At 41.0% G+C, this 144,179-nt stretch overlaps 3 protein-coding genes across 11 annotated transcripts; 2 read left to right on the forward strand and 1 right to left on the reverse strand.

Annotated features, from left to right (window-relative positions):
* Positions 1–6,419: 6,419 nt before the first annotated feature.
* RDH10 (retinol dehydrogenase 10) lies at positions 6,420–34,050 on the reverse strand. Its single transcript, XM_057736496.1, has 6 exons — positions 32,478–34,050; positions 30,597–30,832; positions 10,999–11,097; positions 9,666–9,811; positions 7,912–8,043; positions 6,420–7,811 (listed from the first exon to the last, which is right to left on the reverse strand). The coding sequence occupies exons 1-6, from the start codon at positions 32,764–32,766 to the stop codon at positions 7,688–7,690; spliced, it is 1,026 nt and encodes a 341-aa protein (XP_057592479.1). The 5' UTR covers positions 32,767–34,050; the 3' UTR covers positions 6,420–7,687.
* Positions 34,051–34,429: 379 nt separating this feature from the next.
* RPL7 (ribosomal protein L7) lies at positions 34,430–37,487 on the forward strand. The gene is made up of 7 exons (XM_057737324.1): positions 34,430–34,482; positions 35,152–35,260; positions 35,524–35,690; positions 36,232–36,369; positions 36,483–36,592; positions 36,918–37,127; positions 37,423–37,487. The coding sequence occupies exons 1-6, from the start codon at positions 34,469–34,471 to the stop codon at positions 37,124–37,126; spliced, it is 747 nt and encodes a 248-aa protein (XP_057593307.1). The 5' UTR covers positions 34,430–34,468; the 3' UTR covers position 37,127; positions 37,423–37,487.
* Positions 37,488–42,121: 4,634 nt separating this feature from the next.
* C5H8orf89 (chromosome 5 C8orf89 homolog) lies at positions 42,122–96,445 on the forward strand. 9 transcript variants are annotated; one of them, XR_009053938.1, is made up of 8 exons: positions 42,122–42,344; positions 63,592–63,758; positions 65,606–65,759; positions 67,927–68,020; positions 69,797–69,854; positions 70,860–70,989; positions 93,870–93,908; positions 96,173–96,269. XR_009053938.1 is itself a non-coding variant. In XM_057736507.1 (7 exons), exons 2-7 carry the CDS (start codon positions 63,632–63,634, stop codon positions 96,319–96,321), a joined length of 621 nt encoding a protein of 206 aa, XP_057592490.1. In that variant the 5' UTR covers positions 42,122–42,344; positions 63,592–63,631; the 3' UTR covers positions 96,322–96,445. The 9 variants fall into 9 exon arrangements, 5 of the variants coding, with proteins under 5 accessions (XP_057592490.1, XP_057592492.1, XP_057592493.1 ...); XR_009053937.1 differs by lacking the exon at positions 93,870–93,908 and having other exon boundaries at positions 96,173–96,304; XR_009053936.1 differs by lacking the exons at positions 93,870–93,908; positions 96,173–96,269 and adding an exon at positions 71,132–71,302.
* Positions 96,446–144,179: the final 47,734 nt, after the last annotated feature.

Here is a 144,179-nt window from a genome sequence, read left to right on the forward strand (position 1 = left end):
CCCTGTCCCCTCCTTCATCTGTGTACCTCTTCGTCTGACTGTTTAGTTGTATTCTTTATAATAAACTGTAATTAGCGAATTAGCAAACCTGAGGGGGCCTTGTGGGAACCCCCGAATTTGGAGTCAGCTGGACAGATGTGTGGGTAGCCTGGGGCCCCCATTTGCAGCTGGTGTCCGAAATGGGGGCTGTCTTGTGAGACTGAGCCCTTAACCTGTGGGGTCTGTGCTAATGCTGCAGTGGTGTCAGAATTGAAACTGAACTGTAGGACGGCCAGTTCGGGTCAGAGAGCTGAGAACTGTTGTGGAAAAAACAGTATTATAAACAAGGTCTCCGTTCTCACCACCACCACCACCACTACCACCATCATTACTGTTAGGCTGGACCCTATGAAACTGCCTTTTTTGTAGATCAAAAATAGCTGAGTCACAGTGAGTTCCTATCAATCAACCTAACGCCTTTTCTGCAGCATTTATAGCTGGCAGTAGGTACAGCACTGAATGCTTTATGTGTGTCTTCTCGAATATTCCTCACAATACTCTTGAGATAGGTACTGCTGTTATTCCCAGTTTATACTTGAGGAGACCGAGACTTCCAGAAGTTAAAAAAAAGGCCGAGGATAAATGGCCAGTGAGGGGCAGAGCTGGGTTTGAGCTCAGGCCATACCTCAGCAGACTCTGAGTGTGTTCCTTACTTAGGGCTGCCTTAACAGAGTATCACAGACTGGATGCTTTTTTTTTTTTTAATCTTAAGAACCACAGTACATTTTAATAATAGTTTACATGTTAAAAGAATAAACCTACGGTAAGTACATTTCTTTGTGTACCAAATGAAAAGATATACGATACAGCGAAACTCGGATACACACACAAAGGGATTTTTTTGTGCATTTTTGATCGAGGTTTTTAAAAAAATTATTATTTATTTATTTATTTTTGGCTGTGTTGGGTCTTCATTGTTGCACATGGGCTTTCTCTAGTTGCGGAGAGCTGGGGGCTACTCTTCATTGCAGTGCGTGGGATTCTTATTGCGGTGGCTTCTCTTGTTGCAGAGCATGGGCTCTAGGTGCCCGGGCTTCAGTAGTTGTGGCTCTCAGGCTCTAGAGCATACGTAGGCTCAGTAGTTGTGGTGCTCGGGCTTAGTTGCTCCATGGCATGTGGGATCTTCTTGGACCAGGGATCGGACCCATGTCCCCTGCACTGGCAGGTGGATTCTTAACCACTGTGCCACCAGGGAAGTCCCTGATCAAGAGGTTTATATTTAATATTAAATCATAAGATAAAATAAGCTATATCTAGTTTTGATAAACGTATTCTCTCGTAGTTCCAGAGGCTAGAAGTCCGAAATCAAGGTGTTGACAGGGTTGATTGCTTTTCGGAGGCTGAGGAAGAGTCTGCTCCTTGCCTTTTCCTAGCTGCCGTCCTTGCTGGCAGTCCTCGATGTTCCCTGGCTTGTAGCCACATCCCATCCCTCTTTGCCTCTGTCATGACATGGTCTTCTCCCTGCGTGTCTCCATCTTTCTTATGAGGACTCTAGTGACTGGACTTAGGGCCCCCCGCCCCCATGCAATATGACCTTATCATGACTACATCTGCAAAGTCCCTATTTCCAAATATGGTCACATTTACAGGAACCGGGGGTTAGGACTTCAGGACATTATCTTTTTTAGGGGGGACACATGTTGACCCACAACATTGAGCTCAAATGGGAAATCTATGGCTTCAGGATGCTGTGTGCCTGTGTTGGGGGCAGGATCCCAACCTGCCCATTGGCCTCCTGGACTGAGCATGCCCTACACAGGGCCAGGCTAGCTGGGGTGACAGCAGAGGTGCAGGCAGAGGGCCAGGATAGAGGAGCCAGGCTCCTCCTCTGCGGGGGAGGGGAGGCCTGCCGAGCGGAGTCCAGGTGGACCACCCAGGACGTGTGGGCAAGGCAAGGGGGCATTTTTCATGGCTGCTGTGACCACACATCTCTCCTCACAGCGTGGTTTAAATCACCTTGACAGGAAAGCCTCAAACTTAGAATCTGGGCTGAAGATGCTTTGTTTTTCTTGCTAATCAATTCTCTTGCTTTTGGCTAGTGGTTAGAAAGGTTTCAACACTTGACAGCTTGAAAAGCTTGTTAGAAGCTCCTGGAAGACATTTTGGAAACGCTCTACAGCAATGGAGCAAGTTAAGTGAGAAATAATGACCTAGTGAGTAGGAGTCGTGACTGCACATTCTCAATGCTTCCCAAAGAGATAGTCACGAAAATGTAAGTGCACTGCATTGTAGGAACTGCAAGGCCCGGGAAGAGTCATCATAAATAGTTTCTAGGACTGTGTTCCCACACGGCTCTGCCCTGCCGTTTCATGGGAGAGCTGGGGAGTCCCCAGTTGTCCATCTTGACCGGGGGACCTGCCTAGAGCCGTTCTTAGCCAAGAGTTCAGTGCTTGAGGGAACAAGATAGGAGCCTGTCTCGTTGAGCAGGCTGATAGAGGCTGGTTCTGTCCCATCTTTTTGGCACGTCAAGAAAGGAGGTCACTGGAGCTCACATGTACCCATTTGGTGATACTTGAAAAGCATTTTGGTTTTCCCCAGGGTTCTCATGAAACACGGCCTCGCACATTTAAGCAAGTCATGCTTCTGAGGCCAAGCAAACAACACCGTCAAACAACACCAGACTCCAGGCTTCGCTTAGGAAAAACTTCTCCTTTGGTCATTTTAACAGTGGCTTCAAGTGACCCCATGTGCTATCCGTTAACGCTGTCCTTCACCTTTGGGGCCTCTGCCCCAGGGCTGGCCACACAGACTCTTTTTCTTGGGCCAGACCTGAGGTTTCTTAAGTGTGACTCAGACTGGAGATTAGGCCCAGGCAGAGGAGATAATTGTTTCTAGTCTGGTTTCTCCTCGGGAGGAGGAAGTTCCCCTCCGAACTTTGCTCAGACGTCACCTGTTACGACTTTTCCTTCAGCTGCTCCCTCACGTTCCCTAGGTTTTGAGCCCCGGACTTTCTCCTTCTGTGCTTCCCCACTCCTGGTTTCCTTGAGTCCAGAATCCTAGCACCCACCTCTCTCCCGAAGGCTGGGTCTAATATCCCCTGTCTGCCGGGGACTGATCATCATCTCAAATGCAACATTTCTTAGATTTACTGTTCGTTCTGCTGCTCCCACTTAAAAACAACCTGGTTCTCTCTGTCTGACTTACTTCACTTAGTGTGATAATCTCTAGGTCCTATATTCAATATCTTGTAATAAGCTATAATGGAAGAGAATATGAAAAATATATACAGGTGTGTATAACTGAATCACCTGAAACTAACACAACATTGTATATCAACTATACTTCGATTAAAACATTTTAATGTTTTAAAATGTTTTAAGTTAAAACAAAACAAAACAAAACAAAAAACAAAAACAACCTAGCTCTTCACTTCATTCACTCAGGCCTAAGTGAGATCTCGTGGGCAATCAGTTGTCCGAACTTACAGAGCTCTTCTCCCTCCTAAACTCTCACTTTTCCAGTCTCTCTGCCAGGCTGCCTCCCAGGGCCATCACCGCTCGGCTGCAATAGCTTCCCTCTGGACTGCTCTCCTGTTTCCTGGCGATTCAAAATTCTTACAGCAGCTTTTTCTTTTTTTTGGCTGCTTTGGGTCTTAGTTGCAGAATGCAGGATCTTTGTTGCGGCATGTAGGCTCTTTCGCTGTGATGCGTGGGCTTCTCTCTGGTTGTGGCGCGCAGGTTCAGTAGTTGTGGTGCAAGGACTTAGTTGCCTCACGGCATGTGGGATCTTAGTTCCACCACCAGGGATCGAACCTGCATCCCCTGAATTGCAGGAGGGATTCTCTACCTCTGGACCATCAGGGAAGTCCCTCTTACAGCAGCTTGATGGATGCTCTCAACTTCGCAACTCTGTTCCACTCGCTTTCCTGCTAAGAAACCTCCCAGGACTTCCCTCTTCTCCATCAAATGAAGCACCCATTCCTCTTCCTGGAATGCAGCCTCTTTTCCAAACTGGGCTTTTGTCGGGGATGCGCGGCATTCCCATCGTGTGTTCTGGTTCAGGCACAATGACTGTCATCATCCTTTTGCAATCTCTGGGCCTTCCCCATCCCACCCCCACCCCTCCACAGCAGGTGGCACGTGGGATCTTAGTTCCCGGACCAGGGATGGGATCCATGCCCCCTCCGGTGGAAACGTGGAGTCTTGACCACTGGACCACGAGGGAAGTCGCTGGGCCTTTCCTGACAACCCATTCCTTGCAGTGCCCAAGCTCTCATCCACATCACTATCTGTTGCATCATCAACCTTCAAGACTTATCTCAGTTGCCTGCCCATCTCGCTGAGACCTCCTCACATTCTGAGGCTTCATCTGTGGCATGTGCACAGAAAGGCACTTGAATTTGAACTTGTGAGTGAATTGCACGCTACTTGAGTCTCTGGGCCTAGTAAATGCCTGGTGCATCTGTTAAACCAAGTGTGGGCAAAAGCTGACTCAATGCTCCTTGGCCCCATATCCCAGCCATTTCTGGCCCATTACAGCCTTGCTTTCTCTCCTCCTCTTTTTAATCAGACACAGGCAATAAATCTGGCACGGAAAGAACTACCCTCCTCCCACCACCCCCACTGATTTTATACTTTGTTGGAGGCAAAAGCAAATTTCCAAGATTCAGGTCAACACCAATTTTGAATTGTTTCTGCCGGCTGGAAAAGAAAACTTTGAAAAAGACATCTGACTTTTTTTTTTTTTTCCAACTTGGGAAAAATTTGAAAGCTATAGTCTTTCAAGGAAACAGGATACTTAAAAAAAAACAAAAAAAACAAACAAAAAAAACCCCCAAAAAAACCCACCAGCCTGGCTTTATGTAGTTCAAGCCTGTCAAGCTAGTCTAATCTTTTGTGACAGAGCAACAGACCCGGTAGGTGAAGGGGGAAAACAATAGTTGGAATTTATCTTTGCTGCCTTTGAAACTTTTGATTCCTGAGTGCCACTCAATATGATTATCATTAAACTGCTTGAAAGCTGAAAGAGAGAGCCAGTTCTAGCTGGGGGACAGAAGTGGGCACTTTAGGAGGTCAGCCTTGAGCCCAGTGGTCCTGAACATCACTTGAAAGGGCCAGACGACAGAAAAAGAGAACATATTCAAAGTCAGCATTAATCTCAAGGTGGGGTTGGGGGTATTGATGAATAATCAGCAAGAAAAGTAACCTTGGCAATGACTTACATGATCAACACAAGTGTGCAGGGCTTGACTAGAAGAGAGTTCACCTTTTGGGGAAAACAATATCATCAATACAGCTTTAGACTAAGAATAGGAGACGGGCATGAAGCTATATAAACGTAGGAATCCTGCGGTCCTACACTTGCATTAACTGCGTCCCCTTCCAAACTCCATGGCTAAAGATGGGAAAGAGCATTTGGACAACATTCAAGGGAGAGCCACAGAGCTAATTCAACTAAGGCTGGCACGCAGGAATTGAAGACTTCTACCAAAAAGTTAAATGAATTTGGTTTATTGAATTTAGAGATGGACAACTTTTATGGGCAGTAACGAGATAGAAATGGGCTTAAATTATAACACACAAGAATAAAATCAAAAGTAAAGAAGTCTTCCTTAGTCTTAAGATTGGTAAGTGGGTTGTTAAAGTAGAACAGATCTCTGTAGGATGGTTGGAGGGTGCTAGGGGTTAACTGGTGGGTAGACCCAGAGAACCCCTGAAAATATGTCCCCACCCCACATTGTTATGAGGTTACTTCAAAGTACAGTTGACCCTTGAACAACAAAGGTTTTGAGCTGCGCTGGTCCACTTATACACGAATCTTTTTCAGCAGTAAATACCATAGTACCATACACTCTGGGGTTGGTTGAATCAGCAGATGGGGAATTGTGGGAAAGGTGGAACCACGGACACGGAGGGCTGACTATAAGTTATACATGGCTTTTCGACTACACGGAGTGTTGGTGCCCTAACCCCCGTGTTGGTCAAGGGTCAACTGTACTTCTTAAAATCCAAAATGGAAAATAAGAGGCAGCCAATGCCTCAAGTGTTAAAATGGCTTCAGGTTTAGTTATCACATAAAAAAAGAAATGCAAACACAGAATGCAGCTATTCCTTAAGACCAGCGTTGGGGACACGGGCAGTGAGCCAGCACTATCCTGTATGTGGATACAGTGCAGATTTGATCTGTGGCGCAGCCAGACACGTGGATAACGGGATTCCATCTTCCTACTTTCACTATCAACGAGCTCCTGAGAAAGTCCCTAATCTAAGAAGATGGTAACATTGGAAATCTGAGTGTAGCGCATCCTAAGCTATCCATGTCTGTCTCTGAACACTATTCTGTTCAAACATTTCTCTTTACGGTGTGATATGGCACAGAGAAAAAAAAGAACACAGTGACCGTCCCTACAACATTGCTGATAACTAATAATCACACAGTCATTTTTATGTAAGTTGTCTTTAGATTTAATCAGTCCTTTATAAAATTTCCCAATTAATTAGTAAAAGATGGCTTATTTTAATAGCCTAAAACATCGGTCGCTATTTAAACAAGACATTCTAAAATTAAAAAAAGCAATCACATAATAGTTTATAGTAATTTACAAATGGATGGTATACATTTAGATACAGAGGTAGAAGTTCACTTTTACAACGTTTCACTAATACACATTTACCAAATTCAAGGCACAAAATAGTTTGCTTTACAAAAAAATACTGTAAAAATGTCATTTGCTGTTCTACAATGTGAATAAAACTTTCAAAAGAATCTTTACACCCTTCCATATGTACTCCATAGTACACGATTTTCCCCCTCACTAATCATAGTTGGCACAAAAATGGAGACATTTTTAAATGCATAAGTTCCCATTTTCAGAAAATTGTTTCTTTGCAGAGCTGCTATGTATTCCAGATCAAAGTCCGTCCAAAGAAATGAAACACAGCAATGTCCTGAGGAAAGGGCACTTTCTGTATGCAGCAAAATTCACAGGTAGAAAATGAACGATCTTTTCTGGGATAAATAGGTCTCCAGAGGAATAGATACTCAAGGAAAGATCTCAGAGATACATTTTACAATTCGACCACCACTTTAGTCGTTATGACTGTAACAAAGAGACCTGATCACCTTTACCTAACAATCAGACATCATCTACTCCCAATCGATGGAGAGTTCAAAATGCCGTTTTAAAAGAGCTGTACATACAAACACAATAAAAGAGCCACACAGGCTTTGCAAAACTGAAACTTAGAAAACATGAGAAAATATAGCACTATCAGTCCTTGAAGTTGCAAGGGTGTCAACTGGCTAGAGATTAATTACAAGAATTAATAAACTCTATGGGAATTAAGAAAAACCACACACGTGAAACACACTGGTGTTATCATCTCGAGACTTCCTGCTCATTCAGAAAAATAATGGTAGCCTGGAGACGTCACACAGCGCTTGTCTAAAAGATTGGACTGGGTTCAGGGTTCTGCCTGAAAAGGACCCCGTTGGCAACAACGCGAGCTCACTTTTGCTGATCACATTTTCCAAGTACTCTAGTCGGTTAATTTACAGTTTATTTTTTTAAAAAGTTGATTTGAAAAAACAAACAAAAAAAGTCAACGCAGATTTAGAATCCAGAGAGTATCAATCATGCTGATGCGGGTCGGACTGAGATATCTTGATAGTCTTCTGGTAGAAATGATATTCCATACAAAAAAGATCCTCAGATTCCGTTTTTTGCCTCATTATTGTTTGTGGCTTGTTTTCTTTGAGCGATAAAGGGGTACATACACTTGTCCGCTCCTAGGAACCGGTACATGCACACGACTGCTTCGAAAGGGAGGATGCTGAAAAAGGAAAGATCACAGTTAGCCAACGTGAGGCGTGCTCGCTAAGTTACAGGGCGGGCAGGGGAAGACCCGCGGAGGAGGGGCCCCTCGTACTCGCCTCTTCATGAAAGTCACGATGTACATGAGGCGGGGGGTGCAGATCATGGGCTGGTCGGTGAGGATGGCCTTCATGGCCTGCTTCACGCAGTAATCGGGCTTCAGAGGGGGCAGGAAAGGCTCGATTTCTTTCCTGAGAGTTACACATTCAAAAGACGAAATTAAGAATTAACACGGGATAGGGAAGGCTGGAAATACACATCCAAACATGAAGAGTGACGTTATCTGAGAGACAGGATTTGGAATCTGTTTTGTTTACTTCATTGTGCTTTTTCTGTATTTTCTAAGTTTTCCTACTATGAACACATTTTATCTGCATAGTCTGGAAAACAAGTTTAAGAAAAAAAGCAGAATTGGTCTGCTTTTCTGTAAAGTGAGAAAGTTGTGTTTTCAAAATGCCCTGAAATGTATTTCAAGTTATTTTTCTGGTTTTTTTGTTTTTTGTTTTTTTCCCTTTCAGTTGAAAAAGTAGAGGGTGTCTGGCATAACAAACACCAAACCCAATCAAGATGCCAGACTTTTAAGTATTAAGTGTAGTTCAAATGATGGTGTGTAAATACCGACGTAACCTCTCTGAGTGAAATGAAAGTCAGCTGTGTGCTTTCCTGGGTGCCTGGAGAGGGAAAGCCACGGCATTTTCTCTGGGGGTCTCTGAAATAAAGTGCACAGAGACATCCTACCTTCAGCTGAATTCATTCAGTTACCCGTTGAAATAACTTAATATAATTTATTCCTTTCACTTTCATTGTCCCTCCTCAGCTCTGGACACCTGCCGTGATGCTGAATAGGAAACAGAGCTCCTCAGACCCTCAGCAACTGATTCCTAAGTTCATAAGAGGCAAAAACCAAACACATACACACACACACACACACACACACACACACACACATACACACACATGCACGCGGGAGAAGAGGCAGGGCCGAGTCCGCTCCCAGTCCAGACTTGGAGTCGGCCTGAAATTGAAATGACACAAATCACCTCCACCTACTTCACAGTGTGGCCAGGTTCAGGTGTCAAGATCACCCTGACCCACAGGGAACTGGTTCGATTATCTTGCTTTTCCTGTCAAATTCGTCCAAGCAAAGACCTCGCAGTCAGCATGTCTTTACAAGTGTCCTCTTCATGAGTCATAGCTTTGTTTACTCTGCATAGCACAAGTCAGATGTGACTTGACATGGCTATTCCCACGTGCCTCCTTTCAAAGTGGGAGGGTGGCTGGGAGGTGTATTTTCAGTTTTAGTAAATCTCCTTGTTTCTTCTCATTCTGTCAGAGTGAGTCTAGCTACATACACTTTCTGCAAAAAGGAAGTTCCCAAATCTGGGGTGTCACATTCAAGGGTCTTTTTGGAAGAAAGGCCGCTCTCTTCCGTGGCAGTGACATTGTTTCGTATCCAAACCAAAGTTGCATTTATGTACTAACATTAATATTAAAGAAAGAAAATCACTCCTGAAGAAGTAGCTTCTAAGGAAAATCCTGGGTATTTGCTCCCTGAAGGTGCAGCAAGGCCATTTCCTACTGACACTCCAAGGTCGCCTTCAGCAAGCTAATACCAGCCCTCGCTCATCAATTGTACACGCCTCGACTTTACAGACCTGGACCAGTGAACACAAGTGAACTGTCAAATGACAGCTACTGAAACGCAAGGACTAATTATGGCCAGAGAGCTGACTGATTCCACATATTCTCCCAAGATGGAAAGACGATTTGTAAAAACCGCTTCTTATCAGTGTTAAGGCGGGTCCTTACTGACCTGATTCGGCAGCCCCTGAACATGCCAGTGTCTACGAGGTAAGGGCAAACCAGCGTGGTTTTAATTCCATCCTTCTCCGCGGCCTTTAACTCATGGCTCAGGGATTCATGAAAACCCACGACTCCAAATTTACTGGCGCAGTAATCCTGAGGCAGAGGGGAGGGAGGAGAAATACTCAGTGTATGTAGTATATATCCCGGACCAAGCCCAACCTGCCCAGGTCCCCTTACTTTGGTTACACATTTGATACAAAAGGTTACAGGTGACTAAGCAAAGAAAAGGAGAGTATTTTAAAAGACAGATATCCGATGTGGTTCGGTGCAGAAATAATATTTTCAAAGCAACAGTAGAAAGAGATGAACACTTTTTGCCACATCAACGAAGTATCAGATTACTCTGGGGAAGTTACCACAAAGGATTCTATGAAAGCTAACAAGCTGGAGTTAAAAATGGAGAGAGGCTCACTTTGAAGTGTCTGGAAAATTTACAAATGGTCTCTTGTTCAGTAAAGGAGACTGAAAAACCAGTTTGTTTAAATTAATGCTAGGAGAACAAAGGCAAGTCTAGCTGGGGTTATAAACTGTTATGATCCAATTTTCTTTTTAGGGCCAAGTGAAAATGGAAATGATAACTCTACCTTGTAAACTTAAACTAGAACTTAACCTAAGGATTCACGGTAAAGAGTTCTTCTCCATTACCCAACTTTAAACTTAGGAACAGAAATGCAGAATGTAGAAGCCGTCTCTTCTGCATCCTTTCGTGTGTTTGCGTGGGGTGACGTTTTCAGTTTTCTGCTGCAGGTACCCATAGGACAAACAGCATAGAGCAATATACATACACACGCTTTGTAACTTGAATTTGGTGAAGAACAGGGTCTGATTAAGCCCAGTTCTACAGACTTACGATGCAGACACCTCACATCTGCCCTAACCATCTCATCTGATGAGCTAATACAAGATAGCTCACTTTTGGCAAGTTGACCAAAACAGAATGTCAACCTTTGGCCTCATTTATCTGTTCCCCGTGGCACTGGCACTGCCCTCCAGTTTCATCCTGACCCTGTGCCTTCCCCACCATCGTCAAGCAAAACTGCTAATGGAAATGGGCCCACCTACTTCTGCTGCTGCTGCTTTCAAACCAGTAGAAGTGACTTTATGGCAGAAGACGTCGAGCCGCGTGGGCCGCCGGGGGGCACTCCACAAGCAGCACACAGGTAGCGTGCTTTCATGGGCTTTCAGGACTATGTGGCCAGCAGGTACCCTTCCTAGGACTTTGGCGCATTTGTCAAGAGATAAACAGATTTTAAAGAAGGAAATGCTTTTTAATGACAAACCTCAACTCCAGCAGTACTGAACAACCCCAAGGAACTTGCAACTGTCACAATATGACCATGATTAATCTCCAGCATAGTAGGAAGAAAAGCCTTAGTGGTCTGAAAGAAAAGGAAGATTCAAGCTTTAGAACTGACATTATGGGTTTCATCTAAACAACAACAGAACAAAAAAAAGCCCCACCAACCCAAGATCACAAAACAAAGTTTTATCCACATGTTACATTTCCCAATTTGTTTGAAAATATTGTACATTTATCAAAAAGAGAAGATCGTTTAAGCATCTGGTTCACTTAGTACCGTATCATTGGCATGGCAGGCCTATTACAAGCCGTGACCAACAAGAATGTAACACAAGAGCTTCCAGGGACAATGTCCAGAGATGAAAAGAAAGCCATTAGGAGAAGCCTCTTTATCGCCTTTCAAGTGATAGTTATCTGCTAATCTAAACTACTCCCAGGTCAGAGATGTTTTCATGCGCGCGACAGGTCAGCGCAGCATCTCACGGTTTGTGAGGGACCTCCTGCCTACCCACGAATAGATGCCTCGTCTAATGTTTACTTCATGGCTATGTCTACACAGCAACAGACCCATGAGATATTCCGCAGCATCTTCCAGCATCCAAGCTGTATTATCAAAGTATACTAACTGGAGGTAAAGTATTTTAGGTATAAAAAAAGAGAGTAAGGTACAGAATCAGTTTAATGAAAAATGTGTCCTATGCTAACTCTACTGTGACAACAATTTATAGCATCTGAATGACTACACTCCACTGTGCGGTTTACTGGGGGGTGACTTTCCCACGGAGGCAGGTGACCGGCTATTTGGGGGGCAGAGCACGTGGCAGAAGCTCCAGGGCAGTGGACCCAGAGGTAGCATTGCTTTCTCATTCACTAAACTTCGCTTTTCTCTCTAGCTTTCTTGCCTTCAAGATGCAAGGCTGGATTGTTTTGAAAATTACTTCAAATTGCTTAAGATGATCTATTAACTACTCTACCGGGCTCCCAACAGTTTTATAACCTGCTTCTTAAAAGAAAGCAGCAAAGAGCAATCTGTCTACTGCTGAGTTATATCCCACTGCCAACACAGCCTCCCATGATTTGTGAAGTTAGAAAAACCCAAACACTAATCAGTGGACTGAAAGAAGAGTTGCATTCCCTTCTCAGAGGATTTCCCGGCTAAGAGATCACTGAATTTTTGCACACATATTTGATTTGTTTTGATAACTTTTGCACATACAAGATCAAACAGTTATTCCATTAATTTGAAAGTTTTTCCATGTTCCAATCCATGATGCACTTGGTTGCCGGATGAATCTTTATGAAATACCCCAACGCCTTCCCCAGCCTGACCCTTGATCATCACATAACCCCTCGGCCCCCACTTATATCCATGTGTCTGCGCCTCCTCACTGCTGTTACCTGCGTCATGTTTATTCTTACCTGTAAGGTTTCACCCATGAACTCAACTCTTTGACATTCTACCCCCAGTGCCCTTCTCTGTAATTCAAAGTGTAATATTCGTCACATATTACATAGCCTCTCATGCTTTTCAAAGTGCTTTATGTTAATTATGTCACCAGGTCTCTCAGTAATTCTCTATCACAGGTAGTTGCGGTGGTAAGCCTTTATCTAATATTCTATTTATCTTGACTTTGTCCATATTTCCTTAAGACATATCATCAGTATCATTCACTGTAACATACAATTATATGTTTTGTGGCGTTTTGGTTTTTTTTTTTTTTTCTTTCAGTCTACAGCACCAGGAAACTTTAGGCTTTATAGCTTATATACAAACACTATATCACAGAATTACAATAAAGTAACATCACAAGGAAGCTTATCTATTCCAATCTAAACTAAAAAACACATCCTTAGGCAGTCATGCCTATAAGTCTTCTTTTAAGTGTCTGATTATAACTGTTTTTAGATTAGCTAAAAACTATAAAATTTAGTCTTGACATTATCCAGAGATCACTTTTAAGTATTAAAAGTTTGCCTAGTCTTGGAAGAGAGGGATAGATTTAGTATGAAGGTCCTAATTTTAAGTTAAGTAAGTAGAAGGACTCAAGAGTAAACCCTCAATTACACACGATACAGAATATTGGGAGGAATTTGCTACTTGGCTACCTGACAAATCCGAATTGCTGACAGTGCTCACCCTCAGCCTGTGTCCACGTGAGCTCTACCTGGTGGCCAGCCCCCACTAGAAACCCAGACACTCAGTGGGCCGGCTCTAACGACATCGCCACGTTCTAAAGTGTTCCACGCTGGTGCCTGCAGGTGCTAAACGACTAATTCAGCTCCCCAGCACGTATGAAGGTAGGTGACAGAAGAGTCACAAGGTCCTCACTGTTTTTAAGTTTTCTTGCAAGGTTCTGAAATGGATTCACCTGCCCTCCGGACTTGGTGGAATTAACTCATTCATTCAACAAGTAGTTCCTGAACACCTACTACATGCAGGTCCTGTGTTATGATCTGGACCCTGCTACCCATGTAGCAATGATGGGTAACATGGAAGCAGGTCTCATTCCTGTCTCTACTCAGAATTCATACTCACCAGCATCTAGCTGTGTTACATGAGTACATCAAATATAAAACAGTTTTAGTTTATTCTTCACAGAAGCAGGGTGCTATTGCTGCACATTCTCAAAAATGAGATTTGGGCCTGCTTCCTCCCCCCAACTCCCAAAGTGGTTTGGAGGGACATTTAAGCTACTGGTTTTACACTTAAAGGAAGTAAGAAAAAAGAAAAAAAGAGAAACAAAAGAATCCAAATACAGCTATGTGACCAAAGTCTTTTCCAATTGTGGGTTGTAAACATATTTTTTAGGGAAATAGGCTTCACTTTAAGTAGCTAGTAAAGTGTGACACAGGTTTGTTTGTTTTAGTATGAAGCTTTCTTCTAAGAGGGAGGGGTCGATTTTTTTAGAAAAGCGTTGTGGCAGGTCAAAGTTTCTTATAAAATACGTGATTTCTCTGCCTCAACAGGGACAAATTTGGCCTTCTTAGAAACAAAATCCAGTGTGTCATTGTGCTTTCTATACTCAAGACAAAGGCCTATGTTTTTTATTTAGAAAGGTTCACCACTTATAGGTCTAATACGACAGTTGCTACAGCTATTAGCCATGTCGGAAACAACAAACGAGGTGCTATGGAACCCGGGAGGGGAGGTAAGCCGTCTCAGGGCCGGGCAGCCTTGGGACCCAGCCTGGTTGTCTCCCAAAGCCGATGGCCACCACTCAGCTCCTACTGGATGCTGGGTAAAGGTGAGCCTGGGGGATGCGCATTCACACCAGGGCCGCTCAGGTTTCTTTTTAGATCCGAGTTTGCAGGGCTCAGGCTGGAGCCTGATCCACGTGACTGAGCACCGAGGCTGTTAATCATTTCCTTTGCTGCCTGAATGGAGGCGAGCAATTACTGCCCGGGCGTTCTTTCCACAACCAAACCCCTGCCTTGCGTCTGGGGCACATTACCAAATAAACTTTGATCAACACGAAGACTAGTCCTTACGTTAGGAGAAAAAATGCTGTAAATGGCTGGTGAGAAAGCATCACGCTCTTGGGAACTTTCCCAAGTAACCCGGCGAGTTTTCTAATTACTCTTGCCCTCAGCAGTCTGGTGGGTGACATCTGAGATAGCACAGCATATTCCGTCCTTGACACAGTTTGACAGCACAAAGAAATCTGGCACTTTGTGATGAATTATTAATGTGCACAAATATTGTAGCACGTATGAGATGGGGACCAGCAAGAGGTAAAGTGCTAGTTGCCATGACACCAGTCAGTTCAAGCTCAGGTTCGTGATCTTTAACTTTGTCTCAGACTCGTTAGAGGAACATAAAGCGCAAAGCTGTGGTGCACACCCAAATGGCTTCAGTGTAAATTCACGCACGTGCTGCCAATGGTGAATCTGAGGGGGCAACTCCACTGAATTCTGGGACCGCTGTGTTCTCTTGGTGTAAGGACGAATCCCCTAGGTCAGGAGTTAATAGCGAATACGGCGATCACTAAACGAAGTGCATTTGATCAGACACCAGAGTTAGCTGGTGCCAGCGGTGGCTGGCAAGGTTAGCTAGATGTTCAGCCTAACTCAGAGAACCGCACTCCGAGCTCTGTCCTCTTATTCAAATATCTGAGACACAGGGGAGGACATCTTCAGGAAAATGTCCTGATCGTCTTCAGGAAAATGTGGCTGACTCTTGACTGGGGGCGGGGGGTGGTGTCTCAGAGTCAGCAACCACTGTACACCAATTCATATGTTCAGTAAGAGAATTTAGAGTTGGAAGGGACCCAGGAATTATTTTATCTGCAAAAGAGAAAACTCTCTTAGTCACGGACTCTGGCTAAAAAGTGTGACGATAGACCTTTGATGACCTGTGATTAATTTTATCACAAGACTCCAATACCATAACCTGCCACCAGCTGACACGGTTGCTATGTGGCTGAAAAGAAAAAAAAAAAAGAAAGAAAGAAAAAGGATACTCAAATGGACACTGACATTCCTATGAAACATGCTTTTCACAAGGTTAATATCTCCATAGCTCCTTGGGGTTCCTCTTCAAAGCACTGGGCACTTTGAAAGATAACTGTAAAGGTCATATTTATAATATAAACAAGAACTTCTTAAACAGAAGTGTGACTGGACATAGACATGACACATCATATCTTGAGACATCTTTGAATGTTAGGTTTACGCCAAATTAACTCCCAACAGTTCCAACCCTCCAGATCATTCTTGGTGCTCTTAATGACAGACTGCAATGCAGAGCCTGCAGCTGCACTGTCAGGACAAATTAACCTGAAGTTAAACAAAAGAGAATGTGAAGAAATGTGGTATCCGGCAAAGTCTGACTTTTGAAATTTTGAGACTGATGACATTTTAAAGGTATAGGTAAAACACTCAGAATATGTTTTCCATATTTGCAAGCTACTCAAGGTTAATGGATACTAAGGGAACAGCAAAGCTAATTTCTCACAGTAGGAAAAGGTCTCAAACTCTATTTTTGTGCATTTGCATGACTGTCCTGAGGTCAATTCAAGAAAAGGCATCTTTTTAAAAGAATCATTTTGAAGTGTTTTCTCTCATTTGAATGTCCAAGAAACAAAGAAAACGTTCATTTCTAAAGGGGACCAAAAATCATATTACATTGGGAAAAGGCTTAACAGCACACATAAAGTACAGTTTTCTGATGTATGTCTAAGGGTTTTCAGAATCTCCAAATAATAGCAATATACACAATTTGGAAAAAAATACAATCAAGACTCCAGGGGATATACGTATTTGTATAACTGATTGATTTTGCTGTACAGTAGAAACTAACACAATATTGTAAAGTAACTATATTCCAATAAAAATTAAAAAAAAAAGACTCCACTGAACGAAGAACGTTTAACTATGGTACCCCTCCAAATGGTTGGATGACTCTCCTTGGTGTTTTGCTGTTTCCGCCTGTGTTGCTATGAGAGTAACTTATCTTTATCAGAATCACAAAGGAACATACTGCTTATTTATAAGGCTAAAATGACATCTGGTGGCACTCCTCTCTGAAATTTCAGTCACTGCTCCTGGGAAACTATGATTCAACAGTACAAACTATTGAAGGTACTGAAAATATAGGGAACTGGGTTTAAAAGGTTATTTAACAGAGTAAATCATTAGTGTGTTCAAAGATTTAAAATGGGTGACATAATCCTAAAATAACCTGGGAAAGGAACACATGACTCAGTAAATATTCTTAATCCAGTAGATTTACAGGTATCTGCTTAATCAATGTATGTACTGACCACAAAACTTTAGAAACTTTGACCACAGAAAGGGTAACTTGAAATTTTTCATTACAAAATTATCTTCAGTTAGGAAGTAAAACCCAAATCTGTATTTGCTAGCAATATGCCGACTTTAAATACTTTAGTTCCATTTGACAGCACAAATTCTGAAATTCATGTAATTCGATGACAGCTTTATTTTTTTTTTCTTTCCTATTTGCGTATGTTTGTAGGGACAAGAAAGGTCTCCTGACAAATTGTGCAATAGAGCCCCAAGATGCTGAAGCCTGGAATGACTCTCAGACTTAACAAAATGTTCATCAAAATCTCTGTCTGCTTGACACAAAATGTTCTCACTTTAGCTGTAAAGAACATGTCATAATCACCAAATTCACATCAGTGTTACATCTACTGTCCTTTTTGTTATTATTTGGAGGCCACAGGGATTGGTTTAACTTTTAGAGGCATCAGCAGTTAATACTTAACACACATGCACAAGTATACTCCTACAGTTGCCCTGCAACGCAGAAGCTAATAAAAATAGCTAGGCTTTTCAAATGAACACCTAGATGATGACACCATTAGTTATTCAGCAAAAATAAGTGCTTCATTAGCTTGCCTTCCCATTGTTAAAACATGGGATGGATCTACCCCGAGGCAGCAACTCAGATATCAACATTCCCTGACACTTCAGAGTCTGCTGTGCAGAAACACCAGAGAGGAGGGGACTTAAAACTCAATCTGTCTGGAAAGTACACTGGCCTTTAGAGTCCAGAAACCACATGGTCCTGACTGTTAATCACTTAACCTTCCTTGTTACTTGACCTCTCTTGGCTTAACTCATTTGTGAGACAAAAAAGGAGATCTCCAAGGTTTCTTAGCTCAAAAATGTTACGAGGGGCATATTCGGCATATTCGTTCTTCGATCCTTACCACGTGTTCAGTACACAAGTCGTAACACTGAGGTCCTAATTGCCTAAGACTCTTGTAAATGACTCAATAAGGTATCAACTCCATTAGTGCAGTTACCAGCATCTGGTGAGCAGTAAAAATATCTATTCATTAAACATTTATGTGTTGTCATGGCTGTGCCTTTTAAAATAATATAATGTGAATCCATGCCTCTTACCTATTAAAAAAAATCACAACCATCATTTTTCTATCTTTTACTTGAGTCCACGGAAGCTAAATGTGTTGAAAGAAACGACGAATGCTGCACACAGGTTCTGAAAAGCTGCTTTCCCTGACCCTCCCCCTGGCTCAGTCCTAGATGATCAAAGGAGTGTTCCCAGAGCTCCCTCCAGCTCGGGCCCCTTCCCCCTATTTAATAACTCTTTACAGAATAGTGAAAATAACCCACAAAATTGCAGCCAAATAGTCCTCTAAACAACAGGTTGTCATTAATCCCTTCGCTTTGCCCCAAACTCAAATCACATCACCGAAACTGTAATAAAGACAGGTCCTCCAAAGGGCAGAGGCTTTGGTTCTGCTCCAGTGACTGGTAACCACTTCCATGAGGCGTAACCACGTGCACGAGCTCAGCCACTGCTCAAGCCATCTGCAGGGGCAGGACCCCCACCCCCTCAACCCCAAGGCCACAGCCCAGCAAGGCCCCCGTGATCACCTTCCATGACTCTTTGTATTTCAAATGTGCTAACAGTTCAAATTCTCTGCTTTCTAGGGTGCTTACTGTGGAGTCTTTATAGAAAATTAAATCTTTACCTAAACTCAAGATACACATAATCAAGAGGTTAATCCTGAAAACTTTATTCACAGGCTTGCACGATAACAACTAGAACTTACTCACTGTGTATGAGGGTCTATCATGTACCTGTATTGTGGTAGGCATTGTCAAAAAAAAAAAAAATCTTTGCAAACCTCTTGAAGACACTTAAAGATTGTAAACACAACCTTTTCTAGAAATCAGTTCTCACACTCTGCTACACGCTGGAATCATCAGGGGAGGTTCTCCTTCTGAGGCCCAGGCACACCCCAGGCTAATCATACCCGGGAGGGAATCAGCCTTGGGAGGCAACGTTCCCCAGGTGACTCTACTATGTGGCATGTTTGAGAGCCAGTGTTCTAGAATAGAGTATCTCAGCCTCAGCACCACTGACATTTTCTGCTGTGTAATTTTATGTTGGGGGCTGGGGGGCTGTCCTGTGCATTGTACGGCGTGTAGCAGCATCCCCGGCCTCTACCCACGAGATGCAGTAATAACCCCCTGAGTTCTGACAGCGGAAAATGTCTTCAGATGCGGCCAAATGCCCCTGATGGGGAAAGAGCCCTTAGGAAGACCACTCTTTAGAAGGAACAGGCACATTAGCAAATCAAGTTCCATAGAGTCCTGTGATGATTTTTTTCTAAGCTTTAATTTTCATATTGTAATGACATTTTCTAGCTTTGGAAGACATTCTAGGCTTTAAAAAAAAAATTTACAACTTAAATATGGGCTCAAGAGCCCACTGCCTTTAGTTTACATGTCAATACCTTCAAACCACCACTCTACCACTAAATTCAGAAATACCATTGAAGGGAAATAATGCAGACAGTCTGCAGGGGCCAGATGCAGAAAAGAGGGGTGCACCACAGGCAAGGTCTCTGCCCTCTTGCAACTTATTTCCAGACAACTGTTTTGGTCCCGGGCAGGAAGAACATAGCTCTTCAATGCACGGCCTTGACTCTGTGCCAGGGTGCTTACGGCTTTGGAAACTCCATCCTGGGCACAGCAACCAAGCGGAACAGTGAGCAAGGGAGCACCTGGGCTCTTCCTGTTAACAATGGCCTGGAACCCAAATCAATAAAACAAAATAAATAAACCTAGACAAGGGTGGACTTGTCCACCCAGAGTGCATGGTCTGGCATTTTCCTAGTCTACAAAATTCCTAAAGGGCTAATCAGCTCAGGAAAAAAAAAGAAGAGAAAAGAAAAAGAAAAAGCAGAGAATATTGAGAAAGTGGGAAGGGAAATACATGCTCAAGAGCAGTTCCTCTCAAACTCTGACATGCACCAAAATTACTTGGGATCTGAATCAAATGCAGACTCTGATGCAGGAGGTCTGGGAGAGGGCCTGACAGTTTGCTTTTCTAACGTGCAGCCTGTTGGGGTGTTGCCATTGCTGCCACTCTGGACCACATGCTGATCATAAGGTTGTAGCATGAGCCAGGTAATGTCTACTCCAAACCTCGAGTGGCTTCAGATCAATTTCTCCTAGAAATTCAGCAAAAAAGGCAGACTAATTTCTCTGCCCTCGATCCCACCTGTGTTCTCTGAACCAGAGTACTAGGGGTTGAGAGGCCCCATTTGCCACTCCCCACATCATTTCTCCAATAATGTTTATCAGACAAACGCCAGTTCAAATTGATGTCAAGAGCCCTGGGAGCTTCGTATGGACAAGGATGGGAGTTTACAAACTGACTGTAGGTATATTTGTCTTGGATCCATTTTTAGCACTAGCAAGCACCTCTGCTGTGGTTTGAACGTTTGTATCCCTCCAAAATTCGTGTCGAAACCTAATGTCCAATTTGATGTTGTTAGGTCATGAGGGTGGAGCCCTCGTGAATGGGATAAGTGCCCTTATAGCAGCCTTCACCTTGGACTTCTAGCCTCCAGAACTGTGAGCAATAAATTCCTACTGTTATAAGCCCTCAGTCCATGGTGTTCTGCTAGAGCTGCCCAATGCCCAAATCCCCATCCCCATTAGAACAGCTCTCAAAAAGAGACCTAGAAGTTCTCAAAATCCTTTCCCCTTATCCACAGAGGATTTGAGGGCTTAGATCTCAAGACAAGGAATTTAGACCGTCTTAGCCACAGCATTTATGTTTTTAATTGTCCACATTTACCTTTCTGAAGTATTCATGCTTTGGTAAGCCTGTGAGAAAACCCTACACAGGAAAAAAATTACCCCTTTAAAAATCATATGCTTGGGCCACAAATTTGGACACCATCAGCTGGCCAAAACTGCACAATTTTGAGAATCCATGATTAGCATTTCCAAAGCAAAGCTCGTGGCAGTTATCTGGAATTCTAATCTCATAAGATTATTATGTAACAGAATAAAGATTTTACATTTTCCAGGAGATAAGCTTAAAACAAGCTAACAAAAACCTCAACTAAAACCAGACTGTTATTGACATTTCAGTACCAAGTATTTATGGAACTTTGTTCAGCTGGTCCTTGTAGAATAGCCCTTTTTATTCTTGACTTTTTATGTCTGTACTGTCAATGTTGACATGCAAACTAGGAGGAGAAGGAAGCTGAGTGACCAAGGATACACCACACTCTTCTCAATGAAGTAACCACCTCAGACACAGACCATGGAAAATTACAGAAAAGGCACAGAAAAACACATGAATTAGGCTTTGGTAATGAAATTCTAGTGTGGTATTGCATCTTTAGGATTTTACATGTTTGTCTAATTTATGGAGCAAACTTTCTGGGGATATTAAGATAGGGTTAATTAGTCATTGCTAAATTAACCATGCTAAAAAAAGAAAAAACCAACATTTGAAGGTAGATTTTTACATTATACCAGAGGGCACAAGTGTAAATGACTTACAGGAGAATCTACGCGGAACTTCGAACATGTAGCCCAAATAAGTATTTGTAGAGCTTCTAAACTAAGGTCCTAGGCTGAGGGCCTGGGTCCTGGCTTCTTCCTTCCCCAGTGGTGACCTTGGGCAAGCCCCATACCCTCTCTGTTCCCTCATCCATAAACATGGGGATAATGGCTCTACTTAATTCAGAGTTGCTATGAGGAGCAAATGATAGAAGAGTGTTTATGAAAGGGCTTTGTAAAAATAAAGTGCTATATAAAAGTACAGTAAATGCACCCAAGGCTAATTAAGCATACATTTATAGGCTATTTGGGTTAGAAGTGCTATCTATTTTTGGTTATGTTGTTTCTTCAAGTTCCTGCAATTCCTGGTTCTTACTATGTACAGTTCCCAGGCCTCCCTGCCCTCCACGCAGAGCCAGACCACACTTCCGACACAAACCCAGGACCTGACCACCAGAAGCAGCCTCACAAACACAGGGCTGACAGCTGCTTCAGCTGCCTGCCTCTTCCTCCGGAATCCTGGGAGATGCTGGGAAACAACAGACACTTTCCAGTAACACCTCTTCTCAAATCCTTTTCTTTAGTTCTGTTCTACTGGGATCAGAAAACCATCATTTAAAAACACAGATTACACTGCTTGGTGCAGAAGAGTCCAGCACATGTAAAAACACTAAAAGTTAGTACGGAACTATTTAAAAATAATTTATTATACCTGATGTTTCTCTTTCCCAAGAGACTGTAGAACTATCCCCATTTAAAACAAAAATCCTTGAGAAATCAGTAGGGGGCAGTATGTTAATTACAATTTGCAGGTGGGAAAAAATTCAGGCTTTGAATTTTGAGTTTCACTTGTCCTCAAAGTACCCCAGGTGCTTACATAAGTTACACCACAAATATTTTCCCAATTACAGTGATTTGGGAAGTGTTATTTTGAGCACCATTGTTTAGAATAACACTAAGAAGCTGAACCGTGTTAATATGCAGAAATTTCAGTACTAAGCCATCTGAAGGAAAGGCAAGAAATTCACATTTTTATGCAAGCAGCAAATGAGAGAAACACTGTGGTTTCCCCAAACCCCCAAGATGCCAATGTTCACGGTGTTAACACCGTTGCCACCTTTCACACATCTTTGTGTGATCTTTCAAAGTCTCACAGACCAAGTTACCGTTGTGTTTCCGAATGTGAATTCATTGTAAGTGGCTTGTCAGTTGGGCTCATTTGACAGCACTCAAGGTTTCGGCAGTAATTGCCCTTCCTTGTTAAATATTCTAGCAGCATTCGCTGCGGTGTTGAAAGTTTCATCATCATTATGAGAGGATATTCATTTTTTTCCCTGTGGTTCACTTAATTTTAGCTTCAGAGCATTTAGGAAAATGGTCCCTGACAGGTGTGAACTTGAGTTTTGAGGAAATTGACAAATAAAGTAAAGAAGAAAAAGAAACTCAAGAACAGGCCATGCTGGGTAAGAGCAAGTAAAAGATGTTGGCATCCTGCTGTTGGAAGGCACACCCGCCAGTGCTGTAATGGGTCCAGATGACTGGGACTGGCTGGCCAAGTGTCAGGGTAAACGAGATTAGGTTCTGAAGCCATGCTCTGACAACCTTTACTCTGAACAACGGTGTCTGAACAGGGTGAGGTCACAATACAGGGGGGCTCTCCAAGGCAGCCCTATTATGGGGCCCAGGTGTATGCTTTACCTGTCTACCCTTTACTTTCAAAGAAAGAATTAAGATTACAAGCGGTCTCCACCTAAAAGGAGTCTTTAGGTCAGTTAACAGAACTAGAAGGGGTTAGTTCTTTGAATAGTTAACTAGGAAAGTAACTTCTGAGATAAGAAATCACTAATTAAACCAAGAGAGATTAACACATTTTAATCTGATCCCTGGAATTACAGGCTGAAAACATCGGATTTAACCCATTCAGTTGAGGCAGGGAGTAAGTCCCTATTTCTTAAGGACTATCAGTTTGTCATACACCAAAGGTTAACGACAAAAGGCCCTTTCTCTTGGGACAGTTACTGGCTGTGTGTGTGGAAGGAAGGAAGATACAAATCCACCCTGCCAGCACACCCCCTAGTGGAAGTTCAGCATAGTACAATTTGGGGGTCCGAAACCGTCCCAGGTATTTAGGACTTAACACAGGCTCGAGTGCACTTTTCCAAGTCCAGTGGACTGTAGCTGCATCACGGTCAGGAGCCTTCTTCCTCACTGAGCACTCCAACACAAGCAAACAAACCACGCACCTCATCTATACATCCAGCCACATAGGCAGACAGCTGGATTAGACAGAGGCAAGCTGCCTACTTATCATAATTGAAACAGGCTTTTAGTTTCTGAAAGAACTAGAACAGAAATTTTAGATGAATATGCTATTAATATTCCTTAACTCAAGAAAAAAAGACAAATATAAAGGGGTTTCCTACTTAAAAAAAATTATTCCACCTCCCAAGTGAGGTTATTAAACTGCTTGGAAGGAGTTTTCTGGTTGTCACATCTTAGGTATGTTCAAGTTACTCAAGTCTGCCAAAGATCTTGAAAATCTGAAAAATGATGAGGGTTAAAACAAATATGAAGGAAAAGAATAAGCTGAGAACGTGAGCGGTTAAGCATTTAACCACGGGGTCTGTAGCCGTCCTCTGGGCCACGGTGACCTGATCCTGCAGCAGACCGTGTGGCTGAGGGCTCTGCAGGTGCTCTCCACCCAGTATTTCTGAAAAAGCCGTGCTGGCAGTGTTAGCGTTAGTGCAGGTTAACGGCTGCTCCACTGTGACATGCCCTATAGGTGAATTTTCTACCTCACCAGATACTGAGGAAAGCCCTGGATGTAGAAATAATGAAGGAGAAAAGAACAGATACCAAGTTTGCTTCCAGGAATCAATATAAACAGCACATAATCAAACAAGAGAGGGCCATTCCCTGAACCAGGAACTTAAGATTATTCTGTAAGAACTGCCCCCTTAATATATAAAGACACGATGACGTCAACAGGAAAAGATTTTAAATGTGCTCGTTGTTCTTTCTCAGGATTAGGGATACATTTTTGTCTGAACTATCCAACTTTTGTCTCCCAGTGAGATGAGACCCAAATGGCAGAAGAGCTGAGTGTGCCAGGCCCCTTCGGGCCCAGCGACGTGTCCAGCCCGGCTGGAGTTTACGGTCCACCAGGGGGTATAATAGGTGATGAGCTTGGAAGGCAGGTGGAAATCAGCGTTGGAAGGCCTAAGCCTTCATGCTTATGAAGCTGGACTCACGCTGTGAATAATATGGTCCTGCAAGGGCTTGGGGTAGGTTCTAGTCAGCATCATCTTTAAGCAGGCATATAACAAACTCAAGTCTGCTTAGATAACCTCAGGTTGGAGGGCAAAGCCTGGAAACGGAGAGAAGTTCATAGATTCTTTGTAAAGACCAGGCAAGAGGTGAAGGAAGCACACAGCAGGATGTGGGAATGGAAAGGAGGGTATCAAAGCACATGGTAGCAACAGATCAGTCAGGATTTGGTGACCCATGAATGTATGCAGGATGGAGAATTAAAGATACTGCTGATGTTTCCAAGCCTGGTACTGGCCACACCAGGGAATTCAAGAAGAAGCAAAGAGGAACTACTTCAGTTTTGAGCTTTGCTGGTTTTAGGGAATGTGTGGAAGAGCCAAGACAGTTGCATGAACTTGGGAACTCTTAGAAATCACAGTTGAAGCCACTGAAATAAACATTACTCAGCTAGAGGTGCACAGTGAGAAGAGGTCTGAGTATGCCACACTGAAGAGCCATCGTATCTCTGAGGTACGGAGGCTAAGAGGATTGGGAAGACAGGAAGAAAACCCGGAGAAAGTGGGCTTATCATGGAAGCTAGAGCACTAGCGTTTCAAAGACATGGTCAACAGGCTCATGTTCTGTAGAAAGGTCATGCCACACATTTGATTTAGCCATTAGGGGAGCCCCTGCTATTTTTTCATATGATAGTGGTTACTTAGCAATATTTTCTAAACAGCTGAAATAACCAGACACAGATTACAACAGGTATCAAAGGTGTTGGGAAGATTTTTATAGCATGATTCCCTGCTCACACCAGTTATGTAAAGTGACAGTTTATCATGTCATAGATGTTTATTTCTAGTAGCACCAGATTTGGGTCCAGCATGTAATATATCATATATAGAAACTTAAAGCTCAATGACTGTATGGCCGTATTTTATGTTAGGAAAGAAGGCTATGAAATGACCCTGATAGGTATGTATAGAATTCCGGGTATCCAAGCAGTTGCTATCTAAAGAGATGTTTTACTTGGTTTTTAACTGTGACCATGAGAATTAATAAGATAAAGGAAGCTGACCCTATGTCAATTTACAGTTCAGTTCAGGACACAAATATTTCTAAAGCCTGAACATTTGATTTTTATGCATATGAATTTACTTAATTATAAAAGACAGCTCCAGTACAGACTTGAAAATACACCATGAATTTTAAGTTTTTAGTAGCTATTGTAAGACAGGAAAACAATACTCTATAGAATTCTTAATATTATGCTTTGGAGAAGGAAGTGTCAGCCAAATAGTTTTATAATACTTTAGAAATGATTTTTTTTTAAATTCTAAGTTTAAGAAGCCTTGAGCAAAAGTAGATTTCCCTAACCAGAGAACAGAGGAATATAGTATTTGAGATTAAAAACCAGTAAATCACATAAGAACTTAAACATTAATGATTAGGGACCATTCATGAGATATTAGGTACAACCACAGCACTAATGTCTTTAAGTGCTACATTACTCAGATCTAGCTGGTGGGCTTTTACTTTTCCTGGATGGATTTTAACTAAATAGACTTTAGACACTTGGATATAGATAAATGCCTAATTCAGTAATTAGTATTTTAAAACTGTGAAACCTTTTAAGTTAAGTGGTCTATTAATTAACTACCAATTATCTTGTCTGACTATCATATCAATAGAAGTAAATTACCGACTAGCAATTTGACAGATTTAGTCCTTCACCATGCAAAAGTTCTTCAGAACATAAAAGGCCTGGAGTTAAATGCTTTTGCTTCCCCCTTTTGGTTAATCGGGGATCAATTTGCTGCTCACATACAAATGCCAAATGCCACTTTGGTCAAAAAGGGTCTACAGATAAACTTTGTCTTTTAGAAATGGCAAGCTAAGGTTTTTTTTTTTTTTAAAAAGATTCCTCTTAAAAAATAACAAGTGAAGCAATATTAATGTTTTGGGGGAACATGAGTTTGCATTTCTTACATGGAGGCCAACTCTCCATTGCTTTCAAAGATACCAGAGAGGTATCTTTCAAGCTTTTGCATCGCATCCAGATACAGAGAGAACCTGTGTGGATGGTTTCTCTGATTTACGCCAAAATTCAAGTGCACTGTGTTGCACACACTCTTACATCCTTGTCCTAGCTGTGAATGTTGCAAACAGATTATGCTGATTAGAACCTACCCCAAATCTATCACGTCTTCACTGGTGACCAAGAGAAGGTTCCTAGGAGAGCTGCTGGTGATAGGAGAACACTGGACAATGAAGTATCAGAGAAGACTGGAGAACTGGGCAGAAAGAATAATGCCAAGTACTGCAAAAGCTTCTAATGTGTATGGAAATAGGACTGAGGTTAAGAAGCAATGAAGGAACTGCAGCAGGAATTCTCTCCTTGAAGCTCCCCTGGGGAACGTGAATGACTGCCACATACTCACACTGCGCTGATTTAACTTGGTCTGTCAACACCAGCCTTCTCAAAGTCACTAGCCTCGCACCAATGAGCAGAGTCAATATACTATAGTAAAAAAACAAGCTTACAGGTGGGGCAAGGAGAATGGAAGAGTTGTGGAGGAAAACAAAAGGAGAAGTCACACAATAACAAATGTGAGACAGCTTCACTTTGAGATTCTGTCAATCTTACGCAGCTTGAATTAGTCCAACATGATGCTTACCTTTGGAAACTTCAGAAGCCAGACCTGTGTGAGCACTCTCTGAATAGGTTATCTTCTAAATATTTAAGCAGACACCTAGCCTATACTATCAAACATTTACTGAGTGACTAGGAGTAGAGTTCTGTTCCTGGCAGGGGAAAACAAACAGATGTCCATAACAAACTGCCTTCAGACAGCTTGGGGACCTCGAATCAAGAGTTACACCAAAGAGTACGTACTATGCATAAAGGATGGGGATGACGACAAATGCTGTGAGAGATCAAGGGAGAGAAGAGACAAGTCACGTAACTGCACCTTCGTCAGAAAACAAGGGGCTGGACAAGATGGTCTCTAAGGACCCATGAGGTTCTGATAAGCAAAAATGCTGGAAAAGGGCTGGAATGGGGATGGAGGTTATATGAAGAACTTGAGCCAGGCTTCAAAAGATATACGGAGTGGAGAAGAGGGCCTTCCAGACCAGGGGAGTGGTATAGGGGTGGTTTGACGTAGCAGCACTGTAGCTCTTCACTGAACGTCCACATGGTTTCCAGTTCACTGCCTGTGACGTTAACTCGGGGTCAGGATCAACACACTGTTTACTATGTTATGAAAACAGATATCAACTGCCACCCAGAAGTCTGGCTCAAGATGATCTGTTCAAATGACTGAACAAGCCTTGGCTCAGCTGATCCACTCTTTAAAATGTATAGGGCAACTTCTTTTCCCCACCCAGATGCAGTAAAAAGACATGCTGGTTATTTTCTATAGAAAGAAAACAGCACATGCCAATATATCTTGAACAGTTACTATGAACATTTTCACCTAAGGGACTACTGAAAGGCAAGTTGAATTCAGGTGGTTCTTGTACTACTTAACCCCTCACCCCACCCCCAAAACCAAATAAATCACTATAAAATTATAGTGAGTCTTCTTTTAAATTTTGGTTGCTAGATCTCTTCTTAAAAGGTTTGTAAGTCTTGGCAAGAAGTCAGAAATTCCGACTCTGAAATGAATTTTCTGACTCAATTTTGAAAATTCTTAAGTTTAGATGCTTAGGGGAAAAACAGCTGGAGAATTCAGGAGCCTCCCATATTTTAATATGAAGTGACGTCATTACTGTCAAAGCTTCCAAGAACTCCCTAAATTGTGTAGTTAAGCAACATCTCTAAGCAAAGTAAGGACTCTGGGAAGGTGGTATGTTCCTCCTTGGAATATAGAGATTCAGTTCCACAATATTTTGTTGGAAATTTGATTTAATTTTCTTAGGCTAGAAGAATATCAACTGATGTGCATTTTCAAAGCTAAAGCTATGGATTTTCTATGCTTAATACACTCTAGCTCTCTTTTTATAGGATGTCTAGCAAAAAGAAGCTGCTTACAAGTATCTAATTGCAGATTGTATACGGTTTCTTTAAAAATCTGGTTATGTTTTAAATTGTACAATTCAGCAAAACAATCATGCAGAGAAAGTAGGAAAGATGGTTAAAGTACAGAGCATTCTGTGTAAGTAAAAGTTCACAGTTTGGAAACCGTGCATCATCTCAGTCAAAGGATACTGAGAAAAAAACAATCCTGGTGTCTGTGCTTCATAACTAGCTGACCAATGGCTGGACATCTGTTTAAGGATGACAACCTGACTGAAATCAGCTGGAGTTTCTATGGCAGCCTCATCCTTACGCTTTAAATATGAAAACTACTGTCCAGCTGCAATTTATGTACATCTTTTATTTCAAGTGGTGGCTGTTTGTTTTACTCAGAATTATAAACACACAAGATTCTTGATAAACTGTATTGCCAAGTTTATTCTGTTGTGCTGGCTTTTACTCACCTGATTCAGCCCCTCTGTCACTGGCCTCCTGTTCGTGTGGACCCCACAGCAGCAATGACCTTCATTCAGTTCCCCACCCCCACTGCATGTGGCACATACACATCCGTGCATGTCTGCGTATACACAAGCACACTCAAAGCCCTCCAAACTGTATGTGGTAATTTCTTTATGCGTTTAAAACACAGATGAGTTAGCTCACATCATTTAAATGTTCATTTCTAGAGCTTTGGAAATGAATTAAATAAAGCTCATGTTTAAAAATACAATGTTAAAATAAGCTTCTTCCAGGGTCAGTGAAATGGTTTAATGTTCAAGGAGCAACATTTGAATAAGTACTTCTAAAGCTAGATTAAGTTCTTAAGCAGTTGCTAAAAAATTAATGAGGTTTAACGTGACCTATTTAGGAGAAACAGTTCTTTGTTGTGTTGTTAGAAGGCTAAACCGCCTATGGGGGGGGGGCGGGGCACCAAACAAACAAAAAACCTATTTCCTTACCCTTTCTTTATTGGATCCTCCCTGCCTACAAAAGTAAAGGGGAAATATTATTGGGGAAGAAAATCATAAAGTGGGTCAAGAATGTACAGTTGTGGGCTTCCTAGGTGGCGCAGTGGTTGGGAGTCTGCCTGCCAATGCGGAGGACATGAGTTCGATCCCTGCTCCAGGAAGATCCCACATGCCACGGAGCAACTAAGCCCGTGTGCCAAAAAATAAAAAAAAAAAAAAAAAAAAAAAAAAAAAATGTACAGTTGTAGGGGAGCGCTTCACACCTACCATTACTGAAGATAAGTTCAGCTGGGAAGATGAGGTTAGTTTTGCCCCCAGAGCAGAAGGCCCGCCCATCTCATCTACTTAGATGATGTAATAGCTCTGATGATTAGAAGCTGATATGGTGCAAGTCCCTGTTTTGCTGGGTCTCACAAACCCCCTGCCCCCTTTATAGGGACACTGTGCTCCTATCAGAGTGACTTCTGTTCTCCGAAGAGATGCACACTCTAAGCTGAGAAAGTTCTGAGATATACCCCAATAGGACAATGCCACAAACCCTGGGGATGGTCAGTGGATGGTAAGCGATGGCCAGGGTGGCCTGACCACTCCCACCAGGCCACAAATGCTGATCTCAGAATCTTTGGCACTTTCTGAAATGTGGCTGAGCAGTAATTTGGAAGCCTAAACTCTGACTTTAGGAATTCATAAGAACAACCAATGTTTTACAAACTCAACAGAAAGTAAAATAAACAAACCCAGGGTTTTATGCGCCCTCTTGTTATTTTTATGGCAATCTTTCAAACTAGTTCAAAACGTTCAGTCCTCTACCCTTTCCAGAAATACCGAATTGGAGAGAAAAAAAAAAAAAAAAGAAAACAACGATTTAATAGTAACTGGCATACGTTGTAATTCACTGGGGAGAAGAGCGAACTGGAAGGAAGCTTTGTGGTGAAAGAGTACAGGTGCCTTTCAGGCTGGTACTGGAGTCTTGCTCCTTCCCAACCTTCTTGCTGAGTAGGGCCCAGTAATAAACACAAGAATGTTTATATTTACCCAGAAGTGTGCGTGGCAATTGACCATCATGGTTCTCTCAATGAGCTCATCAGGACATTCCAGAAGGTGATGCCCAGAGACCACGCCGGCATTATTGACCAGGACTGAGACCTCGCCAACCTCCTTGCGGACCCTTTCCGCTGTCAGGTAGACATTCTCCCTCTTTCCCACATCACAGGTGTAGGTAAAAACCTGCAAGTTACAGTGGGGCAGAATTTCTTCCTCACCATTCCCAGCTGTCCTCGGAAGTCCAGATGAAGGTGAAAAAAAAAGGAACAGAGAAGGGATGGGGGGGGGGGGGTGCAAAACATGAGTCACGTGGCCATCAGAAGGACAAAGATCACACAAAACAAAAATACTACAGTGAGCTTCAAATTTCTAACACCGTAGGGCTTGCCAATGACTGAACTTACAGCTGCCTTCCTCCCCCAAAAGTCTTTGGGAATTACAGCAATTTACTGGATAACTTTGCTTAGGGGAGAATCATGTCATTGTGACAAGCCCAACACAAGTCAGACCTCATGGGATCGTGGAGCTAAAGACACCTGGAGTGAACTGATCTCAGCCCAGAGAGTAACGCCCCCGCCTCCCAAACACACACACTACACACGCCTCTTCTGAGGGGAACAGTGGCCAGAAGCAGCCCTTACTCTTTAGCATGTGCACCCTCAAAATGGAAACTCACCTCAAGGCTCAGAAATCAAAGTTGTAATTAATAATCTGAATTCATCTAAAGCCAAGAAATGAGCCAAGTTTCTCACGAAAAAGTGGGGTTCCCACTGGTTTGTTCTAACTGGAGTAGCTAAACTCCCCAAAGTTTACAGATAGATATGCAGTTTTACCATATAAGAACTCAATTTAAAAACCAAAACCTTTTCCCTGGAAAACAAATACCGTTTTCGTTTAGGTTTGGGCAGGGAACACAAAAATCTGTATTTGCTATCCTCATACCAACGGTGAAAATGTACCCGTTTTGACCTTTGATTTTCTGACCTAAAAGGCAGGTGCCAATAATTTTGGTGACAAATGATCAGTATGGGGGAGGGGGTGGCGCCCAAGTTAATCTTGCCTATATAGTTCAATGTTTTCCCTGGAAATGAAAAAACTGTCAAAAAGCAAGAACCATTATCAAATCTCCCAGACCAATACTATGGTCGGTTTCAGTCTCTGCTTTGGCTTTAAAAAAAAAAACAAAAAACAAAAAACAAAAAACCCCAGATTCAGGTTAGTTAATAAATACCCAGAAATGCAGACTTCCTAAGGTTATCAAAAACATGGAATGAATTTTACAATAAGGCTTAAATTCCTTCAAGCGTTTTCCCTTAAGAGACGGGGTATATCTTTCAGTCAGCCTGAGTATGTAACTAAAGTACTGACTTATGTCTGGTGAAACAATGTTAATTATTTTCGCGTGGCTAAAGTTATAGTGAAATCATCAATGCTGCCCTAATCTCAGCGGTTCAGACCGCGGTAACATACACATGTATCAGTCGAGTCTGAAAACAACTTCCCAGACACTAGTTTCCCGTTCGCAAACGAGCCTGAGATTTCCTTAGGAATCGAGCCGATGGCAACAAGTTCCCTCGCCTTCCTTAGCCTCCAAAAGCTCAGGAAAGCTCACAGTCGTCCCCAAAGGGACAGGACCTCCGTTAAGACAAGGCTTTGGCACACTTTCTCCCTTCCAATACAGAGGTGATCATGTTCCTTTATCAGGAGACAAATTCCACTCGCAAAAGACCAGATTGGGGGGTGGGGGGCGGGGAATTCTCTTCCTCGAGAGCAGGGCTGACCGTGACAGTGGGGTCTCGGGGCCCTCCGGGCTAGGACGCGGGGGTGGGAGGAGGCTTGACCCAACAATGCTGGGGCGCAGGTCCGAGTTACCTTGCAGCGCCGCGGCGTCCGCTGCCTCCAGGTCGCGGTAGATGTGGCGCACCATGCCCGCCGTCTCCTCGTTGCTCTGAGTGTTGATGTCCCAGAGCACCAGCAACGCCCGGCGCCGGGCGAACTCGAGCGCGAAGAGGCGGCCCAGGCCGCTGCCGGCGCCCGTGATGAGGCACACCTGGCCGGCCACGCTCTTCTCCTTGGGCCGCACCAGCCAGCGCGCCGCGGCCAGCACGAACGCCCAGAGCACTTTGAAAGTGACCACGAAGAACTCCACCACGATGTTCATCACGACGCCCGGGGCCCCGCACGAGCCCAGCGCCCGCGCCCACCCCGCGCCGCGCAGCCCCCGAGGTGCCCGGGGGCGCCTGTCAGAGCCGCTGGCACGGGAAGGCTGCGCCCCGCGCCCGCCCCCGAGGTGCCCGCCGGGCTGGAGTGCGCCGCGCCGCTCCCCGCTTGCGCGGGGCCACTCCCGCCCGGGCTCGGCGCGGTGGCCCCGGGCTGTGCCCGCCGCGGCAGCCGCCCGGCTCGGCGCCTCCTGCCGGCAGCCGCGCGCCTGTCCCGGAGCGCCCGCCCGCCCCGCCGGCCGGTCCCGCTGCGGCGGCGGTGACAGCCGCAACTCAGGCGGCGCGCGCCGCTCTCATGGCCAAGCCGCCGCCGCCCGAGCGTCCCCGGAGCCGGCGCGGCGGCTCCCTCTCACTCCGGGGGAGGGGCGCGCGGCGGAGACGGCACGGGTCGGCCGGCCGCCGCGGGAGTTGTCAACTTGACCCAAGTTGCGAGAGGGTGGGAGAGTGGGGTGCGGGGCAGCGGGAACGCCGGGAAGCGGCGACTCTCTCGGCGCAGGCGAGCGCTCCCCGACGGCTTGCCGCTGCCTCCGCGGGCTCGTGTCCCCCTGCCCTGCACTCCCCGCGGCTGTCACTCGGGCACCGGGCTCCGCAGCTCAGCGCCGCTGGCCAAGCCTGAGCGCTCGCAGCCGCCTCTAAGCAGGCTCCACACTCCGCGCTATATAACCAGCGACCGGGAAGAGCCGGCGGCGGCATCGGCCCTCCCTCCGCTCGGCCCTCCCCGCCCCCGGGCGCACCCCGCCCCCGGCCCAGCCCCCCGCCCTCCCGCCGTCCGCCGAGCCGCGGCGGGGCAGCCCCTCTCACAGGGCCGGGGCCGCAGCCTCCAGCCCTCCTCGCACCTCCCTTCGCGGTTCACGCCCCCTGCCGTGGGGTGTCCCGGCCTCCGCCTGCCAGGCCGGACGGCCCTCAGTGCCCCGGCCATCTCCCTCCGGCCGTCCGGTCCTCGCTTGTCCCCGTCTCGTCACTTTGGTGAACCCGGGGGCTCTGGGCGGCCCCGCCTGCGATCAGGCGCTGCGGAAGACAGCCCCGCAGGCCGGAGGCACGAAGAGAAGGACCTCTGCAGCGCGGAAACGGGCGTGCCGGGGGGCTACTAGGGTGGGCAAAGAGCCGAGAAGGCGGTCAAAAAGCCGGGAGCAACTTAGAATTGTAGCTAGGCCTTTGGGACGTAGGCCAGAAGGCTCTCAGCTTCCCCGGCTGGAATCACCACCGCCGTGGCTCCCTGCAGACCCGGTCAAGCGTTGCCCACCCGCCGGGCGAGCCGTGAAAGTGATGCATGCCGGGATTTGTAGTTCGCGCCCCTGCAGGGCTTCATTTGCATATGTTACTGGGTAGCGTTCGAGCCGTATCCTGTCAACGCAGTTTAGGGATTAGGACCCCGAGCAGTCACGGTATCGGCACCCTTTGCTCTCATCATATTGATTAAAGACTCTAACCAATGCATTCATTTTCCCCATACAAATGTTACCCGAAACTTGTTCATAAAAGACTGAATCTGGCAGTTCTTAATTCTGCGTCTGCAAGGCGAGTTTTCAGTTCTCAGTTCTTTTCTGGCTTATCCTGGGACACCTATGAGTCGTGGGGCTTCACGCTCGCCGTCTTTAAGTGGACAGCGCGCATGCGCTGCCTTTCTCTTTCCGGGCTGGAACCATGGAGGGTGCAGAGTAAGTTTCTCCTCGTCGTCTCAAGAATCCTCCTCCATCCCCGAAACCATAGGCCTCCTGACTCAAACTCCCTCGTTCCGTCCGTAGCGTGTACCTTTGCCAAGTGATCTGTGTGTTTGTGACGCTCTGTGACACTACATGGTGGTCTCAGGCTAAGATGGGATTCAGGCGGCCTTGGGGCGGAGATTTTGGACGTACCGGGAGCAAGGTGTGAGAGCTGAGTATGTGTGGAATCAACGGGCTGTCCAGTCTCTCGTCTTTTGAAGGAGTCTCAGAATCTCAGAATTGGGTTCTTCCTTAGCTGGCATTTGTCCTAAGCGTGTCTGTCATCAGGCCTTTGCTTGCAGCATGTGGAGTTTAAGGCTTGAACCAGGGTGGTAGTTGAGGGTTTTGTTTTTTCTGGAGACAGTAATAATGTAGGGATCAGTGTTTCGCAGCAGTCTTCTGCTCTGTATATTTTGTTGTCGGTATTTTTGTTAATGTGTTCCCGATGAATTTAAGGTTCTGGCATAGAAACTCCTTAAAAGCTGTGTCTTACACACCGTAACATGCTACAGCAGTTGTATGTTTAGAACCGGCGGCAATAGTAGTGTTAAAGAGAGCGTGCTCAGTACAGAATGCAGTGCTGGGAGCTTTTCGAATTCTTAACGTTTTGTGTGCTACTGTTAGAGAAAAGAAAAAGAAGGTTCCTGCTGTGCCAGAAACTCTTAAGAAAAAGCGAAAGAATTTCGCGGAGCTTAAGATCAAGCGCCTGAGAAAGAAGTTTGCTCAAAAGATGGTAAGTAAACTTTTTTGAGGCACCAAGTAAGAAAAGGCCCATTGATTGAACATGGGATGTTTTTAAGGCTTGTTTACTTCGGCTACTCTATCAGTGAGCGTACTTAACTTAGAATGGCGTTTACAAATGGAGTTAGTATCTCCTCGGAATGTTAATGCATGTTGTGAGACAGTTTGAGGGGAAGGGTTTTCTTTTAAAGAACGGGTATTGCTAATTGTGTTTGGGAGCTAAAAAGGAGATGGATAACTGATGTTGGTTTTCAGCTTCGAAAGGCAAGGAGGAAGCTTATCTATGAAAAAGCTAAGCACTATCACAAAGAATACAGGCAGATCTACAGAACTGAAATCCGAATGGCTAGGATGGCAAGAAAAGCTGGCAACTTCTATGTACCTGCGGAACCCAAATTGGCTTTTGTCATCAGGATCAGAGGGTAGGTTCAGTTTTTACTGCATTCTGGTTTTAAAGGAAAAGCTACACAATCCCAGCAAAATTTCACAGTACTTGTGGGGGTCTTGGTTTGAAAACACTGGAATGACAATACTTGGGTGGTGAGTAGGAAGGGGGTGGGGGGGTGGGGAGTATTTCAGTGAGTGTAAGCTTTGTGCCCAAAGCATCTGTCCATTGTCTAATTGAGCACTTGACTTCACTGTCCTGGAGATTAACTTCAGAAGTAGTTTAAATGTCTCAGCGAGTGCTGTGACAAAGGTATATGCAAAAACTAGAAGTAAGAGCATCAGAGAAAGTTTTAAATGAAAGGCATATGTCAAAAGACAATTTACTTGCAGGGGAGGCAAGTTGGTAGAGGTGATAGAATACAGCTAACTAAAGGGAAAAGTGGTCTTTGTAACATGAGGGGATTCCTATTTAGGTGTGATGTGTGTTGCCCCAAATTGTAATGGTTAGTTTTCTGTTCTTTGTTAGTGAAAATTCTGTTAAAAGTTAAGTGAATTTTTTGTCTGTTTTCATTGCAGTATTAACGGTGTGAGCCCAAAGGTTCGAAAGGTGCTGCAACTTCTTCGACTCCGTCAGATCTTCAATGGCACCTTTGTGAAGCTCAACAAGGCTTCAATTAACATGCTGAGAATCGTGGAACCATACATTGCATGGGGGTATGTGTCTTTGATTTCTGTGTGGAAAATTGGTTACAGTAGCAAGATGAATTGTAGGTGTTTTGACAGTGATAGTCTTGTTTGGTCATTTGTGTCTGTTTTTTCATACTTAGGTACCCAAACCTGAAGTCAGTAAATGAATTGATCTACAAGCGTGGTTATGGCAAAATTAACAAGAAGCGAATTGCCCTGACAGATAACGCGTTGATTGCTCGATCTCTTGGTAGGTTCTGCCTCTTTGGGGAAAAGTTACTATATTTTTAATTATAAAAGTTATATCAGACAAATGATATTTTTTGGCATCTTGTGGCCTGAGTTTTCTCACTATTATGAACCTTTCCTTATTCCCCACAGTATTTAGAAAAATGGAAGGTATGATTTCATTGGCTTGAACTCTGTCTTTGTAAATAAAGCCATGTATTTCCCTTTTTCTTACTTTACTCTTGATTTTTAACTCTCTGTGTCACAGCTTATAATTTTAATGCCTTAAAAATTTAATAGTTTCAAAATAAACATTTTAATAACTAAATAATTTTGAACACATTAAGGCAAATATGGCATTATCTGCATGGAGGATCTTATTCATGAGATCTATACTGTTGGAAAACGTTTCAAAGAAGCAAACAACTTCCTGTGGCCCTTCAAATTGTCTTCTCCACGCGGGGGAATGAAGAAAAAGACCACTCATTTTGTAGAAGGTGGAGATGCTGGCAACAGGGAAGACCAGATCAACAGGCTTATTAGAAGAATGAACTAAGGTGAGCAGCTACATCCTGAAAGAAGTTTACTTAATACTGGAGTAAAAGTGCCTTAAATGCTGGTAAGGGTTTGGTTGAGTTCTAAGCAGTATTTAGAGGTGGGGGGAGGAATCAGCCATCTTTTATGACCACAGTTGGTTTGGTTTCTCCTTTTGAGAACATTTATGAAGGGAAGGAAAAGCCTGTTTTTTTCCTACTTAAAAAGAAACTGAATTGGTATTTATAACTTCCTGGTTTATGTTAATCCTTTGTTATTAAGGTGTTTAATGGGTGTTTTTGGTTTTTTTCCTTTTAGGTGTCTACCATGATTATTTTTGTAATCTGGTCAGTTAATAAACAGCGACTGCTTTCAAATTGAAATCTATTGTTGTTTTGGTGACTTCTTGTTATCTTTCCTCTTCCATCCCCTAACTATTGTGGCAAATCTTGGTGTGACAAAATTAGGACACACTGGCCTGTTGCATGCAAAACTTAGGGTCTAGTTTGTATCTTGTGAAAAACATTCCTTGGGTTTATTGAAGGTTTTCTAGTACAAAAAAAATCCTGATTTCTCACTTTTGAGTTGGCCAGAATGGGTCTATTCTAAGAAAGCCTATTTTACAGGCCTCTGTGCATGATTAAAAGTTCAATTTACAAACAAAGTCTGTTGCTGAATTTCCATTTTCTTAGGCTTTGGCTTGCCTATAAAGTATCGAGTCAATGTGTCATTTTAAATGTAGAGTGTAACATAAAGCACATATAATAAAAGTAAAAAGTTTTATGATCCTCACTGATTGTGCCAAGGGTATGGTGTGGTGTGGAATAGATGCCCTATTTTGATACTATTGCACCAGCATCATTAGTTTTTAGTATTTTAAAGTTGCTAGACAAATACATTTAAAATCTTGGGTCTTGGAAGCCATTTATCTGGGTTAGTTTAGGGTCAGTGAATCCTGGAGGGAAATGAAGGTGGTAATTTATAAAACCAATGTTACATGTATACATGAGTAGTGTCTCGCAAGAAGTTTAATGTCTTGATAAGCAGTTGGATCAATGTATAGAAAAAATTACACATTAATCTGGGTGGAGCCTAAAAGTATAAGTTTTAAAATTTTTGTTTTACTGCTTTGGTTGGTAAATACACGTTATAGCCCCCAGTCTTTGCACATCCAGTGTTCCGTAAGGTAGAGGTGGCTCAGAAAATATCTAGCTACTGTAATAAAGTTGTTCAGGTGGCATACTGCTAACTACCTAGTCATGGGTGGGTGGGTGGGGGAAACTAAATGTAGGATATGGGATAGTAGAAATGGCATTCTGTATATATGGGATGGTGGTATTTAACAGTGCTTTTTTCATAAATTAACTTTAAGAGCCCTTTTAGGTTCACAGTAGAGTGGAAAGTAGAGTTCCCATATACCCTCCTGCCCCAGACACCCACAGTTTCTCTTATAGTCAACATTGAGTGACACATTGTTGCAGTCCATGGATGTAGCAAAGTTTTTGAAGCTGGTGAGGGGGATAGGAAGATCCTTATGTGGAGGGGAAAGAAAAGTGTTTGAGCTGCATATGTCCTCTGCAGACACATTAAATTCAGCTCTGTCCACATAGTTTCCAGATGGGACCAGAGGATAGGAAAATGTATGAGAGAGTTTGGAAGTGGGCAGGTGTGTGTGTGGGGGGGTACATCTGGGATTCCAGTGGGGATAAACATAAATGCATGCTGTGGGAGACAGAGCTTGCTAGAGGGTAAGGTGGGATAATGATCTGCCTTCACAGGACTGTGAGGACTAAAAATGAGCATGAGACTATTGTGTGAACTCTAAAGAACTGTTGAAATGCAACTTAATACCTTATTTTACTTAAAAAACTCACCTGAAAGTGATGTCACTTTCCACAGGAGATCATCCGCATCCACTAACCAACCTCGCTGATAAAAGTCTGGGCCACCCAGGTTCTACTTATACAGATTCACTGCACATAAGTCTTGCCATCTGTACCCTTCAGAGTTCCAGCTTTGTTAGGTCTTCCTCTAGCTACCCCAGTCTCAAAGTTTAGTTGTCTGTTGCACTCTTTGGCTTTTAGCTGTGTTACCTGGTCTTGCTTATCTTTGAAGTTTCCTTTGTGGTGAGCTGGATTAAGAGCGCTGGTTCTGGAGCCAAACTGCTTGAATTCATATCCAGCTTCCACTTACAGTTTGAGCCGTTAAATTACTTCATCTCTGGTTCCTTATCAGCAAAATGGGGAAAAGAGTGGTACCTAATTTCATAGGCTTTTAGTGAAGATTAAATATGTCAGGTCATGGAAAATGCTTAGGGCAGTGCCTGGCTCAGTGCTAAGTAAATGCTGTTTGCTATGTAACTTGAGCCCTTAGCAAGGGTGTACAAAGGAAAAGAGCCTCTGCTTTCATGTGTTAGTCTAATGGGCAAGATAGTCTTAACGCAAATATCATGAGCTAAGTGCTACACAAGGATGTCTAAGATAAGACATTTTCTTGAGGTGTCATTGGGGACCACCTCTGGGGAAGACTGACAACTTTCTGCCCCTGCTGTTTTCCTTTACAGGTTTGGTATCAAACCAGCCAAAACATTGCTCTCATACATCTGCGTCCCTTCTCTTCTGCAATTAACTTTTCAAGGTTGGCCTTTTTTTTTAAATCCCACCCAGCACCTGACATAGTAAGGGACTAAGTATTTGTTTTCTATTGCTGCTGTAACAAATTAGCACAAACTTAAGTGACTTAAAACACAAATTTATTGTCTTAACAGTTTTGAAGGTCAGAAGTTCAAAATAAGTTTCACTTGGCTAAATCAAGGTGTCAGCAGGCCTTCCTGCCTTCCCAAGGCTCTAGGGAAGAATCTGTTTCCTTGCCTTTTCCAATTTCTAGAAGCTGCTTACAATTCTTGGCTTTGGGCCCCTTTCTTCTTCTTCAAAGTGTAATCTCTGCTTCCATCCTTCCATCATCTCTGGCTCTCATCTTCCTGCCTCCCTCTTGTATGGGCTCTCGTGATTATGTTGGGCTGCCCAGATAGTCCAGGATAATTCCCCATCTCAAATTCCTTAATATAAGTACATCTGCGAAGTCTACATAAGGTAGCATATTCATAGGTTCTAGAAATTAGGGCAGGGAGATATTTGAGAGAGCCATTCTTTGATCTTTATGGCTCCCAGCTATATTTTTTCTTGTTCCTCAAAAACGACAAGCTTCTAATGTAGGATCTTGGCACTTGGAATCTTGTGTCTAGAACGCTCAGCCTTGCGGTCTGTGTACTTGGCTGCTTTTTCATTCTGGAAAAAGAGATCTCTGACACATCTCTTCATATAACCTTGGGTTTTTTTGTTTGTTTTTCATAGCATCTGTTACTATCAGAAATAATTATTGTTATCTGTTGCTTTTCCCAGCCACTCCTCAGGGTTTGAGTATATATCGGGTTTGAGTTTTAGCCTTCTCTATTCCAGTAGTTAGAACAATGCCTGGTGCATTGCAGGTCCTTTGCGTTTTTGATGGAGTGAATCAAGCCTTTTAAGGGCAATAGCCATTTAAAATTTTGCATCGCCAGGGTTGGCACATCTTAGTTCTCAGGTGTTTGGGTGGACAATGGTGAAAGGAGGAGAGTGGGTTGGAATGTGGGCTTATGGAGAGAGAGAGAGATGTATGGGGTTTGGTTTTGTTTTTTATTCAGGAGGACTTGGGGAAAACTGAATTTTATTGTGTAGGGGTAATAGTACATGAAAATATGTTAGAGGAATATAGGAGATGGTTCTTGCTGTGAAGATTAGGAAGTTCCGCAGAGGAGGTGGAATTTGGGCACCTGGTGGTCGGAGCAGGAGCGGAAGCAGAGAGTTGGGGTAAGGCAGTGGGGCATGTGATAATGATCACATACTGAGTGATCACATTATCCTGGGTGGGTGGTTCTCCACTGTGAGTGCAACCCCAGAACAGAATTCTTAATTGGTTTGGGGATGGGTCCAGGCCTTTTCTCTTTGAAGTCTCCATGTGATTTTTAATGTGCTTATTATTCTATTAGATAAGTATACCACAATCCCCATTTTTTAGACGAGGGGCTAACTTTCCTGACTCCTAGGATCACACAACTAAGTGGTTAGGTTCCAGGTCTAATTTGAGTTGGTTTACTTAACCAGAGGAGCTAGGAAAGGTCAAGCTTAATGAAAACAGAAAAGTGGTGTGCTGAGAGCAGTTTCAGTTTTGTGGGATCCGAAACCATCTTACCAGGGCTAATAAACTTGCAGCCCTAGTGGAGGGGTCAAGAAATGAAGACAGGGTTTAGAACAACTTCGGAAGAGCATCTTCAGGCTAAGACGCTACTGTTAGGCCTCCCAGCTAGGGAGGGTACTCACGCCGAACCTTTCACCAAAGAACCTCGACAAAGGAGGTGTAGAACACGGAATGCGGGAGGGTACGATGAGGGAGCTCCGGCCCACTACGTCACTTATCAAGGATTGGTCTAGTCAAGTACTGCTGGTCCAAACTTACTAGTACTCTGGAAAGCCTGGTTAGTTTGAATCTTAAAAACGCAACCCAGAGAACCGAACCTTACCAACACTGTCCATGCCCGCTAGCCACCCTATCTAATGCGTGGCGCCACTCTCGTGCCGCACTGACCTGGTGTCCCGACTGAACCGCGTTTCCGCAGCCTCCTCCCGCCCCATCCCGTGCAGCCGTGACCCCGAAGGCGGCGGCACGCTCTAGTAGTCCAGTGAGTCCTAGCGGCCTCCCCGCTGCCCAAGCACCATACTGGCGCGGCAACCTGACTTTCCGCCCCGACTCCTGCGGCCAGACGGCCGGTGACCGCCCGGAAGGCATCCCGGAAGCTCCGGGCGCCTAGCAACGCGCGCGCGTCGGGCGGGCGGGGCGTCGGCCGCATCAGCCGCTGGCCCGGCCGGGCGGGGCTGAGCGGCGGGCGCGCTGGGCTCCCGAGCGTCGCCGGCCGCCGAGCATGTTCGCCCCGAGGGCGACGCCCTAGCGAGCTCGCGGCCGCCCGCCCCGCCCCGCCGCCGCCGCCGCCGCCGCCGCCGCGGCCAACCCCGCGGCTCAGCGGGTGCGGGCCGGGGGCTCGGCTCGGCGCTGGGCGGCCGCTGGTTCCCGCGCTGTCCGCTGCCCCCGCTAACCCCGCTGCCCGCGCTGTCTCCGCTGCCGGAGCCCCAGACCTGGGCGCCGCCGCCGCCGCGGGCCGGGCACGCGAAGAAGCCCCTCCCCCCCACCGCGGAGCTGCGGGGACAGTGAGTGCGGGCGGAGCCCGGGCCAGGGGCATTCCGGGGGTGGGGGGGTGGCCGAGTCAGGCCTGAAAGGGAGGTTGGGTCCCTGAGGTCAGCTGGTCTGGTTCCCTCCCAAGAAGGGGAAGTAGCCTCGTGACGCACAGGGGTCGCCCCAGGGATCCCCCTGATGCTCTCCGAGGGGGGCTGGCGGGAAGGCGGGGTCTGAGGACCCGACCGAGGCTGCGGGCGGGGCGGGTGCAGGAGAGAGGTGCAAGCGAAGCCGGGGGAGAGGGCCGGCCTGCCTGCCGCATCGGTGCCTTCCCGCGTTCTGGGCCAGGCACACACATCCGCCCCTCCAGTAGACACATCCTTACGGGTTCGGCCTCCGACCCTGCCGGGGTTTAAACTGAAGAGGGGGCTGAATGTGTTTATGTTCTCTTCTGACTGCCTCCGCGTCTCCCTTCCCCTCAGCCTTGCACCCGGCCGTGTGGAGCAGGACTTGCGACCCTGACCATGTTAATCAGACAGCTTTGGCCTGCTTTTCATTGCCACTTTTCCTTGTCCCACTTCTGATTTACCTATAATTTGTGTGTTTATTACTTTTTTCACGAGAGGTTAAAAATACTAGAAAAGATTTGGGTAATGCAGGTAGTCTGTTCTATGTTACTGGTCATTTCCCCCTACAACCTTCCTGGGGTCATAGACATGGAAACAGGCTTTTCTGTAGACAAGTGCAATTTTGCAACCACTTTCAGGGTATTGAACTCTCTGAAGCACAAGCATCCCTGCCCCTAGCCTTTTTTTTTTTTAATAAGTTTATGTATGTATGTGTGTATGTATGTATGTGTTGGCTGCGTTGGGTTTTCATTGCTGCACGCAAGCTTTCTCTAGTTGCAGCCAGCGGGGCCTACTCTTGGTTGCGGTGCTCGGGCTTCACATTGCGGTGGATTCTCCTGTCGTGGAGCACCGGCTCTAGAAGGCAGGCTCCGTATTTGTGGCGCTCCGGCTTGGTTGCTCTGTGGCATGTGGGATCTTCCCCGGCAGGGATTGAACCCATGTTCCCTGCATTGGCAAGTGGATTCGTAACTACTGCACCACCAAGAAAGTGCCCCTGCTTGTCATCTTTATTGACTTTTTATCTACATTATTAATGGTGAGTTTAAACCTCCCATGACATGGCATGTCTTCCAAAATACTTCTGACAATTACTTTTGCAAGTTCTAACATTTTTGCAATTGGATTATAATACATTTGTACTTCTCCTTCAAACAGCACAGAAGAATATAGACTTAGAGGTGAAAGCCCTCTTTAGTTTCTACTCCTTTCTTTACTTTCTAACACTTCTTAAGAGTTAATTTAGTATTTATTCTCTTTTCATTTGTTTTTTGATCATCAATAGGATCATATATGGATTCTTTTGAGAAATTGCTTTTTTCACTTGAGATATGGAGAACACCTTTCAGAGCGGTTTCCTTAGGTCTTCATTGACTATTTCATAGATGTGTCATAGAGATCGTATGGTATAGATGCAGCTTGGTTTATGTAACCATTCCTCCTTGAGATGGGTTCCAACTTTTCCTTATTACAAACAACGCAACAGTGAACATTCTTACACATGGCAACAGTTCTATAAAGTGAATTCCTTGAGGCAGAATTGCTGAGTCAGATGTAGGTACATTAAAAAATGTTGGTGGAATCTTGCCTTCCAAAAAGTCTGTACTAATTTACATTTCCATCAACAGGCTGTGGTGAAAAAACCTGAGTTTATTATTATTTAGGAAACAAATCAATAGCTTCCACGTACTGAGGGTTTATTACGTGTCCAGCACTGTGCTGAACACTTCGCGTGCATTTAAACATTTAATCCTCACTAGCCCTGTGAGAGTCAGAGGCACTATTATTTTCTTCATGACCCCATGGTTATGCAGCTGTTGAAGGGCAGAGCCAAGGTTAGAATCCAGGTTCATTTAACTGCAGTGCTTACTTTCTTTGTCAGGTCTGAATTCCTGGTCAGTAACTGACTGGAAATTTTGTTCGTTGGGTTGTTTGGGTATTAAATGAGATTGTGTGTTTGGTGTCACAGTATTATTAACATGCAGTTCCTTTTTCTACTGACTCCTGCAGAATTGGACATGGTCCAGTGCTTCCTGTGATGCTGGTTCCTCTGGATCATTTGCCTCTCCAGTCACTTTTCTGCCTTTTCTTTGCCTTCCTGCCTTGCATATATTTTAAAGGAATCTGGTTTTCTTCTCCCTGGAAAATCTCCTTTGCCATCTTTAATCCAATCTCTGGCCTTAATTCTCACCAGTGTATTGGTAACTCTTAAAAGCTTCATCTCCCAACCAAACCTATAGTCCTCAATATTCCCATAGCTTAGATCCACGTTATATATCTCAACCTGATGTCCTATACTCATTTTATTTAAAACTGAGCTGCTTGCTGCCCTCCACCCCCAAGACTAGCTCTTTCTCTGACTTTAATTCATGGTACCGTAGTTCTCTTGGTCACCCTAGTTCACAGCCTCAGTCATTTTTGACTTTTTTTTTTTTTGCAGCGCCTCCAATGTTCAATCAGTTGTCAATGTTATCTGATTCTCTCTACTACTCTAATTTGAGCACTCTGAAGTGTTATATGTAGCCTCTTAACCTAGCTCCAGTCTCTGCCAGCTTAATCTTCCTGAAGCATGGCTGTGAATATGCCATACCTCTCTTTGAAAACCCTCATGCCTTCTCATTGCTCAAAAAAGAAAGTACAAGCCACTTTGGCCAGCGTTCAGATGTGTCTGTGATCCTACCCAGTGCTGAACACCTCTCTCCCCTCTCCAGGGCATCTTTCACATCTTTATCTTTTCCAGCGGGCTCTACCCACATTTCTATCTAAATGTCATTTTTTAGTTTCTTCCAAGTCTTTTGGGAACCCCCTTTTGAAAGTTATATCTCCTTTGAATTCCTCTGATGTGAGATACTGTGTATCTAGCTAGCTAGCTCCCCTAAGGCTGTAATGTGACACTTTACCTTACATTATAGCTGTATGAGTGGCTACAGTTTTTCCTTTTGGACTGGAAATTCTGTGAAGGCAGAATCTCTAGGTCACCTTTGTATTTGTCACGCAGGGTGCACATAGACTTGCAGACAGTATATGCTTAGTGAATGTATTTGAGTAAGTGAGCTAATCTATTCACCCTTAGGAATAAAAAAAATTGCATATATTAGGGTATTGATAGCTGTAACGACAAGCAGTCCCCAACATTTTAGGGATTAAACAGGTAGACGTTTATTTCTTGCTCATATAACAGTTTCAGGGCAGGTGTTCCTGGTCAGCAGGCAGCTTTCTTCCCATTGGACCCAGGCTCTGCCATTCATTAGCTTCACTGTCAGCTAACTGCAGCCAGCAGGAAGGGAGGGAGGCAGGATGGAGAAAGCAGACCCGGGGGAATTCTCTGGCCGTCCAGTGGTTAGGATCCTCACTTTCATTTCAGAGGGCCTGGGTTCAAGCCCTGGTCGGGGAACTAAAATCCCACAAGCCACATCCCCCCCCCCCCCCCCCCCCAAAAAAAAGGCAGACCTACTTCTTAAAAGCTTCTTGCAGAAAGTGTCACACATTGCATGCACTCACCTTTCAGCTGCAGGGAGGTAGCCACTTTCTAGGAACAACTCTATTCTCACGAGGAACAAGAATTTTGGGCATCTGGCCTCCTCTACCACAGTTCATTTCTATTTATCAAAACCTGTGGCACTTAGCTTGAATATCCCTTGCTCAAAAACAACAGCAAAACTCTACTTCCCCAATCTGGTTAGGTCAGCATAGGCTTTGTTGTCCCGCAAAATCTAAACACAGGTTTATCAATATGTATCATAATGAACTGTAATTGTTTACTTTGTTCCCCCAGTAGACTGTACACTTTTGCATGGTAATCATTTTTGTATTTTAATTCCTAGCACTGATGACTAGCATTGTGGATACATAAATAACTAGCTTTCTCAATGAATCCACAACTCGCTTTTCTTTATGTTCACTTGATAATTATTTTGGTTTAATCAGAGCTAAAAGTAAAGACAATCTTACCATCTACTCTTTGATGTTGGGATGTTTTCAGCATTTTTGCCTTTCTGTTATAAAGACTGTACGATTTGACATCCTTAAAGGTAAACATTTGGGTGTATCATTGATTTTTCCTTTAGGATAAACTGAAAGTGGAATTGCTGGGACAAAAGTATATAAAATTGTAAGGACATATATATGGCTAGATTGCTCTCTGGAAATATTATACTGATGCATCCACTGAAACCTTAGAATACCTGTCTCCTTGAACCCCATCTTACACTATCTAGTAGTAAAGAAAGAAACCCTTGCTATTTTCAGGGCCAAAGTCCTAGCTTATTATATTATTTTGTTTTTATTTGAGTACTAGTGAGGGTGAACTTTTACTGACCATTTGGATTTTTTCTCTAATGAGCTATCTCTTCTTTAATAAATATACTATCTTTGAGTTCACTTTCTTATTGATTTTTAAGTGTCTGTATATACAAAAGAAATTAAATTCTTCAGTCCTTTATGTCATCATTTGAAAAGTTACTTTGGGAACTTCTGGCCAGTGTGGCAGAGGAAGCTGACATGGAAGAAACTCCATTCTGCTTCCATACATTTCACATGCGGGATAATGTGTATTAAGATAATTTATGGCTGTGTGGCTGAGTTAGGAACCAAGAGGAGGAAATCCCCAGGTGGCAGAAATGCAGGAGTGCTCACACAGGAAGGCAGTGTTGTGCATCTGCTGAGAGCTGGGAATCACAAAGGAGTACTGTTCCAGTTACCATGGCTGCAGCACAAACTTCTCCAAAACTTAGTGGTGCAAAACAGCCCTTTATTGTGCTCATGGATTCTGTGGGACAGTGCACGGCAGGGACAGCATGGCCCTGCTTCGCCACCTCTGGGGCCTCAGATGGAAGGTTTGAAGGCTTGGGGCCAGAATCACCTGCAGGCTTACTCACTCCTGTGTCCGCTGGCCGATCTGGCTGTGGACTGAGACCTCAGCTATGTGTGTCATGTGGAACTTTTCTACAGTGGCCTCTTCCTGTCACTCAGCTTCCTCACAAAATGGTGGCTAGGTTTGAAAGGTGAATGTCCAGAGAGCGACACCGAGCGGAAATCATATCATCTTCTGTGACCTAAGCTTGAATATCACAGTGTCACTTCTACTGCATTTTATCAACTGGAAAAGTTGGTTTCTGAGAAGGGAACACAGATCTCACCTGTTGATGGACTTGAGGAGATGATATGTATTAGTGCATCCTTGTTTGGAAAACACAACCTGCCGCAAGTACCTTGACACAGAGATGATAATTAGAAAATACCCCCCATTGGCCTGGGAAGGCTGTAAGGAAGCTTGCCCCCCACTTGAACTATGGTAGGAAAGAGTTAGCTGCTAGACATTAGAGCATCATATCCTGCACCAGCTCAAATCTGAGATCTAAGTTCACATCACTGCAAGATTCAGGGACCACAGTCGAAGAGATTGGCATGTTAACTGACTTGATACCTCTGAAACCCAGGGTCAGGCAGAGACCAATGGAAAGCATATAGAGAGATAGCACAGTTTCCCCAGCTCAGGAAACACTGGAGTCCTGTGGATAGCAGTCTCTCTAAGGATGAGCTCACAGTCAAAGATTACAAATCACGTAAGGAAATGGAACCATAAGGAAGGAAACTTGACAGACGCAGCAAATGGGAGACATGCACCACAAAACTAAAAATAATAGACATCTTGGAAACAAATTTTATAGTAGTCAAGGCGATGAAGGAATGGAAACCGTAAGGCAAGAATGGGACAGTATGAATAACAGGAGAGATCTAGGGCTGCACGTTTACCCTGAAAGGAAAAGAAGCATTGAGTCAAGCAGTACCTCCTGGACCCCAGGTATTAGTTAACTCTTGGCTTATAACGATAATAAAGACAGTAATTATGATAATAATAGCAGCTGTTATTTGTTTTTGTGAATAAAAGCACCTTCCTGTAGTCTGAACCGAAGATTCTTGTTTGAGAATTAAAGCAGTGTACTGGGCATTTAGCTAGGTGCTTTTCTTAAATTCCCTTTAAACTTCACAGTAACTCTGTGAGGCAGAGATCATCATTCCCTAAGTAGGGAGACTGAGGCAAAGAAATGTTAACAGGAAAATAAGTGGGTTTTTTCCATCCAGAATTGGGTGACAGGAATGGGGAAGGAACAGAGGTCTTTGGGGTATATAGGTGGGTGTGGATATATTGTAGAAGCTATTGCTTCTTTATTTCTTCGTTTCTTAATTCACAGGCTGGAGTGTTCTTAACTTGGGGAATGCTTAAGTAACTCTTCCGGTGAGTTGAGTATTTAAACACAAATGGGCAAATTAACTGCTTATGAATTTTGGGAAATGAGGAATACTTGTGTCCAAATAAGAACTTTGCATATAGTTTTAGCAATTGTTTTCCCTAATATTGTGCATGCTTCTTATTTTTAATTTTGCTAGAGCTTAATCTTTTTTTAAAAGGTTTTTTAAATTAATTAATTAATTAATTAATTAATTGGCTGTGTTGGGTCCTCATTGCTGCACATGGGCTTTCTCTAGTTGTGGGGAGCGGGGGCTACTCTTCATTGCGGTGCGTGGGCTTCTCAGGGCAGTGGCTTCTCTTGTTGCGGAGCATGGGCTCTAGGCGCATGGGCTTCAGTAATTGCAGCACATGGGCTCAATAGTTGTGGCACAGGGGTTTAGCTGCTCTGTGGCGTGTGAGATCTTTCCGGCGCAGGGATCAAACCTGTGTCCCCTCCATTGGCAGGCGGATTCTTAACCACTGCACCACCACAGAAGTCCCTAGAGCTTAATCTTAATACTTTTTAAATTGCTTTCCCTTGTCCATCTCTCCTCCATCCTTAAAAAAAAAAGAGAGAATTTGATGGAATTAATAGTTGTTTTTTTGTTCCGTTAGATGCATATTAGAGGTAAACCATTTAACCCTCCCAAACCTCAGTTGTTTAATTCAAAAATTAGAAGATTAGGTCTCTTACAGGTCTGTAAATCAGTCATTTCTGTTGAACCAGTCCTTAGTTTTCAAGTAAGAATCACAATTCAGACAGCAGTAAGATATTGTTTTTATACAGATATATAGACTTGACTGAAAACCTAGTGCTCACTTCACTAAATTTCCAGTGACTTTCACTTATCTCCTTAATCATCTTTAGAGTTTGGCTTGGGGATGTGGGAGTATGGACAATTTCTAATTCCAGAAATTATTCCATGAGAATGAATTTTTACTGCAATGACTGAGGCTCTTTTTAAAAATAGTTTTTATTTTTATTATTATTTTTTAATATTTATTTATTTGACTACACGGGATCTTTAGCCACAGCATGAGAGATCTAGTTCCCCAGCCAGGGATGGAACCCAGGCCCCCTGCATTGGGAGCTCAGAGTCTTAACTACTGGCCCCCCAGGGAAGTCCCTAAAAATAGAATTTTTAAATAGCTGTTTTTTATTTCACTGAACAATTATGTTCGCCATCACTAAGAAATTAAAGATTTTTTTTAAAGATTAATTTTAATTTCTTTATCGGCCAAGCTGCGTGGCTTGCAGGACCTTAGTTCCCCCACCAAGGATTGAACCCTGGCCCCCAGCAGTGACAATGCTAAGTCCTAACCACTGGACATCCAGGGAACTCCCAAAGATTTTCTTTTCTTTTCTTTTAATAAATTTGTTTATTTATTTATTTATTTATTTATTTATTTATTTATTTATTTATTTTATTGGCTGTGTTGGGTCTTTTTTGCTGTGCGCAGACTTTCTTTTTTTTTTGTTTTTTGTTTTTTTTGGCACACGGGCTTAGTTGCTCCGTGGCATGTGGGATCTTCCTGGAGCAGGGATCGAACCTGTGTCCCCTGCATTGGCAGGTGGATTCTTAACCACTGCACCACCTAGGAAGCCCCAGACTTTCTTTTTTTAGTTGCGGTGAGTGGGGGCTACTCTTCGTTGCGGTGCGTGGGCTCCTCATTGCTGTGGCTTCTCTTGTTGCGGAGCATGGGCTCTAGGCGCGTGGGCTTCAGTAGTTGCAGCACATGGGCCCAATAGTTGTAGCTCATGGGCTCTAAAGCACAGGCTCAATAGTTGTGGTGCACGGGCTTAGTTGCTCCGCGGCATGTGGGATCTTCCTGGAGCAGGGATCGAACCCGTGTCCCCTGCATTGGCAGGTGGATTCTCAACCGTTGTGCCACCTAGGAAGACCCAAAGATTTTCTTGTTACTGCAGGTTCTTAATGAAAGTTCCTATATTAACCTAAACAATTTTCCATTAACAAACTAGTGTTACTTCAGTGTGTTTGGTCTCTGTTAACAGGCACCTCTTACCTTCTTAGTACTTCAGAAACATAGATAGATCTAACCAGATCTCTACTGAAGCTACTTTTTATTACTTTTAAAACATTTTGTTTAAGAATTCTGCTTTTAAGTATTTTTTTTTTGACTGAGCTGGGTCTTCGTTGCTGCACTTGAGATTTTCTGTCTAATTGTGGTAAAGGGGGCTGCTCTTCACTGCAGCACGGAGGCTTCTCAGTGCGGTGGCTTCTCGTTGCAGAGCACGGGCTCTAGGTGCGCGGGCTTCAGCAGCTGCGGAACACGGGCTCCGAGTAGTTGCGGAGTGTGGACTCAGTAGTTGCTGCTCGTGGGCTCAGTAGCTGTGGCACCCCAGCTTAGTTGCTCTGCAGCATGTGGGATCGAGCCCGTGTCCCCTGCGTTGGTAGGCGAATTCTAAACCACTGTGCCACCACGGAAGTCCCTAAAACAGTATTCTTAAAAAGTATTCCTAAAATGCTGAGTAGTGCTGATCTTAAAAAGCTTTTTGATGCCTACGCACTGTTCCAGGTGCTGTATTAAGTGGTTGTATCATGTGAGCCTTAATGAGCCTGGTTGTTGATGTTGCATCATTGAAAGAGGCAGCAGTATATGAAGGTAGATCTACTAACACTTAGTAGATGATTCTTTAAATCTATTTACATATATTAAGTGCTCTGAAAGTTTTGATGGATGGATGAATTTATCATGTGACAGCTGAGGGTCCCTGGAAGAGTCTGCAGCCCACATTAATGGAGGGGGGATGCTGTGCTTTTGCCACTGTTTACCATCAATACAGATTCTACTGCATTGATTGTTCAAATTTTTCAATTGGGCTTGGAAAAATTCTCTATTAAAACAGACACTGTGGTTACAGTGTGAGTTATTGTAGTGGTATTTGACGTCTAGTTAACTGGGAAGTTTTCATCTTGATTTAAATTTTAAGAAAGTGGGACTTCCCTGGTGGCGCAGTGATTAAGAATATGCCTACCAGGCTTCCTAGGTGGCGCAGTGGTTGAGAATCCGCCTGCCAATGCGGGGGACACGGGTTCGATCCCTGCTCCAGGAAGATCCCACATGCCTTGGAGCAACTAAGCCCGTGTGCCAAAAAAAAAAAAAAAAAAAGAATATGCCTACCAATGCAGGGGACATGGGTTCGATCCCTGGTCCAAGAAGATCCCACATTCCACGGAACAACCAAGCCCGTGTGCCACAGCTACTGAGCCAGTGCTCTAGAACCCTCAAGCCACAACCACTGAGCAAACGTGCCACAACTACTGAAGCCCGTGCACCTAGAGCCTGTGCTCCGCAACAAGAGAATCCACCGTACTGAGAAGCCGGTGCACTGCGACGAAGAGTAGCATCCCCTCGCCACAATTAGAGAAAGCCTGTATGCAGCAACAAAGACTCAATGTAGCCAATAAATAAAATAAATAAGTAAATTAATTAATTAAAAAATTTTTAAGAGAGCAATGATTTATTGACTGTTTTTAAAGAATTGTGATGTAACAACCCCAATCTGTCATACTCTGATCCCTTTTGCTCAAATTCTGCTGGACCATTATTCTTTCCTGTATTATATTATCAGACTTTGAAGGAGGAAATGAAATGTTCTCATTTTTAAATAGATATTTTGCCTTACCCAGTGTGGCAGGACTGCTAAAGTTTTCTCACAGTGCCTGTTCCCTCGTCTTTCTAGTGAAAGGACCCCTGATTTTTAGCTGGGTACGTGATGCCCTGAATGGATGACATTTTTCACTTCCCTTTACAGCTTGGCATGGCCATATGGCTACATTCTGACCAATGGGACGTAAGCAGAATTGTGTGTATGACTTCCGGGAACTGATTTTAAAGAGAGGGAGAATGCCTCTTTCTTTTCCCTTCCTTCTCTCTAAGCTGGAGCTCAGTTTGGTATTTCTTTTACAGCTGATCTATTTTCATTTCCACTCTCACGGCTACCCTCACCCTCTCACACCTGTTATATTGAAGCAAATTCCAAACGTTTGATCATTTTATCCATACATACTTCAGTATGGCTCTCTAAAGATAAGAATTCTTTTAAAAACACAAACCACTGTTTTAAAAACAAAACCCACTATTACACCTTAAAACATTCATTGTAATCCCTTAATGTTACCAAAGATCCAGTCAGTGCTCAGATTTCCCTGATGGTCTCCTAAAGTATCTTTTTTCTTTTTTTAACAGTTTATCCAAATGAAGTCCATACATTGCAACTGTTTGCTATGTCTCTTAAGTCTCTCTTAATCTATATATTATCTATATTATCCCTCCCATCTCTATTTATTTATAATAATTTATTGGTTGAAAGAACCAGATTATTTGTCACAAGTCAAAACTCCACAACCTGATATTGCTGATTGCATCCCTGTGATGTCATTTAATATGTTCCACTGTGCTCTGTTGATAGTTAGATTTAAATTGATAGTTAGATTTAAAGTCTTGGTCAGAGTCACGTTTGTTTGTTTTGGCAAGAGCTGCCATTGATGAACATTGCTGTATCTGTCTGGGTTCTCCAGGGAAACAGTATATATCTATCTATATCTATATCTATATCTCTATAGACAGAGATTCAAGGAATTGGCTTACAAGATTATGGGGGCAGGCTGGCTGAAAACTCTCAGGCAGGAGTTAATGCTGCAGTTTTGGGGTAGAATTTCCTTCTTCAGGGAAGACTCAGTTTTGTTTTCAAGACTTTCCACTCATTAGACAAAGGCCACCTAGGTTTTTGAGTGTAATCTCCTCTATTTAAAATAACCTGGCTGTCTGGCTCAAAATTTCTCATTTTGATTTTCTTCTTTTTCTCTTTTTTAGAGATGAGCTTTAACTGTGTTGCTTTTATACACATTTAAAAGAGGAGATGCACATATTCTTTGACCCTGCTTACCATGCTGCCCTAACTCCCAGCACAGCCAAAATGACAACAGCCAGAAACAAGTGACCTCTCAACATAGTTGAACGTATCAGGGAGTCAAATGCAGTGATGCACATTTCTGAACATAGTATCCTGTGTTTACCTGTTAATATAGAATTGCCTTTGTGGTTAGAAATTGGAGAATACCTCTATTTTAGGCAACATTTCTCAGATACATTTCTTGAAAGCAGAAATAAAGTATCTCATAATACAACGTATCCTTTTAACAGTACTTCATAATGAAGGAGGGCATGATGATAGTTGAAGATGAGGGGGAAGTTTGAAAGTATATTTCTTCTAAGTTATAAAAGGCTCATTTATCTTTATAATATTCTTTTTATAAATTTACTTCTAGAAACTGGAGATAATAATGTACTAACTCATATAGTGGGGGATAATTGCAAGTAAGTTGGCCCTACCCTGCCTGATATACCCATGCGTGATATACCCTGCATGATATACCCAATAAATGTAAACAGTTATCTCTAAGTCAAAAACAACTCTAAAAATGTGACTAAGAGTATCAGTCTGATAGGTCAAAAATGAAGTCCGAGCAGCATGGATGGACCTGGAGATTATCATCCTGAGTGAAGTTATGTTAGATAGAGAAAGACAAATATCATGTGATATCGCTTATATGTAGAATCTAAAAAAAAGTGATACAGACTTATTTACAAAACAGAAACAGACTCACAGACTTAGAGAACAAACTTATGATTACCAAGGGTGAAGGATGGAGGGGAGGGATAGACTGGGAGTTTGGGATTGACATGTACACACTGTTATATTTAAAACAGATAACCAACAAGGACCTACTGTGTAGCACAGGGAACTCTGCTCAATACTCTGTAATAACCTAAATGGGAAAAGAATTTGAAAAAGAATAGATACGTGTATATATAGAACTGAATGACTTTGCTATACACCTGAAACTAACATAACGTTAGTCGACTATACTCCAATATAAAATGAAAATTTTTTAAAAATGAAAAAAAATTTAAAAATTAAAAAAAATAAAAATAACTGGCTGTGAATATTCCCCACATGTATGAAATACCTTCCCAGCAACAGCTAGATTAGTGTTTAATTCAATAGCTGGATTCTAGAGCCGAACCAAGTTGACACATAAAACTAAACATCACAGTTGCCAAGATCCATTACTTAATTCAGGTTTGCAAAACTGTAACATTGTAATACTATCATTCCTTCATTTAGTAGCTGGGATACTCTATAAAGAGAAACTTCCATATCATCATTCATGTGGATAAATGCTTGATTTTTCTCCTATGTGACCTGGGTTTCAAATCAAGTTGGTTCTTTAGTACCCCCCAAAGATGGTGAGTGAGGTGTTGTTTTTTTAAAGTATCATTATACATTTATGTATTATACGTATTTAATATAGTTCAATACATTGCAGTTAATATTCTTATTAATGCTTATTATCCTCTCAGCTTTGGTCAGTTGGATTCTCTTCAGGTTGGCGACTAGCAAGATTGTAGTCATCTTAGATTCCTAGATTTCTGGAATGAAAAGATGTACTAGGTTCATCTTGTACATTTCCTGCCACAGATCTGGAATTAACTATTTCCTCAAGGGACCCTAGCTGTTTTTAGTTTTTGGTTTTTTTTACGTCAGAAATGGGCCCACAATCTAGTTACTTCCAATTCATATTTAGGACTTCGGGGTTTTAAATTTATCATATTGATGTTAGATCTGTATCTTTTTGTTCCACGCTGAAAATACTTGTTCCCATCAGCACTGACATGAATGCGCATTTACACAAGCAGCCCTCTTGAACTCTAAAGGTAGATACTGTATGTTCAGGGTGGTGGGGCAATAAGATAAAAGGAGCCTGGGTCCCTGATATCTTGGCCCCAGCCCTGCGGGGAGCTCTGTCCAGGCTTTTATTTAAGGGGAAATCTTCTTGTGTTAGCCACTTGTTTTGGATTTTCTGTCATTTGAAGCTAAATAATCCAGGAGTTACCATAGATTTCCAATTTTTAAAAGATTAATGTATAGGAGATGCATTTAGCACTAAAATTTTGTTGAACTTAGCTTTGTCGTTAATACAGAAGACCTCTAAGAATCTCTCCTTCAAACTGCTATGATTATGAAGTTATTATAGAATTGTGAAGGTCTCAATTATAGCCATATTATCCTTTTTTTTTTTTTTTTTTTACTTTAGAAATTGGTTTGACAGGAGTGAATACATTTTTATGTCTGTTTTTTTTGTTTGGTTGGTTGGGTTGTTTTTGGCCACGCTGCACAGCTTGCAGGATCTTAGTTCCCCAACCAGGGATTGAATCCAAGCCCTGACAGTGAAAGCACCAAGTCCTAACCAATGGACTGCCAGAGAATTCCCTATGTCTGCTTGTTTAAGTGGGTTCTTTTTTCTTAATTGTTTGCAACACATATTTTATATTGGCTGTGATGTATTGTTATGTGTTAAATTTTGCTCCCCGCTCCCCAGCCTTGGAATGTAACCCTATTTGGAGTTAGGGTCTTTACAGAGGTAATCAAATTAATATGAGGTCATTAGAGGGGGCCCTAATCTAATATGACCGACGTCCTTATAAATAGGGGAAATTTGGACACAGAAATATGTACAGAGGGAAGACAGTGTGAAGACACAGGGAGAAGAGAGTTGTGACTCTGAAAACCAAGGAGAAAGGCCTGGAACACACCCTTCACTCACAGCCCTTAGAAGGAGCCAACCCTGTTGATGCCTTGATTTTGAACTTCTAGCCTCTAGGAACATGAGACAATAAATTTCTGTTTTTTTTTTTAAGCCACCCAGTCTGTGGTACTTTGTTATCATAGCCCTAACAAACTAATATATATTTATTGTTTTCTTGGTGTTGTTTCCTTATTTTGTCTGCTATTGTTTATTAATAACATTTTATTTTATATCTTGTATTTAAAACAGATGTTCTTGATCCTTACTCTCCCATCTCCCCCAGGAAAATGCTTAATTAATTACTTTCAACTTTTGTGTTTTCAGTGTCTGCTATTTAATTGTCTTCTTCCTCAGAATACTATACCCATGCTCAGAGGTCTCTTGTATTTAAATATAGCTCTTTTGACATTGTTGTTCTCCAATGAAATTGTTCACCATTTCCTTTTTCTCAAAACTCTTTGCCTTTGACTTTTATTAGCACCCCCTATCTTGGTTCTTATGTCTCTTTACCATCGCTTTTCAATCTTCTTTGTAGTCAACCTGTTCTCTGCCTGTCCCTCAAATATTGGTGCCCTTGGACTTGCTTTTATTCTTAACTTTTCACTTATACCCTCCACTAGCCCTGGACAGTCTTATCTATTCTCTAGACTTTATGATGATGACTACCAAATCTGTATCTCTTGGCTAAACCCACTTCCACCTCTGGACCACAGATACCTTGAGCTCATTTTATTCACAGCCGAATTTCTTCTCATTCAGGCTGGTTCCTCATCCCTTACTCTTAACATCGTGAATGGTGCCAGTCATACAGTTCCCAGGTCCTCTAGATGCTACCACATTAACCTCTATCCAGCTTGTCTCTCAATCTGCTTTTTCCTTGGTTTGGGCCCTCCCTACCACTCACCTAAACAATTGCAGTAGTTTCCTAATTGGCCTTCTCATTCCCATCTTTCTTCTAATATTGCTACAGTTAAAGCAATATTTTAAAATCTTAGGTCTAGTCTTTCAACAGCTCCCACTGTTTATAGCTGTGGCCTCTAAAACAGGGTGCATGACCCAGCCTCAAGGTATGATTCATTGGAAAAGAAAATAGAGTTCCTGTTACATATATATATTTTAAATTTCAGAAATTTCACCTAGCATAACACCTAGTAAGTTCTCAGTGGATGCTTGTTGAATGAATTAGAACTAGGGCTGCCAAACTTTAGTAAAATATGTAGAGTACATATTTTAGACTTTGTGGGCCACCGAGTCTCTGTTGCAACTACTCAACTCTGCTCTTGTAGGCCAAAGGAAGCTATAGAAAATATGTTCAGATGGACATTTGTTTCTGTGTTCCATTGCAATTTTATTTACTGAAACAGGTAGCAGGCTGGATTTGATCTGGGGACAGTTTGCTGACCCCTGAATTAGAGTATGGGAGAGGGGGAACTGTCTAGTGACAAGATCGCAAAGGTAGGTCAGGAAGATATCCTAGGGGATTCTGTTTGCAAAACTAAGGAGTTGACAAAATAGAGTTTGGTGTCTTATTCAAAGACCAGTGTCAGAGACAGTAAATAATGACATATAAATACATTATTATAAACTATGATAAGTGCTGTGAAGAGAATGACAGGATGCTATTAACATGTAGCCAAAAAGCCCAAAAGGCTGCTTGCCCACTCTATAGTGATACTGAAGCAAGAGCTGGCTGAAAGGTTTTAGCTCTTGTGTTTCCCCCTTCTGTTCTCCAGGTGAATGGAGATGTGAGAACAGGTAAGAATCATCTTTTTTAAAAAAGCAGCTTTCTGGGCTTTTCAGCTACATGTTAAATTAATGCTAATTTAATATATGTGTTAATAGCATATGCCCATATAAGTGTGAGCTTATTTCTGGACTCTCTGTTCTGGTCCATTGAGCTATATGTCTATTTTGTGTGTGTGTGTGTGTGTGTGTGTGTGTGTGTGTGTGTGTGTGCACGCTAGTACCATTCTGCTTTGATTACTGTAGTTTTGGAGTATAATCTGAAGTCAGGGAACATGGTACCTCCAACTTTGTTGTTCTTTCTCAAGATTATTTTGGCTATTCTGGGCCTTTTGTGTTTCCATATACATTTTTTTCCCCTGGGAATCAGTCCACATTTTATTTTACAGTACATTCATATGAGTTCCTGCATTTCCAAGGTAATCAGATCACATTCAGGTTAGCCCTGCTGGTAACAAAATTGTGCAACCACCCTGGCTTCAAAAACAAGATAGGATGATACACATGAACACTTCTTTCCCTTTAATAGTGCAGAAGACAATACATCACAAAAATAAAGTCACATGCCTTTCACAGTCCAGTGTGAAGGCATATTACTTATGTTAAAATTAAACCATCTGGGGCATGAGGAGAATAAGAAGAGTTTCAAAGCTTAAGATGTCTACAGTTTCCCCCATGCCATCTTTCTCTTCTAAACACCAGCTGGCACATTCAGCATCATTGCCTTAGGAAGAAAGAGGCAGAGGAAAGCAGGGGATCATTTAATTCTGAAACTTGTGGCTTCTTGGGCTACTTCTATAAAAACTATGTAAATAACCTAAAATTGTAAAAAGTTCATATTAACAAGGGACGGTAGTACAGAAAGCACCTGGAGAAAATTGCTCCAGTGACTGATGGAAAATATAAGCTGCAAACATTTCACAAAAATGGCCACTGTATCACATCCAGAAATATATTAAGTTCTGAAAATCCACTTTCCTTTTACTGAATGAAAACACTGTGACCCATGTTCTGGTGCTGAATCATTTCAGGAAAACAGCTGTAACCTCAATCTGCAATATTGATCGTGGGCTCTCTTGCATCATTACCATGTAAGAGTGCCGTGAGAGTGTAGCTGACCAAGATCCCCAACCCTTGAAAAATATAAGAAGCCAAAATGAGCTGTAATAAAAACTAGGACACATTAGATAGGAGACATATACGTTTTAGAATTATTGGTGGGGCAGGCTGGGGCCAACAGGATCCTGGGACTGGTGCACACCTACTGGTGGGTGAGTCCGGGTCGCAGGCCTAGTTCTGGCCCACTGCGGGGCAGAGCTGGGTCCTGGGGGCTCTGGCTGTAGGGCCTTGGGTGTCCCAGGCTTGCTGTGTCGGCCCTCTCATGGGCAGGGCCAGGGTTGGGGAGTCCTAGGGCTGGTGGCTCCCCCCTGGTGGTGAGGCTGGTCTCAGGGCTAGTGCTGGTACACTGGCGTGTGCGGCCACGTCCTGGGGCAGCTGTGGGCTCGTGGGTTCTTAAGGCATCCAGCCTGCTGATGGGTGAGGTTGTCTCCCTGCCTGGCTAGTTACTTGGCCTGAGGTGCCCCAGTACTGGTGTCAAAAAGCTGAGGGGCAGGGCCGGTCCCCAGTGCTCATGAACTAGCGGGGGAATTCCAAAATGGCACCTGCTAGCACCACTGTCCTTGTGGTAGAACGAGCTTCCCCAACATGGCTGCCACCAGTCTGTGTCCCCACCTGCCTTCTGCCTCTCTGGGAGGTTCTCCAAGATCAGCACATGGATCTGACCCAGGCTCTTTTCAAATTACTGCTTCTGTCCTGGGTCCTGGACATTTAAGATTTTGTGTAGGCCCTTTAAGAGTGGAGTCTCTATTTCCCATAACCCTCTGGTTCTTCTGAACATAAGCCTTGCTGGCCTTCAGAGCCAAACATTTCTTTCCACTGTAGGACCCCCACACTGGGGAGCCCAACGTGGGGCTCAGACTCCTCACTCCCTGGGGAGAACCTCTGCAATTGTAATTAGCCTCCCATTTGTGGGTAGCCCACATCTCTGCCCCTCCTACCCACCTTGTGGTTCCTTCTTTGTATCTTTAGTTGTAGATCTTTTTCTGCTAATCTTCTGGTCTTTCTCATCAATAGTTGCTCTGTAAATAGTTGTAGTTTTGGTGCATCAGAGGGAGGGAGTGAGCTTAGGGTCTTCTTATTCCACCATCTTGGCTACATCTTCTTTAATCTCCCTATGTTTTCTTTTAGGAGTTTTACACTTTTAGGTCTCAGGTTTAAGTCTTTAGTTCATTATGAGTCGATTTTTGTGTATGGTGTAAGATAAGGGTTCAGCTTCATTCTTTTGCATGTGGATATCCAGTTTTCCCAACACCATTTGTAAAGAGACTGTCCTTCCCCTATTGTCAAAAATCAGTTTACTCTATATGCATGGGTTTATTTCTGGAGTCTGTTCTGTTCCATCAGCCTATATGTCTGTCTTTATGCCAGTATTATATTGTTTTAATTACTTTAGCTTTTTTTTTAAATAAATAAATTTATTTATTTATTTATTTAATTGGCTGTGTTGGGTCTTTGTTGCTGCACACGGGCTTTCTCTAGTTGCAGTGGGCAGGGGCTACTCTTCATTGTGGTGCATGGGCTTCTCATTGCGGTGGCCTTTCTTGTTGCAGAGCGTGGGCTCTAGGTGCGTGGGCTTCAGTAGCTGCAGGATAGGGGCTCAATAGTTGTGGTCCACAGGCTCTAGAGCACAGCCTCAGTAGTTGTGGTGCACAGGCTTAGTTGCTCCGTGGCATGTGGCATCTTCCTGGAGCAGGGCTTGAACCCATGCCCCCTACATTGGCAGGCAATTCTTACCCACTGCACCACCTAGGAAGTCCTACTTTAGCTTTCTGACATATTTTGAAGTCAGAAAATTTGATGCCTCCAGCTTTCATCTTCTTTTTCAAGATTGTTTTGATTACCTGGGGCCCTTTGTGGTTCCATATTAATTTTATTTATTTATTTATTTAAATTGAAGTATAGTTGATTTACAATATTGTGTTACTTTCAGATGTACAGCCAAGTGACTCAGTTATACATGTATATGTATATATCTGTATTCTTTTTTCAATTCTTTTCCATTATAATTTATTATAAGATAGTGAATATAGTTCCCTGTGCTATACAGTAAATCCTTGTTGTTTATCTATTTTATATATGGTAGTATGCATCTGTTAATCTAATAATCCCAATTTATCCATTCTCCCTCTCCCACTTTGGTAACCATAACTTTTTATGTCTGTGAGTCTGTTTGTGTTTTGCAAGTAAGTTCATCTGTACTTTTTTTTTTTTTAGATTCCACACATAAGTGATATCATGCAATATTTGTCTTTGTCTGACTTATTTCACTTAGTATGATAATCTCTAGGTCCATCCATGTTTCTGCAAATGGCATTGTTTTATTCTTTTTTATAGCTGAGTAATGTTCCGTTGTATATATTTATCACATCTTCTTTATCCATTCATTTGTTGATGGACATTTAGGTTGCCTCCGGGTCTTGGCTGTTGTAAATAGTGCTGCTGTGAACATTGGGGTGCATGTATATTTTCTAATTAGAGTTTTCTCCAGATATATGCCCAGGAGTGGGATAGCTGGATCACATGGTAACTCTATTTTAGTTCTTGAAGGAGCCTCCATACTGTTTTCCATAGTGACTGCACTAATTTACATTCCCACCAACAGTGTAGGAGGGTTCCCTTTCCTCCACACCCTCTCCAGCATTTATTATTTGTAGACTTTTTGATGGTGGCCATTCTGACTGGCTTGAGGTGATACCTCATTATAGTTTTGATTTGCATTTCACTAATAATCAGGGATGTTGAGCATCTTTTTTGTGCCTGTTGACCATCTGTATGTCTTCTTTGGAGAAATGTATATTTAGGTCTTCTGCCCATTTTTTAATCATGTTGTTTGTTTTTTTGATGTTGAGTGGCATGAGTTGTTTGTTTATTTTGGAAAGTAAGCTTTGCCAGTCACATCATTTGCACATATTTTCTCCCAGTCCATAGGTTATCTTTTCATTTTGTTTATGATTTTATTTGCTTATAAGCAAAAGCTTATAAGTTTGATTAGGTCCCATTTGTTTGCTTTTGCTTTTATTTCTATTGCCTTGGGAGACGAACCTAAGAAAACATTGCTACAGTTTATGTCAGAGAATATTTTGCCTATGTTCTCTTCTAGGAGTTTTATGGTGTCATGTCTTATATTTGTGTTTAAGCCATTTTGAGTTTATTTTTGTGTATGGTGTGAGGGAGTATTCTAACATTAATTTACATTCTGTATGAATTTTTGAATTGTTTTTACTATAATTTTGAATTTTTACATTGGGATTTTGATAAGGATTGCATTGAGTCTGTAGATCATTTTGGGTAGTATAGATATTTTGACAATATTAAGTTTTCCAATCTGTGAACATGGAATGTCTTTCCATTTGTTTGTGTCTTCTTTAATTTCTTTTATCAATATTTTATAGTTTTTCAGTGTACAGATCTTTTATTCCCTTAAGTTTATTCCTAAGTATTTTCCTTTTTTCGATGTTATTGTAAATTGGATTGTTTTTCTAATATCCTTTTCAGATGGTTTGTTGTTAGTGTATAGAAATGCAAGTGATTTTTGTTTGTTGATTTTGTATCCCGCAACTTTCCTGAATTCCTTTATTAGTTCTAACATTTTTTTGGGGGGGGGTGGAGTCTTTAGAGTTTTGTGTGTGTGTGTGTGTGTGTGTGTATAATCATGCCATCTGAAAACAGGGACAGTTTTACTTTTTTCTTTCCAAACTGGATGCCTTTTCTTTCTAGTTGCTCTAGTTAGGACTGCCAGTACTATGTTGAATGGAAGTTGTAAGAGTGGGCATCCTTGCCTAATTCCTGATCTTAGAGGAAAGCTTTCAATTTTTACTTTTGATTATGTTAGCTATGGGCTTTTCATATATAGCCTTTTTTTTATTGAGATAATTTCTCTCAATTCCTGGTTTGTTGAAACTTTTTACTATGAAAGGATGTTGAATTTTATCAAAAGCTTTTGCTGCATCTATTGAGATGATCATAAGATCACAGGTAGATCATAGACAGATCATAGGTCATCAGTCTCTCATTCTGTAATATGGTGTATCACATTAATTAATTTTTGTATGTCGAACCATCCTTGCATCCCCAAGATAAATCTCACCTGGTCATCATGCATAATAGTAATATTTTTGAGAAAATCCTAAGCATTACATTGTCTGGTACATGATAACTTACTGTTGAACTTTAAATTTTTTTGTATTGCCAAATATCTGTAACCTCAGATTTGAAAGAATTAAAATATTAAAATATTGAAAAAAAAAAGTCTTACAACTTATTTTAGCTATGTTCTTAAAGGCCTCTTGCTTTAAAATCCCAAGAATATGTATTTATATGTTACAAGTAAACCTGTCATTTAAATCTATATTAGTATTTAATTTGTATGATTGAAAAAAAATTAGAAAAATATTTATCTCTGAAATAGCCTTTTTTTTTTGTATTTTGTGTCCTGAATATGGTGCAGCATCTCACTTTCATCAGCACTGTTGAAAGAAGAAGAAAAAATGCCAGTCCTTTCTCCTGAAATCAAATTTGAGCCTTCTAATGTCACCAGAAATTCCCTTGACAGTTGTTTTCTTTTTGAGAGTAGTTGGAGGAAAGCAGTTTTAGAAACACAAAAGATGAGGAAAGGTAACTTCAGTTTTACTCTTATTTTACTTACAAAAATATAAAAATAGTGCCTTGAATTTACAAGTACTTTTTTAAGCAGTCAAGAGACATTAAAGAATTTCTTTAACATTTATGTAAGAAGGCTAGTACCTTAGGCTTATGGAAAAGAAAAATGGAAGCAGATTAGAAATAATTTACTTAAGGTAATTCTGCAAGTCATGATAGCAACAAATTCTAAAGAACTACTCTTGGTTATCAGTGTAGTACTATCTTTGTTGGATGATATATTTTTTATAAGTAGTATTTGTATTTAAATACAAGTTATATTTTAAGAAACCCAAATCTTTAACAGCATCTTTTTTTATTAATAATTCTAACCAAAACTTTATTTTTTAAATGAGCTATGTGGAAAGTGTCTTATATCTTATAGTTGCTCAATAAAGACTAATTTCAGAACTTTCAACTTGACGAGTGTAATAGCTTTCCCCATTAATTTCAAATTATAATTGTATTTCTTATTTATACTGAATTCTGCCTTTGGCTTTATTAATGGAGATATAGTTCTTGAAAAGAGCAAAATTCAAACTCCCCAGCCTTTTCACTACTCCTGGTTTTCAGTGTGTTGCTGTATTTTTTCAACGTTTTCACCACATTCCCATTAGAGTCACAATGGTTTATCTATTCTCCTACCTCCAAACCTAATTGCCGAAAAGGGACTCTCTATGATTTTTGATCAAGAAAAACTATTTTTTCCAAAAAAGAATAATCAAAGGTTGAAAAATAGCATTTTGAGCATTTAATATAACTCTAGTCCCATTAAATACTATTTCTATTGCTGTGCTAGATTTACTTAGTAGAAAAAGCTTGAAAATTCTCTGTTTAAAAATTATCCAAAAAAAAAAATTATCCAAACCTTTAATCTTTTAATCTGCCTTTTTCCATTTATTGTCTTTATTTTGAAGTTAATTTGACAGCCTCTTTTACTAAAGATCCATGAGGTCAGCAGAAGAAGCCCTCTTGATGCTTCAGATGTTGCTCTTAGAGATTTGGTGAGGGACGTTGCAGAGAGATAATTAAAATCAGTGCCTGGAATGGAATTCTTTTCTCTCATTGCTAAGCTCCCATAATCATGTATTTATACCTCTTGTTTATCTATACAAATGTAGACAGGTGAAAAGATTTAAAGTAGCAGATATTACAAGACTCTTGAAAATGCTTTTAAACTGTCTTTCAATGTGAATGTATCTAATGTTCTGGGAATTCTGATTAAACAAAATCATGAAGACAGGGACTTGCCTGGTGGCACAGTGGTTAGGAGCCTGCCTGCCAATGTGGGGGACATGGGTGCAATCCCTGGTCCCACATGCTTCAGAGCAACTAAGTCCATGCACCACAACTGCAGAACCTGCACTCTAGAGCCTGTAAGCCACAACTACTGAAGCCCGTGTGGGCCTAGAGCCCTTGCTCCGCTACAAGAGAAGCCACCACAATGAGAAGCCCGCGCATCGCAACAAAGAGTAGCCCCCGCTCTCCACAGCTAGATAAAGCCCCCGTTCAGCAACAAAGACCCAACTCAGCCAAAAAAAAAAAAAAAAGAAAAGTCATGAAGGCAGAGGACAGTGGTGACTATAGGAGATCTGTGAAGCTGCCCTTCTTCATTCTTCCCCTGAATCAGCTCTTCCTTATGGTCTCTATCCTAGGAGTTGAAAGGTATTCTCTTAGGAGAGATGCTAGCTTAATTACAGTAGCTTAATTTTATTTTCTTAATGACTGATTTAGTGTATTTATGTACTTTAGTATATAGCAAAAAAAGTTATATACATTTAATCAAGAAATAATACAGATGGTTATGATACTACTTTTAATAGAATACACCACAGCATTTGGTCTAGAAGAACCCAAAGAATGTATCAAAATGCCATATTTACCAGGATTGCAAAATTGCCAAAAAAGTGTAAGTTCCACTCCACTAGAGGTTCATAAAAGACTCCTGCGTGCTGATACCGAGATGCCTCCTGTCAGGTATGTCATTTCTATTTGATTCTCTTCTGTTGAATTTTTATTTGTAGTAACACTGCTGAATGTAGAGGTTTTTCTGGCTACTGAATCTAATTCTTTCTTGCCTACTATTTTGTCGCATAAAGGATTTAATTTTTTTAAATCTCAATTTTATTCCATTTGACCAGTAGGTACTTTTTTCTGTTTCCAACTGACATTACCAGAAAGAATTTAAAGACTTAGTTAAAAAAAATCTTTATTGCTCTAGCCTAGATTGCTTATGAGAATACTGGAATTTTTAACAATATAAATAAACGAATTCTCTGCAATATTAACAGGTTTCTGTACCCTGAGTAGAGAACCTTGTGTTTCATTTCTAGTTCGACTGAAGTGGGGAGATTCTGAGTGAGATGTCAGCCTAATGAAGACCTTGCATTGCTATCAGATGAAACGAGTTTGTCAGTCAGAAAAGCTGCACTGACTTTGAATACTAGCATTTAAAAACGTTATTATAAACACCTTTCCTACTATAAATCAGATTGCCTGACATAACATTAAAAGAAGACTTCTTTCTCCAAAGGGACCTATAAATTTAGTGAGACAGTCTCATATACTATTTGGTTTCTGCTTTGATTTATTTATTTGTTCATCAAGTATTTATTGAATGTGTCATACTAATTTACTTTGCGGTCTAAAAAAAGATGAAGCATTTATAGCAGTCTGAGTTGCAGCTCTCTTCAGGGGAGGATGTATATTTTCATATTATCTCCTGCCATCTAGTTATGCATAGCACACACATATTGGAATTTCAGAATATATTTCTTGAGTTCTCCACTAGTATTATTGGTCTTGTTAATTACTCTTGAAATAAATTTTGGTAATATAAATAAAGAACTAGACTATACTAAAAATAAAAAGTTGTGGATAGTTTATATCTAAATTACGAAGATAAATAAGAACTTTGTAGAGAATTTGGGGAAAAAGTAAAAACAATTATTTGATAATTAACCCATCATAACCTGTCCATTTTTATTGTTGAAAGTTCTCTCTTCTGTCCTCCTTCATTTTCACAGATTTTTATTTGAGTTGTGATTTTAGTGTACTTACAGTTTTTTATTTTGCACTTTTTTACTTAATATTACATGTATACATTTTTTCATATTACTGTATAACTTTCAAACAGTCTTTACTGGTCACATTAGATTTCATTGCATAGTTTATTTAACTTTATTTAATTTCCCTATCGTTGGACTTTTAAGTTTGCAAATAACGCCATAATAAACAATAACATACATAAAGCTTTTCCCGTCATTTTATTTATTTATTTTTTTTTATTTTATTATTATTTTATTTTATTTTTTTTGGGGGTACACCAGGTTCAATCAACTGTTTCCATCATTTTAAATATTATTTGAGGATAGATTGTCAAGCTATAAGAATATAAAAAGCAAAATTACTCTTTCTGAAGTGAGATTATAATGAAATAAGGCAGAATCAGAGATGGTAGAAGAGAGATGGGGAGTTGCTAGCAGATTAGATGGTGGCAGTTAAAGAGGAGGGATAGCAGGGATGTAGAAAGAGAGACCATTGGAAACATGAATATGAAACCTGCTAAAGGACAGTGAGTTTCTGTCATTCCTGAGACACCTGTATCCCTGACACTCAGTTCAGTCTTGTCTTTTTCACTGGAAGTCACAGTACTCTTTGAGGAGGGTGGGTGTAAAAGTATGTAGGGCTGCCTATGGCCACGGATGTGTCTCAGTACAGACCAGTCTTGCTACCCTTCTTTCAGTGCATGTGATCATCTTAAAGAAACGAAACCCAGAAAGCACCCCTTGAATTAACCCATTCAGCCTCTATATATTTTTTTCCTCTTAAAAAGAATTTTATTGAGATATAATTTCAGCCTCTAGATTTTAAGGCTTCATTTTGCTTCCTACCTTTTTCATCTGATTTCAGTTCATTATTTTTTTCATTTGCAGTTTGGCTGTTTGTGAAATGATTCCTTAATATTTTACATTGATTTGAGTGTGAATTTACTTAATTTAATGAAAAATAATTTGAATATATTATTCATATTATGACGTGTTCTTCAGACAGAAAGTGGAAGAGTGGTGGCTAAATGCCACACTGTTTACAAAGTACTTGGCGAATGCAAACATTAGTTCTTTTCCCTGTGTCTTTATTTTAGCCATTCTACTGAGAACATGTCAGGTTGTCTACAAGTATTTTACTCTCCTCTGCATATTGTACAACGCCCTGTGAAAGAACAGTCTTGGCAAAGCAGGGAAGTACTAATTTTTGTCTGTCTTATATACAACCCCTTATTCTTTTTTTTTTTTTATCTCCATATGTGTTTTTTTTTTTAAGTAGACACAAGGTTTATTGAAAAATATTTAATAGTTCACAGATTCTCTGAAAGGACCAGAAGAACAGTCTTGGAAGCAGTGCCTCCAGGAATAGTGCCTAAATCACCCGCTGCAACTAGTCCAGTGAAAAATGCAGTGGCCCCACTAATGAATGGCCGTAAAGCCTCCTTGAGGCAAGGTGCATATGCTCTAGAGACTTGTGCAGCATTTTACCAATGGGCAACAGTGGTGTGCTGTGCAGTTAAAAAATTGTGAAGAGGGTAGATCTCTTGTTGAGTGTTTTTACAACAGTAAAATAACATTTTGGGAAAAAAAATGAAAAGGGTACAGGTCATAGACACTAAAAATTGTTTTTTTGATATGAGTTTGAGCCTCTCCTAGAAAGGCTATCTCTGCTGTCTATAGAAGCCTGAGATGTCTGCCTCATATGTGCATATTTGATGTGAAAACTGTGATAAAAGTTTAACGTGTTTTTAAATTTCTTTAATGATAAAAATTTTCAGTGAATCTCAGGGCATACTTTGGTAATATAACTGAAAATAGTCCTAGAGGTGAAGTACATTTAAAAGTTATAGCTGACTATCCTATGGTATGACAAACTGTCTCCAGCTGTCATGCTCGCAGATGTGAAACAATGATTTATGAGTTTAATTCCCTTAAATTAATATTATGAAACAAGCAATATGAGCTCTCAACTCACCAGTGTTATCTTTAAAGGTTCCATGCAGCCAATACACAAAGATATTCATTCTGATATTGGACACAGTTTTTAAAAAAATGAATGTCCTATGTTTTTTTGAAGGACATGAAGCCCTTCACACTAAGTAGCTGAATCATAGAATTTCAGTTATCAGTCAATAGGTGGAAGAGAATCTGAGGAGTGTCCTTAGGAACCACTAAAACCTTATCACATAAGATAATCAGTAAGGCTCGTCTTGAGTTCCAAACCTCAATGTAAATATTATACTAGCTCAGCTCATCTCGACTCTACCTATACTTGATGACTTGGAAGTGTGATGTTGCCATGGTAATAAGTTGCTAGGATACCTCCAATCAGCTGTGTAAGCTGACTTCATTAAACTGTATCACATGGATTAAGAACTAATATGTGTTTTGATTGGATAGAGAACAAAAAATAGTTACAGCCGACTTCTAAAGTTTAATGTAGTTACAAGAAATTTGGAATTCTTAAGAGTTATCTTGCCCACAGCAGACTCAATCATGACATATTTCCTCTAATAACCTACTCATTATCTAGACCTATTCCAATAGGAACAAAAGTTAATTATGACACAACTCAGATTGTGGTAATTAATAGGGAAAAAGAGCACAAATAACTGATAATTGATATCTGGCATATCTAGATACCCTGTTCATCTAATCTTGAGTCCCTTCTTCTAGCAACTTCTGAATCATGACTAGTGATAAGATAAAGGTGGGAAAATTTAGACATAACACTCATCCATTGGTAAAATTTATTAGCAAAAACTGAGATACTTAGTTGGTTCATATCTGCTTCTGATTGGATTTTTTGTGATGGAAGTAGTTTCCTTCCTTTAATGTTTATTTAATTTTTATATGATGTCCTTCAACAAGTGAATTTCACTGAAAGCAAGCTTCTTGTCTCTTATTTTAAAAAATTAGGGTACCCTGGATTTATATAAAAATGAATTTATGATAATGTATAATTTTAGGTTAAAGAAGACGAAGCCAACATGTACTGTGGCACCACTTCAGGAGAAATCAAAAGGTAGGCTGGATCATCTTTTTCTCCTACCACATGTCTTATTAAGGGTGTGGAATACTTATATCTTTTTAAACTTCCTTTCTTTGCATTGACTTGTCTTTGTTTTATTAATGTTTCTTTTAAGCTTTGTTTATTTTATAAACTTAGTGGGTGTTGTGTTCAATATATACATACCTTTATTATCTCATGTTGGAGGATGGAGGGAACGAAAAGTGCCTACCAAACTGAGAAGGCATCATGAGACCGAAAACTGAGGCAGGCAGCTCCACATAATCAATGGATCAGCTTATTATATGGTAACTTCCTCACAGGGTAGGATCGGGCAGACAATGACATGGAAACATGTAGCTGAACTCCGCACAGCTGAGGGGCCATTGGGACAACTTTAGTTAATCTAGGACATGGTGGGTATGTGCTTGAAAACAGGAAGTGCTTCCTGAGTCAAGATTTATGAATGGGTAACTATTCTCATGGGTGCCAGGAATACATCAAGGAATGTCTCCATCATTGTTTGGAGGCTAACAGAGCATAGAGGTCACCTGGTCCTAATGATTACTAAACAATATCTATTAACTCTGTCTCTTGATGACAGAGAAGTGATTCACTGCACAGTACAGTCCTGGATAAGGCCAGTAGGAGGACAGGAGAAACTGTACGGACCCAAAATGGCTAACAGCCATACCTGTCAGGACCCTGGGATAGGCCCTCATCATCTCTCATGTGGACCATCACATAGCCTTTAAAATGGTCTTACTTTGAGTTTCTGACCTTGGAAGTCCTTCAACACTACAACAAAAGCCTAAAACTTGGCCTCTAATCATATCACTCCCTTCTTCGAAAACAACAGCTTGTCATTACCCACAGATAAAGTATGCACTCCTTAGCTTGGCCTTGAACCCTTTACCGTCTTCCCCTAACTTTTCTTTCTAGCCTTGTCTTTTAATTAATTTTTTCATAAACCTGTGTACCTATAACATCCAACTATAAAAACCTATCTTATGCCAACAGTTTGAGTTCCAAAAAACTACTCCATGGAGAATAAAAGAGTTTATAGCACCAAAGAGCATTTCTACCTATTTGGAGTATGAGTTTCTTCTTTGAAGCTTTAAAATCAGACATTCTCACTTCCACATTTCTGGTATGTTTAATCAGAATTTTGTTTTTCAAAAACAGACACTGTTGAGTCAGTTAATTACGCTTTTAATGATGTCTACAAGATTTTGGAGAATTTCCTAGCATATCTACACTTACTGCCTCATTCCTTGCTTCATGTGTTACAGATTCATGGGGGCAACATACCAAGGGAACCACATGAGGCATGCGACATAATGCATATGTCTAGCATTTAAGTTCTCCAATAAATTCTTAGCCGTTTCCTGAAGTAATCTTACCCAAAGTCAACAGTGAAGATTCTTGAGCTGTACAGTCAAGTGTTTTTCATTTTGTCATTATATTTTCTTGCCTTTTGTTGATTATTATCTAAATGGCATTTTTCAACAGTGACCATATTAACATTTTGGACTGGATAATTCTGTTGTGGGGGTCTTTCCTGTGCCTTGTAGGATGTTTAACAGCATCCATGACCTTTACTCTTTAGATGCCACTAACACCTCCTAAGGTGTGGTAATCAAAAATGTCTCCAAACATTGCCAAATGTCCTTGGGGTGGCAAAATCACCCTCAATGGAGAATGACTGGTTTACGTGTTACATTTTTAACATTATATGTTATCTGCTGCTTGTCCTTCAGACTATCAAATGTTTCATCCTTTACCTGTGCACAATAGTTATTTCCTTACCAGCTTAACATGCTTTAAACCTTACTTACTTTTAATTTGTGTCACAATCATAGTTGTCTTCTTCTAGTATATTCATCACTTCCATGATTTTGCACTTATGGAATAATGGAGTTAATAGAGCACCTCCAAACAAACAATAAAAACAAAAATTACTAAGTAAGACTTTTATGGAGATTGTCGGTGGCAGTCAGATTCATCTGTTAGCAGCTTTGTAAGTTCAGTATATGGAAGTTCATCAAGTTAAACATTCACGAACTTCTCCTTGGATATCTCCTTTATCTGAATTTCTATAACCTATAAACAACTTCTGTAATCAACATGCAACATAAAATAAAAATATAAATGTTAATTAGAGCAAAAGACATTTGTTTTGCATCTTGGCCCAAATGAATATTTGCCTGCCTATTTTCCAGTAGGCCAGCTTTATGGTTCTTTAGGGCTGGAAACTATTTCTTATTCACTTTTGTATCCCTGTAGTACCTATAACAATCCTACAACATATTGACTCTTCAGTAAATACTTGTTGCTTTTCTTTCAGAGTCTTTCATTCATTCATTCACCAAACATGAATTTAGCATCTAATTCGTGCCAGACATTGTTCTAGTTCTCAGACTTAGAGTACATCTCTCAACAAAACCAAGATCCCTGCCCTTGTGGAGCTTACATTCTAGTGAGAGAATGCAGCCAACAAACATTAAATATAATAAACAAGTCCATTACATAGTATATCAAAATACATAGTATTTTAAAAGTTGGAAGTGCAATAGAAACAACACCAAAAAATAGAACAGGATAAGGTGGATCAGGAGATCTGGAGAGAGAAGGATGATTTACAATTATAAATAGGGTGATCAGTGGTAATATTTGGGCAAAGATTTGAAAGAGATGAGGGAGTTAAACTCTGGGAAAAAGTTATTCTCTTGGGGCCAGCAAAGGTCCCAAGGCGGGATGGTACCTGACCTGTTGGAAGAACATCAGGAGTCAATACAGCTAATCTTAGTGGGTGGAAGATGAGGTAACAGAGGTAGTGGAGTATCTGACCGTGTGGGTTCCTGAAAGGGACTTTGTATTTAACTTTGATGGAAATGAGGAGCTGTTACATGATTTTAACAAAAGAATGATTTTAATGTGATCTGATGTAAAGTTTGAAAGGATCGTTGTAGCAACTGTCATCTATTTCAGTAGTCACACCTTTCAAAAAAATGGCCCAGAGAATTTCACCTCTGACTATGATGGAATAACATATCATACCAGCTTTACCACCAAGAATTCACATAAGAGCTAATTATAAAAAATAATTTAAATATATTTTATGATATATAAAATAATAAAAATATAAAAGTAATATATTACATACATATTAATATACAATAATAAAATCATTTTTCTTTTTAAAAAATAAAATAATGAAAGTATTTAAAAAACAGTGTTTTAAGGTGTCAAGAGCAATCATTTCCAACTCGAAAGGCTGAGGAATAACTGCAGAGAAGTGAGCAATTTCCCTAACGGATGTTTGCCTGTTTCTAAGTGACGTGTGTACTGGGTAAGATTTTAAGACAAAAAGCAGAAAATACCTTTTTGAAGGATGAAGGACTGAGCAGAGATTTCAGTAACTTAGCATTTGTTGGGGAGACAGAGGTGGAAGTTTAAGGGAGTTTAAGTTGGCAGTTTAAGGGAGTTTTAGGGTTGCCAAGATGGAGAAACCTTGGCAAACACAAGCTTTCAAACTGAAGAGCTACACACTGTAATAAAGGCATACTAACAATAGATTAGCTTTTTTAAAAGCCTAAAACCCAATTTTGACTGTATTAAAGTTATATGCCTACCAGAAGAAAATTAAATTCTCTTTGGAGAACTATCAGATAAACCAGAGCCTTACAGGTTTGTGTACATAGTCTCAAGCATTCGATCAAAACTTACCAGGCATTAAAAAAAAATACAACTTATCAGGTATAAAAGAATGACAAAAACCAAGAGATGAAACAGACAATAGCAGCATACCTACAAGAGATCCAAATAGGAATTATTTGACAGGGATTTTAAAAACTATATTTAATATATTCAAGATAATAGAGAAAAAGATGAAAATTGTATCAGAGAACTAGAATCTATAAAAAGAGGATTAAGTAGAAATTATTGAGCTGAACAGTAATCAAGACAGTATATTAGTGGCACAAAAACAGAAATATAGATCAATGGAACAGGATAGAAAGCCCAGAGATAAACCCATGCACCTACGGTCACCTAATCTATGACAAAGGAGTCCAGAATATACAATGGAGCAAAGACAGCCTCTTCAATAAGTGGTGCAGAAAACTGGACAGCTGCATGTAAAAGAATGAAATGAGAGCACTCCCTAATGCCATACACAAAAATAAACTCAAAATGGATTAAAGACCTAAATGTAAGGCCAGACACTATAAAACTCTTAGAGGAAAACATAGGCAGGACACTTTTTTGACTCACCTCCTGAAGTAATGAGAATAAAAACAAAAATAATCAAATGGAACCTAATTAAACTTAAAAGCTTTTACATAGCAAAGGAAACCACAAATAAGATGAAAAGACAGTCCTCAGAATGGGAGAACATATTTGCAAATGAAGCAACAGACAAAGGATTAATCTCCAAAATATTCAAACAGCTTATACAGCTCAATATCAAAAAAAAACAACAACAAAAAAAACACCCAATCAAAAAATGGGCAGAAGACCTAAATAGACATTTAACCAAAGAAGACATACAGATGACCAAGAGGCACATGAAAAAATGCTCAGCATCACTAATTATTAGAGAATGAAATAAAAACTACAATGAGGTATCACCTCACACTGGTAAGAGTGGCCATCATCACAAAATTTACAAACAATAAATGCTGGAAAGGATGTGGAGAAAAGGGAACCCTCTTACACTGTTGGTGGGAATGTAAATTGATAAAGCCATAGTGGAGAACAGTATGGAGGTTCCTTAAAAAAACTAAAAATAGAAGTACCATGTGACCTAGCAATCCCATTCTTGGGCATATACCCAGAGAGAGCCATAATTCAAAAAGACATATGCACCCCAATGTTCATTGCAGCACTATTTACAACAGCCAGGACGTGGAAACAACCTAAATGTCCATCAACAGAGGAATGGATAAAGAAGATGTGGTACATATATACAATGGAATATTACTCAGCCATATAAATGAATGAAATTGGGTCATTTGTAGAGATGTGGATGGACCTAGAGACTGTCATACAGAGTCAAGTAAGAAAGAGAAAAACAAATATTGTATATTAATGCATATATGTGGAATCTGAAAAAATTGATGTAAACATCTCATTTACAAAGGAGAAATAGAGACACAGACATAGAGAACAAGCATATGGATACCGGGGGGAGGGAGGGGGTTGGGATGAATTGGGAGATTGGGATTGACATATAAACACTATTGATACTATGTATAAAATTGATAACTAATGAGAACCTACTGTATAGCACAGGGAAATCTACTCAATGCTCTGTGGTGACCTAAAAGGGAAGGAAATCCAAAAGAAGAGGGAATATATTTATATGTATAGCTGATTCACTTTGCTGTACAGTAGAAACTAACACAATATTGTAAAGCAACTATACTTCAATAAGATTTTTTTTTAATTATTGAGCTAAAAAATATAATAATTAGACCTAGCAGATGATAGGATATAGGACAACAAAAGCAAAATAAATAAGTAGGACTATATCAAACCTGTAAGTTTTTGCACAGTAAAAGGAAACAATTAACAAAATGAAAAGGCAGCATATGGAATGGGAGAAAATATTTGCAAACCATATGTTTTATAAAGAGTTAATATCCAAAATATATAAGGAGTCCCTACAACTCAATAGCAAAAAACCAAATAACCCAATTTAAAACTAGGCAAAGGACCTAAGTAGGCATTTTGCCAAAAAAGACATACAAATGGCCAATAGGCGCAGGAAATGACACATATCTTCACTTGTCATCAGGGAAATACAAATCAAAACCATATTACCTCACATCTGGTTGGATGGCTGTTATCCAAAAGACAAGACATAACAAGTGTTGGTGAGGGTATGAAGAAAAGGGAATCCTTTTTGGTGGGAATGTAAGTTGGTACAGCCACTATGGAAAACAGTATGGAGGTTCCTCAAAAAATTAAAAACAAAACTACCATATAATCCAGCAATCCCAGTACTGGATATATATCCAAAAGAAATGAAATCTGTATCTCAAAAAGATACCTTAACTCCCATGTTCATTGCAGCATTATTCACAACAGCCAAGATATGGAAACAATCTAAGTGTCCATTAACACATAAATGGATAAAGAAAATGTGATAGATATAATACCCAATGGAATAATATTTAGCCATAAAAAAGAAGGAAATTCTGCCATTTGTGACAACATGGATGAACCCAGGGGGCATTATGTTAAGTGAAATAAGTCAGACAGAGAAAGACAGTTACTGCATGGTGTCACTTATATAGAGAATCTAAAAAAGAAAGGTCAGACAGAAGCAGGGTAGAATGGTAGTTACCAGGAAGTCAGGACTGGGACAAATGGGGAGATATTCTGGAGCTATAATGTACAGCATAGTGACTAAAGTTAATAATACTTTATGGTCAGGACTTCCCTAGTGATCTAGTGATTAAGATTCCGCACTTCCACTGCAGGGGACACAGGTCTGATCCCTGGTTGGGGACCTGAGATCCTGCATGCCACACAGTGTGGCCAAAAATAATAATAATAGTAATAATAATAATAACAATAGTATATGGTATACTGAAGTTTGCTGAGAGAGTAGATTTTAAGTGTTCTCATCTCCCCTCCCCACCAAAAGGTAACTGTGAGATCATTAATGTGTTAATTAACTTAATTGTGGTAATCATTTTGTAGTGTATATGTATATCAAGTCATCAATGGTATACCTTAAACATATACAATTTTTGTCATATATGCCTTAATAAATTTGGGAAAAATGGAAAACAATAGATGATAGAATTAGTAAAATGAAAGATAAGTCGTTAGAAAAATACTCAATTAAAGTTAAGAGAGAAAAAAGACAGAAAATACATAACAATATGCAAAAACAATATGTGACAAGATAAAACTACTTTACACATGTAACTCTAATTCCAGAATAAGAGGAGCAAGAGAAGAATGGGACAAGCAGTATTTACTTGCTGGCTGAGAATCCCCCAAACTGATTTAAAAATGCCAAGCAATGGATACAAAAAGTTCTACAAACCTTCAGCAGAATAGTGACAAAAAAAACCACAGCTAGGCACATCTTAGTAAAAAGACTAAATATTAAAAAACAGAAAAAAGTTATGTTTCCTTCAAGGGAGCAGTGGTAAGACATACAACTGACTTTGCAATGTAGGCAGTGGAATCAAGAAGACAGTGGAATGGCATTTTCAAGTGCTGAAAAAAGTAACTGGCAAACTTGATTTTTATACCCAATGAAAATATCCTTAAAAGTAAAGGTGAAATAAAGACATTATTATTCAAATGGAAATTGATAGAATTAATTGTCAGTAGAGCTGCACTAAAAAAAATATTAAAGAAATAATGGGGCTTCCTTGGTGGCACAGTGGTTAAGAATCCAGCTGCCAATACAGAGAATAAGAGTTCAACCCCTGGTCCGGAAAGATCCCACATGGCATGGAGCAACTAAGCCTGTGCACTGAGCCTGTGCTCTAGAGCCCATGAGCCACAACTACTGAACCCACATGCCACACTACTGAAGCCTGTGCACCTAGAGCCAGTGCTCTAGAAGAGAAGCCACCACAGTGAGGAGCCTGTGCACAATGACAAAGAGTAGCCCCCACTCACCACAACTAGAGAAAGCCCATGTGCAGCAATGAAGACACGACACAGCCAAAAATAAATAAATTTATTAAAAAAAAAAAAAAAGACTGGTGCAAGATGAAAGCACAACAACTTGTAAATGAAAGAGAAGCAGTAGCAGTAGTATTGTCTTATGAAGTTTAAAATATATGTAGAAATAAAATACAATAATAACACAGAGGTGGGATGGGGCATATTTGTAGTTAAAATGCTATAAGATCCTTGCATTATCTGAAAAACAGTAAAATAACTAAAGTAAGTTGTAATATGTCAAATAAACATGATAATCTGTATGGTAATCACTAAAAGAAAAGAAAATAAGTAACAAGCTTACAGGGGAAATAGTATAATAAAAATATATTTCAAAAGAAAGCAAGAAAAGAGAAAAAAGGAACATAAAACAGGACAAATAGAAAACAACTAGCAATATTAAATATTTAAAATTAAACATAATAAATAATTAGATGTAAGCAGACTAAAGATTTTAACTAAAAAACAAAGGTGATCAGACTAATAAAAATAACTATATGCTGCTTACAAGAAGCACACCTTAAAAATAAGGTCAAGAAAGATCAAAAGTATAAGGATGGGAAAATATGAACCATGCAAACAGTAATCAAAAGAAAGCTTGTAGCTACAGTAAGATCAAACAAAATAGACTTCAAAGCAGGAGGTATTATGAGCAATAGAGTGATATTTCATAGTGACAAGGGGGTTAATACAACAGAAAGATTTAACCATCCTAAATGTGTAAGCTGGATTAATGTAAACTTAAAGATAAATGGAATGAAAAGGGAACTAGACAAATACATAATCATTTATGGGAGATTTTTAAACAAATGAGTGAAGTCATACAGCACATATTCTCTGACTACAGTGGAATTAAACTAAAAATCAGTAATTAAAGATAATTATAAAACCCCACAGAGGTCTGGATATTAAGAAATGTACTTTTAAATAACTCTTGAATCAAAGAAGAAATACAATGGAAATTACATATTATTTTGAACTGAATGATGATGAAAATATGATACATCAAAACTTTTGGGATGCAGTAAAAACAGCTTTTAGGGAAACTTATAGCATGAAGTATCTGTATTAGAAAAGATGAAAGGCTTAACATTAATGATTTTAAAATTCATCTCAAGAAGTTAACAAAAGAACAGCATATTAAATTCAAGGAAAAAAAATTCAAGAAAGAAATAAGAGAGAGCAAAAATCAGTAAAATAGAAAACAAATATTCAATAGAGAAAATCAACAGAGCTAAAAGTTAGTTTTTTGAAAGTGTGAATAAAATTTATAAATCTAGCAAAGCTGATGAGAGAGAGAAAGATTGAGAGAAAGCGATTACCAATATCAAATAAAAAGAAGAGAAAACACAACATAGCAGAATTAACACTGGTGAATTCTTCCAACATTTAATTAAAATTTTTTTAAAAAGTTATGTTATATAACATTCCAGAAAATAGGAAAAAGAGAGAATACTTAAAGACCCATTTTATGAGGTCTCTAACCTTGATTCTAAAACCTAGCTTTAGGGGGAGAAAAGATGGCAGCAAAGCAGAGGGACATGGAATGCATCCCTCTCCACAGATACATTGGGAATGCACCAAAAGATGCAATAATTCCCACAGAGAACCAACTGAACACCAGCAGATGACCTTGGACACCAGAAAGGACTGCAAAGATCCTGACATAACTGGTAGGGAGGCATCTACGACAGCTCAAAGAGGGTGAAGCAGCTGAGCTGTGGCAGACAGGAGGGAGTGAGAAACACATGGAGGGTCTGCACCACAGCTCAGTGTTCCCAGACTGAGAAGTCGATTCACAGCTGAATAGAGGGTCTGGGAGCGGGAGCATGGGAACTGGAGAACTGGTTCAGGGTGAGAAACATTGTCGCCAGTAAGGGGACAGACCGAGAGGACAGGAGGGAAGAGATCCGCAGCGAGGAGTGCCTGTCCCTGAGAGCTGCCTGGCCATGATGGCAGCTGGATGCTGCTGGCTCATGGGCCGGGGGGAGGAGCCACAGGCATAGCCTCTCTCTCTCTTTTGGTGCCTGCAAGGGGCAGAGGAGGGACCCCTGTGGGCCACCTAAGGCACTCAGGGATAACAAGGACCCTCAGGCCCTCGGGTGGGGCTAGCTTAAGGCCTCAGCAGGCAGCCGAGAGCAGGCTTGAAGTGCTGGCAGCAGGGAGGCAGCCGAGAACAAAAAAACCCAGAGAGAGGCCCAACTCTGAGACATTCTGTTTACACCTGAGCCACCGACATCCCTCTGCAACAGGCACCTCCAAGCCCGACTGAAATGACAGTGCACCACTGCTCACTCACGCCCAGAAGGAGCCACTATTGTACCCTCTCCCTCCCACACACCAGCACTTATAGATGAACAATAAAGGAAGTGCTGCTGGTCACAGAATAATACAAAAAACCCAAGGGGAGTAGAAGGACACTTAAAGCTGAGACTCTAAGGAAACAGAAATATTAGTATCAATTCTATTGAATTGGTCCATTCTGGGATCAGTTCTAGTTTTTTTTTTCTTTCTTTATTAATTATGATCTTAGCCCTAAGGGATCTGCAAGTTTTATAACTTTTTTTATTCTATTTTTTATTCTATTTTTATTTTTAGCCTTTTTATATACTTCTATTTCTAGCTGTTTTTTATAGTACAGACTATATATCTCTCCTATCTTCTTTTCATCTCTATCTTTTATACATTTCTATTCCTTTCTTTTTATTTGCATATTTCAAGTCACACTACGCTCTTCTGTTGCCCTGTCTTCCATCCTTTTTTAGTTTATTTTATCTTAACATACTTACAAGCAACACTATTGATCTGCTCAGACTCCTTGCTCTATTCTCCAGATGACGCACCACCTTGGTATTTAATATTAGGTTTTTGTCTTTATCTTAGTCCTTAGTATAATTGTCTAATTTCGTTCTGAGAATCTCCATTCTGTCTGGTGGTACTCTAGCTCTTTTTTATATTTGATCCTAGCTTTCAGTATCTCCCTGGCTTTGTGTTTGTATGTGTAAGGTGTTATTTGTTGGTTTGTTTGTTTTTGCTTTTGTTTCTGTCTTGTTCTGTTTTGATTTTCAATTTCTGTTAGTTTTCTCTTTGAATATCTGATAGCATACTGGGGTTCTTCTGTCACGTCTTTCTAGTGCCTTATGTTCTATTGGATTCAGTAATTGTGTGTCTTATACATGTATGTGTTTCCTAGACTTAGTATTTGTTTGACCCAACACTCTGCCATTAGTCTGGGGCTTGGACACTCTTCTTTAAACCCCTCTATTGCTGGGACAAGAAACCCCTGTAGTTTGGACTACCATGAGGAAACAAAGAAACACTATGCAGGCAAAGGAGCAGGAAAAAAACCCACAAGACCAAATAAATGAAGAGGAAATAGGAAAAATGCCTGAAAAAGAATTAAGAGTAATGAAAGTAAAAATGATACAAAATCTTGATAACAAAATACAGAAAATACAAGAAACAGTTCATAAGAACTCAGAAGAACTAAAGAACAAACAAACAGCAATGGATAACAAGATAACTGAAATTAAAAATACTCTAGATGGTATAACCAGCAGAATAACTGAGGCAGAAGAACGAATAAGTGAGTTGGAAGATAGAATGGGGGAAATAACTGCCACAGAGCAGGAAAAAGAATAAAAAGAAGAGAACGCAGTCTCAGAGACCTCAGTGATAACATTAAGCATACCACCATTCGAATCATAGGCATCCCAGAAGAAGAAGAAGAAAAAAAGAAAGGCTCTGAGAAAATATTTGAAGAGGTTATAGTGGAAAATTTCCCCAACATGGGAAAGGAAATAATTAACCAAGTCCAAGAAGCGCAGACAGTCCCATACAGAATAAACCCAAGGAGAAATACACCAAGGCACATAGTAATCAAACTAATGACAATTAAACACAAAGAAAAAAATATTAAAAGCAGCAAGAGAAAAGCAACAAATAACATATAAGGGAAAACCCATAAGGATAACAGCTGGCCTTTCTACAGAAACTCTGCAGGCCAGAAGGGAATGGCAGGATATACTGAAAGTCCTGAAAGAGAAAAACCTACATCCAAGAATACTCTACCCAGCAAGAATCTCATTCAGATTCGACAGAGAAATCAAAAGCTTTACAAACAAGCAAAAGTTAAGAGAATTCAGCACCACCAAACCAGCCTTACAACAATTGCTAAAGGAACTTCTCTAAGTAGGAAACATGAGAAAAGGAAAACACCTGCAAATACAAACCCAAAACAATTAAGAAAATGGTAATAGGAACACACATGTCAATAATCACCTTAAATGTAAATGGATTAAATGCTCCAACCAAAAGACACAGACTGGCTGAGTGGATACAAAAACAGGACCCTGATGTATGCTGCCTACAAGAAACCCACTTCAGACCAAGGGATACATACAGACTGAAAGTAAAGGGTTGGAAAAAGATATTCCATGCAAATGGAAGTCAAAAGAAAGCTGGAGTAGCAATACTCATATCAGACAAATTAGACTTTAAAGACTATTACAAGAGACGAGGAAGGACACTCATAATGATCAAGGGATCCATCCAAGAAGAACATATCACAGTGGTAAATATCTATGCCCCCAACATAGGAGTACCTCAATACATCAGACAAATGCTAACAGCCATAAAAGGGGAAATCGACAGTAACACAATAATAGTGTGAGGCTTGAACACCCCACTTACATCAATGGACAGATCATCCAAACAGAAAATAAAGACACACAAGCTTTAAATGACACATTAGACCATCTCGACTTAATTGATATTTATAAGACATTCCATCCAAAAATGACAGAATACACTTTCTTCTCAAGTGTACATGGAACATTTTCCAGGATAGATCACATCTGGGGTCACAAATCAAACCTCAACAGATTCAAGAAAATAAAAATCATATGAAGCATCTTCTTAGACCACAATGCCATGAGACTAGATATCAATTACAGGAAAAAACTGCAAAAAATACAAACACATGGAGCCTAAACAATATGCTATTAAACAACCAAGAAATCACTGAAGAAATCAAAGAGGAAATCAAAAAATATCTAGAAACAAACAACATGAAAACACAACAACCCAAAACCTATGGGACACAGAAAAAGCAGTTCTAAGAGGGAAGTTTATAGCAATACAGTCCTACCTTAAGAAACGAGAAAAAATATCGAATAAACAACCTAACCTTATACCTAAAACAATTAGAAAAAGAAGAACAAAGAAACCCCAAAGGGAGCAGAAGGAAAAAATCATAAAGATCAGAGCAGAAATAAATGAAAAAGAAAGGAAAGAAGCAATAGCAAAAATTAATGAAACTAAAAGCTGGTTCTTTGAGAAGATAACCAAAATTGATAAACCATTAGCCAGACTCATCAAGAAAAAAAGGGAGAAGACACAAATCAACAGAATTAGAAATGAAAAAGAAGTAACAGACACCACAGAAATACAAAAGATCATGAGAGACTACTACAAGCAACTATATGCCAATCAATTGGATAACCTGGAAGAAACGGATACATTCTTAGAAAAATACAATCTTCCAAGACTGAACCACGAAGAAATAGAAACTATAAACAGACCAATCACAAGCATTGAAATTGAGGCAGTGATTAAAAATCTCTCAACAAACAAAACCCAAGGGCCAGATGGATTCGCAGGCAAATTCTATCAAACATTTAGAGAAGAGCTAACACCTATCCTTCTCAAACTCTTCCAAAATATTGCAGAAGGAGGAACACTCCCAAACTCATTCTACGAGGCCACCATCACCCTGATACCAAAACCAGGCAAAGATGTCACAAAAAAGAACATTACAGGCCAATATCACTGATGAATACAGATGCAAAAATCCTCAACAAAATACTAGCTAACAGAATCCAACAGCACATTAAAAAAAATCATACACCATGATCAAGTGGGGTTTATCCCTGGGATGCAAGGATTCTTCAATATACGCAAATCAATCAACATGATACATCATATCAACAAATTGAAGGATACAAACCGCATGATAATCTCAATAGATGCAGAAAAAGCTTTTGACAAAATTCAACATCCACTTATGATAAAAACTCTGCAGAAAGTGGACATAGAAGGAAATTAACTCAACATAATAAAAGCCATATATGAGAAACCAACAGCCAACATCGTTCTAAATGGGGAAAAATTGAAAGCATTGCCTCTAAGGACAGGAACAAGACAAGGGTGCCCACTCTCACCATTATTATTCAACATCGTTTTGGAAGTTTTAGCCACAGCAATCAGAGAAGAAAATGAAATAAAAGGAATCCAAATTGGAAAAGAAGAAGAAGTAAAATTGTCACTCTTTGCAGATGACATGATATTATACATAGACAACCCTAAAGACTCTACCAGAAAACTGCTAGCACTAATCGATGAATTTAGTAAAGTAGCAGGATACAAAATCAATGCACAGAAATCTCTTGCATTCCTATATGCTAACAATGAAAAAGAAGAAAGAAAAATTAAGGAAACTCTCCCATTCACCATTGCAACAAAAAGAATAAAATACCTAGGAATAAACCTGCCTAAGGAGGCAAAAGATCTGTACACAGAAAACTATAAGACACTGATGAAAGAAATCAAAGACGACACAAACAGATGGAGGAACATACCATGTTCTTGGATGGGAAGAATCAACATTGTGAAAATGACTGTACTACCCAAAGCAATTTACAGATTCAATGCAATCCCTATCAAATTACCAATGGCATTTTTCACAGAACTAGAAGAAGAAATCTTACGATTTCTATGGAAATGCAAAAGACCCCAAATATTCAAAACAATCCTGAGAAGGAAAAATGGAGTTGGTGGAATCAGGCTTCCTGACTTCAAACTATACTACAAGGCCATAGTGATCAAGACAGTATGGTACTGGCACAAAAATAGAAAGGAAGATCAATGGAACAGAATAGAGAACCCAGAGGTAAGCCCAAGCACATATGGGCACCTTATCTTTGACAAAGGTGGCAAGAATATACAATGGACAAAAGACAGCCTCTTCAATAAGTGGATCTGGGAAAATTGGACAGCTACATGTAAAAGAATGAAATTAGAACACTTCCTCACACCATACACAAAAATAAACTCAAAATGGATTAAAGACCTACATGTAAGGCCAGACACCATAAAACTCCTAGAGGAAAACATAGGCAGGACACTCTATGACATATATCGAAGCAAGATCCTTTTTGACCCACCTCCTAGAATAATGGAAATAAAATCAAGAATGAACAAATGGGACCTAATGAAACCTAAAAGCTTTTGCACAGTGAAAGAAACCATAAACAAGACAAGAAGGCAACCCTCAGAATGGGAAAAAATAGTTGCCAACAAAACAATGGACAAAGGATTAACCTCCAAAATATACAAGCAGCTCATGCGGCTCAATATCAAAAAAGAAAATAACCCAATCCACAAATGGGCAGAAGACCTAAATAGACATTTCTCCAAAGAAGACATGCAGATGGCTCACAAATACATGCAAAGATGCTCAACATCACTAATTATCAGAGAAATGCAAGTCAAAGCCACAATGAGGTATCACATCACACCAGTCAGAATGGCCATCATCACAAAATCTAGAAACAATAAATGCTGGAGAGGGTGTGGAGAAAAGAGAACTCTCCTGCACTGTTGGTGGGAATGTAAGTTGGTACAGCCACTATGGAAAACAGTTTGGAGGTTCCTTAAAAAACTCAAAATAGAACTACCATATGATCCTGTAATCCCACTACTGGGCATATACCCTGAGAAAACCATAATCCAAAAAGAAACTTGTACCATAATGTTTATTGCAGCACTATTTACAATAGTCAGGACATGGAAGCAACCTAAATGCCCATCAACAAATGAATGGATAAAGAAGATGTGGCATATATATACAATGGAATATTACTCAGTTATAAAAAGGAATGAGATGGAGCTATATTTAATGAGGTGGATAGGCCTAGAGTCTGTCATACAGAGTGAAGTAAGTCAGAAAGAGAAAGACAAATATTGTATGCTAACTCATATATACGGAATCTAAAAATGGTATTGATGAACTCAGTGACAAGACAAGAAAAAGGACTCAGATGCAGAGAATGGACTGGGGAACTCAAGGATTGGGGGGGTGGGGGTGAAGGGGAAGCTGAGATGAAGTGAGAGAGTAGCATAGACGTATATATACTACCAACTGTAAAATAGATAGCAACTGGGAAGTTGCTGTATAACGAAGAGAGATCAACTCTATGATGGATGATGCCTTAGAGGACTGGGACGGGGAGGGTGGGGGGGAGTTGAGGGAGGGAGGGAATATGGGGATATGTGTATAAATACAGATGATTGACCTTGGTGTACCTCAAAAACTGTTACAAGAGTGTAAAGCAATTATATTCCAATAAAAAAAATTAAAAATTAAAAAAATAAATAAAACCTAGCTTTGACATTATAAGAAAGTAAAATTGTAGATCAATTTTTCCTATGCAAATAGAAGTAAAAATTCTAAACAAGACATTACCAACTCAAATTCAGCCTTATGGAAGAAGGATAATGCAACACAACCATGTCGGATTTACCTAAGGAATGTGAGATTGATCTAACATTAGAAAGGCAGTTGGTGTCATTCATCTTATTAATAAAATAAAGGAGAAACCTCATATGTTCACTTTAATAATTGCAAAAGGTATTTTAGTAAAATTCAATATTCATGATTAAAAATATTTTTAGCAAACTATGAGTAGAAGGGGACTTTCCTAATTTCATAAAGATTATCTTAAGAAAAAACCCTACAGTAAACAGTACACTCTTAAACAAGTAGTGGGTCAAAGAAGAAATCATAAGGGAATTTAGAAAATATCTGAGGACAAATGAAAACAAAAATGCAACATACCTATAGGTTGCAGCAAAAGCAGTGAGTGCTAAGAGAGAAATTTATGGTAAACACATAAAAAAAGGAAAAAGATCTTGAATGAACAACATAAACTTACACCTCAGAGAACTAGAAAAAGAAGAATAAACTAAATCCAAACTTAGCAGAAGGAGGGAAATAATGAAGATTAGAGAAGAGATAAATGAAATAGACAACAGAAAACAAATCAGTAGAATGAAGATTTAGTTTTTAGATAAGATCAACAAAGTTGACCAATCCTTGGTTAGACTAAGAAAAAAAAACAGAAGATTCAAATAGCTAAAATTAGGATTGAAAGAGGAGACATTATAACTGATCACAGGAATAAAAAGGATTATAAGAAGCTGCTATGAACAATTATACATCAATAAATTGGGTAACCTAGGAAAAAAAAGGATAAATATATAGAAACATACAGCCTACCAAGACTAAATCATGAAGAAGTAAAAATCTGAGCCGACCTATAACTAGTGAGGAGATTAAAGCAGTTATCAAAAACATCCCAACAAAAAGGCCCAGAAATCTAGGATAAGAGGATTATAATTTAAAGATGACCAGAAAGTTGCACATTTGCTCACATCGTATTGGTTCATATGTATTAACAAAGCTATACTTAGCTCTAAAGCAAGCTGAGAAATGTAATCCCTACCTGGATGACCTTGTGTTCAGTAAAATTCTGTTTTTAGAAAAAGGAGTAAAACGTTTTGAAAAGATCATTAGTAGTCTGCCATAATTCTTTTATAATTAAAATTTCTAACTTTCTATTGCAGATATTTGGAAATGTAGTTAATTTTTGCAACTTGATCCACCTTGCTAAAGTCTCTTATTATTTCTTGATATATATTATGTATTTTATATTGTGTATACATATGTATTATATATGATATATATATAAATTTTTGAGTTCTCTATGTAGGTTATCATAATCATATGTGAATGTCAGTTTTATTCTTTCTTTCCAAATCCTATGCCTTTATTCTTCTGATTTTACTAAGCTGGCTAGAACCACCAATACAATAGTGAAAAGAAATGAAAAGTAGGCATCTTTGACTTGTTTCTGATTTTAAAGGAAGTGCCTTTAGCGTTTTCTCGTAAAGAAGGATGCTTGATGTAGGTTTTGGGCAGATATACTTTATAAATGTAAAGAAGTTCCCTTTAAGTTTCTCAGAGTTTTTTTTTTAATATAAATGAATGTTTAATTTTATCAAACTTTTTTTCTGAATTGATTGAAATGATCTTGTGACTTTCTGTTTAATTTTTTTTCAAGTTCTTTATTGGAGTATAATTGCTTTACACTATTGTGCCAGTTTCTGCTGTACAACAAAGTGAATCAGCTGTATTTATACATATATTCCCATATCCCCTCCCTCCTATGGGTCCTTCCCACCCTCACTATCCCACCTCTCTAAGTCATCACCAATCATCAAGTTGATTTCTCTGTGTTATGCAGCAGCTTCCCACTAGCTATCTGTTTTACGTTTGGTAGTGTATATATGTCAGTGCTACTCTCTGACTTCATCCTAGTTTCCCCTTTGCCCCCAACCCCATGTTCTCAACTCCATTCTCTACATCTGCATCTTTATTCTTGCCCTGTCACTAGGTTCATCAGTACCACTTTTTTAGATTCCATATATAGGAGTCAACATATGGTATTTGTTTTTCTCTTTCTGGCTTACTTCACTCTGTATGACAGACTCTAGGTCTATCCACCTCACTACAAATAACTCAATTTCACTCCTTCTTATGGCTGTGTAATATTCCATTGTATGTATATGCCACATCTTCTTTATCCATTCATCTGTTGATGGGCATTTAGGTTGCTTCCATGTCCTGACTATTGTAAATAGTGCTGCAATAAACATTATGGTACATGTTTCTTTTTGGATTATGGTTTTCTCAGGGTATATGCCCAGTAGTGGGATTACAGGATCATATGGTAGTTCTATTTTGAGTTTTTTAAGGAACCTCCAAACTGTTTTCCATAGTGGCTGTACCAACTTACATTCCCACCAACAGTGCAGGAGAGTTCTCTTTTCTCCACACCCTCTCCAGCATTTATTGTTTCTAGATTTTGTGATGATGGCCATTCTGACTGGTGTGATGTGATACCTCATTGTGGCTTTGACTTGCATTTCTCTGATAATTAGTGATGTTGAGCATCTTTGCATGTGTTTGTGAGCCATCTGCATGTCTTCTTTGGAGAAATGTCTATTTAGGTCTTCCACCCCTTTTTAGACTGAATTATTTTCTTTTTTGATATTGAGCTGCATGAGCTGCTTGTATATTTTGGAGATTAATCCTTTGTCTATTGCTTTGTTGGCAAATATTTTCTCCCATTCTGAGGGTTGTCTTCTTGTCTTATTTATGGTTCTTTTGCTTTGCAAAAGCTTTTAGGTTTCATTAGGCCCCATATGTTTATTTTTTATTTTATTTCCATTATTCTAGGAGGTGGGTCAAAAAGGATCTTGCTTTGATATATGTCATAGAGTGTTCTGCCTATGTTTTCCTCTAAGGGTTTTATACATTTAGGTCTTTAATCCATTTTGAGTTTATTTTTGTGTATGGTGTGAGGAAGTGTTCTAATTTCATTCTTTTACATGTAGCTGTCCAATTTTCCCAGATCCACTTATTGAAGAGGCTGTCTTTTGTCCATTGTATATTCTTGCCACCTTTGTCAAAGATAAGGTGCCCATATGTGCTTGGGTTTACTATTCTGTTCCATTGATCTTCCTTTCTATTTTTGTGCCAGTACCATACTGTCTTGATCACTATGGCCTCGTAGTATAGTTTGAAGTCAGGGAGCCTAATTCCACCAGCTCCGTCTTTCCTTCTCAAGATTGCTTTAGATATTCGGGGTCTTGCGTTTCCATACAAATCATAAAATTTCTTCTTCTAGTTCTGTGAAAAATGCCATTGGTAATTTGATAGGGATTGCATTGAATCTGTAAATTGCTTTGGGTAGTACAGTCATTTTCACAATGCTGATTCTACCAATCCAAGAACATGGTATGTTCCTCCATCTGTTTGCATCATCTTTGATTTCTTTCAGCAGTGTCTTAAAGTATCTTACAAAAGACCTGCATACAGTTATTTTGCCTCCTTAGGCAGGTTTATTCCTAGGTATTTTATTCTTTTTGTTGCAATCATAAATGGGAGAGTTTCCTTAATTTTTCTTTCTGCTTTTTCATTGTTAACGTATAGGAATGCAAAAGATTTCTGTGCATTAATTTTGTATCCTGCTACTTTACTAAATTCATCGATTAGTGCTAGCAGTTTTCTGGTAGAGTCTTTAGGGTTGTCTATGTATAATATCATGTCATCTGCAAAGAGTGACAGTTTTACTTCCTTTCCAATTTGGATTCCTTTTATTTCTTTTCTTCTCTGATTGCTGTGGCTAAAACTTCCAAAACGATGTTGAATAATAATGGTGAGAGTGGGCACCCTTGTCTTGTTCCTGTTCTTAGAGGCAATGCTTTCAATTTTTCCCCATTTAGAACGATGTTGGCTGTTGGTTTCTCATATATGGCTTTTATTATGTTGAGTTAATTTCCTTCTATGTCCACTTTCTGCAGAGTTTTTATCATAAGTGGATGTTGAATTTTGTCAAAAGCTTTTTCTGCATCTGTTGAGATTGTCATATGGTTTTTATCCTTCAATTTGTTAATATGATGTATCACATTGATTGATTTGCATATATTGAAGAATCCTTGCATCCCAGGGATAATCCCTACTTGATCATGGTATATGATCTTTTAAATGTGCTGTTGGATTCTGTTAGCTAGTATTTTGTTGAGGATTTTTGCATCTGTATTCATCAGTGATATTGGCCTGTAATATTCTTTTTTTGTGACATCTTTGCCTGGTTTTGGTATCAGGGTGATGGTGGCCTCGTAGAATGAGTTTGGGAGTGTTCCTCCTTCTGCAATATTTTGGAAGAGTTTGAGAAGGATAGGTGTTAGCTCTTCTCTAAATGTTTGATAGAATTTGCCTGCGAATCCATCTGGCCCAGGGCTTCTGTTTGTTGAGAGATTTTTAATCACAGTCTCAATTTCAATACTTGTGATTGGTCTGTTCATATTTTCTATTTCTTCCTGATTCAGTCTTGGAAGATTGTACTTTTCTAAGAGAATATCCATTTCTTCCAGGTTATCCAATTTATTAGCATATAGTTGCTTGTAGTAGTCTCTCATAATCTTTTGTATTTCTGTGGTGTCCGTTGTTACCTCTCCTTTTTCATTTCTAATTCTGTTGATTTGTGTCTTCTCCCTTTTTTTCTTGATGAGTCTGGCTAATGGTTTATCAATTTCATTTATCTTCTCAAAGAACCAGCTTTTAGTGTTATTGATCTTTGCTACTGTTTCCTTCATTTCTTTTTCTTTTATTTCTGCTCTGATCTTTATGATTTCTTTCCTTCTGCTTACTTTGGGGTTTTGTTGTTCTTCTTTCTCTAATTGTTTTAGGTGTAGGATTAGTTTGTTTATTCGAGATTTTTCTTGTTTCTTAAGGTAGGATTGTATTGCTATAAATTTCTCACTTAGAACTGCTTTTGCTGCATCCCATAGGTTTTGGGTTGTGTTTTCATTGTCATTTTTTTCTAGGTATTTTTTTATTTTCTCTTTGATTTCTTCAGTGATTTCTTGGTTATTTAATAGCGTTTTGTTTAGCCTCCATGTGTTTGTATTTTTTTTTTTTCCTGTAATTGATATCTAGTGTCATGGTGTTGTGCTCTGAGAAGATTCTCGATATGATTTCAATTTTCTTGAATTTACCAAGGCTTCATATTTGACCCAAGATGTGATCTATCCTGGAGAACATTCCATGTGCACTTGAGAAGAAAGTGTATTCTGTAGCTTTGGGATGGAATGTCCTATAAATATCAATTAAGTCAAGATGGTCTAATGTGTCATTTAAAGCTTGTGTTTATTTATTTTCTGCTTGGATGATCTGTCTGTTGGTGTAAGTGGGGTGTTAAAATCTCCTACTATTATTGTCAATTTCCCTATTTATGGCTGTTAGCATTTGCCTTATTTATTGAGATGCTCCTATGTTAGGTGCATAGATATTTGCAATTGTTATATTTTCTTCCTGGATTGAGCCCTTAATCATTATGTAGTGTCCTTCTTTATCTCTTGTAATTGTCTTTACTTTAAAGTCTAATTTGTCTGATGTAAGTATTGCTATTCCAGCTTTCTTTTGACTTCCATTTGCATGGAATATCTTTTTCCATCCCCTTACTTTCAGTGTGTATGTGTCCCTAGGTCTGAAGTGTGTTTCTTGTAGACAGCATACATCAGGGTCTTGTTTTTGTATCCATTCAGCCAGTCTGTGTCTTTTGCTTGGAGCATTAATCCATTTACATTTAAGGTAATTATTGACATGTATGTTCTTACCACCATTTTCTTAATTGTTTTGTGTTTGTTTTTTGTAGATCTTTTCCTTCTCTTGTGTTTCCTGCCTAGAAAAGTTCCTTTAGCAATTATTGTAAGGCTGGTTTGGTGGTGCTGAATTCTCTTAACCTTTGCTTCTTTGTAAAGCTTGTTATTGCTTGTCTGTAAATCTCTCTGAATGAGATTCTTGCTGGGTAGAGTATTCTTGGATGTAGGTTTTTCTCTTTCAGGACTTTCAGTATATCCTGCCATTCCCTTCTGGCCTGCAGAGTTTCTGTAGAAAGGCCAGCTGTTATCCTTATGGGTTTTCCCTTATATGTTATTTGTTGCTTTTCTCTTGCTGCTTTTAATATTTTTTTCTTTGTGTTTAATTGTCATTAGTTTGATTACTATGTGCCTTGGTGTATTTCTCCTTTGGTTTATTCTGTATGGGACTCTCTCTGCTTCTTGGACTTGATTGACTATTTCCTTTCCCATGTTGGGGAAGTTTTCCACTATAATCTCTTAAAATATTTTCTCAGAGCCTTTCTTTTTTTCTTCTTCTTCTGGGACACCTATGATTCAAATGCTGATGCACTTAATGTTGTCCCGAGGTTTCTGAGACTGTTTTCCATTCTTTTTATTCTTTTTTCTTTTTCCTGCTCTGTGGCAGTTATTTCCCCCATTCTATCTTCCAACTCACTTACTCATTCTTCTCCATCAGTTATTCTGCTGTCGATTTCACCTGGAGTATTTTTAAGTTCAGTTATTGTGTTCTTCATTACTGTTTGTTTGTTCTTTAGTTCTTCTAGGTTCTTATTAAATGTTTCTTGTATTTTCTCTATTTTGTTTTCAAGATTTTGGATCATCTTTACTATCATTACTCTGAATTCTTTTTCAGGCAATTTGCCTATTTCTTCTTCATTTATTTCGTCTCGTGGGTTTTTATCTTGCTCCTTTGCCTGCAAGTTGTTTCTTTGTTTTCTGGTTTTGTGTAATTTATAATATTTGATGTCTCCTTTCCCTATGCTGCCTAGTAGTAATTCCTCTTGTTTCTACTCTCTGCCCTCTGTGTGCGGTTGGTTCAGTGTCTTGAGTAGGCTTCCTGGTGGGAGCATCTGGTGCCTGCTTTCTGGTGTGTGAATCTGAGTCTTTTCCCTCTGATGAGCAGGGCCATGTCAGGTGGTGTGTTTTAGGATAACTGTGAGCTTAGTATGGCTTTAGGTAGTCTGTGTGCTGATGGGTGAGTTTGTGTTCCTGTCTTGTTTGTAGTTTGGTGTGAGGTATCCAGCACTGGCAGTTGCAGGCAGTTGGGTGAAGCCAGGTCTTAGACTCTGATAGAGGCCTCCATGAGAATTCTCTACGATTAATATTCCCAGTTGCTGAGGACTCTCTAGTGGTCTGTTGTCCTGGATTTGGTGTTCCCTCCCCAGAGCCTCAGACTTGACTTCTGATTGAGGAATCCAGACTCCACAGGTCACTCATCCTGCTTCCTTGTGGGCTTCTCTCCTTGGCCTGACGTGTAGCAGTTGCTTAGCCAGTTTTTAGGCTTTTTTCAGAGGAAGCTGTTCCACATGTAGCTGTAAACTCGGTGTGTCCTTGGGAGGAGGGGAGTCCAGGACCTGCTAGATTGCCATCTTGAACCAGAACCTCTGTTTAATTTTTTAATGTGAAAAATAACATTGGTAGATGTTGTAATGTTAAGCCATTCTTACATTCTTTGGATACCTGCATTTAAGGCATGATATATTTTCTGTGTACTGCCACATTTAATATGTTAATATTTTATTGAATTTTTTAAATCTATGTTAATGAGTGAGATTACCAGTAATTTTTCTTTCTGTTCTCTTCTTCTCTGGATTCAGTGTCAAGATTGTAATGGCCTCATGGAATGAATTGGGGAATATTCTGCCTTTTCTATTCTTTGAAGGATATCACCTAAAATTGGATTGATCTCTCCCTTGAAATTCTGATAGAATTCATTTGTAAAATCATTTGGACCACTGTTTTCTTTGGAGGAATCTTTTAATATTAATTCAATTATTTTAATTTTAGGACTCTTAAGACATTCTAATTCTCCTTCCATCAATTTTGGTAAGCTATATTTTCTAGAATTTTTTAGATTTTGTCTAAGTTTTCAAATTTATTGGCGTGAAGTTTAATCTTTGCTCTACCTGTACTTCTAATATTATTTATTTGGGCCTTCTGTCTTTTTTAAAAAATTACTCTATCCAGAATTTTACTTTTTTATTAGTCTTTTCAATGAAGAACTCTTCCTTTTCAAAAATCTTTCTTATTGTAAGTTTGTTTTTTACTTCATTGATTTCTCCTCTTTCCTGCATTATCGTCTTTCTTCCATGTTCTTTGGGTTACTTTTTTCCTAATGTATATCTTATACCTAGTTTATTAATTTTCAGTCTTCTTTTCTAACACAGGAATTTTAGGGTGTAAACCTCTCTATGTACAAGATGTTTTCACGCAAGTTTTATAATATTTTCTTTATCATTTAGTTACAAGTATTTTTAATATTTATTACAAATTCTATTTTTGATAGATGAATAATTTAAAATATGTGTATACATTTCTGAATATTTGAGAATTTTAAAATTTATCTTATTATTAACAACTTCCAGCTTAATTGCATTGGTCTATATGATACCAATTCTTTGAAGTTTTTTGAGCTTTGCTTAATGCTTAGATTCTAGTTGTTTTGTAGCCAGAAAGTCCAAGTGTCGTGTCCATTGTACTGCTAAGAACTGGAATCCTGATCAGTTGTTCCCTTCTACTCTCTCTCTGAAATTCCCACTCTCATTACACATGCAAATAAAACAAAACAAACAAAAATATCAACCATATTGGAAAATTTAAGTCAATTTTTATTTTTGGCACTTGAAACTGGAGTTATATAATAGTATTTTAAAGCAATATGAATTAGTATATTATTTTCAAAGCCTTGTATGTTTCTAAATAGAAGTGTTTATATGTATTACATATTTAGAGCAGTATGTTGTGATTATATGGAAACTTTGAGTTGATGGATCTGGGTTTATTTTATTTATTTATTTATTTGGTTGTGCCAGGTCTTAGAACTTCTTACTTATGACTCGCAGGCCCTTTAGTTGTGGCTTGCAGGCTCCTTAGTTGTGGCTAACTGGCTTCTTAGTTGCAGCTTGTCAGCTCCTTAGTTGTGACGTGCAGGCTTTTTAGTTGTGGCATGCAAACTCTTAGTTGTGGCATGCATGTGGGATCTAGTTCCCTGACTAGGGGTCAAACCTGGGCCCCCTGCATTGGGATTGCAGAGTCTTAACCACTGCGCCACCAGGAAGTCCCTGGATCTGGGTTTAAATCCTGCCTCTAACAATTTCTAAATTCTTTTTTAAAGCTGTATTCCAAGATAGTACTAGTTACATACTTTATAGCATTGTGTGGATAATATAGATGAAAAATACTTGAAATAGATTGTTCAATAAATGTTATCTATTATTATTGTTATTACTATCCTTCAAAATGGAAACTTGATTAATGCTGTTTCAGTTAGTGAATGACTTATTTTACTTTATAATTTTACTCTTTTACTTTACTTAACATATACGAGAAATGGTTTTATTTGGCGACAATAACTTGATAAGCATGTGAGGTATGAAATGAGTTAATTATTTATGGAGATCATGCCTCTTATTTTGGAATAAATTCCACAGCCATCCTACGTTTTAAGACGCACATGGCAGGGACTTCCTAGGTGGTGCAGTGGTTAAGAATCTACCTGCCAATGCAGGGGACATGGGTTCGATCCCTGCTTCAGGAAGATTCCACATACTGTGGAGCAACTAAGCCTGTGTGCCACAACTATTGAGCCTGCGCTCTAGAGCCTGTGAGCCGCAACTATTGAGACTATGTGCCACAACTACTGAAGCCCACATGCCTAGAGCCCGTGCTCCTTAAGAAGAGAAACCATGGCAATGAGGAGCCCATGCACCACAATGAAGAACAGCCCCCGCTCACTGCACCTAGAGAAAGCCTGTGTGCAGCAGCGAAGACTCAACACAGCCAATAAATAAATAAATAAAATTTTTAAAAAAAAGAAGCACATGAGAGACTCAGATTTAGTTTTGTATCATTATATACAGGCACTGAGCATTTTTTAGTTAAATATCTTTTGAGATGACTTGCCATCTCAGTCACTTTAGAAAGTTAAGCACCTTTCATTTCTTCTTCCAAGATTGTGTTATATGAAGAACTAGTGGTGTTTAATGGTTATTTGAGGAACAGGTATTTTGTTTGTACTCTTTTAGAGAATACCATTTGTGTGTGCTTAATTTAATTGTAATAACTGTTTTTTTGTTTTTTTTTCGTTACAGGTTCTGGCTTCAGCGATCCTCTTGCTGGAGCACCATCTGAGTACTTACAGAGACTTTCTAAACTGGCCATTTTGGAGTATGATACCATTCGTCAAGAAACAACCAGAAAATTTAAAAAGAGCAAGAAACGAGAGCTTCAAGATTGCTGATTATCATAAGGTGTGATGCTTTCTTCACTGGCTTGTAAGGTTTATATTTTTCCTTTCTTTTCCTTTTTTCTTTTCTTTTTTGATACGTGATATGATGTGCAATGATTTACATAAAAATGTAAATATAAATAGGAAATAAATATTTTCTGTTATATACGGAATATGTTGTATTTTGTTAATCTTATAGATATGTAAGTTATTATTTATATAGTTTATATATGGGGACATAAGCATCAGAAAAATTACATTCTATGAATTTTATGCACATTGCTTATATCTTTTGATTCAACTTGATAAATGTTTTTTGAATATCTATCTGTACAATGACCTTTGCTAGAAGCTGTAGAAGATTCAAGAATGAGTCCTTATTGTTGGGGTTAGAAGGCACCCAATGAGAACCCCTTCTTTTCCCTGCTTGAGTTTGGTTTATTTATTTATTTATTTATTTATTTATTTGCTGCATTGGGTCTTTGTTGCTGCGCACGGGCTTTCTCTAGTTGCTGCAAGTGGGGGCTACTCTTCCTTGTGGTGCACAGGCTTCTCAGTGCTGTGGCTTCTCTTGTTGCAGAGCACGGGCTCTAGGTCCGTGGGCTTCAGTAGTTGCAGCACATGGGCTCAGTAGTTGTGGCTCGAGGGCTCTAGAGCGCAGGCTCGGTAGTTGTGGCACATGGGCTTAGTTGCTCCTCAGCATGTGGGATCCTCCCAGACCAGGGCTCGAACCTGTGTCCCCTATATTGGCAGGTAGATTCTTTTTTTTTTTTCTTTTCTTTTTTTATTTAAATTTTTTTTTTTTAGAACTTTTATTGAGATACAATTAACATACAATAAACTGCATATATTTAGAGCATACATTTTGGTATCCCAATCTCCCAGTTCATTCCCCGCCAACCCTCCCCGCTTTCCCCACTTGGTGTCCATATGTTTGTTCTCTACATCTATGTCTCTATTTCTGCCTTGCAAACCGGTAGATTTTGTACCATTTCTCTATAGTCCGCACATATGTGTTAATATATGGTATTTGTTAACCACTGCACCACCAGGGAAGTCCCATCCCTGCTTGAATTTGAGAGCAGTTTTGAGATAAGTATTCAAGAAGTTGAAAATGAAAATATTAGCTTTGTTTGCTGATAAAACCGGAAAGGAAACTCCTGGCTAGGATGTGTGGCAACAGTGGGCTTCCTAACACTGAATTTCAGAATTGGGCAAATGTACACATGCAGGTACAACTTCAGGCTCACCTGCTGAATCAGACCTTTACTACCAAGCAGAATAAGACATCTCTAGTGCATAGACAGGTGACTCCCTGAGGGAAAAGCGGGTGGGAAGAGAGACTCGCCCTATCTCTATGGGGAGGAGGAGGAAGGTCTAGGTCAAGAGGAAAGCCTGAGGAGTGAGGGAGAATTGTTTGTCAATACACCTCCCTGAAAAATGGGGAGAAATCAAGGATACCAATGGCTGATCCAGTGGAGAGTGAGAAATGGGCCCTAAGAGAATCACAGAGTGTTACAGAGGTTCAAAAATGAGACAGTAACACCCAGCAGGGTGGTCAGGAAAAGCTTCATGGAAGATGCAGTATGGAAGATGGACTTCATGGAAGTGCATGTCTTTGAGGCCCATGTCTAAATGGGCCTTAAAGACATGAAAGATGGAGAGAGGGCATTTCTAGAAAGATGGAATAACATAAACAAGGACATACTGTGTATTTGGTGACGATGTACTTGGCTGGAGCACTGGGTAGTATAGGGCAATCTTCATCAATTCACGTGCCTACAGACACCAAGCCAGTAGCACATTGAAGGCTGTGGTTACCTGGGGCATGTTTCTTCATTTGTAAACGGGCACTTACTGCCTAGCTGCAGCCCTCCTGTCATATGGGAATGTAGGCCCAAAGTTGCCAGATATTTTAACTTTCTGTGAGAAGCCAGAATCTGGACTTTTATGTGAAATCCTCCAATGTGTAAATACTAGCAACTAGTTTACAATAAGCAACTTATAATGAAAAATTTATAAAACCATTGTGCAAGCCAAAAAAGAATTTTACGGGCAAGCCTCATCTGGCTTTGTGGGGCCATTTATTTATGCATCCTCGGGGTCAAAGGACTAGAGCGCAGTAGGGCTCAAAGGATAACTTGATGACATCTGGTAGAGAACATTAGATGCCAAGCATGAATCTGTAACTCCTTTGTTTCACAGTGGAAGTCTTTGAGAATGAAAGTAAGTTATTGCATTTTTGATTTAGGAAGATTCATCCAGGTATAATTTGTAGGCTAGATTGTAGTGGGAGAAGACTGGAGGTAGGAAAACCAGTCAGGAGGTTTTTATAAAAATTGAGGTAAGACTCTCTTCAGCAGAAAGGTAGACACAGGAATGGGAAGGGCAGATTAAGATAATTAGGACATCAAGGCAAAGGACTTAAGACCCCTTGATTAGATATAGGCTATCAGGAAAGGAAGAACCAAAACCAGCTTATTGCCAGTCTTAGACATAAGATTCTCAGGAGATGTTATTTTGGGGAGAAAAGAGGGTGAGTGCAGCTTTGGGTATATTCAGTTTAAATTGCCATCAGGACATCCACAGGGAGATAACAGCTGAAAGCAGGTGTATAGTGCCAGAAAAAGATACTGACTAGAGTTAAAACTTTGAGAAACGGTTGCATAACTAAGGCTGTGTTTTCCCTGATGAAAGAGTAGAGAGAGAAAAGAACCCAAATTTATAAGGGATGAGAGGAAATAGGTAGAAGACATGAAGAAGGAGAAGGAGGAAAATTAACTATCACAGATGTAGGAGAATAAACATATGCGATGTCCTTGCATGCTTTATATTAATGTATAAAATACACATTAATATGTTTATTGTATTATATGATGCTGTAGTTCCTAAGGGAATAACTAAATAAATGTAAATGGATGTGTTTGTGCTTACATCTGAATTTTGATTGAGAATGATTTAGATACTACCTGTACCTTTTCTGTGTTCTGATCACCTCCTCCAAGGGTGGCCAATGACTTAAGAAATGGGAAGTGAGAGGAAAGCTTTCCTCAAACAGAAATTTGATGAACTCTTTTATTTATTTATTTATTTATTTATTTATTTATTTATTTATTTATTTAATTGAAGTTTTTTGATTTACGATGTGTTGATTTTGTTTTTTTTCTGTTTGCTTTTTTAAAAATTTTTATTTATTTATTTATTATTTTTGGGGGGTTCACCAAGTTCAATCATCTGTTTTTATACACATATCCCCGTATTCCCTCCCTCCCTCGAGTCCCCCCCCACCCTCCCTTGAGTCCCCCCCACCCTCCCTGTCCCAGTCCTCTAAAACATCTTCCATCCTCGAGTTGAACTCCCTTTGTTATACAACAACTTCCCACTGGCTATGTATTTTACAGTTGGTAGTATATATATGTCTGTGCTACTCTCTCGCTTCGTCTCAGCTTCCCCTTCACCCCCCGCCCCCGATGTGTTGATTTCTACTACAGCAAAGTACTTCAGTTATACATATATATCCGTTCTTTTTCATATTCTTTTCCATTATGGTTTATCACAGGGTATTGAATATAGTTCCCTGTGCTGTGCAGTAGGACCTTGATGTTTATTTGTCCTGTATATAATAGTTTGCCTCTGCTAATCCCAAACTCCCAATCCTTCCCTCCCCTCCGCTGTCCTCCCCTTTGGCAACCACAACTCTGTTCTCTATGTCTGTGAGTCTGTTTCTGTTTTGTAGACAACTTTGTTTGTGTTGTATTTTAGATTCCACATATAAGTGATATCATATGGTATTTGTCTTTCTCTCTCTGACCTATTTCAATTAGTGTGATAATCTCTAGGTCCATCCACATTGCTGCAAATGGCATTATTCTTTTTTATGACTGAGTGGTATTCCATTGTATATATGTACCACATCTTTTTTATCCGTTCACCTGTTGATGGACATTTAGGTTATTTCCATGTCTTGGCTATTGTAAATATTGCTGCTGTAAACATTGGGGTGTGTGTATCTTTTTAAATTATAGTCTTGTCCAGATACATGCCCAGGAGTGGGATTGCAGGATCATATGACAACTCTCTTTGTAGTTTTTTGAGGAACCTCCATACTGCTTTCCATAGTGGCTACTCCAATTTACATTCCCACCAACAGTGTAGGAGGGTTCTCTTTTCTCCACACCCTCTCCAGCATTTGTTATTTGTATACTTTTTAATGATGGCCGTTCTGACCAGTGTAAATCAAAAGTACTCACTGTAGTTTTGATTTGCGTTTATCTCATAATTACTGGCGATGAGCATGTTTTCGTGTGCCTGTTGGCCACCTATATGTCTTCTTTGGAGCAGTGTCTATTTAGGTCTTTTGTCAATCTTTCAACTGGGTTGTTTGGGTTTTTTTGTTATAGAGTTGTATGAGCTGTTTGTATATTTTGGAAGTTAAGCCCTTGTTGGTCACATCATTTGCAAATATTTTCTCCCAGTCTGTAGATTGTCTTTTCATTTTGTTTATGGTTTCCTTTGCTGTACAAAAGCTTCTTTTGCTGTATATTTGATTAGGTCCCATTTGTTTATTTTTGCTTTTATTTCTATTGCCTTGGGAGACTGACCTAAGAAAATATTGGTATGATTTATGTCAGAGAATGTTTTGTGGATAGGCACTTCTAAACACCTTTGATTATCAGATGGATTTCATTTATTAAGTTCCTATGTGTACTCTAAACATTTAATATTTTTTATAAATCTTATAGAAAGTAGGTGGGTAATATTACTCCTATTTTATAAATGAAATAGTAGATTGAGGATCTTTGTTTTACACTTGGTCTCTAGCTAGAAATAGGAGAACTAGAATTCTAACCTACTAGAATTTAAAGCCCATATACATAAAATCAGTAGAATAATAATTATTTTATAACTTAAACCTAGTTACTTAAAATTTAAGGCAAGATAGTACTCACACAGAGAAAAACATCTAATATTGAGTTGAGTTCCTGACTTATGACACTAACACATCTTGGAGCATTTATACCAGTAGAGTAGAAAGACCCCTCCCCAATCTCCATATGAAAGAGTTCAACTCAGACCAATTCAGGAAAGGAGTGGAATGTTTCTTTTTAATAATGAGATATGCCGACAATGATTAATCATTTGGGGATTGAATTTAACACGTTTTTCACTAAATCTTAAAACCAAACCAAACCAAACCACAGGCTCTGTTTCCTTACTTTGCACTTACTGTTTTTGTTCCTCATGAACTTTTAAAGAAAAGCCAACGTGTATTTAATAGTCAGAAGCCTCAAACCATCCCCAGGTAAGATAAACCCAAGATGTAGAGATACGGATGGGATGCCAACTTCTGATATTGTAGCTTCCATGGATGTTAAATTTATGCTTGCGGTGACGACAGTCTTGCCAGAATGACCCTTTCGCATTTGTGATTTGGAAATTTCTCCAGCGTAAGCAATATCAGTCACAATCTTGGGAAGATACACCTTATGATAAATATTTAGGATGGGAAGACAGAGTCCTGATTTTAGGATGAGAAGACAGTTATTTACAAAGAATAATTACTTCAGTGCAGGACAAATCATTAGTCAATGATAGTTTCAAAGAAGTTTCCTGAGAAGACTTCTTGCCCTTTCTCTAATTCCATGCTCATCAAGCAGCCTTCTAATATTCAATTTAGACTTCTGAGCGCATGTCATCACCATGAAGCAGATGCCTTGTCTAGATGACATGTTTTCGATCTAGGAGTGGCTATGTTAACCGATGCCTTGTGCTTCTGAGTCACAGTCTCTGTGACTTTGGTTGGCGTGAATTGGTGCGCAGATTCTGGTCATCCTGGCCAAATTAATGAAATGAGGGTTGTTTTTCTTTCTAGAAAAATGACTTTAGTATTTTGGGAAATATAATATACATTTTGAAGAATGTCAGCAATGTAGAAAAGTGCAAACAGAAAGTTTACAAAGCACTCATAAATAACATCAGGTGATCATTTTTCTCTGTATATATGCAGATAGATACAAAAATACCTATATTAAAATGGATCATTCGGGACTTCCCTGGTGATCCGGTGGCTAAAACCCTGCGCTCCCAAAGCAGGGGGCCCGAGTTCAATCCCTGGTCAGGGAACTAGATCCCACATGCTGCAACTAAGAGTTCTCATGCTGCAACTTTAAAAAGAAAATCCTGCATGTGGCAGTAATATTAATTTTAAAATATTATGTTTTATAAATCTATATACAGATTCACCTGTAGACTTATCCCTAAATCTAGATCTAGATCTTTTCTAAAAGAGATTTTTTCCCCTAAAAGATTCCTCTGCAAGAAACTTCTGGTTCTGATCTAAAACATTTATCAATTTAGAAAAACCCAACTGAAGTCTGAACAAAAAAGTTTCCAGATATTGCCTTTGTTGCAAGGGAAACTTAAGTAGTACATGGAGACCTCAGGACTTGAATTGCATTCTCCACTAGGGTTGGTCTCTGTTTCACTCAGTCATTCACGCTTATAAAGGACCTTTATGGGAAAATAAGTCACCACACCAAAAGATAATTAACCCTATTGCAGAACCAGCAGATCTTTATAGCATTAATAAAGTGAACAAAATGTTAAAAGAGAGAGAGATTCTTTCATAAGGCTTTTCAAACTTAAGCATGCATCTAGATCTGGAGAGCTCGTTAAAATACAGATTCCCATACATCTGGGGTGGGTTTGAGAATTTGCATTTCTAACAAGCTCCCAGATAATGCTGATACTCTGATCCATGGATCACACTTTGAGTAGCCTGCCTGAGAATCACCTGCACTTAGAGTTACCTGGTGCATTTTTGAGACACACCATTGTCCAGGCTCTACTCCCAGAGAATTGGATCTAGCTGGTTTGGGGTGGCCAGTGAACATAATTTTTAAAATCTTCCCAGGGATCCTAATGGGCAACTAGGTCTGAGAACTACCGTTGTAACATTAAGAGATTATGAAAAACATCAAGAAATTGAAATAACTGTTTTTCTTCTATTCAGAGCTTTATGGATATTATTACATTGTCTCCTGGCATTAGTTGTTGCTGTGGAGAAATCTGATTCTTCACAATTTTTTTTAATCCCTTGTATATTATTTTCCGTTTCTCCCTGGATGTCCAAAGATTTTCTTGATTCATGAAACTGAATAGAGTATGACTCACTGTGTGTTGTCCTAGATCAAATTTTCCTGGAACGTAGTATGTTCTTTCAAAGCTGTATATTAAAGTTTTTCTACTTTGGGGGAAATTTTTTTCTTTCATTGTATCTTTGAATGCTTACTCTTTCTGTCCCATATTTTTGAATTCTCTACTTCAAGAACACCAGACATGCCTGAGATGATCTTTTTCTGTTTTAAATATCTGGAGAGTTGGAAAATAAGGTTTGTCAATATTTTTCTGTTTTCTTTCTGATTACTTTAATCTGTGGGTTTTTTTTTTTTCTCCTCTAGCTGTGTTGGCTGTTGATGATTTTAGTGTTTCTTCTAGGTCAGCAGTTCTCCAGTGTGCCTGGCAAGGTGAAGGTATTATTTTCCCATTTTATAGACAAACTGTGATTTAATAACTTACCCAAGTTTCCACAGCTCGCAGGTTCCAGAGCCTGGGTTTATACCTGGGCTTACCTGAATCCCAGGTCCCTGCTTTCTCCATCACAGTAAAAACCTCTTTGAAAAATGTCATCTTGAATGTCCCTCCTGTTCAAAAAGTGCTCATGGGCAGGTCCCTGCCTGCCCTACTCAGACTCACCCATTGACGACATTTAATTAATGGGCCATTTGTGTTGGGCACTGGATGAGGGCTGTGGGGACAAAGTCAGTTGTCACTAATTCCTCCTTCCTCACCCCATTTAGAGCATGAAGATTCAGGGGAAGGACAGTCTAACTCTCCCACCTGAGGAAATAAATAGAAATATTATAGAACCCAAAGGAATAGCTTAAAATTTAAATAAATTTTCACTGGCATCTATATAGTGATTTATGGATTACAAAGCCCTTACACTCACACGATTTCGTTAGCGCCTTGGAGGATGAGGTTACACAGGGATGTCACATGTGGATGATTTCATGGACGAGGACAGCAGAGGGTTCCCTTGGTGCCACTCGGCTACTGACAGGCAGCTCCACAGCACCTCGCCATCAGGAACACTTTATAAAACTCCTTTAGGTCCACTGTAGACTCATATAATCAGCTGAATAATTTCAAGTGCTTAACATTTGTTTTTTTTTCTATCTGGGTCTTTCTCCTTTGAAAATAAGGGTGGACTGCCAATTGGAATTATGAACCGACTCCTATCGGAATGGGTTTGGGGTGTTGAATAAATGACTGGTGTCAGCAGACAGCCGGAGTCAGAAGAAAACTGAACTAAGACCTGCCTTAGAATAAATATTTGTGACTCCTCCAGCAGTTCTTGCCTCTTAATGTATGGCTTTTTAAGAATGCTTATGGTCTGTGTCCTGATTGATGCCTATGTTTAAAGAAGCATAGAAATTGCCATCAGCGCCTGGTGATTCCACCAAACTATTCAGCTAAACATAGGAAATGTATGAGTTCACAGTTACGGGCACAATATACCTTCCTTGGAATACAAGTTGATACCTACATGAAATGAACACGTGAGGAAAAGAATGTTTTTGATTCCTGGAGTGTTTTTCTTATGTTTTTAACCTGAAACTAAAGAGATAGCAGTCTGTAATTTTTCTACAACTCCACAAGCCGGAGATAATGTGCTCATGAAGAGAAACCAGAAAACTATCTCCCAAAAAACTGAATCTGGTGAAATAATACCATCAGGGACCTTATCTTAAAATTGGTAACTCTGAGGGATGTGGCAGACTTCAAGTCTATGCCTAGAGAGTGTTGTTTTGGCAACAACAAAAAGATGGGAGAAAAGAAAAGACATCTCTGGCCTATGACAGGTCAATTTCATTTAATGCAAATGAATTTTAGCTGATTAAATACATTCACAAATTGATTTACATGTTAGAAGATTTAGCACATAAACTTGAAACAATTTCGGATAACTATCCATCCCCCCACTACAGATCTCGTTTGACAATCTTTCTGTGTGTGGTAACATACACATAACATAAAGTTTACTATCTTTAGCCATTTTTTTTAAGCACATAGCCTGCCTCAATTTTATTAAGTTTAATATACATTAAATTTTCAAGTCCCATTCCTTAAAGCCATGCAGATTCAATGTATGCATTTCTACAACTAAAATTCCCTTTATAGTGAATGGCAGAAAGAGGAAACATCAACATTTTGATGATTCGATATTTTTGAAAGTTTTTTTTTCTGTTTTAATATCTTTTTTTAGAGTTTAGTTGATTTACAGTGTTGCTTTAGTTTCTGCTGTACAGCAAAGTGTATCAGTTATACATATACACACTTCAAGCGTTTAGTTCAGTGGCATTAAGTACCCTGTCACTGACAATCTTGCAATTCTCTTGGCATTTTGTTTAGGACTGACTTCCTTTCTTCTCTCCTACTTCACTTCTCTCTTCTTGGCTTGACTCCTGCTGTCCTAACCCATAGGCAAAAAATTCTGACACTGTACCAAAGGGAAAAAAGAATGATCCACATGGCACCTGCGGCAGGATATCTAATCAGAGCCTGACTTCAACAATGACGGAAATTGGTCTTAGAGAGAGAGTTGCAGGCTCTCCGAGAAATGCAGGGACTCTGATATGTGTACACGGACTGAAGAGGGCTGAAGGCGGAGTCCTGGTCGTGCACTGCGATGGAAAGTCTGCACACAGTGGCACGACAGGGCCTCTGCTTCGGGAAAGGAACCTCCCGAATGAGGAACACTGGACACCCCTGTTACAAGTGGTTTGATCCCCTGAATTCCTGTGAAAGCTATAGTAGTTCAAGGAATCTTTTCTATAATTTGGCAAAATTAGAGAGACGTCTACTTGTGAATTCTTTAGCAGAAGTTGTAGGTGGCCTTGGGTGGGCATTTCCATCTACGCACACAGTTTCCGCTTATGAGATTATTCAAACCAGCTCAACAACCGCTGAGCTGACCACGTGCAAGGCACTACAGAGGACATTTCAAAGGAAGTGGGATACAGCTCTTGCCTTCAAGGATTTTACAAGCTAATGCAGATGGGTGAGCATGGATAGCTGTGCAATGGGATGGCATAAATGTTGTAAACTTAGGTAAATACATAGCACTGAATTTCTTGGAGACTTCACTCCTGGTATGGAGGATATATGAAGCCATAAGTGAAATACAGTTATGAGGAAATCTTCAAGGCAAATTACTGATTAATCCACTTACTTCAATATGTATTGATTTCACATGTATCAGGCCCTAGGTTAGTGACAGAAAATCCAAAGAAAAATGAGCACAGTCCTGTCCTTGAGAGCCTGACACACAGGAAAGGGAAACTGACAGCCACTGGCAACACAGTGTAAGGAGAGGCAGCTGGTCCCCCGGGTCCCTGCATCCCTTTCTTGGGTAGAACGTCTCAGGATTGCCTACACTCTGGAGCATCACTGAAATCATTGAAGGAGTAATGGGCCTAGTCCTGCAGTGCTTGGGTGGACAGGGAAAAGAGGGGAGGCAGCGGAAGGGTGAAAAGGGCAGCTCAAGAAAGGTCAGAGGGAGGAAGATCTTCCTCCAAGGGTCTGTCTCAGTGATGGCTCTGCTACGGCTGAAACTCATAGCTGCCCGTTTAAGACGGAATAAAGCGCCAGTTTTCTACGTTACTGGAGAATATTTGTCAACCCTGCAGCTGAACTCATTTACCCCATCCTACTTCTTTGCAAGCCACATCATAGGGTATGACTGTGGCCTGAAATAATTTCCAGTCCCTCCTGAGAGCCAGCCCAGGGTCAGGGAAGTGGCCTTGAAGGCCAGACTGAAGCCCCAAATGGCCGGCTGTTTACTGGGTGCCACATGTGCTGGGTGCCACATGTGCTACTGTCAGAGTAGTTGGTGATGTGGAGTATCCTGGACCGCAGGCCTTCCAGCAACATGGTGCATATCTTTGTCCAGCTGGATGGAGTTCTGAGAATCACGTTAGAATATGGGCTAACCACGTGGGGGTCTGATGTTAGGCTGCCTGGGGTCAAATCCCCACCCTGAAACTTGCTAGCTGTTTAACTGGGGTCAGGTTTCTTTGCCTCCCCAATTGTCACCTGGGAAAGGAAGATGTAAAAAAAAAAACAAAAACCCAGAATAATAACAACACCTACTTCTTGGGGGTTGGAAGAGTTAAAGAAAATAACGTATATAAAGCTCTGAACCCCTTGTCTGCCACTTGGTGTTTAATGATGTTATTTTAATCCTTGGGGATGGTTCCCACCTTGGGGTGTCAGGGGTGGTGTGGAAACGGATGCCCTACATGATCAGTATGTAACCTGAGAGGGGCCAATCAGACACTCTACCCGATTTGGAGGGGGTTGAGTGTCATACAATTACCAATTCCTGATTTTCTTTTCAATCTTGGCAGAAAGGGTATAATTTTAACAAGATGAAAGGAGGCTTGCAGGCTCCTGACAACAAAGAAAATCACAGGCTACCGCTGTGTATTCGCACCTTCTCTGGATCATCTTAAGGAACCGGATTAAGGAATCCACAGGGAAGGGAGACCCTGGTGCTCCCCACTGAGACGTGGCTTGCCCTCTGGGGCACAGGCAGGGGAGAGGAACCCAACCCGAGTCCTCTTTCCATAACTGCTAATGTCAAGATGTGGGTGGTGGTGCAAGTGTGTTGAGGAAGACTTTTCTGAGCATTCCTGAGCTCTCCCGCCAAGCTGGCAGCTCTGATTTCGCGAACAACCTGTTCACAATTTTGAATGTAGGGGAAAGTGAGTATGTTCCTAGCTCCGTTTTTGAAAGACAATCCGTAAATGCTCATATCAGAGTTTAAATGTTGACACATATTCTCTTAAATGAACTTTCACTTTGGACCCTTTTCTTCCCCTTCGCTCTCCAAGTAAAGAACAGCAATACCCCACTCTTGTTATTATTTTGGTTCAAGAAAACAGCAGAGAATCTAGGATTCCTTCCACACACCCCTTCTGCCAGCCCCCTAGTGGTTTTCTCCTCCTTCCAATGTTTTTTCTTCCTTCCTTCCTTTCTTTTTTTTTTTTAAATTTATTTGCAGCCCTATTGCCCAGTACTTAACATGGATGCAGGAAAGACACATAGGAATAGTGCACTTGAAATTGTCTGTCACTGAGTGACTTTACTATATTCAGTGGCTTGGAGGTATGACTGTGTGGGTCATTACTGCAGGATAGTGAGTAAATTGTGACCAAAGCATGAGATGTGTATGGGGAAGTGAGGAAGGTGGGGACCCATGTCAAAAAGGGTTTATGACAAAGATATGCAGCAGATCTCTCCCTGTTACAGTTTAAACCCAGCTTCATGTCAATAAAAGTGGGAAAGAAAGCTCAGCAGTATAATTTTCATGACCACTCTTTTTAGAAAAAGTTTTATCTTTCCAAATATTCAGGAGCATAATAATTCCTTTGGGTCATGGCCAAGTTCTGGTCACTGAGTTCCCCTTAAAGCAGAACTCTAAAAAGTAGAGGGGGCTTCCTAGGTGGTGCAGTGGTTGAGAATCCGCCTGCCAATGCAGGGGACACGGGTTCGAGCCCTGGTCCGGGAGGATCCCACACGCCGCGGAGCAACTAAGCCCGTGCAGCACAACTACTGAGCCTGTGTGCCCCAACTACTGAAGCCCATGCTCCTAAAGCCGGTTCTCCACAGCAAGAGAAGCCACCGCAATGAGAGGCCTGTGCACCACAACGAAGAGTAGCCCCCACTCTCTGCAACTAGAGAAAGCCCGTGTGCAGCAAGAAGAACCAACACAGCCAATAAATAAATTAATTAATTAAAAAAATAGATAGGACAAAGAGTAAATGTGCAGAAGTTTTTGTTTCTTTACTCTTATCGTTCAAATAACTTCCATGAATTAGTGAGTGCGTGCAAAGAATCCACTGGGAAATTATTTGTACCTATTTACAAAGTTGCTCTGTTTCATAATTGAAGGCTTTCAAATGGACATTAATAATGAACTCCAAATGCCAAATGAAATACTTAATGCATGTCATAATTCATAGGGCTTCCTGTCCATTCCAATCTTTATATCTGCTACTCAATTAATGACACTTAAATAAGATAGAAACTATGGCAAAAAAGGAAACTTAATTTGCAAGTGCATTTTGGGATAATGCTAGGGTGGTTGAAAATTCCCTGGGTGGAAAAAATGGTGAGGTTCTGGAACCCCCAGGACATCTCCTCACACAGTTTGAGCGATTTGGTGCTTCAATGTCAAGTTTGGTTCTCTGAGCCTCTCCCAAAGGATGAGCTCTGTCCAGTCCTCGCTCCTGATCCATGCAGAAAGGTCCTCAAAGAAAGAACAAGTTTCTGGAATAAAAGAAAGACTGTTGCAATTCAACCTTTCCTCTTTGGTGACCACAATACTCATAACAGAATGGCTGCATTTAAATGACAAGAGGAGCTAATGAAACATAAACACAAAAACATAATTCCAATTCCAAGGAGAGAAGAAAATTAGCATCACTTCCCCTCTTGGGCCCCTTCTGTGTTCACGGAGTCTGTACTGCTCAAGGAATCACAGGGCTGGCCATTATCTTGGAAATGGAATTTATTATGAGCATAACGATGTGCATTCTCAACCATCTTGTGGATTTTATTTTTCAATGCCCCTCTTTCATGTTCTTGAGTTTTTCTGGGACAAAATCTCTCCATCCTGCAGGATTACACATGGCCAAATTCATTTTACATTGGATGACAAATTGCATTTGAATTTGTAGGGTTGAAAGGTCAAGGCTGTTCTCTGTTAGTCAGCCAGGCTCCCTCACAGTGTCTCAGTCATGAGACTGTGTTGGAAGGTCCTCTGAGCTGCTGTCTCCTCTAGTCCTTATGAATACCTAATTCTACATTGACTTAGATTCCTAGTTACTGACTCCATTTGAAGGAAGGGATTGTGCCAGGGGACTGACAAATAAACTGCAGTGGACCCAGTACCATATTATTCATTCTGGGGCAGTCTATAGTCAACGATAACCCAGAAATTTGAAAAAGGTCCATTTTCTGAGCCCGAAATGAGACACGTGTCTTTCCCCAAACTGTCAACCAGAGAACGCTCTGTGAGAATCAGCCTCTTTGCCAGAGCTCTTTACCGCCAAAACACTAACAGGGAATTCGCTGGCAGTCCAGTGGTTAGGGCTCTGCTTTCACCACCGAGGGCACAGGTTCAATCCCTGGTCAGGGAACTAAGATCACGCTACTGTAAAATGCACGAAGGATGTTTCTAATTCGTGTAGCCCATGTGCCCACCAGCCTTTAGCACAAGCCTTTGCCTAGTGGAGAAGGTTTTGTTGAGCTAAGCTGACATTAATTTGATTAAAAGTGACTGACCCCAAGATGCGTGGATCTCCTATGAAGACTCTGTCATGTCTCTGCGTGTGCTGTATATAAACATCACACTGCGTACATACAAACGCACATGAAGAGAAAACACATCGCTCAGACCCTGCCCGTTTGAAATGGTGTGCCATTCACACAGATACTAGTTAGGATTTAATTTTGTACCCTCTGCAATAAAATGAGTTATCATAGACCCTTAGTAGTATAACAGAGATTATAAGTAAAATACTCAGGAAAAATGTTTTTCCAAGTATTTATAAGCTGTAGCAGACAGACAAAAACCTGAAGTGCTAATTCAAGTCATTTTCACATAGTCATTTAAGGAGATCCTTTCAAGATGTTTACTAGGTTATATTAAGAGCTGTTTCAGGACTTCCCTGGTGGTCCAGTGGTTGAGACTCCGAGTTTCCACTGCAAAGGGCACAGGTTCAATCCCTGGTTGGGGAATTAACATCTTGCGGTTGGTGCAGCTCAAAAAAAAAAAAAAGGTGTTGAGAGGAAAAAACACGAACCTAGAATTCTGTACCCCATGAAATTATTCTTCAAAATTGAAGGGGAAATAAAGACTTTCTTGGACAAACAAAAATTGAGAGAAATTGTTGCCAGTAGATTTGCCTTGCAAGAAATAGTAAGAGGAATTCTTCAGAGAGAAGGAAAACAATATAGATCAGGTACTTGGATCTACATATAGAAAGGAAGAGCATCAGAGAAAGAATAAGTGAAAGTAAAATTAAATTTTTTTTTAAAAGACCTGTTTCCTCAACTAGTTATTCACCCCTTCTTTTCTTTAGCCTATGGAACCGAGTACCCTAAACTAAATAGATTTTCAGAAATGTCTGCTGATAATTCTGTCACACGTTATGATAGTCAGCATGAAAGTTTAGTTACTAAATATATTAAAGTGATAAATATAAAATAAAAAATTCCACAAACTTTTCCCTTCAATAAGTATTTAACAATAGCTATCATTTAATAAGCCCATATATTATTTGGATGCTAAATGCTTTATATCCATCATCTTTTAAAATTTTTCACCAGCCCTGCGATGTAAGTATAAATATGATATTGCAGATGAGATTCAGAGTGGTTAAGTAACTTGCCTCAGCTCACACAGCAAGTGAGTGGCAGAGCTGGGATTCAAACACAAGTCCTCCTGACTCCAAACCCAGGACTTTTAACCACTGTGATGTACCACAGTCACAGCATGGTTAAACTCGTCCCCCATGTGTCTGAATGGGTAGAATTTTTACTGACCACATCTATGCCCCAGAAGGCCCGGCCTCCCTTCAGTCCTTTAACAAACATTTGCCCTGCCCTCGTGGACACTTTAGAATGAATGAAGAGCCAAGGTTAAAGTCAAAACAAAAGGTAATATCTATCATAGGAAAGCCTTTCTAGCAAATATATGAATCAGATTTTGATAAGCAAGTATAAAACAAATCCCCAGATCCTGCTTGCTTTTGTTGGAATGTGAAAATATTGACTAAAAGACTTAAGAGTTGTATCACTGATCATTAGAGAAATGAAAGTCAAGGCCACAGTGAGGTATCACCTCACACCGGTGAGAATGGCCATCATCAAAAAATCTAGCAACAATAATGCTGAAGAGGGTGCAAAGAAAAGGGAACCCTCCCGCACTGATGGTAGGAATGCAAATTGGTACAGCCGCTATGGAAAACAGTATGGAGGTCCTTAAAAAACTATAAATACAACTATCATATGACCCAACAATCCCACTACTGGGCATATACCCTGAGAAAACCATCATCCAAAAAGAGACATGTACCACAATGTTCATTGCAGCACTATTTACAATAGCCAGGACATGGAAGCAACCTAAATGCCCATCAACAGATGAATGGATAAAGAAGATGTGGCACATATACACGATGGAATATTACTCAGCCATAAAAAGGAATGAAATTGAGTTATTTGTAGTGAGGTGGATGGACCTAGAGACTGTCATACAGAGCGAAGTAAGCCAGAAAGAGAAAAACAAATACCGTATGCTAACTCATATATACAAAATCTAAAAAAATGTTACCAATGAACCCAGTGACAGGGCAAGAATAAAGATGCAGATGTAGAGAATGGACTTGAGGACACGGGGTGGGGGGTGAAGGGGAAGCTGGGATGAAGTGAGAGAGTAGCATTGGCATATATACACTACTAAATGTAAAACAGATAGCTAGTAGGAAACTGCTGCATAACACAGGGAGATCAATTTGATGATGGGCGATGACTTAGAGGGCTGAGATAGGGAGGGTGGGAGGGGGTCGTGGGAGGGAGGCGATATGGGGATGTATGTATAAATGCAGCTGATTCACTTTGTTGTACAACAAAACCTGGAATAAGAGTGTAAATCAATTATATTCCAATAAAGAGCTTTAAAATGTGAAAAAAAATCATAGAAATAAAAAAAAGACTTGAGTTGTTGTTCATACTTTTGTAGAAGGCAGAAGACTTTAATTAAAGTGATAATTAATGTGGAAAATAAAAGTGAAAACATCTTATTCATTATTTGAAATGCACACTTCCGTTCTGTCAGAGTGAAAGAATCCAAACCTTTCCTTAAAAGGTTTCAGATTATACACCCTAATAAGGTCATTTTAATTGATCTGAATCTGTTCTTTAGTCTTTAGATACATTCCATATGTAAAGATGTGGGGAATTCAGTTCAGTTCTTCACATATTTCTTGACAGTCTACTTATACCATTCTCTGAAATGGATATTGGAGATACTTTTCTTTAGGGACTCATAAGTAGCAGGTCAGGCAAATGTACATGCAATGAGTCTGGAATTGAAGTTTTTATTTATTTATTGGCTGTGTTGGGTCTTTGTTGCTGTGAACAGGCTTTCTCTAGTTGTGGAGAGCAGGGGTTTCTCTTTGTTGTGGTGCGCGGGCTTCTCAGTGTGGTGGCTTCTCTTGTGGCACACGGGCTCTAGACATGTGGGCTTCAGTAGTTGCAACATGTGGGCTCGATAGTTATGGCTCACGGGCTCTAGAGCACAGGCTCAGTAGTTGTGGCACACAGGCTCAGTTGCTCCGCAGTATGTGGGATCTTCCTGGACCAGGGGTCGAACCTATGTTTCCTGCATTGGCAGGTGGATTCTTAACCACTGCGCCACCAGGGAAGTCTTGGAATTGAAGTTTTTAAATGATGGTTATGAACATCATGACTCATGTAAAAACATTGGCCTGAGCAACCTTCCCACCAATATTTGGCACCAACAGTAAGAGAATAATAATAAAATCATGAAGCACTTTCCTTCCTTATGCTTTCTTCAGTTTGGTTTATTCTTCTTTCTCTAGTTTCTTACATAGTTGAAACTTACATTATTGATTCAAGATCTTTTTGTTTTCTAATAAAAGCATTTCGTGTTATAAATTTCCCTCTAAGAACTGCTTTAGTTGCATCCCTCTGATTTTGGTATGTTATGGTTTCTTTTTCATCTTATTAAAAATATTTTCTAATGTCTCTTGTGAATTCTTCTTTTAACCAAGGATTATTTACAAGGATATTATTTAATAGGAAGTATTAAGTGATTTTTCTAGATGTGCTTCGTTATTGATTTCTAGTTTTAACCTATTGTGGTCAGAGAACAGACTTTTTATATGATTTTAATTTTTAGAAACTCATGGAGGCTTTTTTTTTATGACTCAAGATATGGTCTGTCTTGGCAAATGTTATAAGCTTGTTAAGTGAATGTGTATTCAGCAGCTGTTGGTTACAGTGTTCTCTAAATGTCAATTAGGTCAATTTGTTTAATAGTGTTGGTCATTATAGCTGATTGCTTTCCATCAGTTATTGAGAGAGAAGTATCAAAAGTTCCAATTATAATTGTATATTTATATGCTTTTTTTGTTCAGTCACTTTATGCATCACATATTTTGAAGCTCTGTTAGGTGCATGCACGGGGAAGATCATTATGTCTTTGATGAGCTGACCACTTTGTCACTATGCAATGTCTCCCTTTTTCATTGGTATGCTAATATTCCTTTTTTCTGAAATCCACATTGTCTGATATTAATGTACCCACTTCTGCTTTATTTTGAGTAGTAATTTTATAACATATCTTTTTTCTACCCTTTCACTTGAACCAGTTTGTGTTTCCCTATTTTTAAAGGGGGTTTCTGATGGACAGCATGTAGTTGGGTCTTGTTTTTTAATCCAGTCTGATAACTTACCCTTTTAGCTGGGCTTCAGCTCTACCTGTACCACTAAGAGCGCCTCTCTCTGGTCTCTTGCTCTTTCTCCATTCTTTCTCATCAGCACCGGCTACAGGCCAGTGGTAAAGAGCCGGCAAGGGCAGAATTCTCTTGTGTCTGGTGATCCTACCTATTCCAAACTGATCAGCTAGCCCACAGTGACTTTTAAAAATACGTCAAAATGTTAGGTAATTTCTTTCTACCCACTTGTATGGCAGCCACCTTTTCCTTCCTTGCCTGAAACAATACTTGTGTCCTTATAGTTACCTTGTGACCTCAACTCCTTGTTGTGTTCAAGAAAAGTTATGATTTTGTAGATTATCTGCCATTTTCTCATTGTTGGGGAAGCTATGTTCTCCTGCATCCTAAGTGGAAGCAGAAGCTTCCTGGAGGGTTTTTTTTTTTTAAGCTCTTTATTGGGATATAATTGCTTTACACTCTTGTACCTGTTTTTGAGGTACACCAAAGTGAATCAGCTGTATTTATACATATATCCCCATATCCCCTCCCTCCCACGACTCCCTCCACCCTCCCTGTCCTGGCCTTCTAAGGCATCACCCATCATCGAGTTGATCTCCCTTTGTTATGCAGCAATTTCCCACTAGCTATCTATTTTACAGCTGGTAGTATATATATGTTTATGCTACTCTCTCACTTCATCCCAGCTTCCCCTTCGCCCCCCACCCCACAACCCTGTGTCCTCCAGTCCATTCTCTGCATCTACATCTTTATTCTTGCCCTGTCACTGGGTTCATTGGTAACATTTTTTTATATTCCGTATATATGAGTTAGCATACGGTATTTGTTTTTCTCTTTCTGGCTTACTTCGCTCTGTATGACAGTCTCTAGGTCCATCCACCTCACTACAAATAACTCAATTTCATTCCTTTTTATGGCTAAGTGTTCCATCATATATATGTGCCACATCTTCTTCCTGGAGGGTTTTAAGCAGCAGGGTTCTTCCTGGAGGGTTTTAAGCAGCAAAGTGATATTATCTGATTTACATTTTTAAAAGTTCTCTCTGGTTGCTTTGTGGAGAATGCACTTTAGAGTGGGTAAGCATGGAAGTGGGGAGATCATTGAGGAGGCTAGCAAAGCAGTTTAGTCACGAGAGAATGGTGGCCTGGACCAGAGTGGTGCCAGAGGAGAAAGACAGATTTGGGACACATTTTAGAAGTAAACTAAGAGTATTTGATGATGGACTGAATGAGGAGGGGGAGGACTCAAGGATGGCTCCTAGGCTTAGTTTGAGCAAAGGAATGAATGTTGGGGCCACTTATTGATAAGAAAACAGATCTGGGGGCAGGGGGCAAGTTGAGTTCTATGTTGGAGATGCAAAGTCTTCGTTCAAGTTGAGGTATCAAGTCCGAAGTTGGATACTCAAGTCCAGAGCTCAGAGGAGAGTTCTGGGATGATGGTTTACCTGTGAGAGTTAACAGTTTATAAATGATATTTAAAGTCCTGGGACTAGAGCTTCCCTGGTGGTGCAGTGGTTAAGAATCCAATGCAGGGGACATAGGTACGAGCCCTGGTCTGGGAAGATCCCACATACCACAGAGCAACTAAGCCTGTGTGCCACAACTACTGAGCCTGTGCTCTAGAGCCCTCGAGCCATAACTACTGAGTCCATGCACCACAGCTACTGAAGCCTGCTCACCTAGAGCCTGTGCTCCACAGCAAGAGAAGCCACAGCAATGAGAAACCCTCGCACCACAGTGAAGAGTAGCCCCCACTCGCCACAACTAGAGAAACCCTGTGCACAGCAATGAAGACCCAATATAGCCATAAATAAATAAATAAATAATAAATAACGTCCTGGGACTGGATGAAGTTACCCAGGGAAAGGAGATGATAGAAGAGGTTGCCCATTTGACATTGGATGGAGGAGGCAGCATAAAGGAGACATAGAAGCAGTGGCTAAGGACACAGAGGAAAGAGCTTAATCCCTTGAAGGAAGATTTTAATCTAGACTTAGTAGGAATCCATAAGTCACAAAAACACTCTATTTCATTCAAGAGAAACTTGAGATAGTAAAACTCTATTAACTCTTTTGATTAATAGGTAAATAAGACTGCCAGTTGCTTCTGGAATCTTGGGCCCAGGATCTTTCATTGATCCGAGGCAGGAGTCTGCCACTGCTGGCAAGTGTGGGGGTTGCTCAGTAACAAGATTCCTTGTAGTCCCATGCAGGGGTATCTTACTGAAGCTTTATTAAGCTTTGCAGATATGTGCACATGCCAGAGGCTTGATCCTCCTCTTTAAATTTTTGCCTCTCTTTTTTCTCCCTCTGAGGCAGATCTCGCTGGCCTGGTGGGTCCTGGCTGCATCACACAGATTCCTTCCTTGCTCTTTGCATGTGTTATTGTGAAATCTAATGCTTCTTCAGAGGAGACATGCTCTGTTAAGTAAGAGAAATGTGGCTAAAGGAACATAATAATGAGGCTGATTAGATATTTTTATTGCTGGTGACCTTTCTACTTAACCCTGAGATTGTGTTGTTTTGAGTTTTAAAAATAAATCATAAATCTTGCATTTCCTTCATTTGCCCTCTGAATCACATATAGACTTGCCCTATGTAACAGGGTTTAAAAGGAAAAAAATTATTAAGTGTGAGTTTGGATTTTTTTTCAGACACTTTTTAAATATTGGGAACAATATTACATCCCTCTCATACTTTTTGATTGAGAAAATGATGAGAAAAGCTGGATGGAGGAAGGTGAGTTTTTGTCTGAGAGCACCAAACACCATCAATTCTACTTCTGTTTCCCAGCAACTGTAAAAGACCACCATTTCAACACACACTTGTATACTGCAGCCTAATCCAAGTGCCTGTCAGTGAACACTTTAGAAATGAATTCTGTTGGATGACATGGCACTAATCATTTTTTCCTCCCTGAAGACACAGAATTTTGAAACTCAACTTGATCTTTATCCCTCCTCTTGGTACCTAGAATGTAATTTTTTTCAGACAATTATTTTTGGTTAGTCTGAGTATCTCTGTCATCTTGTGCCACCTTAAGGACCTTGGTTCTCTCTGCTAACTCCAGGGAATGGACCACCATGCCTGCCTGGTGATGGGCGGCATTCACACCAGCAATTAATTTCCCAAGTGGCTCTTCTTCCACCCACTTCGTCCTTCCATTCCCATCCAGAAGGGGCAGCCAGTGATGCACCCCATGGGAATGTAGCACAGGCAGTGGGACCATGCTGGGAGGCATTTGCCATTTTCTACAGAACCAAGATGCTTCACTCATTCTTTTGTGTATTGCTCCTCTTACCATGTTATTTTGTTTTGTTTTATTCGGTGTTTTTCTTTTTTTCCCCCTTAATCTCCGAGAGACGTATGAATAATTAGAAGCAAACTGTGATCACCAGCAAAGTTTTATCACTTGGCTCTGCTTCTAAGAGTGTTGGCTGAAGTCAGAATTTAAAAGAAAAAAAAAATTTGGTTTTTATGGAACTCAGATGTCCAGATTGGTGGGGGTGGGAAAGGTGGGGAGGGCAATTCCTTGCCCCATCTCTTAAGAGCTCCTTGAGTTTAGCTTGAACGTGGTGGAAACCTATTGCTCTCCCGAAGGATGTGCAAATTCCCGGGGAGGCAGGAAAAGGGTGTCTTCTGGCTCCCCATTCCTGCTTCTCCTGAACTGGTTCAGGTTGAGAGGCGTCTTGCCATCTGCAGGTGTTTTTTTTTCCTGTGCCGTGGCAACCCAGACATGGAACTTAGCCTCTTTGGTTCACACATATGCACACACACAAAACAACTTGAATGAGACATGGGTGAGTTGCAGACTGAACATGTTTGGATTGCAGTGGAGATAGACTTCAGGGCAACACAACTTCACATCTAATATTAGACATGCTGGTTGTATTAGTCAGGATTCTCCAGAGAGACAGAACCAATAGAATGTGTGTGTGTGCATGTGTGTATGTGTGTGTGTAGAGAGAGAGGAAGAGAGAGATTGCGATGCTTGGTGATGACCTAGAGGGGTGGGATAGGGAGGGTGGGAGGGAGGCTCGAAAGGGAGGGGATATGGGGATATATGTATAAATACAGCTGATTCGCTTTGTTGTACAGAGGAAACTGCCACAACATTGAAAAACAATTATACTTCAGCAAAGATCTGAAAAAAAGAGAGATTGATCTATACCTATATCTATAATATATAATCTATCTGTCTATCCAGAGATTGACTTTAGGGAATTGACTCATGTGATTATGGACACTGGCAAGTCCTAAGTCTGCAGTTTGAATCTAATGGCCAACAAACTAGAGACCAAAGAAAGAGCTTGTGTGGCAGTTCAAGTCCAAAGGCCACCTGCTGGCAGAATTTCCTCTTGTTGGGGGGTGTGTGTGTGGGGGGGTGTCAGTCTTTTGTTCTAGTCAGATCTTCAACTGATTGAACGAGTCCCACCCACATTATGGTGGGCAATCTGCTTTCTTTAAAGTCCACTAACTTAAATGTTAATCTATCTAAAACACTGTCACAGAGACATCCAGAATAACGTTTGACCACATATCTGGGAACCTCATGGCCCAGCCAGGTTGACACATAAAATTAATGGCCCCCCTAGCTTTCAAAAATCTTTTTCTCCTACAGTGAGCTGCTTAATAACCCAGTCTCTCTGCCCATCTCCCACCGCAAATGCCTGCTTAGTTCTAACCCTGTGAAGTTTGGCCACTTCTCTTATGTGCTTGAATCTTCAGGGTCTCATCTTCCACACCCAAATGGCTTATCAATGTGTTTTCCTGAACAAAAATTATTTCCTCCCTTAGAGCACTGAGGTCAGATGTTAAGATGACCATTTTCCCCACTCTGTTACATCTATGAAACTGCTGTTGATGTAATGGCAGTTTAAAAATCTCTCAGAATGTGCTGTTTTAAAGAAACTGAACAATCACTTGCATTTAATAAAACTATAATAATTTATAGGATAAAAGGATTTATTGTAAAGAGTCTATTTAAAAGGAGAATTTCTTTGTGCTTTTAAAACATGATTGTGGGGGCTTCCCTGGTGGTGCAGTGGTTAAGAATCCTCCTGCCAATGCAGGGGACACGGGTTTAGTCCCTGCTCCAGGAAGATCCCACATGCCGCGGAGCAATTAAGCCCACACACTGCAACTACTGAGACTGCGCTCTAAAGCCCATGAGCCACAACTACTGAACCTGTGTGCCACAACTACTGAAGATCATGCACCCAGAGCCCGTGCTCCACAAGAGAAGCCACCACACTGAGAAGCCCACGCACAGCAACGAATACCCCTCAAAAAAAAAAAACAGGTAGATAGAAAAATGAATACATAAATAAATAAATAAAACGTGATTGTGTATAAAGTTCAGTTTTCCTGCAATCTCTCAGGACACACTGATAACGAAAAAATAGGCACAACTAAAGTTTGCCTTTTATCAAGCAAGAGTTCCTGGTGTGCAGCCTGAAAGCTGGAGTGCCCTCTTGTACTTTGCTTTCGCCCTGGGTCATGTCTACATCATGCCTGCAGCTAAAAATACCTCACTCCTGGCCAACCCTAGAGTGGCCGGGGACAGTAACTACTTAGAGGCAGAGGTTTTTTTCTATGATTTTGTTTTTATCATTATTAATCACATGTATTTATTAAGATGATAACAGCTAACATTTTTGAGTGCCTGCTGTGGGCCAGAGCCCTGCATTAAGCACAGTATATGCTTTCTCTTACTCGATTTTTAAAGTCACTCTTTTTTAAATATTTTATTTTGTTTTTTGTATTTTATTATTATTATTATTATTGGCAGTGTTGGGTCTTGGTTGCTGCACTCAGGCTTTCTCTAGTTGATCAAGCAGGGGCTACTCTTCCTTGCGGTGTGCAAGCTTCTCAGTGGGGTGGTTTCTCTTGTTGCGGAGCAGGGGCTTTAGGCGTGCAGGCTTCTGTAGTTGCAGCACATGGGCTCAGTAGTTGTAGCTCGCGGGCTCTAGAGTGCAGGTTCAGTATTTTTGGCACAGGGGCTTAGTTGCTCTGTGGCATGTGGGATCTTCCCAGACCAGGGATCAAACCCATGCTCCCTGCATTGGCAGGCAGATTCTTAACCACTGAGCCACCAGGGAAGTCCTAAAAATTTTATTTTATTGAAGTATGGTTGATTTACAGTGTTGTGTTAATTTCTACTGTACAGCAAAGTGATATACGTACATTCTCTTTCCTATTCTTTTCCATTATGGTTTACCACAGGATATTGAATGTAATTCCCTATAGCAAATCTTTTGATTTTGCAAAACCTTAGCAATTCAATTAAGTTACATACTTAGCCACTTCACAGCATTTTACAATAAAATTAAAAAACCCTGGGGACGTCCCTGGTGACACAGTGGTTAAGAATCTGCCTGCCAATGCAGGGGACATGGGTTTGATCCCTGGTCCAGGAAGATCCCACATGCCATGGAGCAACTAAGCCAGTGAGCCACAACTATTGAGCCTGTGTGCCACAACTACTGAAACTCCCGTGCCTAGAGGCTGTGCTCCTCAACAAGAGAAGCCACCACAATGAGAAGCCTGCGTACCACAATGAAGAGTAGCCCCCGTTCTCTGCAACTAGAGAAAGCCCGCGTGCAGCAACAAAGACCCAACACAGAAAAGAAATAAATTACTTAAAAAAAAATTAAGAACTCCCTTTTTTCTCAATTCCCTTTCACAAATCAATTTTTTGTGTGTGGGAGGGAGCCCCTGGGGGGGTAGACGTCTTCTTAAGGCTCCAGCCTGCAGAGTCTCATGGAACAAAACCTCCATAATCAGCCCCCTGATAGAATTCTACTTTAAAATTTTGATTTCTCCCTGGGTACACTAACCTTCTCAATTTCCCCTAGAAGGTATCCCTGCATTGAGACTTCAGAAGCTTCCATTTAGGTAGGAAACAATCCTTATACAAAAGTGCCTAGTATAGCCAGTGAAGAATGACTGGCTGGTAGCAGAAAATAATATTATAGAAAGAGATTTAAAGGAAATCCATCTCCTGAGCACAGAAGATGAAGAGGAAGGTGCAGTGACGGGCGTGTGGTATAGGCCTAAAAGAAAGCCCAGTATTCTGTGCCACCTTCACGTCTGAAACCAGAGGGCCTTGAATGGCCTAACCACAAGCTCCTCCCCACTCTGCTCCCGTGGATAAGGTGCCTTGGCCAAGCCATGCTCCACTTCAGAGCACCAGGCACAGTGCCTCCTATCCCAGGGTACTGGGCTTCAGTTTCCTGGCAGCCCAGAGAATTATTCAAACAAGTCAATTACATCTTCCCTTGGGAACCAGGGGGAACCCCACCCTCTTGATACTACAAAACCTGCCTCCGTGGCCCCTGCTAGTTCACTCTGTTCCTGAGTGCGACCCTCATGGAGCTCTGTGCGGCAGAGCCCTCCTCTCCTGGGCTGTGAGTATAGGTGACTAATAAGCTCCTGCCCATCTCATCTGCCCAGTGTCACTGTCAAGTGTCTGCCTATCCCCCAAAGCCAAGGGTGGACCTGCTCCTTCACCAACAGGGCGAAGAGCCGGGGATCAAAACAGGGCGGCGTCTGCATCAGTGGCGGGAGGCTGCACGATCCCAGGAGTTGCCTGGCCTTGGGCGACATGCTTGGTGTCCTGTGTCTTCATCTGTGCGTGTCCCAGTCGTAAAATAGAAGCTGTTGGAGATGGTTGAGTCACTTCTGTTTGCTTGATTTACTAGCATTTCCTCCCTTTGTAAAGCAAATGTCCACACATCCAGGGATTGCCCTTCAGGGGCGGCTCTGCCAGGGTGGGAAGACAACCCCACCAGGGCAGGCTGCTGGCTGCAGAGAGGGGCACCTCCAAGGGCCAGCAGAATAGCTGGGCTGCACAACTGGGAGTGACACACGGCTGCATAAGACCACAGGAAGAAGGATGCTCTTTATCCCCGTGCGTTCCTGTTTTCTTGTTAGTGAGGTTTTTCCACATTAAACGTGTAAAAGGGCATGATAACAAGCATGTTTTGGAGTTCTAGGCATATTTGAGTAATTCAGAACAGGCTTTTTATATCCAAAGGGGCAAATAAAAGGAAAGACTAGGAAAACAAGCTACTGGGATTATCTTTCCTTCAAGAACCAAAGGAATGAGAGCAAATAACTTCATTAAAGAGGAAAATGTCCTCAGCTACGTTTGGGGATCATTATTCCCATCTGAACTTTCAAAGACCTTCATACTTTTTTAGGGGGAGGGTTCTCCCTTTGGTTGTTCACAATAATCCCACAAAGTAGAGCAGCAACTTAACATGTATTGAGGATGGTAGGAAGCAACACAGACTTTGTTCTTCTCAGATACCAGATAAGTTAATGGTATAAGCAGAAGTAGGATGAGACCTCCTGTTCCCAGTTACCATCCTATTACGAGGGATGCACGTGGTGCAAAACCCCTCTCAGAGAGTGCACGACCACCCTGAGTGACAGCAGGCAGAGATGTCACTGGGAGAAGAGGTGGGCTGGTACTCAGGCAGGGTCTCAGGCCAAAAGATCCAGGTGTACAATTCCAGAAACTGTCCAGGCCAAGGGGCATATCTCCTGCTCACCAACCTTGCAAAGACTGACATGTCAACCAGATTTCCAAGCTGTTAGTCCACAAGGAGATGCATGACTGCCCAGTGGCGTGGATGGGTGTGTCAAGTGTCTGATTTTAAAATATACCTTTCCCCTTCATGGTTTTTTTTTTTTCATTAATCCCAGAAGATTTTGTTTTGTTTTGTTTCATTTTGTTTTTAAGCTCTTTATTGAAGTATAATCGCTTTACCCTGTTGTGCCAGTTTCTGCTGTACAACAAAGTGAATCAGCTGTATTTATACATATGTCCCCATATCCCCTGCCTCTTGAGCCTCCCTCCCACCCTCCCTATCCCACCCCTCTAAGTCATCACCCATCATCGAGTTGATCTCTCGGTGTTATGCAGCAGCTTCCCACTAGCTATCTATTTTACATTTGGTAGTGTATATATGTCAACGCTACTCTCTAACTTTGTCCCAGCTTCCCCTTCGCCCCCTCTTCCCCAACCCCATGTTCTCAAGTCCGTTCTCTACATCTGCATCTTTATTCTTGCCCTGTCACTGGGTTCATCAGTACCATTTTTTTAGATTCCGTATATATGTGTTAGCATACGGTATTTGTTTTTCTCTTTCTGGCTTACTTCACTCATGCTTTAACATTCCTGACACAGAGATTCGTTCTACAAGCACTGTCAGTCAGACAGCAGCTCTGATATAGTTGCTGTTGCCTGAAAATAGATGAATTTGGTTATTTCTTGTGACATGCCTGGAAAACTGCAGCTGTGCATGCTTCAGTCAGCAAGCTAGCAAGGACCACTCAGGGGAAGGAATAAAAGTTATGATTCTTTTGTTGCTATTGTTGTTTTGGGTTTTTTCTCCTTTCTCTTTTAACATTTTTAATATTTTATTTTATTTTATTTTGAGGCATGATTCTTGCCTGAAAACTTCTACTGACATCCATCTGGTAAGATCAAGAAAGTACTGGAACCTAAACCCTCTGAATTGGTGTTGGCAGCTTGAGAAAACTTGGAAGAAAATCTGAGTGGATTTCTTATTAGAGCACTTTTCTTTCTCATAACATTTTATTTTTAAGATTTTTAAACTTACAGAAAAGTTTAAAAATTATTTGACAAATACTTAGATATCCTTCACCTGAATTTTCTTATTGTTATCATTTAGAGACATTTGCCTTACTTCTCTCTGTTTTGGGGGGTGTTTTTGTTTATTCATTTGTTTGCTGGATCATTTTGAAAGTGATGTGAAAATATCATGACACTTCACTCCTAAATATTTAAGCATGTATCTTTTAGGAACAAGGACATTCTTCTAGGTAACCACAGACCACTATTACACTCAAGAAACTTAACATTGATATCTTAATATTATCTGATATACAGCCCATATTCAAATTTCTAGAATTCCCTGGCCGCCCAAGGGTTAGGACTCAGGCTTTCACTGTCGTGGACCCGGGTTCAATCCCTGGTCAGGGAACTACGATCCCAGAAGCCCCTCAGGGAACTAAGATCCCAGAAGCCCCACAGCGTGGCCAAAAAAATAATAATAATAAAATAATAACAACAAATTTCTAGTAGAACGAATACATATATCAGTTTTATTCTTTATTTATTTATTTATTGGTTGTGTTGGGCCGTCATTGCTACACACGGGCTTTCTCCAGTTGCGGTGAGCAGGGACTACTCTTCATTGTGGTACGTGGGTTTCTCATTGTGGTGGCTTCTCTTGTTGCCGAGCATGGACTCTAGGGTGCAGCCTCAGTCGTTGTGGCGCACGGGCTTCGTTGCTCCACGGCATGTGGGATCTTCCCCGATCAGGGCTCAAACCCGTGACCCCTGCATTGGCAGGTGGATTCTTAACCACTGCGCCACCAGGGAATTCTCTAGTTTTATTCTCTTTTATGAAGTGCTGCATCACCAACAATGTTGAAGGTAGAGGATGACTGTGTAGGAAAAAACAGACATCAAAGGCTCTGAATCTAAAGGTGATTCAGAGAATTATTGGATTTGAGGAAGCCATTTTATTTCCCTTCCTTTTTCCTTTTCCTGTATGCACAAGACTTGATGTACAATAAAATCTGTATCTCAATAAGTCAGAAATCCTCTGAGTGATTAAATGCTGAAGTGACAGGAAAGCATTGTATTACAGTGTAATTGGCATAATTGTTTTTTCTTTGCGGAACATCAAATAACGGTACATCTAACATGATGAAAAATTTCGGGCAGTTGGAGGTTCACTGCGAAGAAGAAAACATGGCAGTACACGAACTTCATTGATCATCCTGAGTGTGACTGTTTGTACACCTGCTGCCCAGCGGTCAGGGCAGGATGGCACTCGCTCCTGGACCCACAGGCTGGAGACAGGCTGACCACACTCACTAGCCTCCTCCCCTTTCAGGACTCCGGGTGGATGGGTGGAAACTTGCTCGGCTGGCTGATCGCCCTCATTTCGAGTTTATTCTTCCCTGTTCTGCTGTCTCAGGGCAGTTGGATTTCTGCTTTCTGGGCTCATCTTCCCTGCAGTGTTCTGAGTATTGGCTCCCAGTGCATCCCTGCCAAGTTGCTCTGAATTCGACCCTGTGTGCCGTGAGTATGCTTGAAGTTAGCGGGTCCCACTCCAGCTTGTCCCAACACGCAGGTGCAGGGAAGCCCTGAACCAGTGACGTTTGACCTTCTCTTCAGGGAAAATTTCAAAACAGTGAATTTACCCTTGACACCCACCAGTGACTCCTCCCTCCCTTCTCCAGGAACCCTCAAAGTATCTCTCATTCCCTTTCTTCCTGTCTCCTGCCAAAGTTCATACCCCAACAAAACGTTTCTGATAAATTAACCCATGCACAGGTGTGAGTGACTCCCTTCTGTTGATGGTTTGGGAGCAGAGCCTGCAGAGAAAGGAGAGGAAGAAAGGTTTTTTTCTTCCCCTGGAAATATTCAAGCTCTAGCAACCTAGGACAGAGGGGTGGGAGCATCTCCTTGCTTGATAGATCCATGCGGATCTTTAGTGGGACCTATGAAACTGCTTGACCAAATTCCTCCATTTCAGTGCAGAAATGCTTGTTTTCACGGGGCAAAATAGTATTTAATAAAGTCATTTAATTACAATGAATTTTAATAAATTGTTGTGGATTGTCCAGCTATTGGTTTTGGTTGTCCAGCAAATTTTCTTCCATCGTCCTCCTTTTGGCAGCAGACACCCTCCCCACTGCCCACCCCACCCCACCCTGTCCCTGGCCATAAAGGTGTGGACACATAGCCTGGGCTGAGCCAATTGGAGAATCCAGACTCCTGGATCCTGACCCAATGGGGGTTATCCAATATCCTCCTGCAAGAATCAGTCACGTTCTCAAGATGGTGGGAGAGAGAAGCTCTCCTTTCAAAGGCGTAGCTATACTTGGATTATGTAGATCTGGAGATGCCACCATCATCTTCATTGAGAGAGAGAGAGAGATCTTTCTGCAGAATAAAGGCAAGAATAGAGAGACAGAAGGAACCTAGCAGAGATGAAAAACAGAAACAGAGAAGTTTGGTGGTACTAGGTCCTCTGTCCTTGAAGTTCCTCTGTCCCTGAAGACTGGTTTCTATGGAAACTCTTCCTTTGATACTATGAGGTAGATCCCATCCCTCTTTTTTAAAATCTGGTTTTAGTTGGGTTTCTGCCACTCGCATCCAAAAGCATCTCAACTAATGCAGCCACTGTATCCATTCACCAAGTTATACAATGGTCCCCGAGCACTGTGTCAGGGACACATGGCTGTACCTCTTATTTGATTACGACACTGTACTTTCCCTCTGTTTCCAACAGTTTTTGCCCACAAAATACGTTTGTTTTTTTGTTTTGTTTTGTTTTTGTTTTTGTCTTAAAGTATTACCTTTTTTTTAAGGTTCTTTATTGGAATATAATTGCTTTACACTCTTGTACCAGTTTTTGGGGTACTCCAAAGTCAATCACCTGTATTCATACACATATCCCCATATTCCCTCCCTCCCGCAACTCCCCAACCCTCCCCGAAAATACGTTTGTTTCTAAACGACGGAAAAGACGAAAGGGACCTCTGCTCCTAACCAGTATTCGTTCTACAATATTTTACTACTGCTGTGATTAGTGCCTTCATTTATGCACACACAAGCCACACACACATGTACACATACAACACACACATATATACAATACATATCAGGTCTAGGTCACAGATCTCAAACTTAAGTCATTACAGAGGTGAAGCAGGTAATGTCAAATGAATGAGGAGAGGCAGACAGATATTCTGGTGATACGAGGGGTAGCAGAAAGGCTGCAGCAAACTGAAGGGAGGATGCTCTGTCTAAGCGCAGCCAAATTCACATGAAAACAACAGCAGCAGCACCGCGTGGGCCAAGGTAAACATGCCTGTGATTCGCCCTGCAGGCTGTCATTTTGCAACTCCCGGCCTAGACTCTATCTCCTTGCCTCCCTCTCTTAGTCCAGGAGCTTTTGGTTGTGAAGAACAGAGTTCCACTCGAGATGGATTGTGTAAAGGGCCATTGATTAGAGGAGTATGACAGGTAATTGCTTGGATATGAGATCCAACGTATCATCTAGCCTCACGGGAAGAGGAGTGGGCACTGTTCGGAGCCAGGGGTGGTCTCTGTTCTGATTACCGTCTCTATATCGGACTTCAGAGTCTTGAAGGAGAGTTGACTAGCTGCCAGCCAGCAGACCAGACCTCCATTCCTTGTCTGATAGGCATATGCTGGAGATGGGCTCATGGACAGACGTGCGCACCTAAGTTGTTGTCTTCAGCAGAGGCTCTGGACGGGCGTGGGCTGGGGCCAGGCTGGGGCAGACAGTTAAACCTGCTTTGGGCAGTGGCTTTGCCACTCCAAACATCATCAACTCCACAATTAGTTCAGACTCAGGACATTTGTTAACTTTGCATATTTTCTTTAATTTTTTTTTCCAATCTGACAGCACATATGGGACTTCTAGTAGGGAGTACGTGTGTGTGTGTGTGTGCACCTACCATTAAGTCATCAGTGAACATTCTTCTGGACTTAAACTGGGTCAGCCCTTAGAGCATCTTTTCTCTGTCCTCTTGGTGATCATACGTCTCTCTTTCCAAACCTTCTTTTCCTCTCATCCCCACAACAGTCCTGCCTCATATTCTGCCCAGATTAACATAAAATGTCTAGTTTCTTCTACCTTCGGACAATCCTGAATATCCTCTCTTAATTAATCTTTTCAAAGTGCCGTTGCAATTCTATTACTCTTCTTCTGAGAATGTACTATGGTTCCCCACAGGTTTTTGGTCCTAGAAAAGTTGATTAACATCTCTGGATCTTGTACTTTATTATAAAATGGTACAATATTACCAGTCTCGTAGAGCTGTGGTTAGGGCTAGAGATACAGTCACAAATGCCTGAGTACAGGTGCTCAATTAATGTTCCGTTTGTACTTCACGTTTTGACACCATTTCCCGAGTCTACATGATTTCCACAAAGAGACCTCAGGCTCCTTTAGAACATTCTCTTGCTTTCTTCCCCTTTATTATCTACAGTCTTGGAACTTCTGTATAGATGGAACAGTCTGGTACACATTCAGTGAGGTGTAGACAAGCAATGAAGCTAAAAAATGAGACCAGCATCTATAGGAGAAGTGGGAGGGGCTGGGGCCCGGCGGCCAGGAAACAGGTCACAGCTGTTGTTCATCCCAACTTCGTTCATCCCACCAGGAGGTGCGGGGGGGAGGGAGGCAAGGGTGGAGCCTATTGTTCCCCAGCACCCACAAGTTGACTCCTAGGCACGTAATGGGTTCCAAGCTTTCCTGACCCTGCTCAGGGTGCTACTGTGACATCTTCCATAGACCTGTCACCCCACGATGAGGACCATGGACACTTATACGTCTCTTCCCAGGACAGAACTAGGAAACCGCATGGGGGGAAATTAACTAACAGTCAGTACACTGCTGACAAGTCTGGGTTTGCATCAACAAATCTCCATGGTGGTTTGGCTCCCTGGGTACCTGTATGTGTCCGTTGCCCTTCTTGGGTTACCAGGTGCAGAAGCGCACTCACTTGACTTCAAGGGCATTGCCATCAGGACACCATAGAAATAAGGAGAAAGAAAACTCTGCCACAGGGCCCAGTCTCCTGGGCACCGTGGGGAGCTGGGGCTCACCCGGGATGGACGTAGTTTGGGATGGAAGGGTCTGGGTTACTCTGATGCCCCATCAGTGGCACGAGTGCCCCCTTCTGTGTCCAGATCATCCTGTCTTTTTTTTTTTTTCAAATAGTTTTTTCAACTTCTGCTCCTTCCACTATTGTTCAAGCCTCTTTTTTGTCTCCTGACCCCTCAGATAATAGGATTCGAGTAATTTACAAGGTCATTGTCATTCCTGATGGGCAGTTTTGCCCCAAGCCACATCATAGGTGACACCCTAGGTCGTGAATGCATTGCCTCAGGTCTGGTGCCCACCCTGGTCCAATAAGCTGTGGCCAGGGTGAGGGGGTTCCAGGCAGCAGGGAGGCACCCACGGGAACCGTGGAGGGGGTGTGGCTCTCAAGAGGGTTTGTGGCTCAGGACTCCTTATGTCTACCCTTGTGCCATAAAAGATGTCCAATAATAGGCAATATTTATGGAAACTATATTATTTAGGGAAACAAACTATTTCTTTTTTGAAACCATCCTGAATTTTACTGCTTCCCCCTTTCAATCCAAGCTCCACAATACTGCTGAAGTTCTCTTTGTAAATGCATATTAAATCACATCAAGAAAACAAAATCTTGCATTGGTTTTCCATTACCTGCAAGCTGAAATTTTAACTGCTTGGCATGGTGCTCAAGACCCTTAAGATCTGGTTGCAGCCTGTTTCACTGGTCTCATCTTCTCTTCCACTGCGCACTTCTCTCTTCCCCACACAGTACACACCTACACACACACACATACTGTGCATATAAACACCCTTTGCTCTAACTATGTCCACATTTTGCAGTCTCCCGAATTTATCATATTTTCCCATGTCTGGAGGCCTTCCTAGAACATCTTTCCCTTTCTCTCCTGATTAGCTCCTATTCACCCTTTGGAAGTCAAGTCTCTTAAAACCTTCCCTCACTGTTCAGAGCTGACTTGGATGCCTCTGTCACATACCCGTAGCATATGAGCCCACCTGGAGGAACATACCACACTTTTTTTGGTAACTGTTAATGTACTTGTTTATTTTCTCTATTGAATGACAAACTCACTGGGGATAGGAGCTATATTTTATTCAACTTGGTATCTTACCATTTTGTGGGAGCACAAAATTTTTTTGAATGAATGACTGAATTTTCTCCAAAATAGGTTCCTGTCACAGAAGCAATGAAATGAAGTTAAGAACATGAGGTTTGGAGCCTTGAATCCCAACTCTGCCACTCACTGGCTGAAGGACCTTGACCTCACCAGAACCTGCATCGTTTGTTGGGTAGAGTGAAGGGTTGGGGGTTGGGGTATGTGGCCTGAAGTCCTGCCCTCTGGGTTCTAGACTCTCAAGGCCCTGTGTCCATATAGGGCAAACCAGCAGAGCCTAAATGGACCTTCCTGGCTCAGGACAGAGATGGGGCAAGACTTTGCTCCCTGCTCTCAGTATGAACCACATCGTTCAATAGCTGTTTCTCTTCGGCATTTTTATGAAATGGTGCCTTGACTCAGTTTATTTTCTCTAACTGGCCTTTAAAAAGAACAAGCTTTTAACTTGGGGACTAGCAAAAAGGGAAAGCAACAGGACTCTGCCTGGACATCTAGACTTCCTCCTTGTGCTATAAGTCTTACTACGTGCTCCCTTTTCTTTTACACTTTTCTTTTGAAATATTTTTAGATTTTTTTCCTACCTAAATCCTCTCCTTGATTTGGAATTTTTCTTGGAGAAATAGTGTCCCAGAGACTTTCTTCTTTCTCCTGATGGTACAAAATTTTTGAAGGACCATGAAATAAATGGAATGCCCAAAGAAACTGCATTCTGGACAAGGCGCAGCTAAACCTACACATTGCTCTGTCTGTGGCCAGGATGTGTTGCACTGAGGCCCAACCAAGTGATTTCAGTTAGTTGTGGATTTCAAACCCATTGTCTTTCAAGTTTAATATTGGTCCGCCTGGTTACAGTGGCCAAGAACTTTGAATAGAAAATAAAGGTGAGAAGGATTATTGGCCTCTAAGCGCCTCTCAAAGGCAAACCTTGCCTTTGATTGGGTTTTTATGTGGATATTCTCTCTCATTACGGTGTTCAATACCCCTTGCCCTGCAAGCCAGACCTGAGTTATTATTGGTTGAGGAGTATTTACTCGCCTTCTGGGGATAAGTTTTAATCACCTACAAAGAGCAGTTGGCCGCCTCTAAAAACACTTCAATAAAGTGGGATTCAGCCCTCAGTCAACTCAGCCTTTGTCAGCCCCAGGCTGCCTTGTGCCAAGATGCATTGAAGCCAGAAACAAAGGTCAAAAATTTACTAAGCGTTGGCATGCCTTGCTGGCTGGCTTGTTTGGTAGATCCTTATTAAAACATAGGTGGATGTGGGTTGACTTCTTTCTCGCTGTCATAAATACTGCCCTGTCCATTTTCATTCCTTTCTTCTCCATCCGCATCTGCAAAGATGGTTGTGACGGGAGATGAACAAGCTGAATGCCTTGGTAGAGCTGTCACCTTAGAAGAGGGATTCTGGGCGTCCCAGATGATTAGTCCTGATGGTGCACATCAAGGGGGTGATGTTATGAGATCACCTGGAAGCTGGCCAGACGGACCAGAACAGTTATGGCTAAACCCTTCCCTGGAATCCGGCTCTTCTGGGAGGGCTCCAAACAGCGGCTAAGCTCTGCGTCCACTAGATGGCACAGTGACACTGGGCACACACAGCGTGGCGAGCCTCTGGGTCTCCTGCACTCACTGTTCCGGGCTTGATCTCCTTTTAACAAACGTTGGAGGCTAGTTAAGGCCGGGAGCTGGGGATAAACTCCTCGAAGTTCCATATCTTGGTTCTATTTCTTTAAATCTTCATATACCCATTGTGAAAACTGTGGATTTTGTAAAACTGTGGACAATCATTAATGATGAAGAAGCATAGAAATACCCAAACCTCTAGATTATGTAGTAGAAATGCCATAGAAAGAGGATCTAACCATCTCTGATACTCAGAAAAATGCATCTTAATATTTGGGGGGAAATATATGACTTAACTAAGCTCTTGGGTTATCCTAAGTAGTAAGCGCTTTATCTGCATGCATTCCATTAATCCTTATAATAACTTACGAGGGAGGTGCTATTAACATACTAATTTCACAGACAGGAAAATGGAGGCACAGAGAAGTTAAGTTACTTGCCTCAAGTCACAGAGCCTAATAAATGCTGGAGCTGAGACTCAAATCTTGAGAGTTTGGGCTGTAAAGTTCATGCCCTTAGTGACTATACTCGTCACAAAAGAGGTCTGGGGAGCTCTGCCAGACAAGCTTTTATGCTTTCTCATGACAAAGGAAAAAGCTTAGGTTCTAAACACCTTCGCACCTAATATCTCCCTTTTGACATTACCGCCCTGGGACATCAATGCTATGTGTCAGCACAAATGTCATCGTCCATCCAGAAATCATTGCAAGAGCATAATTTTTTGTTCTCCTATTTAGAACATTGCTTAAAAAAAAAAAAACTACCTTGATGATTCTCATTCTAATTTTCAGTTTCAGGTAGGAAAACTAACATGCTAAGTCATTTATCCACTTAGGGCTACCTAGGTTATGACTAGAGAATTTACGCCTATATTCATTCCTCCATTTATTCTATGATATTGACAGAAGGTGCGCAGTGTGCCTGGCCCTGAGGTTAGAGCGATAGCTCAGGCAAGTGTGCCACCTTCACATCACTCACAGTTCAATACGGGAGGCAGACTTGTGAACACACCAAGAGGACAATCCTGTTGTGACTGCAACAGAGCTCTGGACAGTTGCTGGGGAGGGGGGCCACCTACGTCTCTGAGGGGTGGGAGCAGTCGGACAGCCTGCACGAGGACAGGATTCTTGGGCGGAAGCATAAAGGATAAGCAGGGGTTCTCTAGGTAAACACAGCACCCGCAGGGAAGACACAGCATGTTCCCAATGCTCAGAGCTTGGACGCTGTAAGAGATGAGTGTGGAAAATTCCCAGAGGCCGGTCACAAAGTTCTCCATGAGCCAGTCAAAGGTGGAGCTTTCAGGAAGGGAATGATACCATTAGATTTGTGTTTTAGGAAGAGGGCTCTGGTCTGCAGGATGATCTACAGATCAAAGGGGCAGGAGCCAGATTGGATGCAGAGGCCAGTCAGAATTTTTCAGTAGTTGAGATGAACTGAGACAATTAGAATGGGGGATGCTGAGTGATATGGGGTTCAGTACGAGCCTCCCCCAAATATATCACTTTTGTATCAGGATTATTTTGAGCTAAAGGCAATCAAGACCCTGTGGGTTCAAGAGAAACTACTGCCCCTCCTCTGGCTATCTACAAGAATTTAAATTGGGGATTTTTTCCAGCAAAGAGTTACGACCAGAGATAAATCTTATCCAAGTTGCCCCATTTGTTTGGCAGAGCAAACATCTAGTTACCAAGCATTGCTCTTCCTCTTACTGTCCTGTGAGGGACCCTTCCATCCTTGGAAGCCCTAGGCTCCTATCCCATTTCTCACTCAGGATGGCATATAGATCTCATTTTACCTTCCATCTCTGACTCTCTCATGTATGTGGGGTTCCTATACGTGCAAAATTAAATCTAATTTTCTCCTGTTACTTTGTTTCATGTCAATTTAAGTCTTACACCAACCAGAAGAACCTAGAAGGGTAGAGGAAAATTTTTCTTTCTCCCTAACAGTAGGATAGGGGAAAGGAGTTTTAGGGACATTTCAGAGGTACTGTAAGTAGGACCTTTATTTATACTTGTAGGTATGAATTATTTACGGTCAGCTTTCTCCCACAAAGGATTTGGGGTAGAACCACAGGACTTGATAATAGAGAGAGGAAAGCCTCCGACAAGATCCCTAGTTTCTGGCTTGGACAAGTGGGTAGATGGGTGCCATCAATCCATATGGAAACTGAAGGGAAAGAAGCCCATACTCAAGGGGATACCCAAGGTTTCATTTCAAACATATTGCATTGGAAGTATTGTGGGGGCTTCCCTGGAAGCGCAGTGGTTAAGAATCCACCTGCTAATGCAGGGGACACAGGTTCGAGCCCTGGTCCAGGAAGACCTCACATGCCATAGGGCAACTAAGTCCATGCACCACAACTACTGAGCCTGTGCTCTAGAACCCATGCGCCACAACTACTGAGCCCACATGCTGCGACTACTGAAGCCTAGAGCCGGTGTTCCGCAACAAGAGAAGCCACTGCAATGAGAAGCCCATGCACTGCAACGAAGAGTAGCCCCCCACTTGCGGCAACTAGAGAACGCCCGTGTGCAGCAACAAAGATGCAACCAGCCAAAAATAACAAACAAACAAACAAACAAGAAGAAGAAGAAGAGGAAGAAGAAGAAGAAGAGAGAAGAAGGAGGAGGAGGAGTAGAAGAAGAAGAACTGTGAACAAGTGGCTCTAAGGAGGGGCACCCTGTGGAAAAAGCAGAGGTTGGAAAGGTAGAATTTGGAATTATCGGCACATTGGTGGAGGCTGAGACCGGGAAAGTGGATGTCATTACAGAGTCTGATAAAAATATCAACCACTTAGTCTTAGTTTCCTATTAGTTTAGCTATTTAGTATCTCATAGATCTGTCTGCATTTTTTGACCTCTTATCAGAATAGGCAGCTCCAGGAGGTAACAAAAGAACTGGTATCTCCAGGATTTCTTTGGGTCTGCCTTTCCTTCTGCACAAAGTCTGTGCACATTTTATATTCCTAGTTCTTCCCAGGATAAATCGAAGATTGGTGCAGAGGGAGGAGACCCTGAGCTTTCCATCACATCGCTTGCAGACAACACTCCACCTCCAGCCCCTGAGTACCACTCTGGATGTTTGAAGAACTGGAGAGAACATGCTTCACTGGCAGGTGAAGAAAGGGAGGGGAGCTGGCTTCAGGATTGTATTTATTTTAAAACTGCATAAATGTTTAAAATATGATATGTAAACTTGCTTTCAGGCCACTTTTCACGGTAAGCAGCCTTGACAGTTAACCATTAGGTTTCTCTGGGATGGTGGAAGCTTGTGTTCTTTTGTAGAGGACAGCAGAAAGACTGCTCGCTAGGTGGTACGGGGGCAAAGCAGGTGGGTTTGCCATCTCCCCTCAGCTTTGGCAAGATGGAAGAATTGAAGGCAACAGTGCCAGCATGTGGGGGGAATTAAACAGGAGATACTTTACTCCCCACCCCGCCCCCACCTCATGGCTTTCGTCATGGTAACAACTCCCAAACCCAGGGTGGCTTCCTATACTCCTTTGAAAGGAGTGATTCTTTTTTTTTTTTTTACTTTTTTATTTATTTGGCTGTGCCTACTCTTATTTGCATTACACGGGATTTTTTTTTTTTAATTTTTATTGGAATATGGTTGCTTTACAATATTTTGTTAGCCTCCACTGCACAACAGAATGAATCAACCATACACATACAGATACCCTGTCTCTTTTGGACTTCCCTCCCATTAGGTCACCACGGTGCATTAGGTAGAGTTTCCTGTGCTATACAGTATGTTCTTATCAGCTGTCTATTTTATACATAGTATCAATAATATAAATGGGCACAGAGGATCTTTGTTGAGGCATGTGGAATCTTTAGTTGTGGCATATGAGATCTAGTTCCCTGACCAAGGATCAAACCCAGGCCCCCTGCATAGGGAGCACAGAGTCTTAACCACTGGACCACCGGCAAAGTCCCAAAAGGAGAGATTCTTGATTACATATATGTAGATGGCTCCATCGGGGTCCAGAGAAGACCCTAGCAGAGGCCGGCTACCGCTCTTCTTCATATTCACGGCTCAGTGCAACCAACCGTGCAAGTATCAAGAGGAAGGTCCATGCACACACCATGCAGGTGATGCCCCAGGGAGGGGATAGTTTTGAAATCTGGCAGACCAAGAGTTTCCATCCATGACTGGTTCAAATTTACCTTTCATATGAGTTCTTGGCATCAAAACAGTGGCCTGGGACATTGGGGTCCAAGGTCACAGGTGAATATAAATATATTCAGAGGTTCTAGAGAAGTTTACACAGGGCTAGTTAAGCTGAAAGTAAGCCAGCCAAGTAGGGAAATAGCTCAAGTACTCTGTCTGCAAAGCTTTACTAAGATTTATTTGGAAAGTTATGGTCTCTCCCAAAATGAATCCACAGATTGCTTTGCTCTGATTACAAGGAGAACGTTGAGGTCTTTATTAACAGTCATCATTGGATTCCTTCCCTCCTTAAAGAGATTAATTAGGTAAATTTCATTACAGTAACACCAACTTTCTTGGAAAGAAACCATCCAACTTCAGAATGACTTTGAGTTTATATCTGGAAACTAAGCAATGTTAATGTTTACAGTTGAGAATGTGAAACATTAGGTTTTAATAGATGTTGATGTCATTCTTGGCATCCTGAAATGATATAAACTACTCTGCGAAGAGGTAACACATTGTTAAATGTAACCAAAATGCAAAGAAAGAAGTTGAAATGTACACACACAGGGTTCAACCCTGCCTCCCACTTACCCACCCTCCATCTGCCATCTGAGCTGAACCAGAAAGTGGCGGCTGGCTTGCCCCATCTATCACAGATGTCTAGGTAGAGAGAGATGAAGGAATTTCTCCCATTCTATTCAGTGGTTTGCTACTCTAGTATTTTCAAAGAAGGCCACCACAGCCAAGGAACGAGAAGTCAGTTTTAGTCCTGATTCTGCAACTACTTGTTCCATGACCTTGGACCAGTCCCTGTCTTGGGGCCTCCGTTTCCCCTTGCCAAAAGTGAGAAGTCTAGACTCACTGGTCTCCAATGACCAGCATGAAACTCTGTTTAAAGGATAATTTTTCTGCCATTTATGTAGACTGTTACACGCAGCCATTCGACAACCCCCCTTCAACACTGGGGGAATCTGGGAAATTTGGGCCTGACTCCTTAAATATACCAGCTGGGTCCTCAGGTCCTTGAACTTTGCCTCATGACAGCTAGGAGCTGGGGCAATTCTGAGATGACCTCAGACAGAGACTGTGTAAAAACTCACTCTACCTCTCACCTCCCTCTGTCAGCTCTCTGCTTTCACAGTTTTCAAGGGATATTGCCATATATTAGAGCATTCCTGTGAGGTGAGCAGGGCGAGATTCTTACACAGAATTGCTAAAGGAAGCTCAAATGTGTTCGGCAAATTGAAATTTTCTTGCACAGCGTAGAATTTCTCCCCTAGTGCTGGGCAGAGGGGCATCTCTGTGATTTTTTTTTTTAGTGTTCCTAAAATCATTCCACATAACAGCCTCCCATAAATAGGCTACTTTGGTAGGAGTTTATCAAGTTCCAGAGTGATCTGGATGCCTGATTTTCCCTTAGTTATTTTGATTCTAGGGGAGCATTAGGACCTGGTCAACCTTTCAGTAGTGACCTGGCACTAAAGTGGACTCCCCACTCAGTTTTAGGTGATGTCCCTCCTACATCACCTCTTACCTAAAATGCTGCATGGATGAAACTTGAACAACCAAAGCCCCCAGAACAGATTTGCTCAGGCCTGGAGAGTCCAGAGGGACCCACAGACCAGGGGAGGGTCAGTCCTCCCAAGGAAGCAGGAATGTTGAGAATGTTTACACTGACTGCACACACCCTCAGGATGCCGTATTCTGTTCTGGGCTGCACGACTTTAGAGTGTTAGGAAAAAACAACACAAAAGTTCAGAGGTGAGCCTTGAGGATGATGAATAGGTTGGGAAGCGTTATCTTACGCATGAAGATGGAAAGTGTGGGTGCGCTCATTTTGGAGAAGATCGTCGAGGAGGAGGATGAGTGATCAGCTTCAAACCCATAAGGATTATTTTACAAAGACTGGAGGACTTTTGCTGTCCACAGAGGAGGGAACAGGAGAGGCAGACACGCACTGGTGCCTCAGTGGATTCAGGTGGCGGGAGGAAGGCTATCCTGCCCGTCAGAGTGGTCAAGCCTGGAACGAAACCAAGGAAGCTGTCACATATGCCCTCCTCTGGGACTCCTGTAAGCAGCGGGAATTCTCTTGTTCCTGAGGTTGAATTCCCTGGCAGCAGTGAAGGGACTAGATCAGACGTACACAATGACTCACCCCAGTAACTCTGCTTTTTCACCAAAGGGCAACTAAAACTCACCTCCAGATTTATGGAAAACAGCATTGTATGAGAGCAAGAACATGAGAACAAAAGAAAATATTCTAACTGTCACCTCCAGGAATTTTGAGCGTGAGAGCTGGGGACAGGGCCGAGGCCTCAGGACATGTGAAGACCCAACGTTGCTTCCCTCAGCTATTTCTGAAGCCACTGACAAGAGTGAACTGGCTGCTATTTCAAGCTTCCAGGATCCTAGGATCATATCACTGCTTTGGAAAAACAATGTTTGAGTTTGTCTATAAACTATATAGGAACGACTCACTCTGAGCGCTTGGGAAATGAGAATAGACACAACTGTTTCAATGTCCAAGGCCTAAGCCAACAGTGAAGGTTGCTTTGGCTGTGCGTTTCTTGACGTGCAATATGGCCAACCCGTTTGTGCGCATGTGTGTGAATAGTAGACGACCCCACTCCGCGCTGCGTTTCTTATTGCGGAGCTGGTCTTGGCCCTCCTGTGTCATGAGTGACACGGCGATGGATGGTAGAACGGGCCATGGCCGGGAGGGCTCCCTCATCTGCGTTCTTGCCCCACCATCATCACTGGGGACGGTGTCACCATAGACCCGCGCCCAGCTTTCAGAGTTCCAGTTTCCCATCCTGTAAGATGAAGCCATTACAACAGACCTAGAATATATGGAGAGTGGAAACATTAGCACATACTGAATGTCAGACAAGTTGTGATTAAACGTCCTCTCTTTACCCTCCAAATGCTACCTGCACTTTTATATTAATATTTATTAACATTACATGTAAATGAAATATAAATATTTCTTTATATTAAATCATTTCTAATTATATAAATCTATTTAAAAGGTAACTGTGTCTCTTACCGTTCAAAGACGGCTACCCCACTTGCCATAAATAGAAAGTAAATACAATGAAAACAAAACTGAGATATTAAATTCTAGCTGGTAACCGCTGCTTGCCAAAGACTGAGCCTGAGGCTTGCTCTCTCTTTATTAAAAAGGGAGATTAGCAAGTGTTAGAAAAGTCTTAAAGATATATTAGTCCCAAGCGGATACTTTCTCTTTGACAGAATCAGGAGAGTTGAAAGAAGCTTGCAAGACTGGCTTACTCTTTTGTAAGAAAACTTTCTATTTGGAAATAATTTCAAACTTATATATATATATATAAAGGTGTAAGAATAGTACAAAAGAACTCCAGTAGAGCTTTTATCCATATTTGCCCATTTTAAACATTGGTCACGTTTGCTTTATCATTTACCCTCTCTCTATACACTTATAATATTTTTTTTCTGAGCCACTGAGTAGGTTGCACACACCATGCCCTTTATACTTCAGTACGTATTTCCTAAGAGTAAGGATGGTCTCTGTTATAACCACAGGCAAATAATCAGATGCAGGAAATTTAACATGGCGGCAATATTTCTATCAAACTGCAGGCTATAACTCAACTTTGCCAATTGATTCGATGACTTTTATAGCATTTTTCCCCCCCGTATAGGAACTGGTCCAGATCACATATTGCATTCCGTAGTCATTTCTCTTTAGTCTTCTTTAATCTGGAACAATTCCTCAGCCTTTCTTTTCATTTCGTGACATTGACATTCTTGAAGAATGCAGGCCAGTTACTTTATAGATTCACCCACAATTCCTGGTTGTCTGATGGTTCCTCTTCTTAGACTTGGGAAAGATGGGCAAAATTCTGATTCTGTGGTATTTAATGCTATATCCACGTTCCTATGAAACCGTCTCTCGTATCCCAGTGAGAGCCACCCACACTGACACTGACTGAGACTGAAAGAGATCACTTCCACGGCTCCTTTTAGTATATTTTAGTTTATATTTCTGAAGAAAGCCAGGCACTGGTTTTAACCAAGTTACATTATGTATAATGAATCATGTCCTCTGCAGTATTTCATGTTGTTTCTGGTGCTACCAGATGTTGAATAGACAGCCCAGAATCTACAGAGAAGTTCTTCATACCTTTCTTTGTCTCTGGCAAGGGTTGGTAATGCCTTTTATTTGAGACTCAGGCATGGATGGGGAAAGAGGGGAAAGAGAAGGAAGGATGCATGAATTATACGTAGACTAGGTAGTTGTAGCAGTAATTGCTGGCTCAACGTGACCTCCATTGTGAATAGAAATGGAAAATGAATAATGAGAGAGAAATGGCCCCTGGTGAGGAGCTATTTGGGTCAGAGTATAAGTCTTCATAGCACTTATGGAAGCGGGCAGCAGGTGGTAGCCAAGGAGTGTGATTCAGGTCTGCTGCTCTTCTGCTCTATGAAGTACCTAATGTTTAGAGACAGAAAACCAACTCAAGCTAGCATAGGTAAAAATAATTTATCAGCTAACTTATCAGGCCTCAGGAATGGCTAGGTCCAGGGGCTCAGATGATATTATCAGGATGGTCTTTCAGCTCTGCTTTTTTCTATGTTAGTTTTTTACTCCATTTGGATAGAAAAATGGCACCAACTAACTTTTGTGGGTATTAGTCCTCAAAGGTGAACTCTGAATGACCTTGCTTGAGTCAAAGGTCCACCACTGGACCCATTATTGTGTTTAGGAAGATGGGATATTCTGATTGGCCCAGACTGTATCACTTACCTCCCATTCACTAAGGAGTCAAGGCATGTGATTGACAATGTCATCAGGGCAGAAGAGGCAGTTGCCCCACACCCCAAAAGATGTCATTCAAGGAAAAAAATAACTAATATTCAGTACAAAGCTATAATGCAGTAAGAAGTGATTTAGTGAACTCTCTGAGGTTGTATGAAGAAAAACTGGTGCAACGTAGTATCTAAGAGCCCAGACTTTGGGTCTGAACTTACTGTACCGTTCACTGTACCATTACTGTACCATTCACTAGTTCTATGGCCATAGATAAGCTCTCTCTGAACTCTGGTTTCTTCATCTGTAAAATGGAGAAAATACTTACCAGATTATGAGGGTTCTTAGTTGCAAACAAGAATTCTCTCGACCTAGTTTAAGCAGAAAGAGATTTATTAAGAGATAGTAGATGGCCCATAGGACCCCAAAGGATCTAGAGAAATGGGCTCCAGGGTACACTTCCAGGAGTACCTCCCCGAATGATGCTCCCTCATGGACTTGACCGAGGTGTTGCTGCCTCCAGACCACCCTTCTAGCTGTAGTGGCGTGGAAATACTGTTTACCCAGAAACATACTCCCTGCCACACCTCTGTCTCTGCTCAGCTCACTCCTGACTCAAACTCTCAGGGGTGTGTCTGATCCCTGGCACCTTGTTTACACGCAGGGTGGCTCTTTGATACGTGACCTGGGCAGGTACGTGCACAGGGCTCCTCTCTCAGAAGGGACCCATGATTGGTTTAATGGTCTGCCGCTGCTGCTGTCTTGAAATTCTGAATAATCGCCTCTTTGAACTTGGCTTTGTAAGCAAAGTCTGCTGGGGCAATGGAGCACGTGCGTGCGCAGAGGAGACGCACTGGGCAGCCGCTTATGCCCACGTGGGCTCAGGCGTGAGGAAAGTGTGTGCCCTGGGCAGTTGGCTTGGATGCCCGGTGCCCGTGGCCTCACCTGGGACAGTCCGGAGCACCTTGAAGTTCCCAGGTGGGAGCCAGGCAGGGACCGGGGCCCAGATTGGTGGTGATGATGGCAGCAGGGACAGCAAGAGGAGCAGCAACTGTAGCGGCAGTGGCCACTCCCTGGGAGAAGGAAAGGGCTCCGTGTGGGGTAGGGCAGGGACCATGGTGGGGAGCCAGGTGGTCTGTGCATTCTTGCAGCATCTGTGCAAATATGAATGCAGTGGATCGTATCGAATCTAGATTCTTCAACCTGAGAGCCAGGTTGGGAACTGCTAGTGCTTAATGAGTTGTTACAAAATAAAAGCCATGCACACATAGACACTGCAATAAAGCATATTAGGAAATAATTGTTATTCTTCAAAGAATTTAGAATCTGTATATTTATTTATTATTTTATTTATTTATTTTGGCTGCGCTGGGTCTTAGTTATGGCATGCAGACTTCTTAGTTGTGGCAGGCACGCGAGAGCTAGTTCCCTGACCAGGGATCGAACATGGGCCCCCAGCACCGGGAGCTCAGACTCTTACCTGCTGGACCACCAAGAAAGTCTCAGAACCTCTGGTTTTTAAAACAGCCGCAACATTGCAAAGCAAATTGCCACAGGGTTATAGAGGAAAGTTAAAAAATTTTAAGATTGCCATAAGTGATGGAAAAGAACATCCTTCTCATTTGAAGCTTTGGATGAACCAATTATTAACAAGGAAGATAATTTTATGATTAATTTTTCTTTGTATTTGCAGGTACAGTGATGGAATATATAAACACGCATAAATCATGGGACCCCTTTTGGTTTCCTGTATGACCTCAACAAGTTATAGGAATTGTCAGAGGAAATAGCAAAATGTCATTGTATAAATTCGCATTTAACATTAATTTCAGACTCACACAAAACTGATTTGTACGAGGAGTTAAATCTTTTTAGAAAATTTCTTCTGCAAGAATCATCAACTCTAGATGTACCAAAATTTGTATTTCAAAATAATTTATCAAAAATGCATCCCAGTGTTGTCAGAGACTACAAAATACTCTTAACAACTCCAATAGCAGTGGCATCAGAAAAGTCCTTCTCAAAATTAAACATTACGGAAAGTTATTTGTGATCTTACACTTGCTAAGAGCAACTGACTTCATTTTGTTAAAAGCATAAATTTGGGGGCTCTAATAAATAAACTTTTAGGAAAACAAGTTAGAAACATCTTAAGATCAGTCAAGATTCATTAAGAAAGTATTTTCCTTGTAATATTATTTAAAATTATGGCAAAATTTTTTTGCAGTTTATGAACTTATATAATTATTCATATATCACTATTACCCCACAGTACAGTTTATGAGTAACAAAATATTTTTAAAGAAAAATGGATTATATTTTAGTACCTTTAACTGTACCTTTCACTCCTACTTTTTTAATAAAGGACCCCACATTTTCCATTTTCACTGGGCCCCACAAATTATGTAGTTGGCTCTGGTTACACACCTATACTTTAGGTATGCGTGAAGCAGGGCAGTATAGTTTTGGGGAGTTCCTACCTTGAGAAGGAGGCCTTCATAGAGCAAGAAACCAGCTAGTCAGGAATGACACAATATCAGTACCCCCACCCACATTATTGACTGCCAAGCCACTAATCATATTTATTTTTTCTCTCGGTTTGGGTGGCCCCAGAAAAGTCTGAAAAAGGATTACAACACAGTATTAATCCTGCCATTCTAAGGAAGGTTCAGCAAATCCCAAAGGCCAGGGTGGTGCGTCAAACCAAAACCGGCTGTCTTCTAGCTCTGTGAGGGATGGTTTCCCTAACTACATATGGCCCCCTGGCCCCAAATCAATGCCTCTGGGCACCTGCCTGCCTCCCGGAAGCTATTTTTGTTCTTTGGTGCTTTCCAAATGCTGTTTGAATGGGTAAACAGCAAGTATTTACCTTTCTCAAAGCTACATCCCAGGAAA

The sequence above is a fragment of the Hippopotamus amphibius genome, chromosome 5 (genome assembly GCF_030028045.1).
Source record: "Hippopotamus amphibius kiboko isolate mHipAmp2 chromosome 5, mHipAmp2.hap2, whole genome shotgun sequence".
NCBI classification, from domain to species: Eukaryota; Metazoa; Chordata; class Mammalia; order Artiodactyla; family Hippopotamidae; genus Hippopotamus; species Hippopotamus amphibius.

What these genes read in the sequence shown, in the direction of transcription:
- C5H8orf89 (XM_057736507.1), top strand. Translation starts at nt 63,632, where the DNA reads ATGCCAGTCCTTTCTCCTGAAATCAAATTTGAGCCTTCTAATGTCACC. An exon ending in AACACAAAAGATGAGGAAAG is followed by an intron (nt 63,759 to 65,605) that starts GTAACTTCAGTT and finishes TACTTTTAATAG; the next exon opens with AATACACCACAGCATTTGGT. An exon ending in ACCGAGATGCCTCCTGTCAG is followed by an intron (nt 65,760 to 67,926) that starts GTATGTCATTTC and finishes TCTTTATTTTAG; the next exon opens with CCATTCTACTGAGAACATGT.
- RPL7 (XM_057737324.1), top strand. An exon ending in AGAAGTTTGCTCAAAAGATG is followed by an intron (nt 35,261 to 35,523) that starts GTAAGTAAACTT and finishes GTTGGTTTTCAG; the next exon opens with CTTCGAAAGGCAAGGAGGAA. An exon ending in TTTGTCATCAGGATCAGAGG is followed by an intron (nt 35,691 to 36,231) that starts GTAGGTTCAGTT and finishes TTTTCATTGCAG; the next exon opens with TATTAACGGTGTGAGCCCAA.
- RDH10 (XM_057736496.1), bottom strand. Translation starts at nt 32,766, where the DNA reads ATGAACATCGTGGTGGAGTTCTTCGTGGTCACTTTCAAAGTGCTCTGG. An exon ending in ATTGCCACGCACACTTCTGG is followed by an intron (nt 11,098 to 30,596) that starts GTAAATATAAAC and finishes CTTTTCTTTCAG; the next exon opens with ACCACTAAGGCTTTTCTTCC. An exon ending in TTCAGGGGCTGCCGAATCAG is followed by an intron (nt 8,044 to 9,665) that starts GTCAGTAAGGAC and finishes TGTAACTCTCAG; the next exon opens with GAAAGAAATCGAGCCTTTCC.